The sequence below is a fragment of the Polypterus senegalus genome, chromosome 12 (assembly GCF_016835505.1).
Source record: "Polypterus senegalus isolate Bchr_013 chromosome 12, ASM1683550v1, whole genome shotgun sequence".
NCBI classification, from domain to species: domain Eukaryota; kingdom Metazoa; phylum Chordata; class Cladistia; order Polypteriformes; family Polypteridae; genus Polypterus; species Polypterus senegalus.
The window spans coordinates 63961697-64105875 of NC_053165.1; the positions used below are offsets into that span (position 1 = coordinate 63961697).

Genomic DNA, 144179 nt, shown 5'->3' on the forward strand with positions numbered 1-144179 from the left:
GAACCCACAACCCCACAGTTTACAGTCCAACGCCCCAACCGTTAAGCCACACCAATTAATAATAAATTAAATTATTCCAATTAATGATCACTGGGATTTTTTGCTAGTGGTATTAATAGGAACAATTAAAAAGATGACTGTCGTCGTTCCAAGACGTCTCGCTTACTCCGCAGCGAAACGAGAAGGGCGACAGTTGAGGTCTAAATAAAAACAACGGCAGTTGCCCTCCACTGCCCGGTTCCGTTGCCCTCTCCCGTCCTGGTCTGGCCGATCCGTGCCGTGCCGTGCCGCGCCGCTGTGAGCTCCGCTTGCTCGCTCTCCAGTCGGCGCAGGCGCTGTGGCGTCTCGCAAAGCTGGATATTGAGTGTTTGCATTGTGTCTGAACTGCCGGCGAGCTTTAAAAAAAATATTATACCAAGAGCAGCAATGTCGGGCAGGTCGGTCCGCGCGGAGACCAGGAGCAGAGCGAAAGATGACATCAAGCGGGTGATGGCCGCAATTGAAAAAGTACGAAAATGGTAAGGAAGAATTACATAGGCAGAGGGAAAAAAAGCCACGGGTTCATTATCTAAGAAGAGAAAGCACATCTTGTGGGGGAGGAGAGAGCGAGAGCGAGAAAAGGAAGAAAGAAAGAATCGAATGCCAGGGTCATCTCGTGCTAAATTCGAGAGCCTCGCGCCGCTGGCACAGGTGTGCAGGAGCGCACTCGCACCGCTCGCAACATTTCTTTTGCTAAAAAGGGGATTTTTTTTCCCATTAAGAATTAATGTGGGCTGAACCCAGAAGCCATTTCGTTGCAGTCACATGAAGGCTTTGCTTTTTTTTTCCCTCTCCTCTCTGTCTGGTGTAATGCCGGCTGGAGAGAGAGGGAGAGACGGGGAGAGGGGTGACTCTCGTGGATTTTGCGGAGTTTTAGGAACCCCCCGTGCACGCCGTCGCGGTCCCCTCCGCCTTGTCACTCACACGGAGCCGACGGCGCTCTCGAGTCGGAATTATTATTTTACAGTCGCGGGCTTTTAAATTTAGCGCTTTCAATCGCTCTCTCTCTCACTCTCTCTCTTCACAGCCGGCGACATAGCGTGCGGTCCGAGCCGCCCGGGGGAAACACGCCGGCTTTTGGCTTTCCAGCACTCCGGAGTCCGGCGAATGGTAGAGTGAGCCTCCGAAACCGGAACGGGCCAGCCGTGGGCCCGCGTAGCGCCACCCGGTGCCCCATTCACAACTAATTGTGCACTCGCCACACTTTACTTCGGTCACGAGTGGTCTGACCCCACCCCTCCCCAAAATCAAAACGAGTCCGACTCGGGGACACCCGGCTTCGGCAGATGCTTCCCGTGAAGAGCGGTACTTTACATTGATCGAGGAGTGCGCGCTCGTAAATAGACGGGCACGTTCACGGAGTACTTGTTTCTAAACGTGAAGTCTGTTAGGCGAATGGGCTTTGCTTTATCACCGTCTAGGCACTTTATGGGAAATCGCTAATTACAAATTACATTTTAATATATTCTCTCTCTTTTTTTAATTATTTTTATCGATTTGGTAGCTCACTTTGTTTAACAGTAAGCTGTTGGTTTTAGCTAAGCCTCAGTGACCCAGTCCTGAATTTACAAGAAATGAGTAGATGAGTGCGCCTTGTTAATTGTCAGATCTTTCATACAGTGTTGCCTTTTGGCTTAGTACTACCAGGGCAGGCTCTGGTTCAAGCAATCCCATGTTCTCAGAAGATGGATTGATAATACAATGTGCACCGCAGTTGTGCAAGTTTACATGCATGCCAATGGTGTCTGTACAGTTAACTGCACACGTGGAATTAACAGTATAGTACATTTAACTGAAAACATCTTTATAAATGGAAGTTTGGCAACCAAACCAGTTTTTCTTTATCATTTCTTGGTTCATATTATGGGATAAATCACTTATTGCAAATTACACATTTCAAGAATATTTTTTGTTTTTGTTCTTTTTCTTTATGGTAATTCAGTTTGTATAATGCACTGGTTATCACCTTTGGAAGTTTTAATTATACCATGATACGGATTTTTGGCATTACCACCCAATCCTATGCGGCCACTCTTTATAACACACTCGTGTTTTAGTTGTGGTATTTTATGATCCCTGCGACGCTAATCTGGATAAACCAGTTCGGAAGATGGATGGATGGCACTGTATATAATAAGATAACAAAAAAAAAACTACAATACATTTGGAAATTACCATTTTGTAGGATTCCCTCTCGTTTGGTATTCAGTGTTGATACCAACTGTCTGCTTTTACCTCGTATACAAAATAGCTTTTGGGAGAGAAATTGTAGTGTCAGTTTCCATTGGATGTTGGTCAGAAATGCGATAATTTTAATGTACTCTGTACACATGATAGTACTATTACTACTACTGAATATTTTGTTTTTGTTCTTTTTCTTTATGGTAAATCAGTTTGTATAACCATATTCATCTGGCTTATCTAGCATGAACTTGGAAGACACAGGACAAGAATGGGTGACTAAATGTGCGCTTTGGTAATGCATGATCTCCCATCCAATGCTGGTTCAAGTCTTAGCACTACCAAGGCAGGCTTAGGTTCAAGCAACCTCATATTAGATTAAGCGGGTCAGAAGGTGAATGGATTGATAATCAAGGTGGAACAGCTTCAGTTATGGAACGTGGCAGTTACTGCAAGTTTACACACGTGCCATCTTGATTGTCAAGAATCAGCACAGTTGAATTGCTAGTGTTGAATTAACACCTAAAAGTGTCTTTTGAAAAGAATACCTCCAATACATACAATTTTAAGGGTGACTGTAACACTTTTAAGAGTTCTTTTAACCGGACTGATTTTGCTGTCTATCAGTTTTTTCAAATATGAATTATTTTTTACTGCCACTTGGACTTGCGCTAGTCCAGCTCTGAACTTGAACCGTCCGGCCTTTATAAAATGGACAGGCAAATGAACGTCCAACAGTATAGACCTGTCTTTGCTACCATTGAGTTTTTATAAAGCAGTGCCTTTCTTTTACTGATCAATTTGTGATTAAGAAAGAACAGTTTTTTTTTTTTTTTATTAATTTTATTACAATCCATACAAATCAATCAAGATTTTACAAAAAGAAAAATTGAGGTAAGAACAGATCGAAAGAACAGTTTTAAGCAAATAAATGGATGCGCAATCCCCAACAATTGTAAAACAAGGAATTTCGAATGGATAAGGGTTATTATAATCACGTGTACAGAGTACAGTGAAATTCTTACTTGCATATGGGCTGATGAACATGCAGCATGTCCCTACTCTCCGACACCATACTAAATGAGTCGAACTGCCTTACCTCGAAACTTCTCTCTTGTTTATTCACATCAGTGGTGGCTCAAAGCAAAGATGTGGGCTGGACTGCGTAAATACGTTTGTGTGGCTTCAAAGATAAAATCATTTTGTCAAATTTAGTTCAGTTACAGCTTCAGCGGATACCAGAGCCTATCCTAGCAGCGCTGGGTGAAATCGGGAAGGAGCTCTGGACAGGGCGCCAGTCGGTCATTGTACTCACTCACACACACAGGGTCATTTTAGAGTCCGCAGTCAACTCGTATGTCTTTAGGGATGCAGTAGGAAATCTGTGAGGACACAGGGTGCACATGTAAACTTCACATGGGCAATGACCAGCCATAGTATTTTACAACTCAAATCCATGCACTGGATCTGTGAAGCAGCGGTAGGGGCATATAAACAAGAGCATAATGAAGTTCTTACCTGCATGTCCAACCAAACATCATGTCGTCTTAGAAAATGCCAGACTGACCACTGTGCTGTTGTGCTGCCTGGACTCAAAAATAATAAAGGCCAATTTGGTCAGAATCCGTGGTTTGCCTTAACAGTTTATTTTAAACAGAGGACTGTGTAAGCAAGGGGTAGCAATAAAAGAGAGGGTCCACCACAACCATACAATTCTCATCAAATTCTACAAGTGGCAGGAATCTATCCCAGCAAAACTGGATGCAAGGCAGGAACCAACCCCGAATGGCAGTGCCAGTCGATTGCTGAGCTTACACACACACTCTCCATCATTTTAAAGTTGCCAGTTAATTTAATACGTACTTATCTGGGGAGAAACTCATGTCGTCAATCCCTGATTTGGGTTATATGGATTAGACAGTGGGTTTATGTTTAGAGCATGCTGGTCCACCATAAACTTAACAGAGACCTAGACTGGCCAGGCTGGTGTTTGGTCACACCTTTTACTTTGCCCTTTCTCTCAGCTTCTATCCTTACTGGCCATTATTATGTCAGCTTTATTCTCCAAAGTGTAATGAAGCCCACCTATGTCTTATCAGAATTATGTCGTCATGCACTTGCAAATTACAAAATGTGGACTGATTGGTTTCTTACTGTAAAATAAAAGTGCAGTTTGAAGGACATTTATGTAGCAGGTGGTATGGTTGAGTGTCTTTGGACAAGGCTGTAGCTGAAGTCCCCACATCTAGGTCTCAGGTTAGTGCTGTAGTGGAGAAGGACCTCTCTGGGGTAAGGCACTGTATAGTCCTAATGTGGCCGCAATGGCTGCAAGTTTTCATTCCAACTCAATTGCTTAATTAGTAACCAATCCTTGCCAGTCTCAGACCGTATTTCATTTTATAGCTTGTTAGTCTACAGTGTTAGGTTCTTATATGGTAGATCTTTTCCTTTCCAAGGATATTATCTAAATGATTTAAAGCCTAAAATGAATAATTTTCAGTCTGTTACACTTTTCTCTTAAGTGTTTTATTAAACCCAATAGAGCATGATGAATCCACACAATGGAAACAAATCAGGTTGGTTCATTTGCCATTTGTATCGTATTGCTAATAACCGTGAATGCAGCGGTTTAAGGCTGAAATGAGCAATTAAGGGTGGGGAACCTTAACAGGTGAGACCACTAAAATGAAGCATCAAAACGTCACTTGAGTAATAAGAGCTTCATCAGCATCTCATTAAAAAAGCTGGGTTGGAACAAAAACCTGCAGCCACGGCGGCCCTGGAGGAGCGACGCAGCCCACCCCTAGTCTAGTGGCTATGGGATGCTGGCTCAGTCCCCAACACCAACCTGTCGTTTGATGTCAAGCAAGAATCTGATTGCACCGAGACTTGCTTTGAGGTTGAGAGAGAGATTTTATCTACCCTTGGGAACAGTGGCTCTCTGTGAAAGGCACTACATATAAAAGATTTCCAAGACAGGGCAGTATCCTAAAGGACTACAGTGTGGGTTTGTTTGTAAAGTACAAGCTTGCTGGTCTGATCCCCCCAACTGACTCATGTGTGACGCTGAGTGAGTCACTTCACTGTCAGGGCTCCAGTGTCTTTGTGCACTTTTGATTCCTCATTTGCTTTGGAGAAAAAGGTTAGCATATGAAATAAATGTAAATGCCTCTGTGTTGGTCTAAGCTTATCGTGAGCTGCTGTCTCATTACAAAGGCATCGCTTCAGAAGGTTTTTGTTAGTTTGCATGAACACCCACAATGCAAAACCAGACAGCTAAGTCCCGTTATCACGACTCAAGTACATGTAGCAGTTTGTGGCTTTGGGCCCAGTCATCACTGAAGCCACCCCCGTTGTGACATGACTGGGTCCTGTAACCACCAACAGCTGTTCTGTTCATTGAGTGTGGTCCAAACTGCATGCCTATATTTTAGATTAGGCAGACTTGTACGCCATATTGGCTAGTTAATGTGACCCGCAGCAGACAGGGTTTAAAGATCCAACGTCTGACCAAGTGCATATGCTGTATATATAAAGATAGAAATTCAAGTGGAAATCTGAAATATTTGGAATCCGTTGTGTCACTTGGGTCAGTGTTATATTTTCATAATCATGGTGTATATATAAAGTTGCCATGTTGTGTTTTTTAAGTTCCATTATAAATTTGAAACAAAGTCAGTACCTGCTGTTGTGGCTTAAAATTGTGGAAACTAAAGTCCTGAAACGTAAAATAAGTCAACTTTAAAGCAGTACAAATGTATATTTCAGAAAACATGCCTTTCACATTTTCAAGTTACATTGTTTATAACAACAGGAGTCAATTGGAGGCAATATGTTTTATCACAGGTTCTGTTGTGGGCGAGTTTTCATTTGAATGAAGAAAAATAGCACAAGCCTCACGTGTTTTGAGTTATTTAGTGTGACTTTCTACATCTTTATTGTCAAACTCTCTCTGGGAGATAAAACTTTACCCTAAGTGCTCAAATCCACCATAGCATTCATGTAGTGACCTTAAGGAAACTACGCGCTGAGGATGTAAAAGGGAGGGACCCAGGTGATAAGGTGAAGAGCACAGCCGGAATGGCACAGAAAATCTGCCCCCCAAACCAACCTGAATACGTCTGTTTTGTGGAATCTTGAAATGCGTATCAATACTCAAAAAAATTCTTTGCTTAATAATAGACCTATTCAGTACTTTTTAAGTTTTTTTTTTTCATGATTAAACCAATGCCCCGTAGACTCCGTTTTAAAATGTAAGAACTTGTACAGTGTTTTTAATTTTTTGAGATTTATAGAGAGACATTTCTCTTATGAACACAATTTCCTTTGTAATTATTGTATAATGCATGATTATACAATTAAGCCTGCGATTAAGCCTGCATTGTAAAAACGTTTACGATCTGGGACCCTGTCACTGTCCTTACCTTGTAAATCTTTTTCTTTTTTTTTTTTTTTTGCACACTCAGCTTCTGTTGCAAACGTATGATACAAATGGAATGGAATGGCATTAGGGTGGTAGTTAGAAGGTTACGATCCATTGATAGCTCGTCTGTTCACGAGAATGGTTTTCACTGGGCAAAGCGTATTAATCTCTTTAAGCTTCACTTGTATTAAAACTATTACGATGGACTGGAGCTCTACTCCGTTGACGATTCCAGTTCGGCACAAAGACGATTCTTCATGTCGTCAGTTCTCACACTTCTCAATGGCCCGGGATTTTTCAGGTGATTTTCTATGTAGTAAACTTAATAAGTTATGGTGTAATGAAAATTGCATAATTAGATCTGGACCACCCTATATACTGTGTTGACTCCTCTTCTTACAAATGTAGTAACAGTAGTAGTAATAGTACTATCATGTGTACAGAGTACATTGAAATTATCGCATTTCTGACCAACATCCAATGGAAACTGACACTACAATTTCTCTCCCAAAAGCTATTTTGTATACGAGGTAAAAGCAGACAGTTGGTATCAACACGGAATACCAAACGAGAGGGAATCCTACAAAATGGTAATTTCCAAATGTATTGTAGTTTATCTTTTGTTATCTTATTATACAGTGCCATCCATCCATCTTCCGAACTGGTTTATCCAGATTAGGGTCGCAGGGATCATAAAATACCACAACTAAAACACGAGTGTGTTATAAAGAGTGGCCGCATAGGAGTGAGTGGTAATGCCAAAAATCCATATCATGGTATAATTAAAACTTCCAGAGGTGATAACCAGTGTCATGTAGTTGTATGTACTTTTCTGACTGAAGCTTATTTTAATTAACTGTGCAGCTGACTAATTATGCACACTTGTGTAACTCTTACTCCTCAAAATGCTTCTTAATGCTCTGCTCAATCTCAGACAGACTTGATAACCGGTGTTCTCCTCTGAAACTCCTCTCAAAATTATTAATATGTATATGTTTTTTTCTTACATGGTCACTCACTCTTACTGTCAAACAAATGCGGCACTACAAGACCCTCCCCTTCATGTCCCACCTTCTTGTTTGCATCGACTACACCGGTCTCTGTGTAATACTATGAAAGGGGTCGGCTCAGTTGCTCTACACAAGTTACATTAACTGTGAGACATGAGTACATCGATACAAAATCACTTTTACTGTTTCCTTTTGCATGTGCATTTTGTGTTTAAATTTGTTTGCAAGTTTTCTATTAATTTTTAGCACACCACTAAAAAAAAGGATTTTATGAATTCCGTACAAGCGGAACAATTTCTCCTGGCATACCAGCTGATCCTGTATATCCACTGCTAACATTTTGGAAATGCCCTTGTGACCATACAGTTGAATCGGGCAGATTTGAAATTGGTTGAACACCTAACCTGGTTTTTTATGAGGAAAAAGTCATGACTCCAGTTCTGCATAAATGCATTTTTAGACATGATATTCTTGTTTTATTTGTCAATAAAGTCACATTTGTTAAACTCTAAACAGATAGGATGTGCACTTCACAAAAAAACAAATAACTTCTATTGGGGTTTCTGTGGTAAACCATTTGTTGGTTCCATTTAATTGTTAAGTAGTTACTTTGGCAATAGGAAATGATTATCTGGGCAATAAAACTGGGGGGCTTATCTTGAAGCTGTCTCTCTTCACATTAATTGTTGTTAGAGTTTGAGTTTTGGGGTCCCTGTTTGTCATTTCTGAACCTTTTGTGGATTTAGGAACTGTTTATGCACCCCTCAAAATATTTTATCATTCATGGTAAAGTCAGTATGGTGCCATTTCATTGTTTTTATTGTTGATGCTGCTTTCTTCTGCTCATTTTGCTTTGCTGCAGGTATGTTGTTTATTTCAATGATGTCCGTTGCTAGTCTTATGATCAAACGTCACTAAGGATTTCATCCATGTATTGGATTCAGTAAGAAACAAAAGCAAATGTATTTTGTAGTTTAGACAGGGAAAAAAAAAATTGGATCATTTAGTTTATTTAACAAAATCTGTTGTTCACGCGTGCACCAGTGTTCCCTCCGCCACTGCAGCACTCCACCTGAGAATGGAAAAGGTGCTATATAAATAATTAGCCGTCCCCACGGCTTCGCCCACGTAGAAGTGAAACAGGACAGCGGGGAGGGCCCTGCCTGGCTCCCTATTCCTTATGTGATGCTTTCCCCTCCCCTCGGCCCACAGCCTCTGTGTTGGATTAGCACTAATATGTTGCTCCAGCAAGTAAACTATAATTCTTAGCACGATGAGAGAAGTTGCAAAATCAAATGGAATGTTCAAGCAAATTCTAGAAGAAAACCCGATCTAAATCGTTAAGTAGTTCTCTCGTTTGCTAGCTAAGCGGATGTAAGATACACCCACTGCGTCTCTCTCTCTCTCTCAGATTTGCGCAAATAAATCGGAACCGTACGTGAACTATGATACTTAGCACGATGAGAGAAGTCGCAAAATCAACCAGAATGTTCAAGCAAATTATAGTAAAAAATCTGATCTAAATCCGTTAAGTAGTTCTCTCATGAAAAGCGGACAGACATTACGGACAGACGTTGGATTTATTTTATTTTTTCTTTGTTTAAGTTTGTTTATATGAATATTTCAGTTTGTTTGTTTAGTGAGTTTGCTATATAAATGTTTTTACTGCTGTTTTATGGAATATTTTGTTAAGTCATTTTCAGTCTTTAAATTATTTTCTATTTGTTAATAATGTCACATTAATTTGTGTTGTTATTAGTTGTATTTGTTGAGCCCAAGGGGGACAGGGCCCCTCAAAGCTGCAGCAGTGTAGCTGCCCAAAGGCCTGTTTTAAAGGTTTAGCCTCCCATAAGTAAGATCTGAGACATTAGATCCTTCATATATTGTTTGGCTCCATTATTTTGGATACTTCCTTGTAAATATTGTAAGTTCTCCTTAGATTTTTTTTTGTTTTGGATTTCTTGCTCTTGTTTCTCGCCTTTGATTTCAAACATGGTGTGATACATTTTTGTTTTGGCCTATTGCTTTAGGCAATGGAAAGTGCTGGCTCTGTTTTCCTGTGTGTTTTACAATTACTATGTTTTTGTGTTATATTTTTGAATTTTATGTTTTTCTGTCAGCTGTCTCATGTGCATTTCCTGCTACTTGGAGGCAAGGGATGTGGCACCTGGATTCATGACCTGCTGACAGTTGCAACAGTGGGTTTAAATAGCTGCCCAGTAAGCCATGTCTTTATCCAAGCTGTGGATAAGAAAAAGCTTTCATAAACCCGTTCCAAGTGTTTCTTGTTTTCTGAATTGATCTCTTCTGTTACTGACTTTCATTTTGTACTTCTGACCTCGATTTTTGCCTTGCTCTTTGGCTTTCTGATTTTTCAACACTTACCAATCTCTTGGTTCTGATCCTTTTTTCTTTTGCGTTTCTGTCTCGGTTTGCCCTTTAACGAAATTGCCATTTTCTCTGACACAGCATTTTGTTTGTTTATTTTAACTTTGAAGCAATTTTTGATTGAATACATTTTTAATTAAAAAGATCATTGTTTAGCTTCTTTGGGCTAGGAGTTTTGGGATTTCTAGGCCTAAAGCCTATTTTGAGTTTCAGGGTCTCGGCCTATTTGAACAGCAGCATTGGTCTTTTGATGATCAGTACTGCTGACTTCTCTCCAGTTCTGCTTTCCTTTTTTTCTGGCTATTTAGCTCTTAATTCCATCACTTAAGAGAGAGAGAGAGAGAGATGGGATGGGAACATGCGCTAATAGCACGTTGCCGCACCCATCACACAACGAACCACCTGGATTGGCACCCAAGTGTTGTGGGTGACACCTCAACACCAAACTGGAACAGTGTGATTTTTTTATGGTGGGTGGAGTGCCATCCCTGCCAACAACCCCCAGGTTTTCCTTTAAGTTGGAGGACTTGCTTGCAGGGCTGGACGCAGAGTAACGTCATCACTTAAAGAGCAACTAAATATATCCAATATACTCGTATATCATTGAAATATTCCTGTAAGACAGTGTAAATACCGATGCCTTCTTACTTGGCACCTTCTACTGGTATCAGACTAACTATACAGCACTTTACATGATCGCCCATATATCACTATCTTGAATTGACTTTCTCAAGTTCTCACCGAGAAACCTTGTGTTTGAAAGCACATTACAATTTTAAGGGTAGCTACTTAATATAGGCCATCAAATGGTTAGGAGAGCAGCGTAATTCTATGACTTTAGACTGGGACAAACTGGCAGCCAGTGGACACTAGGGTCTTTGATACACTGTGGTTTGCACTTTTATAATGCTTGGCTGTACATGGTGCACCTTGTTCAATCTAGGTTTAGTTCTTAACTTGATTCACTTTTATCGCATCCTGCAACCCACAAAAGAGCGAGCCGTCTGGTCCCGTGTACTTGGAATTCTTTAAATGAGCAATCCATTTGCAGGATTCAAAATGAAGACCTTGAAGTGGTCATTTGAAGCTCTGTTTGTTTTCTTCACAATGACAAATAGCTGCTCTCTAGACTTGAGACCTCGGCAGCATAATTAAAGCTCAGGTGCCGTGTATGAATCGCTCTGCTCATGGAACAAAAACAGTAAAGTGTCTCCTGTCTGCTGCTGCTGAAAAGATGGAACCTTTGGGTTTGGCTGTGTTTAATTAACAGGCACACTGTGGAAAATGTGACAGAAAAAGTTTGGTGTATGGGGACTATTGCTTTACTCTGGGGTATTAAGAGTGATTTTTTTTTTTTCTTTAGTAGTCATACTAATATATGGTTGCTTTATGTAAGAGAAACTAGTCATTCTATAATTTAGTAAAGGTGTAGTAGTGTACATGTCCAGCTACTGTAAAGTTCAGAATTCTGGGTGCACCTGAATGGCGTGAACTGCTTTGTTTAATATTCTCTAGTTCTCAGATTATTATTAGGGACAGAATTCTATGTGTTTAATACTTTTTTCCCCCACCTTAAATTAATATTCCTTTTTTAAGTCAACTGAATAATATAATTTAGTGAAATACCCAGTATGTACACATACAATTATTACTTAACTATAACATGAATATGACACCCAATGCATTCCTGTTTATCATGGCACTGAAGAGTCGTGATTTGTTGCATTTTGGTCACACATACAAGTAAATATTTCACTGTACTGTACACATGACAATACTATGACTACTGTACACCACTTCTATAGCTTGAGCTCTAGCATCTGCATTGACTCCAGAATCCACAGAAGAAACGGAGCTGTTGACTTTATAGCTCACAGATTAAACAATTACACTTACTGTAAACACATCCACTGATATGTGATTGGTAGTTCTCATATTATTATATGGAAGAATGTCATTACAGTGTATAACTATAGTCAAGATCCTGATGTTTGAGAAATGTTTTGCTGTCATATAATAAAATGGTCAACAAACAAAAGTTTTGTTGTACTAATAATAGTTATATAAGCATGGTATGCTGTACATTGAAATCTTTACTTCTACACTGCTGGTCAGAAGTTTTAGAATACCTCAGTTTTTCTTCACATTTACTCAGTTGAAATGCAATGAATGACCTAAAGTGCTGAAAAGGTAAACAGTAAACCGCCAAGAGGTTTAAATTTAAAGTTTAGGTTAGCAAAAACTAGAAAAAAAAAAGAAAATTTCAGAATATTACAAATGGACCTTCTTCGGGGAACAACTAATAGGTTTCAACCTACAGATGTTCTGCCACAATTAAACTAAATGAAGCCTTGCAAGCTGAAGTGAACAATTTGCACGGGTGTCACAACTTCTGTTGATTACTTTAAAAACCTCTCTCTGTCTTAAAATCAAGGTTGGAACTGTATTTTTATTTAAAAAAGCCATTCTGAAATGAAAATGATCTCCGTTCACACATTGATCATTTAAAAGTCTGTACAGCAGCTGTCCTTTTGCCACTTTGTGTCTTAGCCACTCGTGTCCTGAAGGGGGGGCTGAACGCACGCTAAGGAGTTGCTGTCGGATCATCTGCTCTTTTGTTGCTGCTGGCGAGCTGCGTTTTCTGCTTGTCGAGCTTTGCGTCAATCATTTCAGAACCTGTACAGGAGCTGTCCTTTTGCCAGTTCACGTCTCTGCTGTTACCGTTGTGAAGGGGGGGTTTGAACGTATGCTAAGGAGAAGCGGTCAGATCATCTGCTGGATTCCTGCTGCTGGTCAGCTGCGTGTTCTGCTGGTCACGTGTCGTTTTTTTAAGAGCTGGGAGCACATGATGTCTGTCTGCCAAAAGCATTCCAACAACTGCTAGGTTAGATGCCCGTGAACTTGTTTTAAATGTTGTCTCACTGCAGTCAAATTGGCTTCCGAGAAGATCTTGTCTCCCTAGTCTCCCTCCCAGGATTTTTTTTTATAATAGAGAGATAAACCAGTCAGTGTGTGTTTAGAGTCTGCATTTTGAACAGTCTACATTTTTGGCCATCTTGAAGAGCATTTTCAAAAGTCTCTGTTTTCAGTGGTTAAAAATGGCAGGGCAGTGTGGATGAAAGGCAAAAATAGAGATAATTGTGTGCATCTATAAATAAAAATGTAATAGTGTGAAAGAAGCTTTAGTTACCTGAAACTTGTAAATAATACCAAAAGTCTCCAAATGCCAACAGTACAGACCAAAGCTGTGTTTGTAATGTGGCAGAAATGGTGGCACAGCATTTAATGAGAATTGTATGGTATGGCAATGAGGTACACTGTGCTCTTTATTACTGTTAGAGATGACCGTCTATTTGTCTGTCTATCTTCATTGAAAAGTTGCTTGGACAAAATCCACAAGTCCCAAAGTTATTGCCTGATTCTTTTAAGTGGTTGATTTTCAGCGTGTCTCATGGATCTTGCAAAGGCCCAGTTTGCCAAAAGCTATGTAAGTATGAAACGTCGGAAGTCTCCATACAGTTCGAGTCAATTCTTTAAAACTCATTTTAGAAACCCTGCACAGACTTTACACTAACAAACTTACATTTGGCATATCCTTTAAGAAATCTACTTTGTGCTGGGCATAAGTAATTTTTTTCAACAGTGTCCACAGACAGATTATTTCACTTTTCATTGACTATTTAACGATTCCAGTGGGTCACAAGTTTATATACACTTGGTTCATATTTGGTAGCATTGCCTTTAAATTGTTTAACTTAAGCATTCAATAAGCCTCTTACAATAAGTTGCTAGAATTTTGGCCCATTTCTCAAGACAACTACTGGTGTAACTGGGACAGATTCGTAGGCCTCCTTGCTTGCTGACACTTTTTCAGTTCTACCCACAAATTTTCAGTTGGATTGAGGTCAGGGCTTTGTGATGGCCACTCTAATACCCTGACCTTGTTGTCTATAAACCATTTTGCCACAACTTTGGATGTGTGCTTGCGGGCACTGTCTATTTGGAAGACCCATTTGTGACTGAGCTTCATCTTTCTTGAGATGCTTTTGCAGTATATCGAAATCATTTTCCTTCCTGATGATATCCTCTATTTTCTGCAGTGCACCAGTATCTCTTGCAGCAAAGCAACCCCACAACATGATACTCCAACCCCCATGCTTAATGGTTGGGATGGTACTCTTTGGCTTGCAAGCCTCACCCATTTTCCTCCAAACATAACAATGGTCATTATGGCCAGACAGTTCAATCATGGATTCATCCGAACACCCGACATTTCTCCAGAAGGTGAGGTCTTTGTCCCCATGTCCATCCATCCATTTTCTAACCCCATGTGCTCATTGCAAACTGCAGTCTAGATTTTTTTTTTTTTATGGTGGCTTTGGAGCAGTGGTTTTCTTCCTTGCTCAGCAGCCTTTCAGGTTACGTCAATATTGGACTCATTTTACTGTGAATATCAATACTTGTCTACCTGTGTCCTCCAGCATTTTCACATGGTTCTTTGCTGTTGTTCTGGGATTGATTTGCAATTTTCATACAAAAGTCCGTTCTTCTCTAGGAGACTGCATGCATCTCCTTGCTGAGTGGTATGACGGCTGTGTGGTCCCATGGTGTTTGTACTTGCACATATTATTGTTTGTACAGATGAACATGGATCCTTCTGGTGCTTGGAAATAGTTCCCAAGGATCAACCAGATTTGTAGAAGTCCACAGCTTTTCTCCTGAGGTCTTGGCTGATTTCTTTTGATTTTCCCATTATGTCAAGCAAAGAGGCAGTGAGTTTGATGGTCGGCCTTAACATACATCCACATGTTGACACAGCTATCAGGCTTGACATCATTTTCTGGAATTTTCAAAGCTGTTTAAAGGCAAAGTTAACTGGTGACCCACTGCAATTGTGATATTGTCAATAAAAAAGTGAAATACTGTTTTAAACAAAATGCCAAATTTATAGTTTGTTAGTATAAAATCTGTGAACAACAAGAACATTTATTTCTAGAGCACGTTTTCTTACAAATGATGAGCTCAAAGTGCTTTACATGATGAAGAAAGAGAAAAAAGACAAAATAAATAAGAATTAAAATTAGGGAACACTAATCAACATTAATAAAAGTAAGGTCCGATGGCCAAGGAGGAGAGAAAAAAAAAAAAAAAAAAAAAAACTTCCAGATGGCTAGAGAAAAAAAATAAAAATTTGCAGGGGTTCCGAGGCCACGAGACCACTCAGCCCACTCTAGGCGTTCTACCAAACATCAATGACCTCAATCAGTCCTCATTGTATTCAGGGTTTTCATGGAAGAACTTGATGATGACGGTCATGAGGACTTCTGGCCTTTAATCCATCAATGTAAGGATGTCACGGTGCTTTGATCAGGTGGTGGTGGCGCAGATCACAGAAAACCGGAAAAAGAACAGAAGAGAAAGTAGGGGTTAGTACGGATTCTGTGAAGGGGTTATACAGTGAATTTTAAAGAAGAAGTGTATGTAAACTTCTGACTTCAACTGTACTGTATGTAGGTGAAGCAATACTGCAATTTTAAGGATTGTGATATGTAGTAATATTCGGGATGGAGATTTTTTATCTCAGATGTTCAGCTGGTATTTTATTATACCGACAAAGTTAATGACCAGGTGCATGGTAGTGTTGTGCTGCTGGTTCTGTATACTATGCTATAAGGAGACCATTGTCACATTTGCCGGTTTGAGAAAATTGAATCCCTCAGACCTGTGGAGTGGTGATCAGGAAGAATTATAGTGAATAATAGATTTAGATGAGTGGTGGTTTGCTCCAAATGAAATCTTCTTGGTAAAGTGCTCCTGAATGAGTATTATATTCTGCCTCCTTTGTAAATTGTGCCTGTAATGAGAGAGCACAGATATGCCCTCACTTTTTATCTAAGAAGTTTATTGAGAACGCCTGAATGCTGGCGTATTTGAGAGGAATGTGGTTAGCAAAAGCAGGTATGCCCAGCTGGGAAAGGCCTATGGTGGAATGAGAATAGCAGTAAGGATGCTTTTGGAGTGATTTTTGCCAATTTTACTCTGCACACCTGCTCCATTCCACATTCAAATAGAAGAGTAAGCTTGGAAAAGAATGGAAGGCTTTTGTACTGCTAAATGTTTTGGCTTCTTCTTGGGCATAATGTGCTCTGTTACTTTATCCTGTTATTTCTGAATTCCTTGGGGGGGCAGCTGGTTAGTCCAGTTTAATTTGTGGTAAAACCCAAACATACTAAAAGCTTCCAATTACTTTTTAATGAAAAATAAAAGTGATTCTCTTCATGTATGAACTATAATATGCACATTGAAACCCACTATTTATAAATAGTGCATCACCAATACATTCCTAAACAGCTGTGGTGCTTAATGTTAGTTATTAACCTGTGAAGTGCCAAGGTGGCATGTTCTTCCCCTTAATACCCAGTCCTTACATGGCCTACAGTGAGCTTCTTAAATTGCTTGTACTTCAGCTTTTTAAAAACTACAACACTGGGATGGATGGCGTTCACTGTGGAAAACAAAAAAAAAGTGCTTACTGCATTTTCACATCTCATCTCTTTAATCCAATTTAGGGATGCAGGAGCCTGGGGCAGCACAGGACACAAGACATTAAACAGAACTGGTGAGGTTACCAGACCATCACAGGATTCATTCACAGTTACAGTCAGTCATTGACAGTCAAACTACCCAGTATTTCTTTGAGAAATGTAGGGGGGAAATCATAGGAACCAAAGGAAACCCTCACAGACACAGGAAGTAAGTGTGAAGTCCTTAAGGACATCAACTCAATGTAGGCTTCAAACCAAAAACCACCAGGTCAGTGAAGCAGCAGCGTCAGCCACTGTGCTATCTTGTACATTATGTCTGCATGTAAACACTTGATTGTCCTTTTCAGATCATGGCAGCTTGTTCATGCCTTTTCCTAACATATGGCTTTCTACAACTTTTAGTCTCATTTTGTTTTCAGCACTCATGTGAACATCTTATAGGTAGCAAGTATAGCATATAAATGAGAACTTTTACAGAATGTTATAAAGGGAAGTATGGTCTTTGTTAATTTGGGTCTTTCTGGCGGCTGATAATTCCCTGCTTGATTGAGATATCTTTGACAGATAAGTATTTATTATTATAACTTTGTTTTATTTACGTTTTTTTTCTGAGCTTTCCGTTATGTTTTTCATAATCAGCTCTTTTGGTTTGTGTTTTGCAACACAGAGAATCCAAGTTGCATAATGTTTTTTGGCGACTAAGTAGCGATGCTGAAGTAATTTTGTGTTATTCTCTGTAGTTTCTCATGGGTGTTGGCATTTTAGTAATAAACCTAATGTGCACAGCACGTGACATCTTTGGTGAGAGAAGTTAAAAGATCATCTCTGTTTGAGATTGTTGATAAACTGCCAAACTATCACCGACTCCGTGAACCAAGCCAATGCCAGGGTCCACATCTGAGACATTAGAACTTTAGAACAATCTGGACAAGAACAGGTCATTCATCCCAACAAAGCTCGCCAGTATTGTCCACTTATTTCTTCCAAAAAAAAACATCAAGTCGAGTTTTGAAAGTCTCTAAATTCTTACTGTCTACCACACTACTTGGTCGCTTATTCCAAGTGTCTATTGTTCTTTGAATAAAGAAAAACTTCCTAATGTTTGTGTGAAACGTCACTTCGGAATAGTTCAGTTATTACCGTTTGGTCACATAGGCACAGCACATAGAAAAAAAAAAACTATGTGCTCCGTAGTGACTTTCTCAGTTGGACATCAGCATATCATCATCTCTTGGACCAGTCGAACATGCTACTATCTCTGCTGCTTTCTTTATGCCATCAACCATCTGTTAAATGCAACACAAAATACAGTATATATATATATATATATATATATATATATGTGTGTATATATATATATATATATATATATACACATACAGGTAGTTCCAAGGTTATGGACATCCGACCTACGACATACAAACGGGGCCGCAGCTGCGACACATGCGCCTCAGTAACTGCCGCTTTGTCATCTTGAGCCTGGGGACACTGCAAGCGGTGGCTGGACGGAGGCTGGAGGGGGGAGATTTCGCTACTTTGCACAGTGTAGTGTCCCTCAGGCGGCTCCCGGCGACAAACGATTTCACTGCCTGCCCACCACACACAGCTTAGATTAAATAATGCCACATACTGTATAAAATGTATTCCCTTTTTTCATTTAGTAAAAGTTACCTAACTGGAAGTTGCCAAATGCTCTCATGGATTAACTGTACAGAACTGAAACAATACTTAAATTTAATTATATAGCTAAATCTACGGCTGGACTAAAAAGGAAAACAAAAAGCTGCAGTTCCTAACATCTGAAGCTGAGTGAACAGAGAACATGCTGTGTTTTTCAATTGAGTGCCTTTATATCTCACACAGGGAGAAGAAATGGGTGACTGTAGGCGACACATCCCTCAGAATCTACAAATGGGTCCCGGTGACTGAACCAAAAACAGAAGAAGTACGTGTCCAAGATATTATAATGTTTGCCTTTGTTAATTTACAACAGTATTATGATGGATGAATGTTTAAAGTGGACTACCATTAATGCAAGTGAATAATGTCAAAGCGTTTTCTTTGGGAGTTTGTGAATGATAACATTGTATGTCTTTAATGTTTAATTATTGCCATTTTGTTATTAACTGTGGTAGTGTCTGTGAGTTGCTGCGAAAGCACAATTGACACTAAGGTTCAAAAGTAGGGTTTGTTACACCAGTTTAGTTTGACATTGTTGTGAAAAGATTCCTTGAGTATAGTTTGAAAGTTAAAAGCATGCAAAAATGTAGCGAAAAGATACTTACAATATTTTGGATAGTTTAGAATGTTCTATCACTGCAGTTTTTATAGCTACATAATAGTTACCACCTTTATCTGTGAGTTTCACTTTTGAGATGCATGATGATAAAAATGATGTCCGTGTTAGTTAAGCCATGTGTTAGTGCTGGATTGTAAACTCTTTAGACACGAGTGCTTCACTATGTGTAGCAGGATGTTGATTCTGTTGGCAGTAGACTTCGAAAGTTCCAGTGACGGGTTTTAATTACTAGGCTGCAGAGCTCCCGCCAAATAGGCCGAGCCCATTGGTGCAAATTGCACAGTGAACACTCAACCTCTCAAATGTGCACGATGTATATATGATTATCATCCTCAGTAATGCTCTTTGATGGAGACAGCTTGCCCAAGGTTGGCTCCGACCTTGTGTTTGTTGATGCAGGCATAGACTAACTTCTGATCATGAAAATGCAACATTGTGAAAGGAATACAAGGAAATATTTTGGGATAATGAATGTGTAAAGATAACTTTTTTGTCTCAGAAGAACAAGAATAAGAAAAAAAGCAAAGATGACAAATGTGGTTCTGAGGTCACGACACCGGAGAACAGTTCCTCGCCAGGCATGATGGAAATGCATGGTAAGTATGTCCGAGACGCCTCCTTGTTCCTCCCTGCCTAGTATGCTTTACTGTCTAGCTGGCTTCAGGATTACTAGCTAGTGCTAAAGCTTGGAAAGCTAGATGTTGGTAGACCCGTTGGCTGAAACATGTTTTATCCTGCGGCCATTAGCTGAGTTTTTAATCGTAATTGTAACTGTTTACAAAGAGTAAATTTTTGCATTAGTCAGTCCGTCATTATTACATTTTTTATTGCACCTTTTCCTGTGAACATGGAGTGGCGTGAGGACCACTGATTCTTTCTGCTGCCTCACAGCCCCAGGCACCTGGGTTTAATTCTTAGCCTGGTCTTTTCTTTGTGTGAAGTTTGCACATATTCCATATGTCTTGGTGTGTATTTAAACCCTAGAGCTCCACTTGCCTCACTATTACATGAAGGAGACCTGCATGCTAAATCAATTGATAATTAATTGTAAATTGGCCCTGTATGAATGAATTTGAGTGTATGGTTGACTAGGTTCCTCACTTATGGCAGATATAGCCAGAAGAGGATTGGCCTCCCTGTGACAATATCCTGATAAAAGCAGTTCCGAAAATCTCTGAACTTTAAACTTGACGCTTTAAATTTTCAAAGTCCACCTCATTAGGAAGCCTGTCCACCTCTAGTGAAGAGAGGAGCAGGAGACTGAAACTGAGCAGAAATGATAAGTCAGTCCGTGGTATGCCTTAAAATTCAAACAAAGTCAGTGTTTCTGGGGCAAAAAGAAGTACCACATTTCAAACATGTATTCTACAAAACCGCTACAAGATAAAATACATTCCATTACGACTCAAGAAAGGGTATACAAAACAGATTTTTTTTCACTGTGTTTTAAAAACGATGTCTTCAAGGTGGTAGCCATCATTAGCGATACTCTCTTCGAGACGATTTCTGAACTCTCGCATGACCCATTTGGCCATTTCAAAGGGAATAGTGGTGGTTTAGTTGTGAATAGCGTCATTGAAGGCTTCAAGGTTTTGAGGTCGGTGTATATATACCTTCGACTTGTGAGAGCGCCACAAGAAGAAATCGCACGGAGCGAGATCAGACGACCGTAAAGGCCACCCGACATTGCCGCGCAGGGAGATCAGCTTACCCGGAAACATCTCCCACAAAACTTGCATGGATCTCCGCAACGTGTGAGCTGTTGCTCCGTCATGTTGAAACCAGGCATCCACCACATCCATTACTTCCATTTGGGGCCTCAAAAAGTTTTCTAGCATTTCAATGTAATGTTCTGAAGTGACAGTGACTGTTGTTCCCCACTCTTCAAAAACGTAAGGGCTTACAACACCAAATTTGGCAATGGCACACCAAACTGTAACACGCTCACTGTGCAGGGGTCTCTGATGAAGTTCATGAGGGTTGGTTTCATACCAATAGTGAAATTTATCTATGCAATCATTCAAATGGAAATGTGCCCTGTCGCTGCACATGATGATGGCATCTTGATGAACGGTTTGCAGAATGTTCACGCATAACTCTCTACGGCTCTCCCAGTCTCTCTCAATGAGTTCCTGCACTACCATCATTTTGAATAAATGGAAATTAAGTTCCTCATCAAATTCCTAAGGCAGAAGCAGGTTTGCGCGCTGAACGTCTAGGAGACTGCAAAATTGATGCCCTTACAGCTTGGATGTTATCAGTTGTTTGTGCAGTCCGAGAATGGCCTGGAGATTTTCTGTTCAATGTTGTACCCATCTGTCTGAATGTAGCCACCCACTGAAGAATCGTTTACCGATTTGGGACGTCACCATTGGGAGGAATGCTGAAGTGCGTTCGGAAGGCGTGTTGCGTATTGATGATGGATTCCTGGTTTTGAAGAACGCTTTGACAGAGAAAGCACGGTACACACCGGACCAAGGCATGTTGCCAACTGAAAACTACAAGGGATCGCCTATCAAAGGACCCCCACTCCCCCCAAATCTACTCAGCTGTCTCTACCTCGCACAGTGACCTTGACAAATGTGGTACTTCATTTTGGCTCATCCTGTATAAAAACTTAACTTAACAAAATTCTGAGTGTACCCTTTTGGCCTGATGATTTTGTACCACCTGTGTTTAAGTCAAATTATTCTTATATAGTATACTTTTCTGTGGACAGGCACAGAACACCTCTTGGGCAAGCCGAAATAACATTTTATTCTTTAAAGCACAATATGCTGTTCAACATATCCCTGCAGATACACACAGGGCCTTAAGTCTAGTCCTCTCTGGGGTGTCTAAACTCTTTCTTAATTACAAGTTTGTCTTCCTGATAGAGGATATATTGTTAACATTCAATTAGATAACTAAATCTTGTTCTGGTATACAAAAAATGATTACTAGTGTATTATTCAATCCTCTGATCAAACAAAGTGTTATGTGAGCATTGGTACTTAGGCTTTTGTAACTCTGTTTATTCACAAATATTTCAATCAAGACACTGCTTTACAGTGCAGACACAAACAGCATAAAACTAGGCTGTAAAGAAGAGAGCCCGCTGTAAAGAAGATGCCCTCACAGTCAGAAACCTGATTGGTTACTAGAGAGATTGGTGTTCTCCTTCAGCTCAACTGCCTAAGATGGTAGTACACTGTTAATCTGGTAGGTTCAGTTTGCACTAGTAGCTCTTAGTGAGAGCACACAGCCAAAATAAGTATCGCCAGAGCATATTTTTCACTGGTGATATTTTGGAGTTCACCTGGGGTTCACTCAGGTGGGGAAGGGTGATTGTAATTAGGCTGAAATCCAGAGGACCCGCTACGTAAGGAAGACCGCCCTGGTGTTAAAAGCTGGATTAGTCACCATGGGGGGGTGTCTTCTATGTCTCCACTAACTAAGATACTTGTTCTGTAACCAAGGCCCCATGTGCACAGAGGAGGAGCAGCAGAGATGGGGGCATCACCCAGAGTGAGTTCCTTGCTGAACACATATGTCACATAGAGCCATTTTATGTACACTTTTTATTAATAAACTGCTATATAAATAATAAGTAGTGAAGAGCTTAGAATCATAAGATACCTGGGAACTTGGGTGCAGAACACTGCGGTGGGTTGGCACCCTGCCCAGGATTGGTTCCTGCCTTGTGCCCTGTGTTGGCTGGGATTGGCTCCAGCAGACCCCCGTGACCCTGTATTTGGATTCAGCGGGTTAGACGATGGATGGATGGATGGGTGCAGAACATAAAGATATTTACATTGAAGTACAACCTGCACTATTTATGCCTAGAGACTGTAGACATCAACAAGATAAAAGAGCTGGTGATGTACTTCTAGAATTCCAAGGAGCATCTAAAACCAGTCACTGTTTGGGGGAGGACCCAAAAAGTGGTGTAGAGCAGGGGTGCCCACACTTTTTCGGCTTGCAAGCTACTTTTAAAATGACCAGGTCAAAATGATCTACCTACATTTAAAATGAGATATATATATATATATATATATATATATATATATATATATATATATATATATATATATATATATATACTAGCAAAATACCCATGCTTCGCAGTGGAGAAGTAGTGTGTTAAAGAAGTAATGAAAAATTAAAGGAAACATTTTGAAAATAACGTAACATGATTGTCAATGTAATTGTTTTGTCACTGTTATGAGTGTTGCTGTCATATATATATATATTTATGTTGTATATATGTTGAAGTGACATTCGGCATCTGTCAAGTGTTGTAAGTATACAACCGGTTTCATCGATAACTTCACATCCAGCTTTTGAGAGTTTAAACATTCATAAACATCAAAGTATCCACTACTGAAATCGTCACCTGTGAATCTAAGATGTTTAAGAGGCATTGGCGGTTGTCCAAAGGTGTAAAATATTTGGCCATTTCGGTACACTTGAAAGCAACAACCGAACAATTCAGCGGCAGCCATCAACTCACATGCAGAACCATAGGTGAAGGGCTTAAACATCTCACTCTTATAGTGCTCCTGTGTAGTATAATTATCTCCTGTACCATCATCAGTCCACACCTTGAACCTGTCCCAGTCATTCAATACATAAGACACAATGTTCCTCCAGATATCAAGAGTGAGCCTGTTATGGCTGTGCAATATGTAACAAAGAGAATGGAAAAGGCAGGCACCATCTCCGGGCATGGAAACCACTCAGTAAGTGACAGTTCTTTGATCAATGGTGATCACCTCGATAGACATGTTAATGCGGGTACGGTTGGATTGATAAAGGAAATGGGTACCTGAACAATGTAAAGTAAGTTTAAAATACCTACACAATAACTATAATCGTAATAAATGAACAATAAAACAGCGGAGAAGCCGTGGATTAAATAAAAAGGCTGTAGTTATCAGCAGGGAGACGTGAATCCCGTGGCGAAGCAAGGAAGGGAATAAAGAGACTGGAGCGACGGACGGCCTTATATAGGCAGGCAGCCAACAACGTGGTAGGCGTTGGGATGGGGGAACCAACGGCGCCTCACATGGTGACTGAGCTGCAGGCTATGGACATATATATGTACAAAAGTAGGATTCAGTTAGCGTTGGGAACCCGCGTACCAAATTTCTTGAAGATGGGCCCATAAGTAACAAAGACTGTTGAAAAGTTGAATATGGCGGCCGACAGTGGCATCATACCACCGAAATAAGTGCCAAATTTCAGCCTTCTACCTACACGGGAATTTGGAGAATTAGTGATGTTGGAAAGTTCAATATGGAGGCTGACAGTGGCGTCATACCACCGAAATAAGTATGTACATCGGTTTCGGTAAGCGCAGGGAAGCCGCCTACTAAATTTCGTGAAGATGGGGCCATGAATAAGAAAGTTCAACATGGCGGACGTTGTTGACCGTTATGCATAGAAGTTCAACATGGCGGACGTTGTCGACTGTTATCAACCGTTATGACCGTTACGCGTAGAATTTCGAAATAAAACGTGCTTAACTTTTGTAAGTAAGCTGTAAGGAATAAGCCTGCCAAATTTCAGCCTTCTACCCACACAGGAAGTTGGAGTATTAGTGATGAGTCAGTCAGTCAGTGAGGGCTTTGCTTTTTATTAGTGTTTAACAATGACATTTAAAGACTGTGAGGTGTGCAAGAAATGTGCAATAACAATAAAGGCATTCATTCATTCATTCATTCATTCATTCATGTGCAGTTTAGTCAAATGTACATATGTACGTTACACAAATATTTGGTAATGTAATACTTATCATTTCTGAAATTTTTATAACAGATGAAAACAGCAACCAGAGCTCAATTGCTGATGGCTCTCCTATCAAGCAAGAAAACAGTAATAATGCAAGCCCCGCCCCCGAACTGATGCACTCATCCCAAGGAGAGGGGAGCGATTCTAAGTCCGAGGAAAGCCAATTGCCTTCTAAGGATCAGCTCAGCACAGAGGGTAAGCATAAATGTCCTGAAATAAAATTTAATGTAGACATATTTCCATATGTCAGGAAGATGCACAAAAATGTGTCCTCATATTATGCATCTTATCCACACATGGAGCTATATTAATCGTGTGACTTTGTGATCAGTAGCCTACTTGACCAGATGTTACAGGCAAGCAGGCAGAGATGATGGAGGTTAATGGGTAGGAAATATATGCTAACAGGTGTGACACACACCAATGCTGCAGTTCTTTATGGAGATAGACAGATCTTGGGCCTTACTTTTCTGCAGCTTTTTAATAAGTCATTTAATGGGCTAAAGAATTGGATATTGGGGAAACTTATTATTGCATATCATATTAATTAACGTACTGTTGCAGTACTGAGTTATCTGACATTTCAGTAAAGAAATTTAAGTTAAAACAGTAAAGGATTTCCATCAACAGGTAAAATTAATGCTAGGGGCAGGCAAAGAGATCGCATAACTACAGACATTAAGCGTAACATGCTGTCTGACTTTGACTCGTGTCTTACCACTAGGAAGCTGAAAGTGAAATCTGGACACACCAAAATACAGAAGTCCTACCAAAATACAGAAGTTCAAGTCTGCTGAATTTTTAAATTTCACATAATTGAAATTAGGAATTTTCATACCATTAATGTAAACTTTATAGTAATGCTTGTGGAGTGTTGGATCTAGAAAGACAGTCTTTTTTTTTTTGGTTTGCTTATTTTGTTTCTTTGTTTCATGGAGGTCAACACTTGTTTTTCAGTCAAAACATAAGCCTAAATGGGGTTAGGTGAGCAGCTTTACAAAGGGCCTCTGCCCCTGATAGTACAAATGAGTACACTTTAGTAGGCTGCATTTATTTATATTATATTCCTTCCTTATTTTCCAAAGGCAAGAACATTCACACATCGGAAAGTGCAGTAGACTCCTTGGAGAATGAAGAAGTGCAGAGTTTGGGGGAAAATGATTCCTCAACAGAAGTTGTGAAGAGTACTCAGGTAAAAATAAAAGATGGTGATTCCCTTGTAGCAAATTAGCATTACTGTCTTTTTTCCGTTCCCATATACAACTCCCACCCCAGGTTATTGGTACAATCAACATTTCTGAACAATATTATAATGTCTGAGCCCCTCAAACATTATTTCATTTATCACCTTTCCAGTTATTAGAAAAATGAGTGTTGGTATGTGTGTAATTGTGCCCTGTCTAGGGGTGACCATGCCCTGCTCTCAGTACTGCAAGTGACCCTGTAGTTGGATTAGGTGGGTTTGATAATAGACACATGGATGGATGAACATCTGTTATATATTGTATTATAGGTAGCAGAATAGACTTCTGGTTAAAACTGAGATTTTGTTCTTTGCTTGGCCTTATCTCGTTCACCTGGCCAGCTTTGCAGTTAACACTGGAATTTCAGACAGTGGTTAGAAATCCGCTCCTCAAGGAGTGTGAGTGATTTCAGCCACCTTTTGGTAGCGGTTTCGGCATTCTCCCGATAAATCTAAGATGTAATGATTTCATTCTCATATTTTCTGCAGTGTTTCAAATATTTGAAAGAAGAATGCCCAGTGCACTACTTGCACAGACTTGCCAGTTCACATACCTGTTGTTGTCCGAATCACTCAATCAGTAGCAGTTGTTGGTCTTCCAGCATAGATGTTCAAAACACCCTTGCAATGCCCTAACAGTTTGGTCAGTTGTTTTTGTTATTTTAATAACCGTTTCCAAGTGTAAACTGTATTACAACTGACCTTGTATTATTAAACATCAAGTCCTTACATGTATACTGGAAGCATTATCCAGTTTTTGATGTATGCAGTATCTGCTTGGCCTTTCTTTGCTAGTGAACGGGTTTCATTGAAGCATTATTTAATAGCACTCTGTGTACAAGTTTTATTCTTTGAAAAGTAGAACATGTACTTGTTCTTGGTAATGGATGATGAAGGCAGTTTTAGCTTCGAATAAAATGTGCAGATAAACAAAGCAGCTTGCAATCAAGTGCTTCTTGCATGACAATTGGAACTGTTTTTTATTTTAACAGCCTGGCCACCATCATGCATTAAAGTAACTACTTAATAGTTTCCTCTCACAAAACATATGACTCTGAATTATGTTTTGCCATATAAACCCAAAAAGGATTTTCATGCAAAATGCTGGATTTTTTTTTACTGTGAATATAAACATTTTCCCACATCATATGTGATATAGGAAGGTACTTATTCCACACACTGTATTTATTTCTGTAGGTAAATTTCATATAATGCATGTAGATAAAAAGTGGTTTATAAGATGTTAATGAAAAAGAATTGATAAAAATAAGTATATGATTGAATAAATAAATACTAAAAATTGTAAGAATAAATCAGTACGCACTTGCATAAAACAAATAATACAAGTAACAGCTAAAGTAAAGTCCCTAATTAGACAATAAATCATTAAATTAAACAGCCATGAGCAGTTATTAGGGGCAGTTTAATCTGGGATAAAATTATTCTGCTAAATCTAATACTAAATAGCTGAATCAGGCCTTTGGCTATGGTCCAGCATAGTGATTCTTGTCTGTTTTTTGTTTTGTGACACATTTCTTGTATAAAAAAATGTTTGTGCGCTGTATTTCTGTGTACAGTATATTGATGTAGTACACAAGTGAATAGCCATCATGAAAATATGGGTTCACGTTCAAGATACGTAACTGAAAATGGCCAGCAATATTTTAGAATTGAAATCTGAGAGTTATGTGGTCCCGTTTTTGTTTTTAATAAGTGTTCTAGCTGTATATCATGTATCCACCCATTTATCATCTTGCTAATATGCTTGCAGAATCTAATTTGGGATGATGTACCAATGTTGCCCATTTTACAATGCCTTAATATTGTAGTTATTCGTTTATGACTGCATTCTGTTTCAGAGCCATTAGCCTAATCTTTAACCACATTGTCTGAATAAAAGTATTGTTTGCTGCTCATTGCATACCACTGTCTTCCACTTGAGGACATGTGACATATTGCTTCTGCTTGTCAAACAGCAGCAGACATGCCTTTGGAGTGTGTTGCTCAGGACATAAGCTTATTGGTTGATTATCGCGGAGTGCTCCACCCTGATAAACACTGATGGACGATGTACAGTACTTGTAGTATATTAACCCATTCGAAGTCCTGCTCAATAAATACTAGACTTGGGGGGCCCCCACAAGTGTTGTTTTTCTTACATCCGAGGCTGTTCTGCCAGGCCATTCACTAGATACAGTAAATGAAGTGCACGTTCTTTTTAACCATACGTCTGACCATCAGTTTTCTGAAACCACTTATTCCAATTCAGGGCTTGCAAAATGAGCTAAATGAAAGCAAAAGCAAATTGAGTGTCTGTTCTGTTTAATTTCTGTCTGAAGGAATCAGATGGTGAAGGTCCACCTTTGAAAAAACTGAAAACAGACTCATCCCAGCAAGACTTTGAAGAAAGCTAAAGTGGTGTTCAGGATTTTCCAGTAGCACGTACCAATTGGGTCTCCTTGAGGATACTGTCATTCTGCAATCTTGCTTCTGCTGGCAAAAGTCTACCCTTCATGATAACGAGCTCCAGTCCCGTTCATCACGCAGAAGGCAAGACTTACGAGACACTGAACTTGACCTGTGAAATAGATGATGTTGAATTGTAACTTTTTAAAAGGTTTATTTAATTTTATTTTATATTTTTTTTTTTCTTTTCTGTGAAATGGGTTGATATTCTCAGGAGGGTCTACGCACTGTTTTTAAATGTCAAGATCACAGTTTTTGCTGCTGTATTTTTATTTTTTATTTTTTGTTTGTGTGTATTATGTTGTTTATTTAACAAAATAGTACTTAAAAGGTACAGGTCACATATTTTATGTTTTCATGTGCAGCCCATAGATTTATAGGGCAGTTTCTGCTGCATTACGTGCCTTGTGTTTCAAAAAAAAAAAACAGTGCAAAGTTGTTTTATTTTATTTTTTGTATTCCAGTCCATTGATTTCCTTTTACTTTTATAATCTCCACTGCCCTTTCATTCCTAATGGTATGCTTTGAAAATTAAATATTTGGACCTTTGCAAGTAATATAACTGTGGGGTAATAGAGAATATTTTTTCCACATTATGTTAGATTAGTAACAAGGTAGACAGGCAGTCTACAGGTGTTAAAAGCTCTTTTGTTGATTTATTCAACTTACTGTGTGATTTCTCATAACCCAGAAATCTTTGTTAGAAATGGCGAGTGGTGTGTTGAACTATGTCAAGATGCAAACTTTCACATTAGACTCAATTGCATTAGCATCTAACCCTTCAGCTAGTCCTTGTTAAATATCTTCATTACCTGTGTTATTCTTGTCATTCTCCAAAGACATTCCCATAGGAAAAGTAAATAAAAAAAATAACAGACTGCATCTTACAAATACAGATATGAGCTATGGGATATATTATTGGGTTTTTTAATGAAATGGATGCCAGTAGTAATATATCTGACATCAGTCCCCCCGCACTGGAGGTTTTGCTTATGTTACACAGCTGCTTGTTTGGGGATTTTCATTTTAAAAGTATATATTTTTTTTAAATCTGTATATTTAGATTCTTTGTATAGTTTTAGTAATTGGGGGAGGAGGTGGGAGGGTCAGGTGGAGGACTCATTCCACTTGTAAGTCTCCATGCTGAATATCAACTTACACAATGCATCAGCAGCAGCTTCTGAGAATAAGTTAACTGATGAGATGGACAGGGGTGATGAAGAAGTGTGTGTGTGTGGGGGCAGTTCATGACACTGGGGAGTTTTTATTATTTAGCTGACTTTTTTAAGCTGTAATTTATTTTTGTTTGTCATATATCCTCTTTTTTTATCGATTGATGCAACTTTGAAATACCCGTCTATGTTGTCTTATTTGTCTGTTTTATTTTTTTTTTTTATGTTTTCTTGCTGGGTATGTGGGGGGAATTGATCTTTTCACTTTGTTTAATGTTGGAATTTTTAAAGCATTTTAATTGCATGGTTGTTTGATATTTGCCAATGCAAAAGAGGGCAATACAGAGATTGTTCAGACATATCTTGTGGATACAAAAACTTCAACTGACAAAAAGGTGGGGGGCGGGTGGTGGGCACTATCAGTTCCTCACGGCTATAGCCAACACTACGATTTTGCACACCTAACTGACATTCGATGCATTTCCTTAATTTTTTTGTTAATGAATGGTGTAAAAAAGAAAAAAAAGTCTTTTTTTATTAGATTTTTAGAAGGACTATGAGCCAGGATGTGTGTTTGTGCATATATATATATAAAAATATATACATACACACATATATATACACATATATGTGTCTGTTTGTGTGTGTATGTGTGTATATATATATATATATATATATATATATATATATATAATATGTGTGTGTATATATTTTATATATATATATACACACATATGTATGTATACAGCATCAGGACTCCTTTAATAGACATAATTTAAGGTCCCAGGCTACAAAAAAAAACACACACACTTTATTCTGTAGTCACTTTTAATGTCTAGTATTGACCTTTCTGTACAGTCAATCAGGTGCTTCAATAATACCGACTTGTAAAACTTATGTTACTTTAAACATATTTTCTCGCATCAGATTATGATGCACTTATTTGGTCCATTATTATTTTTATGATTACTTTAACTGTTATGAAATGCTGAACAAAAATTAAGTCCTTTACAACAGACTCCCATCAGAATACTGTGGATCATTTATTTTTCTTTACAAAAAAAAAAAAAAGAGAAAAAAGTAACGCTGTTTGGTTTGTATTTTGTATAGTCGGACATTTCTTTTCCTCAAACCTTTGGGGGGTCTGCAAATACCTCAGCCTCTGTCCAGCAGTGCTGGCGTGCTTACAGCTTACATATCTACAAGATCGTATTGGATATCTAAGTTTAAACAGAGAGAGAGAGAGAAATAGAAAATAATGTTTAACAATTACGAATTGTCATTCCATTTGAGTGATCTTTAAAAGGGATCATTATATTTTAACTGTTGTGTTAATTTGCAAAAAGTTTTCCTGCTTCCATTTGAACCATTTCAAATTGTAAAGTCTCATGGTTTTTAAACATTTTTGTTTCCAGTTTTCTTTTTACTTCTTTTGTTTTTATTCCAGCGCCTTCAATAGTATTGTGTATTGTACAGCAGTATAATTTGGTTTCACTTATTTATTCAAACGTAGCCATTGGTTATACCATGTACAAAGGTTTTGTTTTAATAAAAAGTCACAAAGCAAGTTTGGATTCTTTTTCGTTTTTGATTTGTACACAGGAGTTCACTAAAACTTGTGCCTGTTTTGGAGCACAATTCACTTCCTCACTTGGCCCGTCTCCTTGCGTAGCGAACCTTGCCGTGTGATTTTTTTTTCCCATACCTTGATCTCCAGGTAGCATGGTAACACGATGGGGTTCAGCATTGAGTCCTGCAGCCAGAAATTATTGGTGTCATTTTTTTTTTTTTCATGTCCTTGTGGGTTTTTCTCGGAGTAATCCATTTTTCCTCTTAACATGCATAGACCATCTTAGTGTGTTTTTCCTCTGCATCATCTCCACACCAAGTCTTTCTCTTAACTTGGCATTCATCTTCGTTACACATCCATCTAATCATTTTCATTTCTCTTCTTCCCAGCTTTACTTCATGTTTTCCTTCCATCTGCCGTGTCTCTCTCATTGCCATAGCACTCCTCACACAGCTTTCATAAACATTACCCTTTAATGCCAAAGAGTCTTCTATAGAAGTCGGCATTGGGGTACTGATTTCATTTCCACACGTATCTTTTACTCTCAAAGTCACCTGATTTAGGCATGTGGAGCAAAAAAAGGAGAGGATGATTTGGGTGAAGAAGTGCACAATTTAGGAGGTGGAGGGGAAAGAGGACCAGAATGAGGCAGAAAAAGATGTGGTGGGAGATGATGTTGGATAATATGAAAAGAAGAAGTCTGTTGTGTTTCAGCTAGGGTTCTCCCCCGGCTGGAGTTCAAGTTCATGTTTTAGGTCCCATCCATCCATTATCCAACCCGCTATATCCTAACTACAGGGTCACAGGGGTCTGCTGCAGCCAATCCCAGCCAACACAGGGCACAGGGCAGGAAACAAACCCCGGGCAGGGCGCCAGCCCACCGCAGGGTGCGCACACACACTAAGCACACACTGGGATCGCCAATGCACCAAACCAGCATGTCTTTGGACTGTGGGACGAAACCGGAGCAGACACGGGCAGAATATGCAAACTCCACGCAGGGAGGACCCGGGAAACAAACCCAGGTCTCCTAACTGCGAGGCCGCAGCACTACCACTGCGCCACTGTATGTTTTAGGTCCGTTTTGTTAATTTTTGATAATTTTATTTCTATTATGCTGTTGATTGTTTGCATTATTCTTTGTTTTTAGCTGTGTCTGTGTATGTAAGCTGCTTGGATTATCTTCAGCTTGTTTTGTGGGTGGTACCCCAAATTGTGGAGCCACCTAACAGAACTAAATCCAGTGGGTCTCCCATAGTTCCTTGAGGTTCATTTCGAGTGCAAAGAAGAGTTCTAGTGAGTTCTGTGTTTCTGCTGTGTCTTCTGCATATTGCGGTCTATTGAATTTTTTTTGGACTTTCTGCACTGTTTTTTGATTTCACGTTGGGGTTCTGTTTTTGGATTTTGTTTGCTTGGATTGCCTTGTGTTTTTAGGCAACTCCATTTTATTGTTGTGCTTTTCTGGGACTTCGCCATATTACAGAGTATTTTATGTGAAGAAACCTTTTCATTCTTATGAAGTTTTTGTGTTTGGCCAATTCTCTAGCCAGGGTTTGCCAGTATATCCCCCTCTAGTGGGCATTTTTGGAAGTGCATTACATGGTCTTGGACAAAAATATACCCTGGGCCTTAAGAGAATGGAGACAAAAGATATTGGGGGGAGCAACCAAGCTAGGAATGGAAAATGTGTGCTAAACTGACAATGATGACTCCATCCCCGAAAAGATATGCACGTTAGCTAAATTAGCAATTTTAAATTTGCCACGTCTGAGTATGAAAGGGTATTGATGTGGACTGGCACACTCAGGGTTGGTCTTCTTGTATATGAGGCAGCTGGCATAGGTTTTGGCCCCACACTGCTTTAAATAACATTTACAAAATGGGAGAATGTTATTGTTAAGGACGTGTTTGAGTGCCCAAGGATTACTGTGAACACAAGGAAAATCTAGCCAACCACGATACAAAGGGACAAGACATTTCAAGTCAAAGGCAAAACAAAGTCGAAGCCAAAAGCCCGATCCTACTCTGAGAAGGAGCTTAATACACTAAGAGAATTGTAGAGGTTGAGTATCCACTGAGGGATAACGCACGTTGCACGCATCACCATATTTATAGCATCACTGCTGTGACGTCTCTAGCACAACAGTTTCTGTCATGTGAGGTTTCAAGGCAGTGTCGTGTAAATAATGAAAATAAAATGAACCCTGTAAATTCAACTACAGACTGGCAACTCTAATTTGGGCCATTATGAGTGATTCCTGTTTTAGCACCGATAGATAAGTAGCTCTGTCTTCTGTTTCTCGTGTTTATTCTTCAGCTCTGTCACCTATATGAAGCTTCATTTTTGACCAAACTAAAGAGTCCCAACATCCCAGGGATGGCAACCTGTTTTGCACTCAGCTAGGTTAGACATTCATGACACATAATTGCAGCAGTGCTGTAGTAATGATAATAACGTGTGTGTAATTAATTATGCACATGAGCTGTTCACGGCAGGTGCTTAAGACGGATTCATGGCATGTGCAGCTGAGAAATCCTAACAACTGCTCCAGTATGGCAGCCAAACACAAATCGCACCACTCTGGGCTGGTCTTACGGCAGCTTGGCCATCGATATCATGGACTGTACTAAGCAGTCAGGTCTAGTACTTGTTCATCGGGTTGGTTTAACTGCATATTTTAAACTTCCACGTCCAAGATGGGGTGTCTCAAATCGCTCATTTCATAGTCATTCTGTTGTAAAGGAACAAAATATATTTATCTTTGAAAGGAAATAGAAAATGCACAAAGTCTTTCTTGATTTTTAATCAAGTCTTTGTCTTCTTAATGGAAATATTAGTGTTCCTACACTCTCCTTGGTGCCTTCAGTGTAGAAGGTTCCTTTGTCTGATTCTTACTCCATCTTTCGGGAATAATTTTAGTTGCAGGGCAGAGTTCTTTCTTCTTTCCTGACTCTTGCACTTCCCAGTCTTCTTTTGTTTTATTTATTCTATTTTTTTAAATTCCCTTTTCAAGTGTTGGTCATTTGGCCGAACTGAACTTATTGGGCAGTCCTCTCAGTGTCTCCCTTCACCTTTGATTTCTGCTACTAATATACTGAGGCGTTAAGAGTTCCTCATCCTTTTCCTCACCTGGGCTCCTAGTAATTATGTCACGAGGAGGAGGAGGAGGAGGAGTCAACTGTTCCAGGACCTCCATAAGTATGGGGGTAGTGAAATCAAAATTGCTGGTTTGGCTGCATATTCAAGTAATTACGATTTGAGATGTAAAGACGTGTGTGTGATGCAGAAGTGTAGAATTTCTTTGCCCTTATATGCCTTCGTTTTACCGACCACACCAAACACTAGTTCATCCCAGGTGATCTGCTAAGCCTTTGTTGTCGCCATTTTAGCTGCTGCTGTCTAATTTCATCACATGAAGTACAACCTTGGCCAGATTTAAATCAGTAAATTGACTCGGCCGATGTGACGTTCCACGTTTTTAACTCCAAAACAAACGTCTTAGCCCTCTTGACAAGTCCATAATTGTGAAAGCGTTTCAAGATGGTTTTGTGCCCTCAGAAGACACACTGCTGCTGCATTCCTTGCTTTCATTATCCATAAAGACGAGGGAGACAGTTTCTAGATATATCATTGACTCTTCTTTTTCCAGAGTGCTTGGCTCTTTATTGGACTTTATAGAAAACTGTAGGTGATTCCATTTTTAATGTGACTCAGAGGAATCCATCTTGCAGTGTGGCTTGTATAATCCTGACACTTACAGCCCACCACTGTGCTCACAACGTCCCTAGCACATGTATTTTTTATTAATAATAATTTACTATTGTTTAACTAGCTGTCTAAGATGGATTGAAATCTAAGTAATCGACATAGACCTTGTGTTTTTTATTTGATACGTGGATTGTCCCTTTGGTCTGGTACAATAATACGCACCTGATGCCCTTTCTCTCTTCAGACAAAGCAGCCTGTTGTTGCTGCTTTCTCTTGGCGTCGCTTATCGAATTGACCAATCTTAAAGTGTTTTGCTGGGAAAATGAGATGGTGATCAGTACAACTTTGCCGTTGTTTAGCGACTCTAGCCTAGTCATTTTAGAGCTTTGGTGTCCCAACACGTGTGTTGATTTATTGTTATTTTCACTGAAACATTGCCCACCACACAGAATTATCAGTCTTTAGCATTATAGATAGATAGAATTCTTTATTGTCATTGTGCATACACATAACGAAATTTTTTGTTGGTAGGACTCGGCTTCAAGGCAGAATACTTAATACACAATACAGTAATCCCTCGTTTATTGCGGGAGATAGGTTCCAAGGCCTGCCGCAATAACTAAATTTCCGCAAAGTAGGGACACCATATTTATTTAATTATTTAATGTGTATTTGGACATTTTTAAACCCTCCCTGTACTGTTTACAACCCACCCTTTACTCTATTAATAACAGGGACAACTGTTAAGCAATATGAAATCGGTAGATAAGTTTACAGTTACTGTATAGCGAAGTACACGTACCTATATATGATGTGATGACGGTGATAAATATGCTGTGCAGTAAAAATGATGATGATGAAGGTGATGATGACTTTTACTGCGCAGCTGATGACTGTATTTTACGTCTCTTCAGACGGCGGTGCCATTTCCTGGGGCACCTCTTCCACAGTTTCCGAAGGTGTATCCGTAGTAGTAGTAGGAACTGGCTCTTTTTTGCGAGGCTGCAAAAACATTGTGATCAGCAGCTGCTGCCGCTGCTTCTTTTTCCGGTCGAAGAGCAGCTTGTAGGCGGTCATGACGTCATCAACCTTGTTGCAAAATTGGACCGATCGAACCACATCGTCGTCCCATTCCTGTGACCGCTCTTGCATATCCTTAGCCAGTCTGAAGCCACAGCCGTGAACGTTCTCCCTTCCTTCAACATATCCAGAAGTTTCACCTTCTCAGCGATCGTCATCATTCTTCACGTTGCGTAGGCTCAGCACCAGCCTTGGAAGAAGGAGCACGCTTGGGAGCCATTGCAGGGGTGAAAATTGAAGCGAAGTTCAACACAAAGAAACCACAAAAAAATCACACACAGTACAGTGTAAAGTAAACCGCTCGGCAAGAAAGCTTGAAGCAAAATGGCGCGACAGAGAGACAAGGGGAGGTGCTGTGGGATCTGGGCATCAGTCAAAGCACCAATCACGGGCCTGATTAGAAAGCTGGAAGCTGTGATTTGTTGTCTCCCTCCCATGTACCAATCACAGCCCGTGTTACAACGCACTTAGTCACCGAACTTGTTTTGTTGTTCTTAGACTAGGAAATACTACTACTATATTTAAAAACCCAAAGGCGTGAATCCGCGAAAAGTGAACCGCGAAGTAGCGAGGATTACTGTAAACGCTAAATAATAAAATAAACATAATAAGTATAAAAAACATCAAGTCCAGACTTTTCCTGAGGTAGTACGCCTGCAGAGACCAGTGATCTGTGTGTGTGGGTTTGCAGGGGAGGAATCTTCTAGCATTGTTATACCATGGAAGACCCAAAGAGTGTCTGATTTAAAGAGAACATGCCGTAGAGCTGAGCGTCAATGGAGGAAGAGTAAACTTACTATCCACCACGAAATATTAAAAGTCAAAATTGACATAGTAAATTCGTCACTAGATACTGGGGTCTTCCCAGACTGTCTTAAGACTGCTGTAGTTAAACCCCTACTTAAGAAACATAATCTTGACCCTCAGCTCTTGAAAATTTTAGACCCATCTCTAACTTGCCCTTCTTAAGTAAAGTTCTAGAGAAGGCAGTCATTATGCAGTTAAATGACCACCTAAATAAACATGCTATTCTTGATAAATTTCAGTCAGGTTTTAGAACAAATCACAGCACAGAAACTGCACTCGTTAAAGTAGTAAATGACTTTGGGTAAATGCAGACAGAGGCCATTTATCTGTTCTCATCCTCTTAGATCTGAGTGCTGCATTTGACACCATTGATCACAACATTCTTAGAAATCGCCTTAGTCAATGGGTGGGCCTCTCTGGCAGTGTCTTAAATTGGTTTGAATCCTACCTGACAGGGAGAAAATATTTTGTTAGTTGTGGGAATTACAACTCAAGACACATGATATCCAATATGGTGTTCCACAAGGCTCTATCCTGGGTCCGCTGTTATTCTCAATCTACATGCTTCCGTTAGGTCAGATTATCTCAGGGCACAACGTGAGCTACCACAGCTATGCTGATGACACACAGCTGTACTTATCAATAGCACCTGATGACCCTGATTCTATTGATTCACTAACACAATGTCTGACTAGTATCTCAGAATGGATGAATAGTAATTTTCTCAAGTTAAATAAAGAAAACTGAAATTTTAGAATACTTAATACACAATACAGTAATCCCTCGCTTATTGCGGAGATAGGTTCCAAGGCCTGCCGCAATAACTAAATTTCCGCAAAGTAGGGACACCATATTTATTTAATTATTTAATGTGTATTTGGACATTTTTAAACCCTCCCTGTACTGTTTACAACCCACCCTTTACTCTATTAATAACAGGGACAACTGTTAAGCAATATGAAATCGGTAGATAAGTTTACAGTTACTGTATAGCGAAGTACACGTACCTATATATGATGTGATGACGGTGATGAATATGCTGTGCAGTAAAAATGATGATGATGAAGGTGATGATGACTTTTACTGCGCAGCTGATGACTGTATTTTACGCCTCTTCAGACGGCGCCATTTCCTGGGGCACCTCTTCCACAGTTTCCGAAGGTGTATCCGTAGTAGTTAGTAGGAACTGGCTCTTTTTTGCGAGGCTGCAAAAACATTGTGATCAGCAGCTGCTGCCGCTGCTTCTTTCCCGTCAAGAGCAGCTTGTAGGCGGTCATGACGCCATCAACCTTGTTGCAAAATTGGACCGATCGAACCACATCGTCGTCCCCATTCCTGTGACCGCTCTTGCAGATCCTTAGCTAGTCTACAGCCACAGCCGCTAACGTTCTCCCTTCCTTCAACATATCCAGAAGTTTCACCTTCTCAGCATCGCCATCATTCTTCGCATGCTAGGCTCAGCACCAGCCTTGGAAGAAGGAGCACGTTTGGGAGCCATTGCAGGGGGTGAAAATTGAAGCGAAGTTCAACACAAAGAAACCACAAAAAAATCACACACAGTACAGTGTAAAGTAAACCGCCGCGAAAGCTTGAAGCAAAATGGCCGCGACAGAGAGACAAGGGGAGGTGCTGTGGGATCTGGGCATCAGTCAAAGCACCAATCACGGGCCTGATTAGAAAGCTGGAAGCTGTGATTTGTTGTCTCCCTCCCATGTACCAATCACAGCCCGTGTTACAACGCACTTAGTCACCGAACTTGTTTTTGTTGTTCTTAGACTAGGAAATACTACTACTATATTTAAAAACCCGCAAAGGCGTGAATCCGCGAAAAGTGAACCGCGAAGTAGCGAGGGATTACTGTAAACGCTAAATAATAAAATAAACATAATAAGTATAAAAAACATCAAGTCCAGACTTTTCCTGAGGTAGTACGCCTGCAGAGACCAGTGATCTGTGTGTGTGGGTTTGCAGGGGAGGAATCTTCTAGCATTGTTATACCATGGAAGACCCAAAGAGTGTCTGATTTAAAGAGAACATGCCGTAGAGCTGAGCGTCAATGGAGGAAGAGTAAACTTACTATCCACCACGAAATATTAAAAGTCAAAATAACAGAATACAATAACACTGTCCGCCTTGAGAGACGCTGCTATTTCTCTAATATTATAAATAACAATGCTAGTAATCCTAGAGTCTTATTTTCAACAATTGATCACCTACTAAACCCAGGTAGCTCAAAGGAATGCCTCCTAAGTGCTTCCAGTGAAACCTGTGAGGCTGTCGCTGTATTCTTCAATCAAAAAATTAATGATATTAGAAATAACATAGTATATCCCTCCAACACTAAGGATCCCCCTAAACCCCAACACCCTGTTATAAACAAATTAAACTCTTTCACTAGGATAGATTTACCTGATTTACAAAAATAATATCTCAATTAAAACCTCCACCTGCCCTTGACCCGATACCAACAAGGTTTTTCAAAGAAGTATCAGGCGTAAATTGATAATGTTCTTGACATAGTAAATTCGTCACTAGATACTGGGGTCTTCCCAGACTGTCTTAAGACTGCTGTAGTTAAACCCCTACTTAAGAAACATAATCTTGACCCCTCAGCTCTTGAAAATTTTAGACCCATCTCTAACTTGCCCTTCTTAAGTAAAGTTCTAGAGAAGGCAGTCATTATGCAGTTAAATGACCACCTAAATAAACATGCTATTCTTGATAAATTTCAGTCAGGTTTTAGAACAAATCACAGCACAGAAACTGCACTCGTTAAAGTAGTAAATGACTTGGGGTAAATGCAGACAGAGGCCATTTATCTGTTCTCATCCTCTTAGATCTGAGTGCTGCATTTGACACCATTGATCACAACATTCTTAGAAATCGCCTTAGTCAATGGGTGGGCCTCTCTGGCAGTGTCTTAAATTGGTTTGAATCCTACCTGACAGGGAGAAAATATTTTGTTAGTTGTGGGAATTACAACTCAAGACACATGATATCCAATATGGTGTTCCACAAGGCTCTATCCTGGGTCCGCTGTTATTCTCAATCTACATGCTTCCGTTAGGTCAGATTATCTCAGGGCACAACGTGAGCTACCACAGCTATGCTGATGACACACAGCTGTACTTATCAATAGCACCTGATGACCCTGATTCTCTTGATTCACTAACACAATGTCTGACTAGTATCTCAGAATGGATGAATAGTAATTTTCTCAAGTTAAATAAAGAGAAAACTGAAATTTTAGTGATCAGCAATAATGGATACAATGAGGCTATTAGAAATAAACTGGATACATTAGGATTAAAAGTCAAGACGGAGGTAAAAAGCTTAGGGGTGATTGTTGACTGTAATCTGAATTTTAAATCACATATTAATCAGATCATTAGGACAGCATTTTTCACTTAAGAAACATAAGTAAAGTTAGACCTCTTTATCACTGAAAGATGCTGAGAAATTAGTTCACGCGCTTGTTTTCAGTCGACTAGATTACTGTAACGCACTCCTCTCAGGACTACCCAAAAAGATATAAATCGCTTGCAACTAGTGCAGAATGCAGCTGCTAGAATCCTAACTAGGAAAAGAAAATCTGAACACATTTCTCCAGTTTTGATGTCACTACACTGGTTACCTGTGTCATTCAGAATTGACTTTAAAATTCTGCTTATGGTTTATAAAGCCTTAAATAATCTCGCCCCATCTTATATATCGGAATGTCTGACACCTTATATTCCAAATCGTAACCTCAGATCCTCAAATGAGTGTCTCCTTAGAATTCCAAGAACAAAACTTAAAAGAAGTGGTGAGGCGGCCTTCTGCTGTTATGCACCTAAAATCTGGAATAGCCTGCCAATAGGAATTCGCCAGGCTGATACAGTAGAGCACTTTAAAACACTGCTGAAAACACATTACTTTAACATGGCCTTTTATAACTTCATTTTAATCGTAATTTAACTTAATCCTGATACTCTGTATGTTCAATTCATCATAACAACTATTCATGGTGGCTCTAAAATCGGTACTGACCCCTACTCTCTTTCTGTTTCTTTTTCCGTTTTTGTGGTGGTGGCCTGCGCCACCTCCACCTACTCAAAGGAATACGATGAGTGTGTGTGTTTGATTACGAGGGAAAGTGTGTGTGCATGTCTACAGGGGGGCAGGTAAGGGGTAGATGTAGATGTGTGTGTGTGTGTATCAGCAGGGGCAGATGGACTTCACAGCTCTGTGGAAAAAGCTGTCTTTTAGTCTGCTGGTACGTATTTTTATGTTCCTCTACCACTTTCCCGAAGGGAGTGGTACAAACAGTCCATTTCCCAGGTGCGTGAGATCCGCAGCTATACATTTGGCCCTCTTCTGCACCCTTCCAGCATATACAGAGTCCAGGTCTAGGAGAGGACTTCCCATGATCCCCTGTGCTGTTCTCACCACCCGTGCCAAGTCCTTCCTGTCCTGTGCTGTGCAGCTGCTGTACCACACTGTCATACTGTGACAGAGAATGCTTTCTATAGCGGATCTGTAGAAGTTTGTGAGCAGCAGAGAGGAGAATCCAGCACGTCTCATCTTCCTGAGGAAGAACTTGGGCCTTCTTTACCAGGTGGGGTGTGTTCAAAGACCAGGTCAGATCTGATGTGATATGGATACCCAAGAACTTGATATTGTCCACACACATTACAGCCTCCTCATGTATGAATATTGGAGCATGTTCTGTTCTTCTGGACCTCCTATAGTCCACAATGACCTCTTTGGTCTTGCTGGTGTTCAAGATGAGGTTGTTGGCTGAGCACCATAGTGCTAGGTATTGTATCTCCTGTCTGTAGTGAGTCTCATTTTTGTCTGATACGAGACCCACCACGGGCGTATCATCCACAAACTGTCTTACCATCTAGAATGGTATGCATTTCACTGCCAGATATTCCAAGTCGGGCAGCAGTATGTTCCAATAATGTTTGTACCTGTACACCAGGGTTTATTAATGTACAGCGCCAGCCCTCCAAATTTACATTTAGCAGAAACTGCAATCCTGTCTGCCTGGAACAGAGCGTGCTCCTCTAGCTCCACCACAGTGTCTGAGATGTTATTTTCCAGCCAGGTGTCGGTAATAATTGCCACACAGCAGTCCACCCTACGTTAGCCAATCCTCAGCCGAATCTCGTACATCTTATTGGTGAGAGACCTGGTGTTCATGAGGAAGAGACTGGGAAGAGCCGGTCTGGATGGGTTAGCATGTAGCCTAGCACATATGCTGCTCCTTATGCCCCGCTTTTGTTTACGATGTTTCCTCCGCTGTCTCGGCCACAGAGAAGGGATGGTAAAGGCCTCAGTAGTCCGCCGTACCTCTGGCAGAATAAAGTCCATCCTTGGGGATGTGTGGAGCTCGACCCGCTTCCCTATATTAATTAAATCAGCCCTTCCATACTGGATTAACACTTCAAGTGGTTTAACTAACAGTAAAAACTTAATTACAAATAAAACGAAGCCAAAAGCCGAGAGGTACCAAGCCACTGCGTGTGTCCGCACCACCATGTTGAGCATGCTCTAGCTATTGCTATAAACCTCATTCACGTGGACCAAGTGAGTGCAGGAAAGGCGCTTACCACACTGCGGTTGCCGGTTTATAACATTGGACAACAGATGTAATAGGAATGACCAAGAGACATTGGGAAGGTTTGGGGCAGCCAACATATATTATTTCCCGGCTGCTAAATCTATTTAAAAAAAAACAAAAAAAAAACAGACATGTTCACATGACTGTGTCCAAAACAGAACTGACTATTGTCTTAAGATGGAGGCTTTTAAATGCCCGCAAAGGATATGATGTCATCAGGATTGGAGCCGGAAGTGACGTCGTTGGTTGCCCCAGAACCGGGCGGGATTTCCTGAGAATGGCCTGCAAGGAATTGAGAGAGAGAATCAGTGCACTTCGCCACCCCCTGGTCTAGTGTGGAATTACATCTAATCAGGCCCTTTAGTTGTCCCCTAATCACGGGTGTGTGACACAGAATAAACTGATAAGACCAATTTTCATATTTTGAGATCCTTTTTTAACTTTTGATTTTGTGTCTCTTCTTTTGCGTATTTTTACATTTTTCTTCCAAACCCTAACAAACACACAGACACTTGTCCTTTTATTACAGTGGATGAACCACCTCCTGAAAAAACTCTTGTTATGCAGTCAGGCACAAACAAGCATTTGAATTGTATTGAATTTAGCAATAGTTTTACAAAAATACTTATATTTGGGATGTTGTGAGCATACGACTAAACAACTTGACACGTGCAGGATGCAACACAAGGAACATCAGATTTTGTTCAAGGATGTTTTTCACATTGCTTGCCGTTTGCATCCAGCGTTGTTCACCATAGATCCTTGTTACATCAGAAACTTTTATGTCGGCCTTCATTGCAAATGGGGTAAGAATATTTATTAAAAATATATATATATATATATATATGATGACATGAAGAATCGTCTTTGCGCCAAACTGGAATCGTCCCCGCATAAATCAAAGTCATCCAGACGATCTGGATCAGTATAATTAGATCTGGACCACCCTGTATATATTTGTGAGAAGTATTCTTTTATAGACTGTGAGTGATTTTAGATGTGGCTTTTTTAGTGTATGCCTTAATGGATTTGATCTTCTTTATAATGTTACCTGCAGCTTTTGTTCTACCGGATAACCTTCACAAGGCCAACTGTTAAATACACCAGAGTCTTCTTTCCTTCTGAAGATATTCCATATTGTTAGTGTTTATCTCTCCAGGTTTTGTTCCCTTGTTCTGACTGAATTATTCTTTTCATTCAGCATCTTAATTCCTTGATTTGTTTTTCCATGGACAGCTCTATGATCTTCAAATAGATTAGGACCACTAAAAGAAAAAGCACAAGCCAAACCTAACTCTGCAGGCACAGACTTTATATATGCACCTGAACAATATGAAACAGTAAGAAGAGATTCTGATGGATGGGGGATACTGCAGGTAAGCAGATTTGTGTTTCTACTAAATAAAATGTCAAGTCATTTTCTCACCTGCTTGATCCAGACAGGGGTCATGGGAGTCAGCAGGAACAAACCATAAACAGGGTGCCAGTCGTATCACTGTTAAATATAATGGAATTCTGTATTTGACTATTAACGTGTTTATCATGGCACTGCATGTTGGGCAGACATGCAAGTAAGAATGTCACTGTACGCTGCTCACATGACAGAACCATTTATAGAGTGTTACCTGCTATTGTATGGTGCCATGTCCAGGGTCATTTTCTGTCTTGCATGAGTTGCATGAGTGTGACTGGCTCACTGCAATTCAACCCTGAGCTGAATTAAACAGGTTTGATGATAGATTTAAAGAGTGCATTTCTTTCCCATGTGTAACTGTCTACATAATGTGTGTGTATATATACAGTATATACCTATATATATATATATATATACCTATATATACCTATATATATATATATATATAAAACTGCTCAAAAAATTAAAGGAACACTTTGAAAACACATCAGATCTCAATGGGAAAAAAATCCTCCTGGATATCTATACTGATATAGACTGGGTAATGTGTTAGGAACGAAAGGATGCCACATCGTTTGATGGAAATGAAAATAATCAACCTACAGAGCCCTGAATTCAAAGACGCCCCAAAAATCAGAGTGAAAAAATTATGTGGCAGGCTAGTCCATTTTGCCAAAATTTAATTGCAGCAACTCAAAATTGTATGCAGCACTTTGTATGGCCCCTGTGTTCTTGTATACATGCCTGACAACATCGGTGCATGCTTCTAATGAGATGACAGATGGTGTTGTGGGGATCTCCTCCCAGATCTGGACCAGGGCATCACTGAGCTCCTGGACAGTCTGAGGTGCAACCTGGTGGCATTGGATGGACCAAAACATAATGTCCCAGAGGTGTTCTATTGGATTTAGGTCAGGAAAGTGTGGTGGCCAGTCAATGGTATCAATTCCTTCATCCTCCAGGAACTGCCTGCATACTCTCACCACATGAGGCCAGGAATCGTCGTGCACCAGGAGCCACTGTACCAGCATAGGGTCTGACAGTGGGTCCAAGGATTTCATCCTGATACCTAATGGCAGCCAAGGTGCCTTTGTCAAGCCTGTAGCGGTCTGTGTGACCCTCCATGGATATGCCTCCCCAGACAATCATTAACCCACCACCAAACTGCTCATGCTGAATGATGTTACAGGCAGCATAATGTTCTCCATGGCTTCTCCAGACCCTTTCACTTCTGTCATGTGCTCAGGGTGAACCTGCTCTCATCTGTAAAAAGTACAGGGCACCAGTGGTGCATCTGCCAATTCTGGTATTCTATGGCGAATGCCAATCGAGCTGCATGCTGCTGGGCAGTGAGCTCAGGGCCCATTAGAGGACATGGGGCCCTTGGGTCACCCTCATGAAGTCTTTCTGGTTGTTTGGTCAGAGACATTCACACCAGTGGCCTGCTGGAGGTCATTTTGTAGGGCTCTGGCAGTGCTCATCCTGTTCCTCCTTGCCCAAAGGAGCAGATACTGGTCCTGCTGATGGGTTATGGACCTTCTATGGCCCTCTCCAGCTCTCCTAGAGTAACTGCTTGTCTCCTAGAATCTCCTCCATGCCCTTGAGACTGTGCAGGGAGACACAGCAAACCTTCTGGCAATGACACGTATTGATGTGCCATCCTGGAGAAGTTGGACTACCTGTGCAACCTCTGTAGGGTCCAGGTATCGCCTCATGCTACCAGTAGTGACACTGACTGTAGCCAAATGCAAAACTAGTGAAGAAACAGTCAGAAAAGATGAGGAGGGAAAAATGTCAGTGGCCTCCACCTGTTAAACCATTCCTGTTTTGGGGGTCATCTCATTGTTGCCCCTCTAGTGCATCTGTTGTTAATTTCATTAACACCACAGCAGCTGAAACTGATTAACAACCCCCTCTGCTACTTAACTGACCAGATTAATATCCCATAAGTTTCATTGACTTTATGCTATACTCTGATTAAAAAGTGTTCCTTTAATTCTTTTGAGCAGCACTTTGAGCTACATTTTTTTGTATGAATATGTGCTATATAAATAAATGTTGATTGATTGATTGATTGATTGATTGTGCTTTGTGTTCAAGTTTAGTCTCCTCAGACCAGGAAATCATTTTCCTCAGGCTCCCAGAGTCCTTTAAACCATCATATGAGGTTTTTACTCAAGAGTGGCTTCTATCTAACTATTCTCCTAGACACGTCAGATTGAGGGAATGCTACTGAGATGGTTGTTTTCCCAAAAGGTTGTCCCATCTCAGCAGAAGACTTCTGAAGCTCTCTTATGAGTGACCACTGGGTTTTTGTTCACCTCCATGACCAAATCCTTGTTGCCTGGTTACTTAGTTTGACCATACAGCCAACTCTAGGAGGAATCATAGTGGTTCCAAACTTTATTGAAACTGCTGCACACTTGGGAACACACAAATGGTTTAATATACTTGCCCTGATCTGTGTTTCACCACAATTTGTTTCTTGAGGTCTACAAAGAGTTCTTGGACTTCTAGGCTAGGTTTTTTGTCCTGACATGTAGTGTGAATTGTGGGAATGTGTACTTTTCTAAATGATGTAAAATCAATAAATTTTCCCAAAGGTGGACTGCACTGAATTTCCAACTACATCTCGGGCATAAATAAAGTAAGCAGGCTGCACCACACCACGATCAGGAGTGCAAAACGGAGCAAACGGTTTAAATACTTCAATGAATGAGAGATTTCAGTTTTTGATTTTTAATAAATTTGCAAATCATTCTGAAAACATGCTTTCACTTTGCTATTATGCGGGGTGGGGGGATGGGGGTTGGCAAAATGGCATTTATCCATTTAAAGAAGGCATTCAGAAAGTGAAGGGGTTTGATTTGAATCCACTTTGTGCTGTGTGTGTATATACAGCACGGGTGGGCAAATTCAGTCCTGGAGGGCTGCAGTGGTTGCAGGTTTTTGTACTAACCCAGTTGCTAAATTAAAAACCGGTCCTTGTCAATTATTTAATTTCATGGCTTGCTAGTACTTTAACTCTACCATGTCAAGTCATGCTCATATCCTAGCCTTTTTTTTTCCTTTCTAAGGATATCACCCAAATGATTTGAGGTCTAAAACAGACGAGTTATTCTCAGTGCTTCAGTTTTTTGTCTTCACTTTCCTTCCAAGTATTTAATTAAACCCAATAGTGCATGGTAAATACACACAGGTGTAAATGGAAACAAGCTAAATGGAGAAATGCTGGTCTCTTTGGTCTTTTGCTTGTTCTTGCTAATAAGGGGTAATTAAAAACCAAGAGTACAGCTGTTTAAGACTAAAATAAGCAGTAAGGGTTCAAAATCTTAATGAGTGAGACAACGAAAATGAAGCTGAAGTGTCACTTGAGCAATAAGTGCTTCTTATTAAGCAACTGGGTTGGAACAAAAACCTGCAGCCACTGCGGCCCTCCGGGACTGAATCTGCCCACCCCGATATACAGTGTATATATATGGAGGTGAAGGTCTGTGATACGGTTTGCATATTTGTAGCTAGAGATCCACAAAGGGAGAACATGAGTCATGTATCTTAAAATAGTTTTTCATTCCTAAGCTTTCGACAACCTGCCAAGTGTCACCATCAGAAGAAAATGATTAGACGTACAGGAATTAAAGGCAATATATAACAGGTGGAAGGGGGGGTTGGTTGTAAGGTAAAGGAGATTAATAAGGTGGGCTTGGAAGCTATTGGTCATAAAGCTTTTTTTTATTATCTGGATGTTCTTCTTTTTAAACCTGCATATGCTGGGTTCACGACCAAGTCTCTGGATATTGGCCTGAATCGCAGTCTGATTATTTGGGTGGTTACCTACCAGTTAACGCTTGTGGTGGGTCAGTCAGTCAGCAGACATCCACCACATCCTCTCAGTTGTGAGAAGCAGATCATAGATATGCTATACGGTATCTGCCAAATAATACACAGCGCACATGACATGTGTTTCACCCTAACTGGGGCTCATCAAGTGTATGCACTTTTGCATCCCCTTATGGGAATCAAATCTCAGACATCACAAGCACCAATATGTGCAAAACACATGTCATGTACTCTTTGTATTATCTAGCAGATAATGTATAGCATATATATATATATATATATATATATACACACACACACACACACACACACACACCCCACATATATTCAATGGTTAATCCTTCATGTTGGGAACAGGCAGTTGTCACACAGTGAATGTGGCATTTCTCTGAATTCCCAGGATTGCAGAGCGGTCATTGTGGTCCAGGCAGAATGAATGGGAAAATGGTCATGAAACAAAAGAGGGGTGGTTGATGGCTTTTCTCACACCTTTTCCTTGATTAACTGTCACAAATGCCAAAGCAAACCAACATCATAGAGACTAATTATGTGGACCTTCTGAGGTATGTAATCATTATGGGCTTAACCCTCAACATAATTTCAAGTTTTGCCAATGTCTTTCTGGCGCTGGCTTGGACCTTGGACTTCTTTGGTTATGGGAAACTGCCGGGCTTCCATTATTTTGTCAGTTGTTCAGATTGCAGGTCATAGTGTGTTAGGTTATTGTTGAGAGACCTTCTCCTACAACCAAGCTTTACATAGAGACACATAAAGAGTATATGGCCCGGTAGATGTTGACTAGGTAAGAAGGCATATTATTGTCTAGCAATAGAATTTCAGTGATAGCAGGATGTGTGATTTTGTGTTTTTCAGCCCCCATGTTAGCTTAGTTCTGAAATAAAAACACATACACCATAAATCAGAAATTGTAGAAACTTATATTTCACAAATTTTAGTATACAGGAGCTGATCTTTGCCCACCTACCAAATCAGGGCTGCTGATGCTGAAGACCCTATTTCAGGTTAAGGCTGAAATGGTTTTGATCACCCTTGAATATGTATGGAGAGTAAGTAGATAATTATTGACATTTTTGTGATTATTTTTTGGGTTTGCTGTACAGTTTTCACCATGCACATGAGGAAGTGTGATGTGTCTGTGGTCATTGTGGTAAAGTTTTGACCCAGATCAGTCAGTATCCCTTGTTGTTTCCTGGGAGTAAACATGGCAGCTCCGGTCTCTGTTTTCGGATAGCAGCCAGCAGTGATCCGCTTCTTATGGGCTGAAGGTGTACTGGAGCCGAAGTATGGACAATATAAAGACAATGTTTTATCATGGCAGAGTGTTTATGAAAGGATTGAGAAGTTCGAAAATGGAAGGACAAGCGTTACACATGAAGAAGGAGCAGAACATCAGTCCATGTGCACTACCTATAACAACAGTGAGCATGATGTATCATGCGCCATTGAGAATTTCAGCCCCTGGTACACCTTCAGCCCATAAAAAGCAGATCTCAGCTCGTCGCTCTTCTTATCTTCAAATGGAGAGCAAAGTGGCCATGTTTACTCCTAAGAAACAACAAGAGAAACTGACTGATCAAGGCCGAAATTTTAGTAATGTGACCACAGACACACCATGTTTCCACATGTACGTGGGGAAAGCTATAGAGCCAACCCAAACACAATGATCACAAAGTGTGGACAATTATTGACTGACTGTCGTATACACAGGGCATATCCTGTTTTATTTAATCTTATGGTTTCAGATTCAGCCCTGTTGCCAGTATACCACTCTGCTTGGCAAATGGGGAAATAAACACCAGAAAGTGTGAATGAGCTGATATTTTACAGAATTACTTTTGTCTCACTTTCGGCTTTTCAGCTCAAATGAAAATTGCTTGAGCAGGCAGCTAACAGAACAATTTTAACCTCGCTGTCTGAGTACTTGGGGAGGGCGCTGTGTCTAGACTAAATACTGCAAAGCAACTATGAGCAAAAACAATGATAAGGCATTCATTTGAAGGATGAGTTATAAAAATACCATCTTGTGACAGATTGTGCGCCACATTGTAATACATTTTCTGAATGTAGAAAGTAAAATCAGATTAATATTGTTGATGTTATTTTGTTTTTTTTTTAATATGTGAACACATGAAGTAGCAGTTTTACTAACATTTGTTTTGGCTTAGATTAAAATGGAGAGCCTGTATACTGATGTTTTTGTATATTTTTTATGGAAACAGATTATTCTGTATCATATTTAGCAGTACTATATAAAGGTCATGCGGTGACCGAACTTACTTTTGAGCACAAGTTGAAGACTGACACTGGGCCCAACTGCATTCCGTCTTAGTGTATAGAGACCCTCACACTCACAAATACAGGACAGGCATTTTTGCAGTATAGGAGGAACACCAGTAAGTGGGCTAGACCGGTGCTTTTCAAAGCAAGTTCCCCACCTGACTCCTGCACTCTGTCTCATCCTCCTTACTAGTACACCCCAGTAGTGCAGAATCGTAGACAGAGAATTTATAGTTTATTTGTTCCCAAGGGGGAATAAAGATTTTGCAAAAGCTCCCCAAAAATAAATGAGTATAATAAAAATACCCCCTACACACACACACACAAACACACTTAAACATACAAAAACTGGTTTGGATAACAACTGCGGCCAACAACAGGCGTGGGGGTGTCTGAGAATTTCTGCAAGTGACAAGACCTGGTGTTATATGTGTATTTGGAGGTGAGCAGAGTGCAAAGTAAAGGAGCCAGCATGGTTACGTGTAATGTTCCAGTGTTGCGCACATCCATATCAGAGGGAAAGTTCTTGGATCTCACAAACTGGGGTCTGCCCAGCAGATAGTCCATTATCCAGGACACCACTGGTTCACCCATCTGCATATCTCTGAGTTTACGCCTTAACAGGGATGGCCAGATGGTATTGAATGTGAAAACCAAAAAACATAATCCGCCCAGGGCAGTAGGTCTACATGTATAGTTTGTAAATTTATTTTTAATAAATATAGTTCAGATGTGACTTACCTTTGACCTTACAGTATTTAAAGTACAGTTCTAAAATACTTTTTTTTCCTTTGCCAAGTCCATCCATTTTTTTTTACCTAATTATAAATCTCCACATTTGGAAGAGAAAAAATAATTAAATAAAAGAAAGCATCCTAGTTAGAATCGTGGATTGCAGAGGGTTGATTTAATATGGTTAAATTATTCAACTTATTTAGCGCTGTCCAATTTGAAATTTTACAGCGACAAGTCACAATTCACGCAGCTTTCGATTATCTGGTTCGCCGTTGCTGTATACATTACTAAGGCGCTGCCCTTAAGTGGGCGTCGCTTCTGTACTGCCCAATCGCTGCTCCGTTTGCCAGTGACGTTCCATCGGTCTTGCTCCACCCTCTTCAGAGCTCTGCAGCCTGGCTGGCAGACGTCTTCAGAAAGCTTGGGCTGCTGGGCGAAGTAAAGGGCTGGCAGGGCGATGGAGAGAAGTATTTTTTTTGTTATAGGCCACCCGTCAGTGTTAGGAGTATAATTGTAGTTTCTTACTTTTTTGTGCATTATTTACCACTAACAAAGGAACTGGTTTCGGTTTTTCCGTGACGGGACCCGTAGAACCATGGCCGCTGGCGAAATGCGGGTATGCCACCGGGTCCCTGTTTGTTACAAACAGGACCAAGACGACGACTCGGATGTCGAAGAATCCAACCTGGGGCTCCGGAGATCCGATGGCCACGAGCCTCAAATCATCCACAGCGGCCACTTTATGGTGTCCTCTCCTCATAGCGAGCACCCTCCCAAAAAAGGCTACGACTTCGATACAGTCAACAAGCAGACTTGTCAGACATACTGTTTTGGAAAAGCGAGTTCCTCTCACCTCTCTATAGACGCATCCCTCACCAAGCTCTTCGAGTGCATGACTTTGGCGTACAGGTAAGGGGTCGATAGAAGGGTAAGGAGCACGCGGGGCTCTGTGGACCACTCTTGTCGGACAGAAGTGAAACTTTCTTCGCCACCCCCACCCTTCCTCCCTTGTTGTCACTGACCCTGAAGCACAAGTGGAGTTTCCAGCAGGCACGAGAGTCGACGTCAGACGCCCTTCGAGAAAGCAGACACCCCAGCGCCTTTTGTCTCTCGTTGCAAACACGTCGGAAGGAACGGCTTTATCTGCCGAGCCGTGACCGAGGTCGGCTGAGGCTGCCTGCTCATTCGTATCCCAAGTTCGGAAGCGACGCGCGTGGCGGAGTGGCGCCTGCTTGAAAGCGAAAGCGTTGTCTCTGCACGTCGCTTTTTAGCCCTGCTTGCTTTCCTGTATAGTTGAGTCCTGCTAGTAATTGTTCTCTTGTACTGCCTAACCCTTAGACGAGTTATAATGATTTGCATGAACTAAACTGGCGGTCGAAACCCCCAACATATGCATTGAATTTGACCCTGGACTGGCAAACCACGCAACGCTTCGCCAATCCTTTTGTTCTGCGAGACCTCATCGGCATAAATGACAGCTGCTCCTTTTTATAGCTGCAAGGCATTCGATGCACAAGCATTCGCTCTGTTTATTTATTTCACTCGCCGTGCTTACCTCTTAGTGAGGTCTTCTTTTGGAAACCGGTCGAAGTCGCTGGCTCTCGGTCTCCATCACTTTCCTGCGCCTTAAACGTTAGGAACGGTGCGAGACCCAGTGCACGATGACAGTTTTTCTTTGTCTGTGCAAACAAAGACTTGTTGGCCAAATTATAATTTATGTTTGGCCATTTTGAATATTAAAACCCCTCGTACACTTTCCCCTTTTTGTTCTGATGAACCTCTTTTTTTGCATTTATTTGGCAGGCACGTTTATCCAAAGCGTTGATAAAAAATACACATTTCAGCACGCTTGCCTGATGCTGGGGAGAGAGCTGGCGCTTTCTGATTATAGTTAATCCCCAGCCTGCTTTTGTCACCCCACTTGCACCTTTGTATTGGTTGCAGGTATTCTTTCAAACCAGTTTCTAAATATTGTTCAAGTATTCAAATTAATGAGATGGCCTTTTAAAGGAACACTTGTTGTTTTTACTCCCCTACAGTAAACCATTCCAGTATTTTTGTTAGATTTGTTTTGTTGTTGTTGTTGTGTCCACTTATATGATTAACACAGTTAGGTATCAAAGGGGTCATGTTGCCTGTTTTCTCTTTGCACCTTCATGTTAATGACAGGCAGTGTGTTGTGGTGGTTAAGGCTTTGGACAACAAAAGTAGTGGTTCACATCCCATCCTTAAGACTGTGTGACTTTGAGCAGGTCATTTCATCTGTCTGTGCTTGGAAAAACACAAATGCAGCCAATTTGTATGTCAAATGTTGTTAGTTACCTTGGATAATGGTGTAAGTCAGTAATAAAATTATAAAATGCTTATTAACATGATGTTGCATGGTACCTAGTAAGTTGAAAGAGAGAGGATTCAGTCTTGTAGTAGTTTAGTGTTTGGCTTGCCAGCTGCAGTTTCAGTAGTGGTATTGTCACATGCAACTATGTACACTAAAATTCCTGCTTGAATATCTGACCAACATCCAATTAATGGCATTAAGATGAAATTTCAGAGTGCCATATTTCACAAAGGAACAAAAAAAAAGGAAGATCATTCATGGTGGTCTGTGGCTGCAGGTTTTCTTCTTTTTGTGGACTTCCTGCCATGAGTGAGCTGTTATTGGCCAGTCTCTGTCTTTTGTTTTAGTCCAGAAATTACAGGCTGGTTATACAAATGTTTGCTGAATGAAGCAAGATTTTTATGTGTGTGTTGGGTAAGAATTCATTCTTTTTGCTTTTTCTTTTCTTAAGCTTCTGTTTTAATAGCTGTCACTTGTTTAATAAGCACAGAATTTAGTAACACTGAAGCGGTTACACTTTATTATTCAGTGTTACTTGCACTGGTGTCTGCTCTATTTGGACATAGCTTACAGCACAATTTTCACAGAAAAGGTCAATTCAAGAGAGTTAAGCATGTAAGGGTATGACAAACCCCACATTTCTCAATTTCTTATACATGTAAATCTCATGCCGCTGCTGCTGCACTTTCCCACATGTCAAATAAGAGGGGAGGAAAAGGTCAGCTTATTTAACAATAAGAGCCATTCAAAGGAAGAGTGACACCCCCTGGTTGTGAAATTGATTGGAAGTAACCTCTGCAGCCCCAGGGGGCCCTAGGGCTGAACTTGAGAACCTCTGGCCTGGAGGTTTAGGGAAAGTCTGAGTTGACGCTGAGGTGGAATGAAGATTACTGCGGTAGGCACAGAAGAGTCCCACTCTCAGGGATGACTTGGTCAGTGTGTGCAAGAGGTTTTGCAGTGCGGTTTGAATGCGAGTGCTGATGGAGCTTCACAGGCAGACCTACAAAGTGTCAGCGTTAGCAAGCAAGTGCAATTAAACGAGCATAAACAGTGCAGCCTGCGCCATAAGCACAAAGCTGAAATGAAAGTTGCATCACTTTATTCTCTATGCTTCAATAATTAAACTTGATTTACTATTTCTTTATATTTTAACGTTTATGCTTAATAAATTACTGGCTTCTAATTTAGGAAATGGTGGGAACAAAAACCATTACTGATATCCCTGAACAGAATTTGGCACTTAACTCATCCTTCAGCCCAATTTTTTTTTTTTCTTTTCCCCAGGTTTACTAGTTTTGAGGTTAACTCACATACTTCATCCCAGATGATGTCAGTCGGGTTGCTGTCTCCTGTTTCTTTATTCACCCACTTGATTCTTGTGGCGGGCCTAATCATTTGGCAATTACTGTTTGTGCAGGTCCTAAAATTCAGTTATCACCGAAAAGCGGCTAATAATTAACTTCCTTAAGTGCCTAGTAAAATAAGAATATACAGAGGTCCATTCAGCAAGAACTGATAAGAATTGGTAATGAGTGCCATGTTCTAGATGCTTTACCTACCAGGTCTCTCCACTTAGGCTGAAGGACATTAGAAGGTAAGGTGTCTTTATAACATCACACTCATTAGGCCGAGCCGCTTACTGTTAGATGGAGACTGATGGGCAGAGGCAATCAATCACTGACTCGCACAGGAACCTCTGCATTATACCATCTGCCCTATTACGTCCAGCTGTGTGCTAACAGACTATTCTGGAAAATGAACAATATATGAGCAGTCCTTTCTTTCTTTCACTATAGAAGTATACTACTAAGGTCATCAGTACACTAAAACTGATGTCACATTGTGAAACATTCTGACCTGTCATTGTTTACACGTCTTAAACAACTATTATCATAAACTGATAATTTCTGTATTATCTATATCTGTTATTTATTTATTATGTTACATATTTACTGACTATATGTATCTAGGTTGCATAATACATACATTGCATCAATGTTCATATTGCTTACTACACGCCAATATTGCTGCTACTTCTTTGTCTTGTCTTTGCACAATGTCTTGTCTTGTTTGTGTTTTAATTTTAAATCTTAATTTTATTTTTTTTTATTTGCACTTCATGTTGTTACACTGAGCTTCACGATTTCATCTATCTGTATACTTGTATGTGGTTGAGGTGACAGTAAAGTTTGCTTTCACATTAATTTAGTTTTCATGGGTTTGTCAGACTAGCTGACTGTAGTGGCTAATCTCATCACTGCATCATGTAATTTAAACCACTGAAAATTGCCATCTAATTTGCCAGCTGTGTGTTGACCTTCCAGCACAGTCGTGCTCGCCTCTTTTTGTGTGATGGCCTGACAAGGCCAACACTGTATACAATTTTTTTTTTATTTTTAAATCCTTTAATCGCCATATACAATTTCTTGTATTCTTAATGTAATTTTTTGCATAACCCAACTTACTGCCCAGTTTTTTGGTATCGGCTATTTGTACAGCGCCCTTGGAGCAATTGCAGGTTAAGGGCCTTGCTCAAGGGCCCAATGGTGTAGCATTCCTTCTGTCACTGCCCAGATTCATACCGACAGCATTTAAATTACCAGCTGAGATCCTTTAGCCACAGAGCCGCCACAGTAGATGAAGGGTTAACAGCTGCAACTAGTTAGCTGCAATATTAACCCCTTCTTCTCTTCCCCCATTTTATAGTGCTTCAAACACTAGGCATCAGACTGAAAAGCTTCCCTTCCCTCACAGGTGGCACAGGGTAGTGCTGCTGCTTTGCAGTAAGGAGTCTGTCGAAGATTGTGGGTTCACTTCCAGGTTCCTCCCAGTTTGGATAGTGCTTTGAGTACTGAGAAAAGTGCTACATAAATGTAATGAATTATTATTATTTTTAAGCTAAAGTGCACCATTTCTTATTCCTTGTTGCGGCGCTCTATGCATTGGTTGTCAACTGTCATTAGCAAAGATCCCACCCCAGCCACTAACGACACAATCAGAACTGCATGGTTTTTCCATGGCAAGTCATGGAGTAGTTGGCGTGACATGTCATGTGACGCCGACTCGCTATGGTTATGTCAATGAAGGTTTCAACTGAAAATTGTTGGAAATGTTGCATAAGGTGGTCGGACCTTAAATTTAAAACTAACAAAAAAACAGTGCAAGTGTGTCACAGCATGAAACAAATCATGAGTTAGTACAATAGTTTGCCAAAATTACTAATTAAGGGAGCGAGACAAAAAAAATAAATAAACAGAAGGCAAATCTTGACCAAATATGCCTTTGTTGTCACTGCCTGGTCTTTGTCTATTAAGTAATTCCTGGGCACACACCATTAGTCTAAATGTGGAGCGGTAGTGGGTGGAGTGACCTTTCCACTATATCCAATGGCCCAAATAATTCAGGGATAAATTCATACCTGAATGCATACATGGTAGTCAGTAATTTTACACTTTTGTTAACCCAGAGAAACTAATATCCAGTACTCGCAGGTCAGCCATGTTTGGAAGGTGGTAGGTAAACCCACCACAGCACAAAGTTGTTATAGAGAAGTACATTAGTGAATGCATGTTTGTTTATAATTGACTAGCCACATTACCTGGCAAAGACAGGTCATTAGAATACATTCCTAAATATTTGATATCTCTTCTCTGTGTGTACCTTTGTCACCTTTTCTTGGTATCTTCGTGTATCCAAACCTCTCTCCGGGACGTTCCTGTAAAGCCCGCTTCTCAGACTCTTGTCATTTTGAGCAGCCTTGCTCGTCTCCTGTAGCTGCTTTGCCTTTACTCTTCCACAGGTGTCTCTCACTTGCAGTTTCTCTTTTGATCAAGTCACCAAAGTCCAGCTGACCTGTCAGACTGCTCAGAGCTTTTTTTTTTTCAACCTCTTCGCTGGAGTGGAACCCTGCGCGAATGGTTACCTTGCTCACGGAACCCTGTGCAATTATCCACCAGTATGTCCTATATCATTAGGACTTTTTCGGTGGAACAAAGATTGAAAAACACTGGCTCAGAGCGACCAGACACACACAGACCTTAGCCTTTTTTATACATTACATGATTTTATTGTATTATAAAGTTTGACTCTAAAGTACATGTGAACAATCGGAGCGTTTACTTGTGCTTTAAATGGCGAGTAAGGTCTTATTCCGGTTAGAGAAATCAGGTAATCGGGTGGCCATGTAAACCCTTAACCGGGTTACTGTTAAGGATTTTGTTCTCTGCACATGTCTGTTGCACTCTGTCACACACACTTTCAGCAGCCAAAGGTAGAAGCATTCATGAAAACATTGCCAGAAGCAAATGTTTCTTCCTTCTGGCTAAAATAATAAGTCTCAGTATTTCAGAAATCGCTGAAATTATGTGGATTTGCTGAATGTACAGGGGCTAAGCTCAGCAACACAATCTCCAGAACAGTAGGGTAACGTGTTAAAAATAATTAGCGTTATGTAGTCTGATTACTTAATAAAGTAATGAATAACCTAAGACAACTCTTACCTTATTAAAGTAAAAATATCTGTGTCGTTAATTGTTTCAGCAGCATTGGGTGTAAGGCAAAATGAACACAAGCCAGCATGCCGGTCCTTTGCCTGCCTCAGTTGCACAGTCCAGCAGGAAGGAGTGTGCTGTGTGCAATCTGGCAACAGAAACTTGTAAATAAACCGTCTTGTGTGACTAAACATATTAATAAAACACCAGAAAATGATTATAGGCGGCATGCTGTTTTTCACATTCACACATTTTAGTGTAGTTGACAGATAGTGCGGCAGACAACTGGGTACCTTGCCCCACCGGGACGCCTGGAGAAGGGAAGGACTGGGAGAGGGGTAATATCGTCAATGAGGCACCAGAGGGCAGCCCCCCTGGCCCATGGATTTGGAGCTTGGAAGCTCAACCCTGTTGGGGACATTGGCCTCTGTCAGGGGTGGGCGCCTCGATGATCCCAGAGCCCTGGATGGCAGCACTTCTGCCACACCAGGAAGTGCAAGGGGAGGCAGAGTACAGAGTTTGAGAGGAGTGAAGGAGGCAGCAGCAGAAGAAGAGCAGAGAAGTAAAAGAACTGAGCTGAGTATTGTGGTGATTGGTGCACTGTACTGTGCAGAAAAATAATAAATAGCATGTTTGGCCTGTGTGTCCTGCTGTTTGTCTGTGTCCGGGCTGATATTCCACAATAGACAGATACCTTATTGATCCCGAGGGAAATTCAACGACCAGTAGCCCAGAAATAATTATATCAATTTAAATCCAAACATTTAAGTACACTTACTACACAAATAACAAATACTGTACAATTAATGCAGTCGCAGCACTCTTGATGGTACATACAGTAATGCCAGTGCAGTGAGAATGACACTGGAGTTCTTTGCCAAAGGAGAACTCCAGACTACTTGCCTGTGTTAAGCATGCATTTTTTTTTTGTTTTGGTTTAAAAAAGCCGGTTTCTGCTTTAATGGGGTTATTCACCTCAGTCTGTGTGTGCGTGTAAATGGTTGGTTTACAGTTTGAGGATTAACAGGCAACCTTTTCATCTACAGTTCAGTTCTTTCCACAGTTCTCTTCATTGGTGTCATTTAAATACAATGCCTGACCTTTTCTATTTTGTTGCTCCACTTTATCAGATTGGTGTATTTATTGTGCAATTGGCCTTGCCTTGCGTCATGATGCTTACATTGCCTTGTCACTGTGATTGGTCATTATGATGCCAAACACCGTGGGTGGAAGTAGGCACCAATACTGTCAAGTTGTCGCTGTTAAGCAGTGGTCCACCTTGGTTGTCCTGGAGGACTGGTGATTGTCATTGCAACCAATCCCTTAATCTGAGGATGCCAGTTAATGAGTCTTATTGAACTTGGTTTAATTTGATCTCTTGGGAGGTACAAAAATCTGAGACGTGTGCATGTTTTGTTAAATATGGCACAGTGTTCTGTCAAAGTAATCTGGCCGAGGGGGATTCTGTATCACAGCATTCCTAACTAGTTAGGAGTTTGCATCACCAGTGTTGCCAATGGTGTAGCCTCTTTGTGGTGTGGTTTACTATCCGTCTCTTAGACAAAGGATCAAATTGAGCCCTGATGCTTTTTAGGATCAGTCAGACTTATGACCTTGTCTCATGCTGTAATTCTTAACAAAATTATGACATAGTGTTCCTGCTAACTTGTTTGTTTCCTCTTCTGATGAGAGTTTCTTTTCAAATGTCCGTGCATTACGTGTAATTGCATTTGACCGATGTAGAGGATTAGCCTGTGTACAAAGGCACTGTTTTGAAGTGGGCTAATCCTGTAAACAGGCTCTTCTAATTGGAGGGACATAGTGTGCTTAATTGGGACTGTGCTTGAGTGGTAGTCTTACTCGAAATGTGAATTGTGCTTTTAGATGGCCTATACACTTATTTGTGCATTTTTGTGTGTGGTTTTTTTTTCTGCTTCAAGGGCAGGAAAGATTATGGCCATTTGGGTATTAGGAAATGTTAACATATGGCAAACGTTGCACATAAGCACTTTGTTCCATAGTTACCAGGTATTTGTAGTTCCTTTACTTAATGAGCTTAAAGCTAAAACAATTGTGTTATTCCTGCATTTACAGACAATTTTTAGTAAGGAATAATACTGTCTCCTTTTTTAGGTGATAAAACCTCCTCAGTGTTTTGAGCATACTGAAGTGTTTTTTTTTGTTTAGGGCTTTGAATATATATGAATTAAAAACAGAAATCATTTGCAAATAGTAATAAAGTCTCCAGTGCCAGAGAGCGAGCCAATATTCGTTGATATTATTACGCAAATTAGTCTAATATTCAAAATGATTAATAGTAATGCCAACAAAAGTGGTGAAGTTTGGGATTTTGTTTCTTTAAGTACGTGACATGGAGATGTTGCTTAACAATTCTGCCTACTGTCTTTTCTGTCGGATAAGGTTTTGTGATCATTGGTGCTTAATGTGCGTTTTTTGAGCCTCCTAGAATTCATGCTGGCTTCCACATTGTGCTTTTGTTGTCAAAGTAAAGTTTTTTTTTTTTTAAGTAACAAATATTTGAAAGAACGGAGCCAAACAGCTGCAGAACCTCAATAATAGGGCTTATTCAGCGTAATCATGTTACGTTTGATGACAGTCGTATGTCTTGGGAATTGAATCAGTGTGGGATTTATGTCTGTATAAATTGAACTCTGGTTTGTGAAGTGGTGGGTTTTTGTTTTGTTTTTTTTTTTAAACTGTTTTTCCGCAGTGTGGCACATCTTTGCAGTGACTTGTAGTTTTTCCTGAAAGGTGTTGCCTGCATTAGATTACTGTATGAAATTGCAGCTTGTCAGATTAAATGATTAAATAGCAAAGCAGTCTTTTAAGAGACTAATGAGATGTTCGGTGTATATGTGAAACAAAGGGCATTAAATAGCCATGGGTACGTTTTATATTTTAGATTCGTTAAACATTTTTACTTGTGCTGCAAGAGTTTAGTGTAATGGAGTGCCAATTTGTTTTGTGGATTTGAGATATAAACAGTTTGTTTTTGTACCGTTCATGCTACCTTATATAAATGTTTTTTTTTCTTCAGTTGTAAACATGGCATCAGTGTCTAGAACAGAGTGTCCAATGTGTATGCAGGATTTACCTCATTTGTTTTTGTTTGTAGTAGAAATAAAGTTTTACTTTTTTATCATTTACTAATGCAATAAAATTAGGGTTTTAGAAAAAAAAAAAGTTATTACTCAATGCAGTCAACGGCATTTTGAAATTGTTGATCTTCCTGCACAGCAGCTTAGACAAACATGAGGACACCAGGGCAATGCTGCAAATGAAAAGGCATCCATCAGAACATAACAGCACTACTGGAATTTGCCAACAGCTAAACCAGCTTTGCTCTTGGCGCCCTCAAGTTTAGCCGTTGTGGCCCTTGTCTTGCACTTTTAGGATATTTATTAAATTGTTTTAGCCAAGTCTTTGGGGTCATTTCCTTTTAAGATGCAAGGTCTGCCTTTTTTTAATGTGGCTTTTGTTTGTGCCAAGCTTGTCAGTCACTTACTCAATGAGACAAATTGTGATGACCTCCATATGTGAAGTATATTTAAAAATGCAAATTATCACTCCTTTCATAAACCTGAAAAACAATAGCAGGCACTTGAAAAATATTTCTTATTGAACACTACAACTTACTTATTAACGTGTAAACTTCTTCTCCACAGCAGGGCAAGTTTATTTTCTCTCTTCTGGCTTGCCAGTTTCAAACAAAACACATTTCTCTCTTTTGCAAAATGAACTAGTAAGGGAAAACATCCTTTCTGATAAAAGATTTGTGTATTTTTCCATTCATCTCTGGTTTTTCCAACCCTTTTTATTCTTATGTATGGTTTTAGTGAGCCAGGTGACATCATTGTCATGTCATTTTGGTGACATCAGGTGCAAAGCAGGCCATAACTCCAACCAGGGTGCTAGTACAGTATTTCACAAGGCACTCTCACATACTTGGGTCAGTTTGAAGTTTCCCGTTAGTAAACACATGGCTTCAGGGTGTCGGAGGAGTATTGATGAGAAACTCAACACAAACTCAACACTTACCTGCTCTTTTGCCTGCTTTTTATTTTCTTACTTTTATTATTATTTTTTACTGTGTACAGTGTCCTTGAGTGTTTTGAAAGGCGCTTTAAAATAAAATGTATTATTATTATTAAGGAATGGACTGTGGAGCTGTGAGGCAACAGTGGAAACCACTGTGCTGCCAGTTGGAAAATACAGTGAATGATAATGAAATATTTAGTTGAAAATGTGTTGCTGATATACCTGTCATAAGCCTGGACCGTTGCTTCTGTAGGAAAGAGTAGACAGTTGGTTATTTTTTCACTTGCACACAAGACCTTCTCTGCTGAAAGACCAGACATGCAGCTACTCTTCCACCAAACCATCATTTATGAAGAACACTGTGCTCTTCAGCCTCCCTACCCATTGGCCTACATTTTCTGAATTTGATCTGATAATTGGAGGTTAACTCAAACATGAGGTAATGTGTCTCCAAAACCAAAAGGTCCTCTTAAGCTCATAACTACAAACTGAACTCTTGCTTACACTGTTGGATGCAGCATACTCCTGCATGTATAAGCAGACATAGGCCTGTACCTGGAAATGGACTTGAGTCCAATCAACAGAAGCTACACCTTCCTGGAAAAACAAGGTACAGTATATGCTTTTCTGCAAATGGAGAACTATAGGCACATGGAATGAGTTACCAAGTATGGTGGCAGACCGTAAGACTCTTTGAGACATTTAGAGCTTGAGTTTGTTTTGGAGGAATTTGGTAGTTGGCTCCAGTAGAACCCCGTGACCCTGTGTTAGGATATAGCAGGTTGGAAGAATGGAATTTGGTAGATAGGATTGGCAAGCTGCTGGGCTGAATGGCATGTTCTAATTAAAAGTCTTTTTTAATGTTCTTTATTTTCTGTGGTTTAAAACTGTCTTTGGGGCCAGGAAACCCTTACATTCTGTTATAGGGCTGGAACTTTTGTCTTGTCTATCAGATTTTTGAGCTAGTCAGTTTCTGGTCATTTTATTTCCATAAAGAAATTGGAGTCTAATCTCTGTGCCAGATTTTCCTTAACATCAGAGGACACAACAAAGATCCTACGCCTAAAGTGAGCTGAGATGTACATCAGCCCCCTGTGAACACGAGGAAAAGGCTATGAGAGCACTGCACTACAAGCAAAGCTCATCACTCGAACCCAGCACAAAATCATCCGCAGAGCATTCAAGTTTTGATAGCATTAAACTGTTCCACCTGTGTGAGGATAAATTAAAGTTCTAAACAGAAGCCAGCCAACCTGTTCTCTTATGTGTAATACAGATTTTATTTTTTAATCATTAAGTTTGGCTTTTCGGTGAAGCCATATGGCATACTGTAGATTTAAAAAAAAAAAACCAAAAACAATTTTTCTGATTCTACTGGGCATCTGTTTCCATCAGGGTGTTTTGAAGTATGCTAAATTCATTTCTGCCCTGTAATGTTTATTTCTGGTACCATTTTCAGGAGTTGCCTTTTTGCAGAGCAGTTGCACAGTTTTACTTTGGAAGTTGAGTGGAAGTGTGCCACATGTGACGTAACTGCTGAGACAGTATGAATGTCTGATCACCTAGTTATCTGATATTACAGAGAAAAACAATACTTGACTTGTTGATGTGTGCTTTCTTTGTCTGAATTTTATGGCTAGATAAAATATAGGGCACACTTTTTCTTACAGAGCCGGGCGTGGTTATCAACGTTTGTTTCAACTTCTGATCGTGATCATTTTCAGTTTTGTCTTTCTTCAGACAACATAACAATAGCCCTCCCTTGCCCTTGGCTGTGGATCAGATCGAGGGTAAGCAGCCTGAAAAAAAAAAAACATAATTTCCAAAAGAGAAACGCTGAACAAAAAATCTTATAAAATCCATTAACTCCAAAAACCTCTGAATAAATTGCCTGTTGCTTCCTCATATTTTTACAGTCTTTGCTTAAATCAATAAATTGTAGTGTTACTTAAAGACGAGTGTGGCCCAGTAGTTACCTTGAATATACAGTCGACTTTGGTTAATCGGACCACCGTTAATTGTACCAACTGCTTATTCGGACCGAATCCTAAAGAAACGAAACAGATCATATTACATAAGCCTAATATTGTTCGCTTATTTGGACCAAAATTCCGTTTAATCAGACCAAAGAACTTGACAGAGAATAAGAAAAAGAAGCCACACGTTGCCTGCAGAAAGCAGATGTAAGCATAAAGCGGAAGACCAGGAAAGTGATGATGATGACTCTAATGAGTTAGTGCAAGTGACAACACAGGATGCCAGGAAATGCATTGAAACTTTGCACTGCTATTTCATGCAGGAGGGAAAGGAAGGCAGTCCCATTGATGCGTTAGATGTTTGTGGTGATTTTGTTCAAGAGCAGTGCGTCAACAGAATGCGTCAGATCACACTCGACAAATTCTTCGAACGTTGACTGGAATTTGGTAATGTAACGTTTTTTATTGTGCTTCGCATGCTGAGTGTCATGTAGATCGTTTTGAAGAATTTGTAGATTTCTTTTTCAATAAACAAAGTTGTAAGCAACCGTACGTGTACATGTACGTAGTTCTTGTTTGTATGTTCGCCATACGCATGTGCAGCACAATAAAAGTCATAATGACATTTTAATATGTTACTTATAGCACGTCCCATCTTGGTTGCACATGTATAGGGCATGTTCGTGTAATCAGACCAGCCGGTTATTAGGAACAAAATGATCGCGTCCCGATGTGGTCCGATTAACAGGAATCGACTGTACTGTAATTAGTGGCCAGGAACCCCCATGTGCTGAGAAAAGAAAGATAAGTAAAGTGGGAGAGTTATTGAAGTGTTTTATGAATTATTAGCATAAAGCAGTAACTATTTAAAGATCAGTTAAGCTTTCTTTTTTCCACAATGGTTCTAGATTTTGTTCCTAATACAGCACTCCTTTGGCATGGGATCTGACAGCACAACCTCTCCACCATTAAACAAACCTTTCTGTGATATGGAGTCCTATGTGTGTTTTATATAATTCTGAAAATTCTTTTATACACTGTGATTACACATGCAAGTTCATAAAATGTTTGGTGCTTAACGCTTAAATGGGTTAGTGACTTATTATTATTATTTAGTCGCTGACGTTTGATTTGATAAGGCCACCTGACATTAATATCCTACTTATCTCTAGAGACTTAAACTAGGATGCTACATATAAGGACTCTACGTTTCTACTTTTTATGTACGTATCTTATACAAGCCCATATTAATTTATATTTCTGTTATTTATTCATTATTATTCTTACCTAATTTAACATTCTTTTTTGAATTACATCCTGTGTGTGAAGACGCACTGTAGAAATAAATGTTGTTGTTGTTGCTGTTTGAGTTCCTATAAGGTAGTTTTACAAAATGTTACAGTATGTGATCTCGTGTATAGTTATTGTACTGTACTGGCTATTTGCAAGATGTTGCTATCCCAGTTGTGACAAACTTGCATTTGATCTCTGTTTACATTTTTATGCCTATCATGGAGCATGGAGTGGTTAAGAAAATAATTAAGGTAAAATCAACTTCTGCCAATTTCTGTCTCTGATTGGCAGCATCATCTGGTGCATTTATGAAGTGTGAGCTCAACAGACAAACATGCTTAAATTTTGCATTCTGAAAGCAAACTAAACTATTAAATATCAAGCACAAATACAAAAGCTTTTGAAGTAGAAGTATACCAATAGTGGCTTTTGACAGAAAACTGGTTCTGAATCCATCTGCCACTTTGAAAATGTCACAGGGTGATTCAGAATCTTAAAAGAAGCACTGAAATGTAATTTGTTATGCAGTGCTTAATATATTCAAAACTGTGTAGCAAGTTGGGAATGACCATTTTACATCAATAGTTTTCCATGCCATCTCAGTAGAATTTATGCTCGCTGGGTGTGGTTGCCAAGCACTAGACACAAGAAAATCAAATTAGATAAGTTGGTGCTGGATGCATGTTCATTGACTTTATTGCATCTTTTTTTACAAGCTTATTGATTTGGTTTTTCTGATAACAAGGTTAAGGTGTTTTCTAAATTTGCATTTAGTCATTGTTGGAAACAAGCTTTTCATTATCGAGAAGAAGTCTGAATGGGCCAAAAAGATTGCCTTCCTCGTCATTTTGGGAGAGTTCACGGCCAAGCGTACTCATTTGAATTGTACTGCTTATGGTGATTTCAAACTTTATTTATTGGCAATTTTTTAAAGCAGTCTTTTCGCTATGCTAGTATATTGAGTTTCATATCACCTACAAGAAAATTCTTTTTAAAGCAGTAAGCAGCATATACTGCATACGTATATATGTGTGTGTATATATGTGTATTTTTTTTTTTTTTACCTTCAATTTTGCAATTTTTCTCGTTAACAGTAAAAATCTGAATAGGGATGAACCAACTTTTATCCAACATTTGGCAGTTATTCAAGAGCAAACATTTTTTGCAGATGTAATACGGACAGTTTAAGCAACACCGTGCTGGTTAGATGTGTATATTGAACAAAAAACCTTGCTATTTATAGTCTGCCTCACTCCGCATGTACATTTATTGGCCACTTTATTAGGTGCATCTGTTTAACTGCTTGTTAACACAAATATGTAATTGGCCAATCACATGGTTGAAGTTCAAGGCAAGCATCAGAATGGGGGAGAAAGACTTTGAACATGTCGTTGTTGGTGTCAGACAGGCTGGTCTGAGTGTTTCAGAAACAGCTGATCTGCAGGGATTTTTACACACACCCATCTTTAGGGTTTACAGAGAATTGCCCAAGAAAGGAAAAATATTCAGTGAGTGGCAGTTATCTGGGTGAAAATGGCTTGTTGATGGCAGAGGTTAGAGGAGAATGGCCAAATTGGTTCGAGCTGATAGGCAACAGTAACTCAATTAACGACTGAGGTATCTATAACAGCATCTCTGAACACACAACACGTCAAACCTTGAAGCAGATAGGCTACAGCAGCAGGAGACCACACCAGGTGCCACTCCTGTCTGCTAAGAACAGGCAGCTGAGGCAAAAAGTCACAAGAGCTTGCCAAAATTGAGCCTGTATTTCTGCTGCAACATTTGGATGGTTGGGTTAACAGCATGAAATCATGGATCCATCCTACTTTGTGTCAATAGTTAAGGCTGCTGGTGGTGTAATGGTGTGGGGGATATTTTCTTGGCACACTTTAGGCCCCATGGTGCCAACTGAGCATTATTTAAATACCACAGCATCCCTGAGTATTACGGCTGGCCATGTCCATTCCTTTATGACTGCATCTTCTGATGACTACTTCCAGCACAATAACATGCCATGTCAGAAAGCTCAGATCATCTCAAACTGGTTTCTTGTACATGACAGCGAGTTCACTGCACTCAAATGGCTTCCACAATTACCATATCTCAATCCAATAGAACACTTTGGGATGTGGTGGACCGGGAGATTCACATCATGGATGTTCATTTGACAAATCTGCAGCCACTGTGTGATGCCATCATGTCAAAATGAACCAAACTCCCTGCGGAATGTTTCCCGTACCTTGGGTGAATCTGTGCCACGAAGAATTGAGGCAGTTCTGATGGCAAAAGGGGGTTCAACCCATTACTATCAATGTGTACCTAATAAAGTGGCTGCTAACTGTATGTAATTCATAATTAAGTACCATTTCAGTTTTTATTGTTGATTTCTGTCAGTGTTAGGTAAGTTTGTTAAACAATCTCCTGCTAATAAAAATGACCAAAATGAAAAAAAAAAAAAATCCCTCATAATGTTGAATCCTGATGTGTCATCAACATATTTTTCAATCTGAGGCAAAAACCCATGTCCCATTTTAGAGATTCATAGCTTTATATGCTTAATATTTTTTTTATCACACATAAATCTTAATTTGATTGAGAAGTATTGATTGTTTATCAGTTGTTACTGCCTTTCTTTGTCTGCAGTTTCTTAACGTACTGTTTGTGAAATCATCCTTTATTGTAGTGTTTCTTTTTGGTGTCACAATCCACTTTTTCACACACAACCCCACACCATACAAATCGTAATTGATCGTCAGAGCCGTGGTTGGTGTGGGTCCGGACTTGGAAAATTGAGCATGATCCTCAAATCAGCGACATAATTCACAACCCACTAAAAACAATAACAATAGCAACTTAAGACCGAGGGGTTCAGAAACCCTGCTTTATTGTACCCCAACCTTGATTGTTTGTTTGCTTCAAATTTCAAATATTTTCAAAAAGAAGTATACTGCTTTGATCTTTTTTTAATTAGAAGTTACCTACAGTACATATTAAGAGAAACCAAGTCGTCTTTTCAGAGTGCCGCCAAGTAAAATGTTATGGTGATGATCATATTTGTATTACATGTAATGCGTATCCATAATGCCTCACTTGTCACTGTGACAGCCAAGTCCGAACTTTTTTTTTTTTTTTGCTTTTTAATTTTCTTGCTTTATTGTTGTTCTGGTGTGTGTTCAGAGCAAAGCATTTGTGTGTGTATGTTTACTTATTTACTTATCTACCAGTTATGTATTTATTTTAAATACCTTCTGTAAAAAGTCACATTTCCCTCAAGGACAAAATAAAGTTGCATCTATCTAGCATTTTATGAATGTACTTTGCAACAAGCATGTCTTTGATATACAAGTTCAGCCTTTCTACATTCTAAAGAATGCTATGAGATAATACTAATTACAGTTTGCCAAGATGACTTTAGAGCAAAGTAAGCATTATCAGAGGTTATAAATATCCACATGAATAATTTGTTTAATTCTATATTAAGTAACATGTTGAAATATGATACTGAGACTTGAAATCCTTTAGGAATGCCTTTTGTTTTTAGTACATAAGAATGTTACAGCTGTGCGTTCAACACAGTAATGCTGATTGGGAGCCTGGGTTGGGGGTGTTGTTTGCCAAAAGTTTGTTTGTCATATGGAAACCCCCCTTGATTAGGTCCGCTGTGTTTTTTAGATGCCTGGTCAGTGGCCTTGTCTTGCACATTGTTCATGTGTTGGTTCTCTCTTTTAAAGCAAATCATGTTTGTCAAAAAAAAAAAAAAGACCAAGAGAAAACAGCATATATTGCAGATTAGCACTGTGAAAAATATTAATTTATTGATACATACTGAGGCTGAAATTTTTGTTTTCTTAGTTTACAGCCATATTAAGTTTTGTATTTTAGTGGTTTTCTCCTTCTTTGAAAGCTCACAGTAGACTTTATTTAAAGGGTTTCAAAAAGAGCCACTTTTCAGAAAATTGTTTAGTGTTACCTTCAACCAGATTGATGCACATAACATGTTCTGTTAATCATATATTTAATTCTCAAACTCAGGATCTCTTAAAATATGGGTTGCAACCCAAAATGGATTATAGTTTGCCATCATTGGGTTGCAGGTTACTGTTGTATTTATTGTTGGTGGGTTGCGGATGGTTTGAATAAAGGGTCGCTGCAGGTTAATTAAGCAATTGACGTTCCTCCAGGTTTGAACCACTCACACCCTCACACTTGGATGATAATTCACGATTCTCCAAATGAGAGAATCTTCCCTGCACTTGTGGTCAGCCATTGACAGTTGTCTGGGCAGTCAACAAAGAATGGGTATTGTAGACACTAAAAACACAAGATTGAGTCGCAACAAAAAAAAAAAGGTTTAAGAACACCTGCTCAGACCTGATCTTATCAACAAAGAATATTTGAATAAGATATAAGCATAGTAAAATAATTGTTTTTGATGCTCCAAGAACTCGGTACAATAACATTTTAAAGACAAAGTATGAAAAAATAAAAACATGTTCTCATCCACTTTCTGTTCTTGGTCTCGAGTATTTTCCCTACTTAAATTGCAGTGTCAAGGAGAATTTTGAATATCATTTCAGGGGTTTGAAAAACTCTGCTTTAGGCTACAGAAAATTGGAGAGCCTTGTGAAGAAGTAGTACATACCTTCTAGTAGAATATAGTTACCTTTATAGATTTTTTTTTTTTAATAAAATAATTTTGATCTTTAATTTTGCATGTATTCCTCACACCCAAAACCTACCTCCACTCCCCAGTAACTATCTAAAACTGTATCTAATCGACACCTATTCTATTGAAGGTGGGAATTTCAATATTATGACAACTCTATTGCGGGTTGAACATAAACTTATTTTGCTAAGCTATTACACACAACGTCATTAATTTTGTCCCAATATAAAAATCTGTGTGAGTCCCCAGTAATGTTTTACACTTAGATAGAACTTTATTTGTCCCCAGGGAGAAATTTGGCTTTTTACAGAAGCTCTGTAAATAAATAAGTGCTAAATAAGTTCAGAAAAAAAGAAAAACTGTGAGAAATATAGTTATAGCAAGATTGTACAGCTAGTGTGGGGAGTGCAGTGGTGTTCTTTGTGGGGTTATGGCTGCCTGATTCTTTTTGTCCCTTTTATCATCACCAGGTTATAAACCGGATTATGTTAACTACTAATACTATTGAAAAGCAGAGCCAACATAATTTCAACCTTGAGTTGTACAAAACAAACCATTGGCAAGGCATGGTCAGATACATGAACAATGTATTGGGCATGCAGCCCTTGGATGTAATTTCTTCCAGTGGATTTTTATACAGTTTATTCTTTTCTGCAGTTTGGTGATACACAAAGAAATGCTGAGTTGAAAACTGTTGTTTCATAAACAGAAGATTTTTTGCGTTTGTACCAAAGACAAGCTGTACTTCAGACTGTTAATTTTACATTTTACAGAGAAAAATTTCTATATTGTTTTTTTCTTATGTTATTGTTGCTCATGGTCATGGGCCTGACTGTTGGGAGGAGTCACACAGGAATTTGCAAAATATATTTAAAGTCAACATTTCATAACACTGCAGGGGAAGAGGAAAGCCTTCAGTGAAGATAAGTGTGGATTACTACCCTCTCCCCAGACCAGTTTTGTTTATTATCCTTAAAATACAGACCTAAAGTAGCAGTATTTCAGTATTTTTAAAAATAATATAGTTGGTGATTGCCATTTGTTGTTGGTGTAATAGGTACTGGGTAAAGATGTAAGTGAATGAACAGGGAGTTTCAGAATTTGTAATGGTTTGTTGAACTGAATTTAAATTTTGATATTGGAAGGCTTAAATTTGAGGATTCTTTTTATGTGCTTAGCACCAACAGCCTGTCATTCTCTTAACCAGCTGGCTATAAAATGAAACTTGTGGTAGGTTTTGCTTTGGCAAAATGACTTTGTGAAGTTTTAATGTGGGACAAACCTGTTACAGTCTTAAGACTGGATGTTTTTTGTGGTAAATAAATTTTTGGGGTTTATAAAATAGTATCTAAATTACTTGTAAATGTTATTGAAAATAAACTTATTACAATGGCAAAGAATTGTGCAGTTTTAACAGAATTTATTTCCATTTTTAAATGTAATCAGGTCTAGTGCTATAAACCTGAATGTTAAATGTGGAGACCTGATTGAAGTAGTCTGTATATATTTACTGGTGGGGAATGTGTTATTGGTTAGGGCCTACTGGCTCCTCGTGAGGAACTTTTAAGGTTAGTGCCACATTTTAGCAGAATGATGATTTGAGTCATATTAGCTAATGAGAAACAATTTTGCAGAGTTATTTATTTTTACAGAGATATCATGAACACAAATACTGAAGTGCAAGGGTCTAATGTGAAAGGTGTATGGTTCATGTTTATAGTATAATTTAGAGTGACCTGGTATCTGTTTTTAAAATACTATTGATATACCCCACATGTCAGTTGTCACTTCATCTGCTATGAATATGGAGCATTTTTTGTGCAGTAGTAAACAGTCTCCTTTCTATTGTGAGTTATTCAGTCTGTCAGAAGCTGGAAGAAATTCTAACTGCATTCTAAAAATAGGATAACCCTGACGAGTAAGGTGCCGGTTGAGTTTCAACTTCTCTGATGAGGTTTATCTTAGTTTACTTTGGCAGATCTATAATACGACACAGGTACTTGCTTACTACTTTAGATTAATTTGATGGAAAGCCAATTATCCTGTTTGCATAGGGTCCATTATAGGGGAAGAAAAATTTAGGGAAGTTTTAGCATATATGCTGTCATTGTCCGTATAATCAGTTGTTCAAAATAAGAATATATTTATATAGGCAAATAATACATTTATTTTATTTTAGACTTGATTTTGACAATTCCTGTAAAGAATGAATGTATGTTCAGTAATTAACTGAAGAGTGAACAGTGAATTATTATTATTATTATCATTGTTCATTGGCAGACTTCAGGTAATTGAAGGAATGCTGAATGGGGCCATGTACCGAGAAATTCTTCAAATGAGTCCACTGCCATCCACCAGGATGATGAGGATGAGACGTGGGTGGAAATTCAATCCAAAACAACTACATAGCATAGGAAACTCTCAATTGGTTTCAGATAGCGTAAATCAAATTGTTAGAACAGCCCACTCAATCACCTGACTTAAATCCAATTGAACATTTGTGGAAGGAACAAAAGATCCATGTTGACAAGAGGGCCCCATAATCTTCAAGATTTAAAGATGATCACTTTAGAACGACTGGTCAAAGTCATACCTGAGCACTAGAGCTGATAGGTTTCTACATACAGGAAGTTTCTTGAAGCTGCCACTGCAAACAAAGGTTTCTCCACAAAGTATTAAATTGGCGTGTTCAATGCCTATTCCCTGAGTCATTCCACTTTATTACCTTTATTTATGGCCTTTAATGTTGTGAATTCATTATACTTGTGGTTTGCTTGAGTTTTAATACCAGTGTCTAGTGAGAATTTCATGTGAATAGCCTTTTTGGAACTATATTTACTGCAGTGAATGATACATTCACTACTTACTTTCTCCACTGTATAACTGCCTTCTGTCTTAGTGAATCATGTATTGATTAAATAAGTTGTACAATCTATATGATCTGATTAGAACCCTCAGAAAATCTGCTTAACAGAATTGAGTATGTGTTTTAAGGGCACCAAGTGAAGTTTCATCTAAGCATCGCCTCACCACCTTTTTGTTGGAGAACAGTAAAGGGTAGTAGAGAGCCTGTTTAGAATATCTTGTAGCTGTGACTAAGCAGAAAGCCAAAATGAACCTTTTCAAAAAGCTATAGCTCTTTGGGAATAAAAGAGCATTTGTTCCTCTCTTGAGGTGTTTTCAGAGTTATGTTTGAATTATGTCAATAATTGATAAGTTGATTTAAGTGTGAAATCTGATTGGATCAACATGGCCCAAGTCATATACTCTTTCTAATTTTATGCAAAAGCACCAGCCATTATGTTCTGTGTTACAAGCTTGACAAACATTAGTGTAAAAGCTAATTCTGTTTCTTCATGGATCCAGTATTTTGGATCGAGTTGAACGCCTGGTCATTGTCCACATGGAGTTTGCTTGTGAGTTTCCTCAAGTTATGGTCATGGTCCCATTTGGGACCAACCAATTGACCGAATGTTGGTCACAAAGTGTACAGATTATTGCATTTGAGGCTCTTTGGGTCTGGTGTTGGTTGCCAGTATGAATGCAATAACTGCTAGTAAGGAGCAACACAAACCAATCTTCTCGTCTCCATGGTGTTATGCCGGGTCTGTGTAAAGCGATGTTTCTCAGCCAGGTTCCTGGGTTCAAATCCCTCAACAGTTTGTCTGTTTTTACATGATCTCCCCATAACTGGTGTGGGGTTTTCTTCTGGGTACTCTGATTTAACTACCACATCTCATAAAATACAGTATAAATGTTAGGAATTAACTTGCCCCGGCCTTCAGTCCCATTTACGTTCTCTGTCCAGATGCTCAAGATGATGTGCTGTGTGTTTGTATCACAAATCATGTTATTTCTTCGTATTGAATTTTGTATTATTGTAGATTTACTGTCTCTTATTATAATTTAAAGCTTTGTTTGTTTATCCTTTATTTAGGTTTATTTAGTGTTTTATGCTGCTAATATTTTGGAACTAATATTTTTGATCTTTTTTTTTTGCACATTTTTAAATTTTTTTGTGACGTCTGAGCATATGAAAGGTGCTAAATAAATAAAATGTATTATTATTGTTATTGCTATTATATTATATAGCGCCTTGATGTGTGGAGTACAAGTCACAGGAGGTTATTCTCAAACTTTATAACACACTGGCGAGGCCTCATCTGGAGCCCTGTGTACAGTTTTGGTCTCCAGGCTACAGAAAGGACATAGCAGCACTGGAAAAAGTCCAGAGAAGAGTGACTAGGCTGATTCCAATTCTACAGGGGTTGAATTATGAGGAAAGATTAAAAGAGCTGAGCCTTTACAGTTTAAGTTAAAGCAGAATAAGAGATGGCCTGATTGAAGTGTTTAAACTTATGAAGGCAGTTAGTCCAGTGGATCAGGGTGTTGTTTTAAAATGAGTTCATCAACAACACGGGGACAGTTGGAAACTTGTTAAGTAAGGGTAAATTTCGCATAAATATTAGGAGGTTTTTCTTTCCATAGACACTTGGATAAGTAATCAAGTAGTGTGGTAGACAGTAGGACTTTATGGTAATTTAAAACAATGTTATTTTTGAAGAATTAAGTGGATAGGAATGGTCAGCTTTTTTGGGCTGAATGGCCTGTTCTTTTCTAGATTGTTTAATGTTCCAATATATAGAGATTTAGATATAGAGAGAGAGAGTATAATGTTTGTTCACTTTAAAATATATTTTCTAATTGGTAGACTTTTAATTGAATTTATTTTTATTTTGAAATTGACGTTTTCTTCTTTAGACACAAAAACTTATGAGACTGGTCTTGTGTTTCATGGTGGTTATTGGTTCAGCATTGCTCATAGTAGGAGGTTGAAGGCACAAGAGGCTTGTAATCAGTAAATAAACGGTGGCCTGTTCAGTCACTTGTCTTGTCAGGATACAGAATACAAAAGCCCCAGAAAAACTTTTATTTGTTAGGAGATAGCAGCTGACTAGGTTATCAGTCTTGAATATGTTTAAGCTTTGGTTGCCACTTGACACCTGATAAAGTACTTGTTCTATGTCTGAAGTGGTACTTAGAATTTATAGATTATTTTAATAATATCTGCTCCCATTTAATTTGTTCCTAATACCCTGGCAAGGTATGCATTAAGATCAAACAAAAGAATGATTAGGAAATGGGCATGTTGAGAGAGTCTGGTTGTTGAGTACCTTGAGTTTATCAGAGCTGCCAGAGATATAAACATCTACACCAATAAAACAGCAAAGCAAGAGCTGCACAACACAGAACCATCTTTGTTTTTAGTTAGCCAATAAAAGGTGTCATTTTGCTTGGCTTTTTTATAACATGTAATTTTATACAGTATACCCCAATTGTACTCTTCATTTTGTAAAGGCCAACCTTTGGGAGAACCCTAACCTAAGGGTTTCTTTTCATTTGTAATTTCTGCCAAAACACACAAACGAGCCAAATGACTTTTTTTTTTTCTTTCTTTTTTTTGACTGCATAAAATTCTGACATGGAGACGATACCAGTGGTGTTGGGGGGTCATGTTATCCATGCTGTTTTTTTTTTTGCTGAGGGATTGTGAGGGGATTATTTTATTGCCATCTTTGTTTTTGGAAAAGCTAACAGTTTAGGAGAATTTATAAATCATACCCTATTTGTTAAAAAAAATATATATTTTTGAAAATTACAAGGACTAAAGAATAACTTTGATCAAATTCTTTCTTTCTCACCCATAAAAATAAACAGCAACAAAGTAGCAGATAAAAAACCACTGTAATAAAATCCCATCCCAACGAGTGCATAGATCCACATTTGACCATCCCTAAATCCCATCATGAACTTCACATCAACAAACGAAATGAATAAAAACAAAACCAATCTTCTCTACCCAGACGTTGGAACTTCAACTACAGATAGGGAAGACCACAGAAGAGACCAACAGCATTGGAAATGTGCCATAAAACAAAAAGGTTATAAATTGAGTCGAGTACATGCAGGATTTTACTGCATCAGCCGCCACAACCCACAGTTTGATAAGATAGATTTAGAAGATGCATTATTAATTCTAACCGTGGGCATTTCTAAATGGATTAAATTTAAGAATATAACAACCATTTGTTTAGCAGTCCAGTTCTAGGGATTTCCATAGATACGACGATTTCTGCTATTAATGCTCTCTTGTGAATGCTGCGCCATGAAGTCTGACCCTAGGTATGAGGATTCTATCCTCTGACATGGTGGAATGCAACCAGTTTCTTGTGTGTCATATTCTACAAAACATAAAATGTACTCTTTGGTGGCTTCTGCCCAAGCTTGTAATTGGTCACTTTGAAGACCATCATGCGCTCCTCATTTGGGTAAATATCAGTTTCTATAAGAGCAAATAATCGTTGTTTTTTTTTTTTTTTTTTTTTCTGGACATTTTAGTATAATGCATTGCTTAACACACCTAATTACTGGATCAGTTAGTATTGGCAGTTGAAAATTAGTGCCAAGAATTGCCTCTAGCTCTCCAGTAATACAGCCTTGTAATAAGGAGAAACACTTACTAGCAGAGCTGAAGCTTTTTCTGCTGAGACATTGACTAGGCCTGGTATTGATTCCTCAGTGGTCTAACTCTGCCCTATTGATTGCATTAAGTGTAGTCGGTGACCATGGAGGGTGTTTACGTTTTGAATGTTCTTCTCTGGTTATTATTAGATCTGAACCTATACTGCACTTAACTATTTCCTCTCAGCTTATTATTTAAATTTGAACCCTCTTACAGTGAGTTGTCAACTTTTGATTAACATGAACCTGCCCTTAAAATGTTCTGATAAGCAATCGGGCATTCAAATTAGATTCCAGTTGTCTTCCATAGCTTCCCATGACCACTTTCCAGTTTCTTCCAGTGTTCTGAGATACCCAATTCTTAAATCTGGGTAACTGTAGAGCTTTATTAATTCCCATATAAATACAATGTCTGGACAGGATAAACTTGCCTGGATAGCAAAGCACAATGGTTTCATAGTCTTTTTTTTTTTTTTTGTGTAAATCTTAAGGCTGTGTTACATAATGTGACTTACAGCGATATTCAGTTGTATATTTACCTAATCTTGGTGAGTTGGAGTCTGTCAGTGAACTGTTCCCATGATGTTGTAGCTCACTCCAACTACTCATTGATGTGCTCCGATAAAACCACACAGGCTTGATTTTTGTCTTTAGTTACAGGGGCCAGGCTTTGTGTGCATGGGAGTTGAAAACCAATGAATGCTCATACAAAAGTACAATTCATAGAATGTTGCTGCAAGAAATAAGGATTGTGGGTGTTTGGCACCTCACAAACTGAAAAGAAGTTTGTGTGTCTGGTGTCAAATGTTTTGCATACCACAGCAGAATTGGGAAGGGCAGCAAGTGCAGCTGAACTCTCTATAGCTGTTAATTCTTTGTGCAACAGTGGCTCCATCAGGCAGCATATTATGGGCTGTTACACAAAAGCAGCATATTATGGTCAGCATAGAGAGAAGGTTAGGAGCATGTGCTGATATAGCGCATTGGTGCACCCACCACACAATAAACCAACTCAGGATCCAGATTAGGACCTTAGTGCCGCCATGCAATGGGTGATACCTCAGCACCACTCTAGTTCAGATGGCGTTGAACAGTGGGAGGTTTTCTGTGGTGGCTGAAGTGCCAATTTTGTCACCAACCCCCAGGTTTTACTTGCAGGTTGGAGAGCCTACATGCAGGGATGGATACAGATTAATGTCATACCCAGGACGGAGCTTGCAGGTTAAGGGCCTTGTTCAAGGGCCAAACAGAGCAGAGTCCCTTTTGGCATTTATGGGATTCGAACTGGCAACATTCCGATTGCCAGTGCAGATCCCTAGCCTCAGAGCCAACACTCCGCCATAAGGGTCAGCATACAGTTGCTTAATTTGTCGTGCCTACCAATTTTCAGTTGTTGAAACTGATATGGTCTGGCACAGAAGATCAGCAAGTCTGACTTACACCACAACAGAAGTAGTTGCTAAATGTTACTACTTCTTAAGAACTAAGATCTGATATGAAACCCAGCATATTTTTATTTAGTATTTTTACGTTTTCCTAATAATTAGTAATGAGGCTTTGATATAGGACATTGTCTTCTGCATTAGTTGATTAGCCTATATATAGCTTAACTTATTGTAAGCGTCTTTCTAGGCAGCTGTCTGTGGGAACTGATTCGGTAGACCAGAGTCCAAGTGACTTACCTGCTTAATCCAATTCAGGGTCACTGGGGGCCATAGTTCATTCCAGCTGCCTTAGGGTCAAAATGGGAAGCATCCCTGAACATAGCAGAGATGCGTTACTAAGACTACTAATACATACACTAAGACCGTGGTCTCCAAGTTCAGACATGAATTCCGTTTGGTTGAATTTTTATTAATCTTATTGTTGGAATATGTATTGTTATCTTCAGTGGGATCTTTACATGACAGATCGCCACACATTTTAATTTTTCGATACTCTAATAACCCTTTCATTTTTAACTATTATTTTGTATTAAACTAATACTATTAACATTATTTAAAAAAAAAAAACCCACCATACATCAGACACCCGTAATCTTTAAGCAATGTGTACTAAAGTCACTTGAGCTTTATTAGTTTCGCCAGCAAGCACATCAATAGAGATGTGGATGGAGGCAAAGGCCCAGTTCAGAGTAAGCTATTTGTAGCTATATTTTTGAATAGTAATTAAAAAAACAACCATAGTTTCTCTATTATAAAAAAAAAAAAAAATATTGGAAGGAGACAAGATGTGATTTTCTCAGAGACACTTTTAATGTCCCATGACGTTAGGGTTAGGCAGTGCGACCAAAGGACAGTTGCTGTACAGGCTTTTAAATGTTCGAAGCGCAGCGTAACATGCAGATCACGCAGCAGATCCGACCGCATCTCCTTAGCGTTCGTCGAGCAGCAGATGAGAATTGGAGGTGTGCTCGCCTAGTACGTCATTAAAAAGTACTTTGATTTGAACAATTAACACTGACATTTTAATATTTATGAAAGTTCTCGCTAAGTAATTGCTCCCTTGGTCTCCGTTAGCATTTATATAAAAATGTTACAGCAGTAAATATAATTTTCTGCTGTCCCAATACTTAGGTTACATTTTGGTTTCCATGTACAAACCCATAGTTTCTGGCCCTGTCATTTCGCCATAATGAGATAAAGTTTTATGTCATGAGTCAGGTTGTCAGCTTTCTTTGCTGAAAGTGGAAGGGTCCTGCGTGTAACTGTAAAGCATCTCTTATACCCAATTTATGTCCATATGAAAATAACCAGTAAAAAGAATGAATTATTAAGAAATCCTCTGCTGGCTCTTACAAACTATTCTATGCAAAAATGCAAGCACCTGACTTTGGTGATTTCCGAAGATATCTATTGATGGTTCATAAGCAGAGCGTTGTCTTGTACAACCTAAACACCCAATTCTGGAATTAGAGAGAGAGAGAGAGAGGTGTGTCACCCAAGACTAGGACTTGTAACATGTAAAATATCCTACCTTTTGTCATAGCACCCTTTGATGTGTAAAGGAACATTTTCTTTGATCCATTACTTCATTTCTTTTTAACAGATGATCACTTATTTTGGTGTATTATATTCACCGATCAGTAAAGGGTTTAATTTAACTTCTGCTTTTGCTTTGTTGTTCACTTTAGTGGGAAGTTAGTGTCTCCAAAATGGAAAAACTTCAAAGGGTTAAAGCTACTGTGGAGAGACAAAATTCGACTCAACAACGCCATCTGGAGGGCATGGTACATTCAATGTGGGTAACAGTGCCTTTTCTGTTAGTATATTCTCCTTTAGGCTAAAAATGTGGTTTGTAAAGATAATAAGATTTAAGTGAATAACTTTGAGCATTAGTTATTATTTCCTTCATGAATGTTGTGCAAATTTTTATTAGAAGTAAAGCTTTTATGTAGACATTGTACATATGAAATGTTTAATATTAAGAATGGGTTATTGTGTTTAAGTAGAACTGTGTTTTGACCATTAAAAGCAACAGTTGAATATTGTTGAAAGGGTTCAGTTACGTTAACTTAATGTATTAAATGTGCCTTGATCTAGATCCGAACCAGTCATTTGTGACACTAAACAATTGCAGTATCAAGACAATCGAAAGGGAGCTTTTTTGCCTTCTATTCTCACACTTCTCTGCTTCCTGTGTGACAAAATCAAGTCATGTGCCTTATTTTGATTACATAACTTGATAATAGCCTACTATTTCCAAACAAGGTCAGTTGGTTGGAGGGGAACGGTGCCTTGCTATTGTGGCTAGATGTCAAAATCATACCTTTTTCTTTCATAATTGGAAAGCAAAAAATGGTGAACAGATATCTCTTTAGGAAAAAAATACCTATGGCACAAGTATAGGAATTTGTTTGAATATTGCAGAAAATGAAACTTGAAAAATGCACTTGTATTTTTTTTAGTTGTATTGCATGGCCAGAATTACCCTGAATATAAAACATATTATGTGTTTGCCTGGGGATGTGTGTAGAAAGTTAATGTTGAACTTTCCCAATATTTGAGCGTTTTTTTTTTTGGGTTTTTTTCCGCTTTTGGAAAAGATTAAACATAAGCATACTGTCGATTTTATGTGGCTGGTTTAAAGGGTATTGTTTTCTTCCCAGATGTAGAGAAAAGAGAAAACCCAGTCTGTCATTTTGTTACTCCTTTGGATGGGTCGATAGATGTGGAGGAGCATCGCAGACCAGAGGTGGCTCATAACTTGCATACTGTATTCCTGAAATTGATTAAAATGTCTGTTTCTTAAAATACACAATTTTTTTTTTCAAATCTTACAGCTGATTGCAAGCCTTGAAATAATTCTTTTATAAAAGATACTCAAAATATTCAGTTGGCATACTGGTCTTAAAAAAACAGTAATGTTAAGTTGTGCTAATGCTCACTGTAACCTCTAATACGTGCATTCAGACTTAGTCAGCTGTCTTTGATGTTCTTGGTGGGGTGACTAGAAATTTAGCCAGCAGCAGGAAAGGGATCAATTTTAATTTAAGCCTTTACTGTTGTGTGGACCAGAAAGGCTTCAGACTTTTTTTCCCCCAAGAAATAATTGAATCAAACTGGCTTTAGTAAAGAAAATAATTCAATTTGTTTATAACACAAAGACGATAGTAAATGAATATGTTCACATGGGAAGGGGAGTCAAGCTAAAGTTAGAAAATGGAACAAACCTTAACAAAACTAATGACGTCATTTCTCAGTGCAGTCCCCACACTTCTCAATGCACTTGTGCCGCCTGCCTGGCAGTGCCCGGATTCCAGCAAAATACAAGTTTTTGTCTTGTCCTCACAGCCACTCATATGCACTACTTTCTTCAGATTGGCATCTGTCTTGAATCGACGACCACCCAGATGTACTTTTTAGTGGTCCGAAAAGGTGGAAATCACACAGTGTCAAATCTGGCGAATAAGGAGGCTGTGGCAATACCTCAGATTTCAGTTTCTCCATACAAGCCTTGGTGTTCTTAATAATGTGTGGGCAGGCGGACATTGTCTTGTAGCCAAAGTCCCCGCCGCTTGGATCGAATATCAGGCTTCACATTGGTCTCCAGCAAATCACCGTAAATTGCAATAGAGACTGTATTGCCCCTCGGCATGTTCTGTTTGACAATAACTCGGGTGCGTGAGTGGTTGCGAGTACAAGACAAAACCTTTTATTCTGCTGGCAGGTGGTGCAAGTGTATTGATAAGGGTGGAAACTACATTGAGAAATGACATTACCAGGTTTGTTAAGGTTAGTTTCAATTTTCTAATAAATGCCATTTTCTAACTTTAGCTTGACTCCCCCTCTTATACTGTAGTTAAGACAATAAACAATTAAAAAAACAAATCTAAGATCACTTCATTTCTTACTTTTTCTTCTATAAAGATGGAAAAATCGTACTGTATGAGAGATATTACACAGTTTAACTGTTCTTCAAAGAAGTATAATGTAAAATGTTATTCTTTGTGCTCTGACTTTTAAATGTTTTCAAGATTTCTGTCCTATTGGCCATTTAAATAGGTAACACTTGGCCATGTTTCTTAGTGCCTGTGTACTTTGAATGTGAGGTTATATTATGTTGTATATAGTCCAAAAGTGAGAAGAGGCTTACTTTGTGTGTTTTCCCTTCCTGTTAAATCTGGTTGTAGAATAATAAAGAAGGTAAGGATTTTCCCAACACAAAGTTTATAACTTTTAGCTTGAGCAGCACTAAAAAACAGAAAACACATGTTAGTAATTTTGCCATTGGTTGTCTTGATTTCTGCTGGTCCAGCCTTATACTCAGTAATTTGTGCTTATGTTTGTCTATCAAGCTCTGCAAAGACCACTTTTGGTCAGGCAGTAAAATAGATCACAAGTAGGCGCCTGAGTTTCTGAAATGTGCCAGCAAGTGTTCCATTTGATTGTAATTATTGCATTATTGTTAATACAGTAGTTAATGCTGTCATTTTACAGATCCAGTGTCCAGGGTTTGAATTCCTTGATGTTTTCCTCTGTATTCCTCTTCTGTTCCCTCATCTCCAAAGATGAGCAGGTTACATTAATTGGTGATTGCAAATTTACCCCATGTCAGTTTATGTCAGTGTGTGTGAGTGGACCCTCTAATGGACTTGTGACTTGCCTTGAATTCGATTAAGCTAGTTTGAGGATGACATGATTATATGCAGTAATGAGAATGGTATGTACTTTCTTATGAGATGGGGAGGCCTGGATGATTTATACTGTCGGGGAAAAGCCCACCCAAGCAGTTCCACTGAGAAGTAATTTTTGATGACAAATATATGGTCAAAGATTTCAGTTTACGTCTGATAAGTTACATTACAAATGTAATATACCATGTTGGAAAAAAGGGGCAAATTAATTTTGTCCTACAGTACTTTACTACTCTAGCTTCTAATGAGCTGCAAGTAATCCTTCTCCACAATATATTAATTGTTTAATTCTTATATTGTGCTTCAAACATGTTTTCATACACTTTTTGTTTAAGCAGATATTTTAAGTTCTGATCTCTGATCTTTATCATATTATTACCCTTCATTTGTTGTTGGTTTTTTTTAATAAATGCTTGTTTGTCTTAGGGTGCTTCATAGATAAGTACTTAATTTCCAACAACATTTTATGCACACATAGAAGACATACTTGTCAATAAAATGTTTAACCATTACAATGTCATCTTTTGCTCACTCATTGCTGTACATTACAGGTCTCTTTTGACCCAATTCTGACATGCCCTCGTTCTGATGCTGTGGATATCAAATATTTCACCCTAAGCCTATTTTATACTGATCTTATCCTGTACTATTGGTAATCCTAAGTGTTACAACTAGTGAAATATAGGACGATTTTATTGGTTATGAACAAACAAATCATCCTCTAAATCAAGAGAAAAAAAAACACTTAAGTCAGTTTTGACTCTAAAGGACATGGCAGTATACAAAATGTGAATATGTTGTACAAAAATGTGACATTTGGAACATTTTTTGCTTTTTGTAAAGTCAAGTCACTTTACTAAAACTGTTCATGTTTCTGAGCTAAAAAGATATTTAGGGTGCTATTATGGGATGTGAAAAAAGAAACCAGATTAAATTCACACTAAACAGATAATCCATTAAAGCCAAAGGTCGGTCAAAACTGACCAGAGAGATATAACGAGGTAAAATTTGTATTTAAATTATGAGCATGGTGGTTCGTTTTACTGTTTGAATTTTGGTACATCCTCCAGTTAACAAAGTTTCATCCTGAAAAAATGAAATTTAGGATGCTTTTACTGATTTGAAATACAAAGCTGGGTCAAGTTTGACCTGAGCACATTGTAAGAGTTATGTCACCAAACCATTATTACAGAAATAAATTGACAACATTGTTATGTTTGTTAGTTGAAGGACATAACATTATTCTAGAAGGTTTGCTGTGTCATGACTAATTAGACACATTCTAACTGTATTACAATAATTTTGTATATTTTAGTGCACATCTTCCTTCCCTTTATTTGAATCTTAGTAATTAATCATATAGAAAAATATACATTATATGGATGAACAAAATTAATGTGGTTGCATCCCCGACATCAGCTTTTTATTTTTATATTCAGATGACTGACAGTGTCTGCTGCTAAATTTTTTGATAATGTGTCATTGCTCAGATGTCTCTCTCCGATATACTTGTTCTGTGTGTATTACATTTGTTAATTTAGCAGTTACATTGCTGTATAAAATTATTTTTCTATTTGGTTTTGACTTTTCATAATTGAACAGTTTACTAAAAATTTGTATTGAATGCACAGATAAATACATTTTGTTGTTGAATAACTAAGTATCCCTTAATAAATAATGCATTGTAAAGTTTTATTTTAGTAAACCTAAACAAAAGTGCAAAGGTTGTAGTTAACCTTCTGCATTAAGTCTGTAAGTTCATTAAAGTGATTTGAAGTTTCAGTTTATGCACTTGGATGAATGCAATGGTATTTAATATCTTTTTTTTTTTTTTTTTTTTTTTTCCCCTCAGGCAATAGCAACCGAGGGAAAGTATTGGAAACGTAGAATTGAAATAGTTATTCGAGAATATCATAAGTGGCGGACTTATTTCAAAAAAAGGGTAAGATGCTTAGTTTGATTTTTTTATGTTTACTGTTTTGCATCATTTTTTAACATGATTTTTCACTTTTGTTTGTGTACAGGATATACTTTCATAAATCTGCTGCTAGAAATTCTAATTTACAGCAAAGGTGTATTATATTAAGTGAATGTTGTTTTACATTTTGTATGACACTAGTCATGTTGCTTGTTTAAAACATTTAAAAATAGTTATTTTGAACATTTTGGATGGAGCAATTCCTTTTTTCATGGCTTGGCATGACTGTTTGTTTCAGTTGTTAACACTTCTCAGTCATGCCTTCAGTGTTCTGGGATCAGATCCTTCTTCTGTTCATTGTTTTTCTCATGTTTTAAGTAGGTTTTCTCCCTTGTTAAAATAGATTTTCTCTACTGGTTAGGTTCCCCATCTAAACGTGATCATTTTCTTGAATGGACACCCAGTCTAGGGTTTCTTTCATGTGCCTTACATTGCCCCAATAGGTTCTGGTACCCTACTAGGGTTCATTTGGATTGAGAGTGTTTCACAATATTATGTCATGGGTTTTGCTTTATATAAAATGAATTGTAAATTAACGTCACATTACATGCCTTTTAGTTGGTAGGGATGTCAGACTTGATGACTGCAGTTGCTGATCATGTTGCCTGGCCATGTTACATTACACCACTAGAAATTACATTTCAGTATAGATGACATTGTGAGGACTTGCCAGTACAGTCTGTCAAAACTGTCTTGAACTGCTCCCCCTTATCTTACAACCAATAACCTGTTGCCTGGTGGAGACGATTTCTGTGCAGAGGGTTTACAGGTACGACAAGTTTAGCCATAAACTCTTTTCCGTTTTTTCTCCCCCTATCCTGTCATGGTACATATAGCAGAAAACATCAGACACACACGCCTCTCTTTTGTTTTTGAGGTCCAAAGCACCAGCATTCTTTATTTCTTGTTGCTGAGTTATATGCCTTATACTTCCAGATGGCTACTCATTGGTGGTCAACTGTTTTGCACACAAGAGCTCACCCATGTTTGTTGGGGTAAGTTGCAGACTATTCGGACTGAGTTACTGTGTGTGTCAGACTAGATGACTTGCAGTGACAGCAGTGTGCCGCTAAACACCTCCGACATGCTAAAATTATGTAAATGAAGTCTACCATCCAAAAGGAGAGTCATCTAATCTAATGTGACATGGCCTTTAGTCAGCAAAAGAAAAAAAGTTTTCCACACATTGCATCTCCAAAAAAAAAAAAAAGAAATAGTATCAGTAGTGTAAGGTTTTTAATCTTTTTTTGTATGATGCCTTTGCCTTTTGTGTATATTTTAAGGTAAAACTTGGCCCATTTTGTAACTGCACCTATTCTGAATATCTTCTTAATCAACAGTTACAGAAACACAAAGATGAAGACCTGTCCAGCCTTGTCAAGGTCAGTCTTTATTGAAAGCTTGGAAATTAAGTTCATTTAAAGAATGTTTCTTTTGCTTGCTGATGCTATTCATTGCCCTTCTAGTAAGTGTTTACTTTTACAAACTAATTTGTGTGAAATTTCATAACTAACATTAAATTGTTATGGTTCCAAGTGTGCCTCAAGATTCATAAAACTGATGAGGTACTTTCGTGGAATAAAATGAAGAAATAAAACATTTTTGCACTGAAACATGCATTCATATGACATTTTTCTCTCTAGATTGTAATGTTTCATTATTACATGCCTTATAACCCTACATGTGATCAACTTGCTTATAAATTAAAAAAAATATTTGCACTGTTCACCTTAATCTGCAGTGTTCATACTGTAGCTGAAGCATCAACTATTTTGATATACAGTTACGTTTAAAACTACAGTACTGTATGTGCACTGTTTAGAGTACATTTCATGGGCATACAACACCACCAAAGTGGTTCTTTCATGTTCTGTTTAGACTTTAATTTGATGTACTGTATTTTCCACCCCCATTACTTCCCCTGTTTGGAAGAAATTTAAACATTCTTACTGGCAGATATTTTTGGTTCTTTACAGGCTAAATAAGTTGTATATTTTTAAGCCAATAATGTTTTAAATATTTTTTTTGAGTAAAGTTTAGTGATTTGTTTTAGGACAGCTATTTCTGGTTGAATGTGGTATATGGTGGTGCCATCTTGTTTATCTTAAAAAATATAAGCTCACTGCTCGTCTTTATTTTCTTTCTTCCTCACATATAAATGCCATTATTTTAATTTGTAACAATCCAAGAGAGAAAATGAAAGTACTAATTATGTATTAACCATTAACTTAACCATTAGTTTTACTGAAATAGTAAAAAAACTGCTGTAACTCATGCTTGATTTGTTATTGTATTTAACAGTGAATAGTCAAATGTTAAAATGGTTCATCCATTTAAATATTTGATTGCTGCTTACCCTGTAGTAGTTGCGTTGTATAAAATGAAAAAGATAGTTTAACAGTAATATATTGTATTTAATGGTAGTATTCTAGTAAATATTTGATGATTCAGTTCAACATAGTGAAATAATGAAGAAAGATTTTAAATGTCATTCTGTTAATAAAACTACATAGAACTGATTTAGAGTAGCAGTATTCTATGTCAATGAAGTATCTTTACCTGTAAATTTAATATCTCTGACCACATTTAATAAATTTCTAGGGAGGTAAATCAAATAAAATACTTGTTTTTACTGCAAATGGGCCGCTTTGTGAATACTTTGTGAAATAAGCATTTTTTGGTACACCAATCTCGATCTGTCTAATAGAAGATAAACTAGGGCAAGTGAATGTTTGGTTTAATTCAATTTATAAATATATCCTCACTTAAGATAGGCAGATGTACTAGTTGAAACAAGCATTTCAGGTATTGTTTTTTATTAATGCGTGTTTTAAGTTGTTACATATGGCAAGTTATTTCAAATTATTTTGGGGAAAACAAATTGTTACATATGTTTGAGTATTAAGAGGGCAAATTACAGAGTTGACTTAACCTTTATATCTAGCCTGATAGTACATAAGTGCTTAACAAAAAGTATGGGTAAACAGCAATATCTTGCTTGAGCTGTGGCCATTGCATGCCAAAAACTGACCGGCTGTATGCATTTTTAACACAAAGGGCACTGGAGAGCAACTTTCCATGTTTGACTGCTATCCAGACCCCTTCTGTGTGCCCTTTTGTCAGGACGATGAGGTGGCAGCTTGGCGGGCAGGCAGGAAGGGATGGGAGACTCCAGTGCCCATGGACCAGGACTCAATGTTCGACATAGACATGTTGGTGTCAGAGATCTCCGACACACTCTTCACAACGCGGACTTCCCATCCATCAGTTGCCTGGCCTAATCCTAGAGAAATTGGTAATAAAATTGGATTGCAATATATTTTATGTATTTCTAGCTTTATTGAACCTAAAATATTTTAGGAACAGATCATAAGGATGATGGAGATTATTTTTATTTTTTTAATTATACAACTGTGTTTACACTAATTTCTCACTGAAATGTTTTTGCAGTTGGCACTGTATTTTGCAAATTTTGTTGAAGCAAGGCTGCGGTTATAAACTGATCTGGTATTGCATATTTATATCCTCATACTAAAATGAATGAAAGTATGAAGTAATGGCAAAAGGAAAAACTGGAGTTAGGTGTTTAGAGTCCTATGAACGTTGACGATAAGGGGGGCAGAAAGGATATCCTAGAAGTTGAAGTGGTGATCAGTATTTTTAAAAAGCAAGCCGAGAGAGTTTAGTTTTTGTAAACATAAATGCTTGAATAGAGGATGCAGAAAAATTAACATTATGGTTACTTCTAGAATTTGGGGATGTGTTGGCCTTGACATTGCCCTCGCTGATTACTGTCCTGTTTGTGTTCCCTCAAAACTGTTTATTGTGTTTCACAGCCAACACAATAGTTTTTAAAAAGTCATCCAATTAATAGAGACAACCAGTAAAACTGTTACAACAATTAGTGAAAGAAACAAAGATTACACATATGAGAAAGGAGTTTGCCATCATTTATAATAGCAATAATGGTGTTATCTTCTAATTATATTACAGGTGAAAAAACTTGAACTTAATAGATTAGCTTAAATTGGAGTTTTACATTTAGTGTGTTGAAAGATGATGTGGAGTATGTACTTCTGAGTTATGCTTTGAAAAATTTAGGATCAGGGACTTTTTTCTTTTTGTTACACAGCTGAGCTCTTGGATATTCTTGGGAGCTCAGTTCTGGTGCTTTATTAGTGATTTCCAGTAACTTGGATTATGAAATGGGTATGCAGACCTTATTCCTCATTTTCGAGAGGAACTATATGACCATATCATTTGGTCATTCAGCTGAAGCTGGTGAGGGCCAGCAAGGGGCGTTTACCCTGTGGTCTGTGTATGGATCCCAATGCCCCAAGTGCAGTGACAGGTACACTGTGCTATGAATATGAAACCGTCCTTCGAATGTGATGTAAAACTGATGTCCTAACTCTCTGTGGTCATTGAAGATCTTTGGGTATCTTTGATAAAGAAATTTATCCTGAATTCTTGGCTAAATTTCTCATTCTGGCCCCCTAATCATCCCCTGTTTTTCATTGGTGATCTCTCTCACCCCTTCACCACCTAACAGCTAATATGTGGTGAACATACTGATGCAATAATGGCTGTCGTCACATCATCCCGGTGAGTCCTACACATTACTGGTGGTTGAAATGGTTATCCTCTGACTTAGTGCTTTATAAATGCAATTATAATTATTATGTTTTGGTACGTATTAAGACTTGCAGAGAAAAGGTGTTATATTTTTGCCTATTTATTTTTAGAAATCACTCGCCCATTACAGTTACTTGAGCACTATAGTGTAAAACATAGAGGTGAGGTGCGGTGCATATGCTTGCAGGTCCCTGAATTTAATGAAAGTGTTAGTTGTCTTCATTTAATCTTCTCACAAATGAAATAGATTTTGATTAATCTCAAACATGGTCTGCTAGCAAGTAATACATGGGGTGACTGCAATATTTGCATTGTAACTCTTGCTCCTAAAATACAAAGAACGCTTTCCTTACTCAAGAATGGTCCTGTTGTGTATAATCTAATTGTGTGGTGCCATTTTTTGATAAGCAGTCCACTTAAGTGACTGTTTATGTATGTTACAAATCATGTCTGTCTGAACAGCCATGTCTGTTGACTTTACCTGCCTAAAGAGATGTTCTGGAACTCGGTCATTCATCGATATTTTCTTAGCACACACAAGACATTTTGCAATTTTAAAATACCAAATCATTCAGCAAATAAGTTTAGTTGCAGCCAAAATTGGGAGAGCTGAGGGCTGAGAGGACCACATTTGAGGAGCTTTTGAAAGATTCAGTGCTTGTAATAACCATTAGATTTAATTGAACATTATGTTGATCTTTCATGATTACTCCTCTAATTATTTTAAATGTTTATTTCTGATTTTTATTACATAAATGACATGTAAATGCTTTTTGTTCTTGCATTGAGCAGTCCTTTTGATACCATAAATCACTTGTGTTGAAATATTTGTTTATTAGCTCCTCAAATACTAATGACTTGTATCTGTCAAATTTGTGTGATACCGAGCACAAATTCAGGCAGAGCAATTTGAGTATATTGAGTATATATCGTCATGCATATCATTTTTTATTCGAGCAGTCAAAGTTCACCTTTATGCTTATTTTTCAAACTGTTTTGTATTACATAAAGAAGAAATGATTTCATATTTTAACTATTGCACATATGTTGATCATAATATCTTCCTTTTCATTTTGAAAAGCGTATGCTGGAAATGCAGATATGATTCAACCGGGATTAATTCCTCTTCAGCCGAACTGTGATTTCATGGATACCTTAGAATTTCAAGGTACAGTGTATAAGTGTGCCATTTAATTGTTTGCATTTATTTGTTGTTTCAAATATCTTGTGTAAAATGATTTTTGTTGTTTAATCATAGAAATCCATAAGGTATGACTGGAGATCAAATTAGCCTTTTTGCCAGTTCTAGTTAACTCTGATCTGTTGGTCTTTTCCCATAATTTGGCAAATTGTCAAAAGGAATATACAAGATGAAAAGCTGTGTGTTCCAGTTCCAAGGCCTGTTCACCTGTTTTACATCAAGCACTGCCTATGCAGATAACCTGTGTTATTTAGTTACTATGCACTTGGCCTGCCTGGATGATCACTGCAAGATCAGCATGTAAGTGAACTCATGACAACATGGAAAGTTTCTTGCCACCCTTTTGTAGTTCATTATCTTTTATCAGGGGTGCCCAATTTTGATTGCGATCGACCGGTAGATCGGAAACGTAGTGCAAGTAGATCGTGTTGCATTCAAAACAAATTTTTTTAGATGGTTAGTCTATCATATATCCATCCTATGACATTTGCTGCTTGATTGGCAGGGTGGCCAGTCTGAGTTCTCTTTTCTTCTAACACACGGGTCATCTTGCATGCACGATCAAACGTGCAAGCTACTGCATAACTCCGGCTATCTAAGTGATCTAGTTAGCCTTCCAATTTATATCGACTAAAGAAGGGGTATGAAAAAAAAATTTAGGGGGCTGGACATGTGGAATTGGAAGAAGAAATTTTTTTCTCACAGTCACTATCGAAGTGCGTTTTGTCTGATCTGTCAATCTATCATTGCTATTCCAAAGAAGGAAGATGTGGAAAGGCACATTCGAACTGTTCATAAAAACTACGAAACTGACTTCCTTCTGTAAAGCAATCTGAGAAAGAGAAAGGTGAGGGAACTAAAATCGCAGTTAATCGGACAGCCGTCATTTTTCACTCGGTTGAATTCAAAAGCAAAGGCAGACACCGAAGCTTCATTCTGGGCGAGTCACTTGATCATTAAGGATAAGAAGTCCTTCCGAGATGATAAAAGAAGCCTTCCTTGAGGCAGATGGCTAGGGGGAATTTCTGCTGCGATTTTGAGACCCCTGGCCAGAGATAAAGGAATTTCTCCTTGTCATTAAGCATGCAGAATACAATTAATGACGATCAGTGGCTTCTAGACTTGGCATTTGTTTTCCGATCTGATCAAAATGTTGAATGAGCTTAATTTACAGCTGCAAGGAAATGACAAAACCAGGGTCAATATGATTAGCTAATGTTAATGCTTTCAAATGAAAAATGCAACATCTGTCCTCAAAGCTGCAGTGCCATGATTTGGGGAACATCCAAAACCTCACGTCAGAGCTGGAGATGCAATGAAAGGCGTGTGCGCAGCTTGATAGCATACGATACACAGAGCAGATTGAAAATTGTCTGTCAGACTTAGACAGACGGTTTCAGGACTTTGCTTTACTTGAGCCAATTGCTACATTTATGTGCTATCCATTTAGGGAAGATGTTGAGGGTGATTTACTCGCATCAAAAATTGCAACACTGTTTCACCTAAAACTCTACAGTGGAGGATGAGATTTTGACACTACAGGATGACATTCAGCTGAAGTCTAGGGCTCATGGACAGTTTTGGAACTTACTCACAGAGGAAAAGTACCCAAATATGTGTAAATGTGCTACCTCCTTGACTGCATTATTTGGCTCTACTTATTTATGCGAGTCAGCCTTTTCCCACATGAAGATTATTAAGTCCAAATACCATACTGACCATAAATATATTGAATTGTTATTGTGCCATAAGGGTTATTCAGTTATGCAAGGTATGCCAACATATATTATATATAAAGTATACTCCCCATTTTTAATGTAGGTAGATCATTTTGACCTGGTCATTTTAAAAGTAGCTTGCAAGCTGAAGTGTCGGCACCCCTGCCTTTTACTTATATATTAAAGATAAAGACCGGATCCTCACACATGAAGGCTGGGGGCTGTGAGATTTGTGGGAACAAGTAGACCTGGTGAATTGCCAGATTACACCTTGAACTATAAATATAACAGCAGATCTTGTCATTTGCAGAAACTGTCTGATAATTCTGCATTAATGGGAGTGTATTGACAAGAGAGTTGAGGCAGAGTATAGAAGTCGGGTGGAGCGCTTGGTTTCTTTGTGCAGAAAAAAATGACTGTAGCTTGCGATCAGCAAAACTAAGGAGCTGGTTAATGACTTTCACCTCGGCAAAAAGCCTCTGCACTTGGTCATTGCTCAGGGAGTAGATATAGTGGTAGTGCAATGCTACAGGTACTTGGGAGTCCACATTAGTGACAGCTTGCTTTATTTTTTTTTTCCCCCCTTAAAACAATGTGCTTCAGTGCGAGTTAGTGACTTCCTTGACATGTTCTATAATTCTGTGGTGGTCCGGACTGTTTTCTACACTGTTATGTGTTGGGCAGTAACTTTACTTAAAGAAAATCCCACTGAGTTAATATGTTACTTTAAAAAGGCAGACTCAGTTAATGGACACCTTCTGGACCCAATGGAGGTAGTAGCGAAAGAGACAGGAGGAAGAAACTTCTGCCAATATGAACAATTCTGCACATCCTGTCTGTGACACTCATAGCATTGAGGACTTTCAGCCAAAGAAGTAATCAATAAAAGGGTGTCCTGAAACACTAGTGAGGCTTCTTTATACCAACAGTAATACATTTTAAAATTGCGTCATTGTGATTGATCTTTTTTTGTTTTGTCCTTGGAGAAGTCAGATTTTTTCTTTTATTAATAATTCTGGTGTGTATATGGGGAGAGTTGTTATTGGTGTTCATTATAGTAATTATTTAATTGATTATATTTATTGAGCTTGCTTCTGTACAAAGCTACGTTTCCCCCTTTGGACAAGTGAAGTGCTAGCTATCTGTCCATTTGTCTAGCTAGCTGTTAAGCTCTCCCTCTAACTAGCAAAAGTTAAAAACAGTGTTAATTTTTAAGGTTTACAATATTCATTTATACAGATAACATTTTATAAATTCTGCTTTGTTTTTGTTTGAATACATTTATTATAGAAAATGTTTATGGATTTCTATATCCAAATCTGAATTTTTATCTATTTATTTATTTATTTATTAACTTTGAGAGGTGGCATGTATGCAGCTCATAACTTTGGTCAATAAATGTTTTGTCCAGTAGCCAACAACTAGTACACTTAAGCCAGCACATCCTGGTCTGCTGGAAGCTTTCTTTGGTTGTTAGCCAAGCAATATTTTAAACAAATAATAAATGGTTTTACTTTTTTTTTTTTTTCCTCCTCCTTATTTTCAGATTTTTTCCCTTTCAGTCGCCTAGCCCCATTTCAGTCTGGCTCATCTTCTGTCTCTTCAGTTCCTTTAGCAAACAATGCTTCACCAACTCAGGTAATCCTATCATTTGTTTAAAAAAAGGAGGAAGTGGAGGCAGACAGTAACACAGACAACTAACCAGTACACTGTAAAAATCAAGTAATAAATAAATAAAACTAGCAGCTAGAGGGCAGCATTGATGTGAAAAGCTTTAAACAAAAATGAATGTCGTTATAGACCTGCTAACCAGTTTGTTTTGTTCATTGTTTACTGGCTATGCTGTGCTATGTATCTGCATGAAATTTCTTTGACAGCCCGCTATGCCGTAACCTGTATCACATTTAAGAAGATGAATTAAGCTAAAAAAATCATATATTTTAGGCTTTCGTGTACCCTACATTGCAAAATTTCTGCTGCAGTTTTTTTCACTAGACTTATCACAATATATGTATTGTGTCTGATTTAATTTTACTGCTGAGGTATTTTTAAAATAATAATTTTAATAATCCTGGCTGGTTTTTGTATATTGTTCTCTGTTTTCTCCATATATTAGATGCCTAATCAGATACAGATTTACAAACATTCCACACAGTATGATTTTATTATTCATATAACATCTTTTGTGTAACAATTTCTTAAGTTGTTGATGTAGTTAATCCTGAGAGGTCTATTATTCACTACCTAACAATTAGCAAGTGTATTTATTATTGTGTATTGACAAAATATGTAAACATTCCATGTCCAGTATATTTGATCCTTAATAGTTTTCTAAATATTTATGAACTCTTGATTTTTTTTATTTTACAGACATCTATCATGAATGTAAATATTTCCGAAGAATTAATCTCTTCTCCTGTGTCTGATAAAGTGTCTGCTTCCATCACAAACAATGGCATTGATTCCACTTCTGGCGCAATCTCAGCCTTTGGACAGTCTGCACCTTTTCAGTCGCCACCTTCTCTATCTGCTCAAGAAACATTTCTTACTGCGTTTCATGATTTGGTGGCTCCTGCTGTTTCTACAACCCCTGACCCTGCCTGCCACTCATCTCAGCCTCTGACTCAAACTGTTGTGCCTCAGACATCTGCTAAAGGAAGTGCTCAGGTTGCATTTCACGGACCTGAAACATCCAAGCCAATGTTTGGTAGCTCTTTGCCAGCATCTGTTATTACGCACACTGCATCTGCAACGCTTACCCAGAATGTACCTGCAACAACATTTAGTCCAAGTACAAATCTCATTTTAACTACAAAACTTCCAGGAGTCCCTTGTAATACTACAGTACAGCCCAGATTGCTTCAACCTTCATACTTGACAAGTCATCCTTTTGTTCTTCCAAAACCAGCATCTTCATTCTCAGGGAAAAAGCCAAGAAGTCAACACAACGTTACACTAGCTCCTAAACCTACATTTCTAGCACAAGGTAAACTACATAAGAGTTTGGGGGATAGATCCTGAGTTAGTTTGTCATGTGGTGGGTGCGGCAATGTGCTGTAGCAGTGCATGCTCCTAACCCCAACACCCATCTCTCTCTCTAGCTTTATTGAGAATTTGTTTTCAGTTGTCAGCAGTATTTTTTGTATATACCAAACTTAAGTACACTTTTCTCTGTAACTAAGTGTGTATATATATATATATATATATATATATATATATATATATATATATATATATAATGTGCATATGTACACATATGTTTTGAATAACTGTTTACCATTCAGAAGCCTTTTCTCTTAATAAGCTATTAAGACATACAAAATAGAATATACTACCCCTTACTCGTCTAAAGCAGTGGTCCTCAGCCTATGGTATGCATATCACTTAAAGATTTGTGGGTTGGTCTGTGAAGTGTCAAGCACTGGCTTTAAGCCAGGATGGGGCATTGCCCCAGTTGCAGTTGCACCTTAACTTCCTTTGAATGAGGGAGTTGAAATAGCCAGATTAATTGTCTTTTAAAACAGCACCATCCATAGCCCTGATAAATAAACAGAGGCTTTGTGTTCTTCCTCTGACTGTAATTGTCCCCTAAATTTAGCAGCAGGAACTGCAGTCATATACTTCCAATAGAAGGAGATCAGTCTTTGGCGTACCTGTGGCAAAATTTTGGCCCACTGTTCTTTTTTTGTTTATTTTTTTCTGCTGCATAACCCAATTACAGTTGAGGTTTAGGTTACAATTAAATATAAAATACCATTATTTGAAATTAATTATTTATGTGTTTTTCACCAGCAGCTTCTATTTGTGGACAACCCAATGCTGTTGCTGTTGCTCCAGCTCCTCTGAAAGTAAAACCTGTACCTTCACCAGGTGTGGTCATTGCACCCACAGCCCTTGGAACGGTGAGAAGTACCCGTTATCTATTTTTTTTTTTGTTGTTGTACTCTTGTCCATTCACTTCAGTTATAACTTTGACTTTGCATTATTTGTACTGTATAAATAAGTTTTGGAATGCTTTTCTTTTATAGCACTTAAATCATTTAAAGAGTGTAGATCAGTCATTTTTCCTGATATTTTCCTACTTTTGATTTCCTTTGAAAGATTCTGACTAATACAGAGTGCAGACTGTGAAACACGTGGTATATTCTGCTTCTTGAATTAAACCCGGCTCTTACACCCATTGTCAAGTTAGCAGTGGAGTTAGAATAGGTCTGCTCCAGCGTGCATCTGCAAAGGAACAAAAGGTTCAAGGCTATCTTAATACAGAAATGGAAAGAAGATTAAAGACACAGCGCTTCAACTGATAGCCATTATCAGAAGTTAAACTTTTTTGTGTATTTGTTGGGAACCACAAGTTCTGTTCACTTTGAGATTGTTCTGTGTATATGTACCAAATGCAGCTCTGTTGCTCTCTGAATTTTTGTATATTTTTACCCACTGATTATTTTCTTTATTTGATTTTTTTTTATATTGTTTACATAACTAGTATGGTGGGAGCTTATGTTTTCCTGTTTTATTAGTATAGTTTTGGGATAATTTGGTCATATCAGATAAGCAAAAGAATGTACTTGATTGTGATGTTTGGCATAAACAATTTTGAGTTTTAGCATGACCAATTGTAGTAATAGGTTTGTAAACATCAAAATGGCCTCCACATAAAGTTCTTGTGAAACGGAATCTTTTATTTGGCCAACCATTTAGCACAAATTGAGCCAATTATACACCATTTCTATAAACTTCAAATACAGTAGTAAAAATTTCTGAAACAGCTAACAATTTGCAAGTTGTAGTGTTGGTTGAGGGATTTTGTATATCATTCGTTTACATTACAACATTCTCATCTTTGTTGCCATTTGTGTTTATATGAGAAAACTACCTACTGTCTAACTACAGATTGGACAATCTGATGCAGAATTTCCAAACCTAATACAACTGTACTATATTAACATCTATATATATATATATATATATATATATATATATATATAAAATTCACTAAGGCAAGACACCCATGGAAAGCACGCCGGAAGGGCGTGGATTCACTAAGCCGCGACAAGTGAGACACCTATGGCGCATGCAGGAAGGAGCCACGCCCACCAACTCCAAGACCATTGGATACGACGACAACTCGCAGGTCCACGCCCACCAACTCGGACGCGACGACACAGAAAAAATGGCGTCATTTATATTCGTCTGTCGTAGAGACCACATGCAGTGCAGGTCAGGTTAATGTCATGCGCCTCCGAGCTACGTTGACTGTTCATAGAGGCATGTTTCCCACGGAGGTAAATTGCCATATGCAGCGTGTGAAACGGTTTGCGAGGGGTATCCCATGGGATCCTTAAAACAATCCTTTACAACTGAGGTTAAAGCACAATGAAGTAAGCAGTCTTTAAAAACCAACTTTTCGGTTACGACGCACGACCGCTTGCACCATAGCAAACTGTTTTACACGCTACATACAGCTATTTGCATCCGCGACAAACATGCGTCGTCTTAGATGCTCCTGCAGAAACACGGAAGACGTTTTCCTGCCCACCAACACTCCTTTTTCACCGGTCTGTGTCTACCCTCGCTCTCTAGGCATTCACACTGCCTGCCCATTTGCCCGGACACAAAAACTCACCGACCACCCAGTTAGTCCCTTTCGTCTGTGGTAAGAGTACACATGCACGTCTGAGCCATCCGGCGTTTGTTATGCCGCGGGTTCACTATTGTGTTGTATTTTGCTCTCTCCAGAGTTCCATCTTTTCATTTACTTACTGTTGTATTCTCACACTAACCCGTTTTAGACATCCGCGTCTTTCCAGAAGTGTTTAGCATTCAACAAATAATTATGCATGAGATTGACCGTGTGTCTACCCAGCACAGAGAAGCGTGGGTAAGCCGTTGAACCCTATTCGGGCTTCAAGCCGTGGAATTCCCACTAAGTGTGACTCATACGCTCCCACTCATTAAGTCCCTAACCTTTGTGCACACCCCCGTCCTACCGTGGTCAGGCATCTTGGCGGATTATATATATAAAAGCAGCCAAAACCGAGGGGAATCCCATGGGGTCCTTAAAACATTCCTTTACAACTGAGATTAAAATACAATGAAGTAAGCGGTCTTTAAAAATCGAGTTTTCGGTTACGACGCATGACCGCGTCCACCATAGGAAGCTGTTTCACACGCTACATACAGCAATCCGCATCCGTGACAAACATGCGTCTACTTAGATGCTCCTGCACTTTGTTCACACCCACCTCCCACCTCGCTACCACCGTGGTCGGGTGTCTTGGTGGATTATATATAGAAAGGCGGCCAAAGCCGCACAGAGCAATGAAAAGTCTACAGTTCCATCTGTTCATTCACTTTCTGTTGTATCCTCAAACCCTCCATTTTTAGACAACTGTGTCTTTCCAGAAGTGTTCAACCATCAATAAATAATTATGCGGCGTTTGTTATGCCGCGGGTTCACTATTGTGTTGTATTTTGCTCTCTCCAGAGTTCCATCTTTTCATTCGCTTATTGTTGTATTCTCACACCAACCCGTTTTAGACAACCGTGTCTTTCCAGAAGTCTTTAGCATTCAATAAATAATTATGCATGACATTGAGCGTGTGTCTAAACGGCGTGGTTAAGCCGTTGAACCCCATTCGGGCTGCAAACCATGGAATTCCCACTAAGTGCGACTCATACGCTCCTACTGGTTGCGTCCCAACCATTTGTACACACCCCCCCTCCCACCTCGCTACTACCGTGGTCGGGTGTCTTGGTGGAGGTACATCTGGACTGTGTAAAGACGACGACTCAAGTGACGAGTTAGAGGTAGGCACATGAGCGGGCAGTGCATGCTGAACGAGAAATCAGCAGACTAGCATGACGGAGGGAGCTGAATGGATGTTCTTCTCCTCTCCTCCCGTTCCATACTTCGCGCCGTGCACCCCCATCCCTCCGTCTGGCAGGAGAAGGCGAGAGGACGGTCCGCCAGTTTTCAGTCACAGACGATTGTGTGTTGGTTCGTTACGTGCATTGTTACAATGTTGCTTTTCTTACTGATTTATTACATTACCGATTTTTCAAATTTTAATTTTCTCCCTATGCTTAAAAATCATTAAAAGACCGGCCTGATTATGCGGCATATGGTACGCCGCGGGTTGGCTAGTATTGTAAAATAAACTATTTCAATTCGCCTGTATACTTATTATACAATGTGGAATTGGTACATTATCATTCAAAAGGGGTTTCATTTTAATGGATCAAAACCAATATACAATCTGAAATTGAAATAGTCATTGTGTATGGAAACAACAATTTCTTAGCAGGACTTTTCTCCTCCCCTCCACTTACTTCACTGCTCTGTCTACACGATACGCATCAGTGCTGTCTTTTTCATGTCTAAGATGCCCCATCTTGGTGTATTGTGTTTGTTACAGTATTATTATGGACAAATTAAAAACACACAGGTCAGCTAATTTTATATTTTCTATAGCATCACCAAATTTCAGTCAAATCTGTCAAAAGCATTAAATTTTTTTTTTTAAATAATGTTTCTGTTTTAGGGAAGTTTGATCAATATCGATATTTCGAAATGTCCTGTCATAGTGGATACCTACTGGCCTAGATGTACCATCCTGCCAGATTTTGGCTATTAAATTAAACAAGAAAAGATGTTTTTGTTGGTAGATTTACCATTATGTATATAAGACCTTAACAAGGGTTTCTTTGTGCCTTAATAACTTAAAGTATCAGTAAAGTTGTTATTCATCTCTGTGTAGTATGTCTTGTTAAGAGCTGGTGAGCTGCTGGTAAATTTCTTTCTGTGAATATGGAAGCTTCATTAGGTGTTATTAATCATTAGTGATTCACAGGCCTTGTACTGAAATATGCAATATTGAGAGAAGTACAGTATTACTACATACTCAAGTCGCCAAAGTTGATATTTTAGTATTCCACATTGCACAGAGAACAACAGGCTCTTTCTTGATGCTTTGTAAAGGGATATTTAGGCCAAAGAAGCTTTTGTTAATGTCTTTTTACATAACAGTATGTTTAAAAGATGTTTTATGTAGCAATATACTCTAATATGGTTCATTAAAGAGATTTTATGCTTAGTTCTTCTAATTACTTAATAATTCTTAAGTACTCCATATTTTCCACCTTTATGGTGTCGGTCTCAAACAATGCTACCTTGAAAAGCTAAGTATCAAAACATGAATTTTTCCCACTGTTAAAATTTTGCCATACTGTTACTAAAATGGAGGAGGTGATGAGTTGACTCTGATTTTCTTATTTTAAAATGCTTTAAATCCCTTTACATATATATATAGTAGTCTTTGTAACAACACATACAAGCACTAATACACATGACTAATATTTTGTATGCTTTTGTTCTTCTATTACAGGTTTCACTTCTGACAGAGTTTCACATTTTGCATCAAGCACAAAGTCCATCATCTATCATTCACAAAAAAGAAGAGACCTCCTCATTACAGAGTTGTACTCATCAGGGTTCCACTCCAAGTGAGTTTTTACATTTTTATTGGGTAACTGTTGCCTTTACTGTTACTGCCATTTATTTTTGATTGTCCTAAATGTGACATGTGGCTAAGGGACACTGGCATAAATGTAAAACTGTTCCCTTAAAATGTGTGTTTATATATTGACACTGTGGCATAATTGGTAGTATCTCACCTCATAGTTTATTTAAAAACTGTTTGTGTGGCTGTGTTAGGATAATCCTACACATTAGCTAGTATTATCTAAGGATCCTTGCCTCAAGCTTGTTGGTACTAGATTGGTTTTTTCTTTCCATATATTGTCTGTTCCACAAGACCACGCAATAAAATGCTTACTGGAAATTAATGAAAATATGCAGCAGTGTGCTATCGGAAACTTAATGGTTTTGGGAAGGTTTCTTTATTTTCTAATTGACCATTTAAAGTTTTAGATGATGCCTGAGTAACTAAATATGAGTTACTGTTAGGTATTGTGGTAGTTTAATTACAGCTGCTGTGACTACATTCTATAAGAAGTGTATACAGTGCCTTGCAAAAACACAGATAGATAATTTACAAGTTACAAATGATGCTGGATTTTAAATGATACTTAAGCATACTTTCCAGTGTACATTTTTATTGAATTAAACTCAGATGATCATGGACAGCCGCTTTAAACCAAGCTCTGCTAAAAACTCATCCTATTGTCTTTGAGTTGTTTCTACACCTTGTTTAGAATCCACCTGTGGTCAGTTCAGTTTATTGTACATGATTAGGAAAGGCACTCACCTTTCTATACAAGGTCCTTAAGTTGTCAATGTTTGTAAGAGCATAAATCAAGCTGTAAGGAATTTCCTGCAGAGTTTGAAGACCGGGTTTTGTCGTGGAATAAATCTGGAGAAGAGCCAAGAGTACAGTTGGCTTCACAGTTCTTAAATGGATGAAGCTTGGAACTGCCAGAACTCTTTATAGAGGTTGCCACCCAGCCAAATAGGAATTGTGGGAGATGGACCATCATAAAGAGGGGGTGTGGGGGACTAATAACCTGAATGCCATTCTGGGTGAACTCCAGAGAACCTTTGTGCAGACAGGAGAAACATATAGAAGGATGATCATCAGTACAAAAATTCGCTGATCTGGACTTTATGGTAGAGTGACCAAACAGAAGATTCTCCTCAGTCAAAGACACATGGAAGCCTGCTTGGAGTTTGCAAAAGGACACTTAAGACTCTTGAGACTGTGAGAAACAAGATTTTCTGGTCTATAATAATAATACTTCTTTGCATTTATATAGCGCTTTTCTCACTACTCAAAGCGCTCAGCAATTGCAGGTTAAGGGCCTTGCTCAAGGGCCCAACAGAACAGAGTCCCTTTTGGCATTTACGGGATTCAAATCGGCAACCTTCCAATTGCCAGTGCAGATCCTTAGCCTCAGAGCCACCACTCCACCTGGTCTGATGAATCCAAGATTACTGTCATGTCTGAGAATACTAGGCAGTGTGTAATACCATTCAGTCAGTGAAGTTGGTGACCGCATCATTCTGTGGGTTTGTTTTTCTAGCCCAGCAGCAGGTACTGGGTTGAGGGAAAGTTCACCAGAGCAAAGTCCAGTGATACCCTTAATGAACACATGCTCTGGGCCAAACGTTTATCTTCCAACGAGACAGTTTCCTAAAGAACAAAGCAGACACAGCACAGGAGTGGCTTAGGGGACAACTTTGTGAATGTTCTTGAGTGCCTCGGCCAGATCCTGGACTTTTGAACCCAGTCAAACGTATCTGGAGAGACCTGACTATAGCTGTCCACCTACAGTATTGATCTAACACACCTTGAGAGGATCTACAAAGAAGAATGGCAGAAGATCTCCAAATCTGGGTGTGTCAAGCTTGTCATGTCATATCCAAGAAGACTCCAGGCTATAATTGTTGCCAGATGGGCTTTAACTAAGTACTGAGTAACGGGTCTGAATGCCTGTGTCAATGCAGTGTTTTTTTTTTTTTTTTTCCTTCTTTTAAGTAATTGGCAAACATTTCTAAAATTCTGTTTTTGATTTGTCATTAAGTGTTGCTAGAAGAAGGAAAAAGTGACCTTGAGTGATTTTAGCATGAGGCTGCAACATAACAAAATGGGGAAATAAGTGAAGGAGTCTGAAAACTTTCTGAAGGCACTGTATATAAACCTGTGCATGTACATTGTAATATTGCAGTGATATTTTTAAGATCTATAAAAAAGTTTCTATTCATTGCAATTAAAAACAAAAAAAATAATTACATGTGCTAAGTTTTATCTTACTAAGTCCTTTGAATATATGATTATCATATACAGTACTGATTTAGATCTGGCCAAAATGGACATGGGAGATGGGAAAGGTGGGAAGCTAAATGTGGAGTAGTGTTCTCTTTCTTAATATTCTGACGGTTGTTCAAGTACACATCTAAGAGCTCTCAGTTATTGCTTCTTAAAAAAAATCCATACATTTCAGTTTTAAACAGATTTCAGGAAAAAAATGAACAAGTTAGTGTAATGTTTTTAAATTTGGTATATTATACAGTATTTTCTAAAATATAGCAATATTCCCATCTTGAAGTGGCCAGTATTGAATCGGTTGTTCAGTTTTCTAGACGTCCTGACACAGTGCAGAAGCTGATCAAAAAAATTTAAACATTTTGTACACATTTTCTATTATAAACAGGCAGAGAAAGTCACAATTCAGGCCACGGATCTTCATGTACATCAGAGCAAAGCCCAAATCCACAGTCCCCACAGGACAGCTTCACCAACAAAAGTAAACCAGATTCACAGATGGTTGGCACAAAGGTTTGAAAATTTTTCCTAATATTAGAATATTTGTTAATCACTTAGAACAGTGTTGAATCTTCAGGCTTGTTCCACAGAGAGCTGAAATATGCAAATTAAGTTACAAATTCTAATGAAAAAGTGATGCATCTCAATGACTAATTATTTATCAATTTAAAAACACATTGAATTCTAGCAAGTATACTGACTTGATGATATTTTAATTACATAGTTTATATCTTTACTCTGTAGATCAATAATTGAGCCTTATTATTTTGTGATTGAGTTTGTCCTATGATGGCTTGTCTCACTATTTAAGGTTAATTTCTGCTGTGAAATATGACCCAGACACAGACAGGCAGACACTTTGTAATCACCCCACACACGTTTATTACAGAGCTCCATAATTACAAAAGTGCTATCACAGACCCCAATACCCCACAGTCCAGTCCAGGCCAACACAACAATGCCTTCTCTCACTCTTCAGACCACCTCCTTCTTTCCTCCAGAGACCTCGTCCTTCTTCCACCTGACTCAAGTCCAACTCTGAAGGGAGGCGGCCCCTTTAAATAAGCACCCGGATGTGCTCCAGGTGTGTTCCCAGCAATCTCCCACCAACACACCCCAGTGTGGCAGAAGTGCTGGCTGTCTCCCCGGAAGCACTCCAGGTGTCCCTGTTCCTCTCCCCCCCCCAGCACTTACTGGTGTGGCGGAAGTACTGAGGTCTAGGGTCCTCCAGGTATTGGGGTCCCCCTGGCGGTAACCACGGGCCCCTACAGGGTCGAGCTTCCCAGCTCTTTACCCACGGCCCCCAGGGCGGTCGCCCCCTCGAGGTCTGGAGGAGGTGTGCCTCCTCCGGTCTTCTCTGGCGTCCCGGCTGGGTATCACCCCCATCTGGGTACCACACTGCATATAGCTGAAAATTTGAATAAGTGGGTTTATCAAACAAATCAAAGTCTGTGGATGCACTTTCATTTAATTAACCAATAAAAATTTGTTTGACATAGTCTGTCAGAACAGCAGTGGTAGCATGGGAGATGGAAGATTGTCCTTTTGAATTGCTCTGTGATTGTTAGACAACAAACCTTTAATTATCTAAGGTAAAGATGTAAACTGAATAGGTTATAATGTAGGTGCTTTTTTTAATGAGAATAATGTTTGCAAAATTGACATGTAAATATACAACTTAATTTATTATGACACCAAAATATCTTTCAACAGATTTTGTTTATTTTCATCATTTTTCATTCTGACATTTGTATTTTTAATTTTTCTTTATCAGAGTAAAAGAATAACTCACATTGCTGCAGAACAGAAAAGACGTTTCAACATCAAAAGTGGCTTTAACACTTTAAATAGTTTAATTTCTCCTTTAAAAAGTCAACCCAGTTCAAAACCAGTAAGTTGTGAATAATTTATTTTACCTCTCGCATGCAGTGTGTTTAGTTAATGCATTAATTTCTTATGGAAAGAAAAATGTGTAGTAGATTGGTCTGTATTTGTATCTGATATGATGATATGATGTCTGATAGGCAGGCAGTTTAGCGTAGTGGTTAATGCTTTGGATTTGAAACCCTGAGGTTGTGGATTCAAATTCCACTACTGACACTGAGCAAGTCACTTGACCTGCCTGTGCTACCATTGGAAAAGACAAAAGAAATGTAATCAATTGTGTCATAAATGTTATAAATCACCTTGGATAAAGACATCAGCCAAATAAGTAAATGTAAATGATTATGTGGTTAGTGCTAAATATTGCCTGTCTTTTTACATCACTATCTTAAAGTGCTTGCATTTAAAACTGTACATTAGCATTTTTTTAATTATATTGCTTTCATTTTTATTCTTCTACATACTTTTAGTAGAAAGCAAAACTACTTGAAATTTTTTTGAAATGGTATTAATGTATTTTATTAAAATTAGACGTACAAAGTCAATTGAAATCTTAACAAGTGAAGCCATGTCTGTGGGAGTCCATGCTAAACACGGCTAGTTGAGTAATTTCTGAAGTAATCTTTGTAAAGTGGTTAAACCCACTAAGCATTGTTTGAAATTTGTGTAATTATGAAGTTGCATTTTAACGGGTATAAAACCTCAAGCTAAAACTTAAAAGTTTTCATTGTACAGGTGTTGGTGGTGGTGATGAAGGTGGTGACTGTGGGCTTATACTGTTGGTTAGGTTCTCAAAGTGTACATTTAGAATTTAATATAAAAATTGTGCATAGTTGTGTGGTTACACACCTCTGCCAGAGTTTAAGAAAGTTGTGGTCTTCACCTACCACTTTTAATAGGAAGTCAGCTTTAATTTATATCTGTAATAATGTGTGCTGGACTGTTGGTTCATATAAGTGAACACTTAAAGACATATAAATTGCTTAAATTTGGTGGTTTCCATTTTTCAAATTAACCATAACACATTTACCAATCTTAATGAATCTTAAAATGTTTGTGGCAGTTTTCTTCACTGTACTGTAAATTGTTCCTTGCTTTTCTTTTGTCATTGAGGACTAAATTCTGTTTGTTTTTCTCTTTTCATAATTACTCTTTAATTCTGAGAGCAATTTTATATTTAGCAATCTTACTGAATACTATTAATTGAGTCATCAAAAATACGAACCCATGCCTAATATACAATTTTAAAATCAACTAAATCCACTAGCCAGAGTTTCACATGCACCATTTAGTGATTTGTTACTACTTTTACCCTCCATTTATCAGACACTTTTATCCAAGATAATTTAATACTACACTAGTTTGTTTTGGTTTTTTTTCCCTCTCTCTCTCTCTTATATTTAGATCACAGACAGGTCCGTTGTCTTGCGCAATCTCACAATGGAAGTTAGAGGCAGAAGGTGAACACAGAATTCTTTGCAGTGCTTTGGCCGCGGTCAGGCACTGCTTGCTCAGATGATGTTGAGGTTTTCACCTAATGTGTCTTTTTTTGATAGAATTTAGGATACTTTTGTTTCACTCATAATGCTGGAGGACATTTTGTAAATAGGCCTCATTTGCATGAGGAAGCTGTTACCCCACAACATGGTTTTGGCTTACATTTTAAAGAAAACTGTATTCCTTTTTATTGTAGTGTTTCAAAAAACCCAAAACACAACACTTTCCAGTTTAAGCCTACGATGCAATGCGTCCCTGTGTGCCTATAAAGGTTAAGCTAGTATTTTATGTGAAAAACAAAGTACTTTTCTCTCTCTAATATTCCCTTTGATTGCCGTATTGTGCACCACAGATGATGAGTGTCTTGACTGCAGTTTTCAAGTGAACTACCATTTGCCAAAGTGTATCCTGTTGTACAGCATTAGTTACATGATTTGATTTTTGTGCAACTTTTCCAGTGGGTCAGACCTCTTGATATAGTTGAAATGTGCCACAAATAACATAAATAAGCTTTATTCTACAGGATAATGTGAATCACATTCCAAGTGGATCATTTATAGCATGTATTGTCATTTTGCATGCTCTTAACCAAATTTGTTTGATACAATAAGGTAGAAAGTATTTTGAAATGATTGATCATGATAAGTGCACATAGTCACCTCCTGATGTAGAACTAAGCTTAAATTAAAAAGCATTTCAAGATTAAGGTCAACTTTATCATCTTTGAAAGTAACCTCCCTCGGTCATGTGTATTATAATTAAATAACAGGGAAAATTGCAGAAAGAGGGAGAAATATCCAGTAAAGTTAAAAGAGGAATGATAACTTGAAAAATAAAATACCTTATGGTATCCATTAAACATTGTTGTTAGTGAAGATAGAAATATCTTTTAACGTGGATGTTCTTCAATGCACTGTAGAATTCAGTCACAGTCCACTACCAGTGCTTCATATACTGTATTCATGTCTGATTCACGTTCCTGGGGACATGTCATCTGCCAGAGTGGTTGCCCATAGTATAGGATAACATGGATGAATTTATCTTCTCCCCTGACAACACAAGGGTATATATGTTGTTGAAGATGATGAAGGAGCCGAAAAACGTGAATTTTGCTTTACAGTAGTTAAACAGACTTGTCTTCTAGTCCAGTGAAATCCTGGTAGGCAATCTGCAGAGATCTAAGGTGAACCAGGACTAACCTGTCTATGGTCAACATAGTGTGCAATGTCAGATAAACCAGTCAGTTGCTGTTTTTTTGATGACCAGGTTCAAAATGTGTTGGAGAACTGTACAAAGCCCTGCTAACACATTTGAAACCCTTGTGCTGTTACTATTAGGCCATGCAGCTCTGCTCAGATGGAGTTTCCTGAGCATTGAGGGCCAATTTTGAACGAAGAGGAGAAGATGGAAAAGGGGTACAGGGGAGGAGTGAGTTATTGTAGCATTGTGGTACTCCTCATGTGTCAGAGTAGTTTGATGCTTGTAAAAAGGGAATGGCTGTGATCACATATAATATCCAGGGATGTGGACAGGTGCACAAACATCTCTCTGTCAAACTTGTTGACAGACTTGATTATTTTTGTTGGCTATGTCTTTCACTGTAGGTGATATCCTTCAGACCCTCCCAAAGCTCCTGTACGTTTTCCATTTCACCTTGTCCTCTAACTGCTTCCTGTAGACATGTTTAGCATGATTTTCTCTTTCTGCTCTGTTTTATTTGTCCCTGTCATTTGATTTCTAAGAGGTTTTTGTAGGTGTTCTCCATATGGTTATTCCAGAGATGACAATTATTTTTGTTTTAATTGCCCATTGCAGATTAGCTTTGTCTAGAATATATATGCTTCTGAAATCATATATCAGAGTTAAACACAAAAATAGTGCATTGCATTATAGATTAATAGATGTGATTAGCCCCGGACACTGAATTAGTTTGATTCACATATGAAAACATGGCTTGGTTTCTAAGGGCAAGGACCTACTCTGATTTGGCATGTTGAAATCTAACAACATTTAACAGTTATTTCAATGTCTGCAGTTACTGAAAAGATTCCTTGCTTTGTGCACAACTTGTAATGTCTGTGCGAAAATAAATGGTATCAAAGCTCTTAGAAGTTATTGAGATAATTTGCTTAAAAAAACATTTCCACGGTGTATGTTAGGTTCATAGCCAGTAATTGTTATTCCTCCCTGACTTTTCTTTGTGTATTTCCTAAAAAAAAATTGAAGTATGTTTTAAAATGTTTCCTTGAAGCTTAATTTGTATCTGACCTTTTTCTGCATAGTTGTCCTGCTTTCAGCTTGAATACCTCTACTATGTTTTTTTTATTTATTTTAACTTAGAGTTCAGTGAGTTTGTCTCTATCCAGAGATGGCAGCCACTGACTCATAGGTGGTTTTTATGATATTAGTGATGATACCTCATTTAATACATTCAGAACAGTCTAATTACTTCAGAGGACCATATTCTTGAGTTTAATTTTTTTTTCTTTTTATTTGTCAAAATGCAACTGATAAATCAGAATGATTCAGACCTGGTAGTGATTTGGTATCCTCATTGTGATAATGGCAGTGATTTAGAACAGCCTGCAGTGCTCTGTAAAGCCAGGCCAGTAGATAGTTGCTGAAGTGTAGAAGTTAAATTCTCCCAACAATTAACATGGCTGAGGTTTGGTGCTTCAGCTGATGCCTGTGTCCCTAATTCAGAAATAACAGCAGTAGGTTCTTAGATTCAATATTCTTCTCATGGTTTTCCTAGTTTCAGTGTAGTTTTTTAAAGGGGCTGCTTTCTCTGGTTGTTTTCCCAATTTTGGGGGAGCAGGTTAAAAATATCTCAAGTTTTATTTTTTTTTTATTATTATTAGATTACTATTGCTGCTAATCTTCAGAAGACTGTAGAATATATTAGCAAGCTCCAAGAAGAGAGGTTGCAAATGCTTGAGGAAGCTAAACGTCTTAGGGATGAAATTGAGGAGCTAAGTGCCTCTATCAAGTAAGTGCTTATTTTTCTCTTTCTGCCTCATACCCAATAGTGTTACCCTGGCCTTTCATCATTCTCTCCATGCATGTACTTCCTGGTAGCTAAAACTGAAGACAAGAACCAGCTGCAGTTTGTGCTTCCATGGTTTAAATGACATGGGACCAAAGAGGGTGTGTTGTTTACCTTTGCTGGGTCTCACAATCCTCATCATTGAGGACTGCTGGTTTTAACTTGAGCTACACAAATAAATAATGTAAAAGTTAAAACACCTTATTCAAAATTAGTGACTAATAAACATTTCTCTATAAAATCCCCACACTGATCTTTTACTTTTCACCACCATTTCAGAAGTTTGAAAATCCCCTTAAGGTTAACTCCTTTTCTGTCATATTTTAGCAGAAACATACTGTTGCCTGGTCAGTTTTATTTCTCTGGCTGCATGGCTGTTTGTTGTATAAAGACAGTCTCTCTGTGCATTTTTTCGTTAGTTGCTGTCAGACACCCCTATGAAAATGATTATTAATATGGATCTTCCAGGTTTTTTTAGGTTTTGCATAAATCAGCTGCAGTATTTTCTTCCTTTCCCAAAAATGTAGTCATCACGTGTTTAAATTTTAATATAATCAATAGCTTTTTAATTTCTTTTGCTGAACTCATTTTCCATAGGCGGCATTATGTGCAAAACAGGAACCAACCCACTACAAGGCAATTTTCTGATTAACAATACCAGCTATCTTTTATATGCTGGAAACAAATGAGCTCATATTCTTTATATCTCTTGTAATTTAACAAGAAAAGTTTGATTGTAAAATTTTCACTGAAACCACATATGGCGGATTGCTTTATAACTTCTAAATGTCACATTTCTTACAATTGCGCAATTGGTTGTGCACACCTATTAAACTTTTTTTTCCCCCCATTAGTTGTGCATTTCACTTAGAGTATTTTTTTTGTTTGTTTTATTTAGCACTTGTCAGTTGCAATTGCCTGCTACCGGAGTTCCTATAAAGCATGAACAGTTTGACCACATGCAGGAAATGTTTGAAGAATATGTGAAAAAACGAACCCTTCAGAACTGGAAATTTTGGATAGTATCCTTCACGTGATGAGACAGAATTTATTTTTTATTTTTTAATCTGCCTCAGGATATATATTTTTTATTGTTGTTTTTTTTACTTTTTAGTTAAATATCAGTCAGTTTCACTCATCCTCTCAGTTTAAGAGCTTGCTTTATTCAGTAAAGGGTTACAGGCAGCATCAGGCACGTGTGAGCACCAGGGGGTTATCAGTCAGTACACACTGGGATGATTTAGCATCACCAGTTAACCTAACATGCAGGGCTGCTGAGTGTGGAATGATAGCCAATCACATGGAGATGGGGGAATTGCTGCCAGTTGTATACAAATCATAAGTGTCAAGTCAAGTTGGGGAGCATGCACTGATACAGTGTGTTGCCGCACCCACTACACGACAAAACAACTTGGGATCCCAGTTTGCAACCCCCCAGGCAGACACACGGTCCAGTCCCACCCTCCGGAAATGCCCCTCTATCTGCCATAGCAAGGTGTTACGTGGGCGACCCCTTGGATATTTGAGGATATTTAAAAGTATTTTTTAAATAAGGTTGGTAAGGCTTTGTTATAATCTTCACAGTACAGCTTTGTCTTGTGCTCTTACAGCAGACATTTAATAAATGTATATTCTACAATTTGATATTTATTCTACCATGATTTGAGCTTAACTCTCATGCTTACAGTTTAGCATCATAATCAAGCCACTGTTTGAATCTTTTAATGGAATAGTTTCTACCAACAACATGGATGATCTGTGCCGATCGACAAGGACCTGGCTGGATCAGCACTGTACCTTACCTGTTCTCCGACCACGTAAGTGTAAATATACATTGTGTAAGCGTGTTTTATTAATAATGTTGTATTCCTGGAGAAGTATAATGCTTTATGAAAAAGTAGAATACATGTGTTAAAGGGTGAAAAAAATGTAGTCTTGGACTTAAATGCAAAATAAATATTTTTAAATATAAATTGTTTTGTTAAAGGACATTGTTTTTATATATTAAAATGTATTTTTTCTGTAACTTGGATGTTAAGAACTTAGTTTCTACCCAATATATAGATAAAATGTGTTCATCTCAGGATTTTGAAGGTTATCATATTTTAACAAAAGTTATTTTTTTTTGTTTAGTTGTCTTAGGTGCTCTTCGTCATCTCAGCAAAACTACGTCCATCCTGTCAGATCCCTCTGTTTTGCCTGAGCAAGCAACACAAGCCGTTAGCAGAAGAAGTGGAAATTCATAATATAAACTGAGAGTTTTTTTTATGTACACATAGGGAGATTGAAAATCTTGCCTTTACTATTATTAGGAGTTTCCTCTCTTATTGGCTATTTGCACTACTTATTTCAGGTAATTGCATGAGCTGAGCTGGATGTCTGGCTTTACCTTACTAAAGGAAACATATCAGTTTTTTTTTTTTCTTCTTCTTCCTTCCTCTGTTTTGACTGACAGGACAGTGCAGCTCGATCTCAGGGCGAAACAATCTTACTATGGTGCAATATCTGTAGTGAATTACCATATCTGGAAGCACAACAGATATGCTGGACTATTTCTTTTTTTTTTTTTTTTATAAAAGCCAGGATAACATGAAGATAATAACACATTTGATATTGTTTTGCAGTTTGAAAAAGTAGAGCATATTACTACCGGTGTAAGTTGTACATTTCTCTGAGATCTGAGCATATATACAGATAAAAGTCAAATTGAAAACCAAAGAAAATGTTATCGCATTAAATATGTCTTCAGATATCATATTTGAGTCATTTTGTGCCTGATGCATTTCTTTAATACCTTAATAGTTCTCACGCTACATCTTTGTGTCATCACACTAACGAAAAACTTTTTTTCCTGATTATTTTTCTTTGATGGGAAAATGATTGAAATGTTTTTCATCACTTGTTCATCTGGTGTTTTCCAGTTGCTCTGCAGTTTACTTTTAGACCAAGCAATAGATTTTTAATAATTAAAAATAAAGATCAAAATCATTAAAAAAAAAACCAAAGCACAATTTACCTTATTTTAAAGCACATGCATTCTAAGGAGGGCATTTTGGCAAAATAATGTGCCCACCTTGCATTTAGAAGGGCTACAGTAGGCTTACTGAGTAAATACAGTAGTTGATGGTGTATTTGTTTGTTGGAGAAAATTGTTTTTGTGTAAACCTTTAGTGTATTTGCATAAATGCATTTTTGAATAGCTAAGTTTATAACGGCTCTGCTTGGTACATATTTTTGAAAAACAATTTTGTAATATGAAGTAACAATTTGTTACATTTAGAAGATATTGCAGCTCTACTTTTCTATTTTTAAGTCTCCAGAGGTTCATTGTATTAATAGAAACAAACAGATCTTGAATTCAGAATTCTGATGTATTTTAGTTATCTTCAATGCTGTTTAAAATCATGTGATATAATTAAAATAAAAAAAAGTTAATCATTTGTTTAAATGTGCATCAGATAGCAGTTAACTGTAATTTCAGGTTTCTTTTATATGCATGTTCGTGTTTTCGTTGTCAAGTTCTGTTAATCATGCATCAGAATCAGTCATACTTGTCCTGTTAGTGCAAGGCTAAGGACAGGCAGGAGAATTTTTATACGCGCAATAAGTTTGTAAGCGAAAACAACGCACATAGACCTTAAAGAAGACACTGAAGGATATGCAATGCATGAAGCTTTCACAGATCTTTGTAGATGGGCAGGGTATAATTTTGTCTTTGCATATTATTTTCTTGACTGTTTTCCAGAAAGGGAATAGATTAGTTATGTGCAAGTTATTCATATTCTGCAAATATTGCTGCCTTAAAATGTATTGGTCTGTACACTATACTGTGAAATATGTCAGAATTATTATTTAATGCTTTTTATTTTTGATATTACAGGAGTTAGCATAGATAACATCTAAAACAAATACCTGATTTGAGTGCTCAGGGAAATGTAGCCTTGTGCATTTTTCTTAAATTCTGTTTTAAATGAATGAACTTTTCTTGCTGCATGTCATTTCTTTTTCTTCTTAGAAATTTACTCTTGATTAGTATTTTAGCTGCACAAAAGAAGTTGTAGATTCTAGTGTTCATATTCAATCATATAACATGTTGGTGGTTTTTCCTCTTTGTCCTTTTGGATACAATTTTCTTAATGTTTAAGTTAATTTTAAGATGGACAGTTTAATTATGCTGTTACCAATAGAGCCTGTAAATAGATGTGGCTTTATTTGTCTCCTGTTTAGATTAGATGTTAAATTTACAAAAACCCTGGGGTTACCTTTTTTATGTTGCCTAGAATGTTATAATTGAATATTGCTTTTAATTCAAAAAGGCTGATTATACCTGAGGTATGATTTATCCTTCTCAATGTATTTGATAGTAATACAGCTGAATACAAAATGGTTTGAGAAACAGATTGTAAAATATTTTAAATGTTTTTCAAATAGTGGTCATTTATTTATCCTCAATTTTGAGCCTTTAGGTCTTTAGCAAACAACAAATGTGTCATTGTGAAATTAGTCTTTCTTTTCATCAACATGTTTTTGTTCCAAATTATGTTTTTGGATTCATCCAGTGTTAAAATTAGTTTAAAAAAAAAAAAGTACAGTAGTATAAATTGACAATAACATTTTTTTTGTTCCGGGTGGGAGGGTCTTTATTATCTTATTAACTGTTTTTATAGAAATTGCCTTTTGATAAGCTAATAAAATAAAGATGCCAGTGTAAGACTGAAAGAAAGATTTGCCAATAAATTGGCTGTTTGAATTTATTTTACACTTGGAAACCACCTGCTGTATTATTTGTTTCTTTTGGAATGGATGCAAAAAGTATGCATTCTTTGAAAAAGAATACTAATGTGTAACTCCTTTTTAATGTAGATTGTTCAGTATTATCCCTTAGCCAAGCAACTTGTGTTCCTGTGTTGTTTAGTGTACTCAGAATGCAAGTTATTTGGTGTACAATATCTTCATTAGAAGAATGTAAGTGTAAAATGTTACAAAATGTACATTTCTTCTTTTGTCAGTCTTGGGTTTTTGAATTTTTGAGATGGTGGAGGTTGAGTTATGAACCTATTTGACTAAAATATGTTTTTCATGTAAAAACTGTATGAAATTATGATCATTCTCTTGGATTTTAAAATGTAAATATTTTTTCCTAATAAGTAAACCACATTTTGTTTTTACCAATATTTGGTCCAGTTTTGTTGTTTTACTGACATGCTGTCAAATATTTCAAATTCAGTACTTTTGTAAAAAGTGAATCGAAATTTTAAATATTGACTGCACTGTTCTATGTTTCGGTACTAACAAGTTTGTAAAATTTGACATGGGCACTTAAGCTGTGTTTTATCTTGGTAGTGTAATATATAAATTGCTCTACTTTCCCCTATTGTATTATTAATATGTAGCCTTAGAATGCCTATTCTCACAGATTTACCACTGTTGATAAGGTATTATTCTATATAACTTATCCCCACCTTCCCTTCTCTATCTATAACCTCAGGCAATTGGATGTAGTAAAAAGACAAGCAGGAGTTAAGTTACACATAAAATAATGTATTACTGATAATATTCATAAATAATAACAAAATGCAAAGTACATTTGAATATTGGCAGCCATACAACCTGATAAAATGATGATGTGTAGTTCAGGTGGCACACAGACTTGTAGTTACTTAATGTCTCTAGTTAAGGCATCATTGGTGCTCAGCTTTTAGCCACATGTCTGTTCAAAATGACTGAAACTGTGCTCCTCATTGTGTTGTCTTCAGTTCATGGTGTGATGGTCTTCATCAGTTGTTAACAAGAGAAAGATACTTCTACATCATCACAGGTTAGCAAGAGAAAGGTACTTCTTTATCATATGTTAGTTAGAGAGTGAGAAAATGTGGTTGAGCAAGCAAATTTATAGGTTTTCTGTCCAACTCCCTACATACAGCCAATAGGATATCATGGTACTTAAAGGCCTCTGAGACAAGCCAATTCCAAACAGCCATACCTCAGACCAATGGGTGAAATAGAGCATCTTATCTCCTGCAAATCTCCCCCAAGCCCATATATTAAGCTAACCTGGCTTTGTGTGGGGGATGGGAGAAAAGACTTTAGCAAAGAAATACTCCTCAAACTGGTTTAAGACACATCATAAAATTACAAAGAAAAGTCGTCAAGGGTGGAGGGGGCAAACACGGATGCCTCTCAACAAAGTAACACTAAATTACATTGCCTCGCCTAAATTACAAATAAAGACATACAAAACATGTATCAAGTTATATGCAAAATCTTACATCACAACAGCTGTAAGAAGTGTGTAACTTGCAGTTTGTTTCAAGAGTAATGTTCCCTTCAGGTATATCTGGTCATCTGGGCATGAGGTGTTGAACCAAAAAAGTGGTTGAAAGAGTGTGACTCATGTTCTAGTTAAAATCCTCTCATAAAAGGGAAATAAAAATCAATTACTTGTTCTCTTTTCTGTACCAGCAAAGCAATGCAATGACCCTGATTTACTTGTATTTGAAATGTTACACTTTAGTAGTATTGTATTTCTGTGCTACTATTTCAAGGACCTGCTGCCCTCTATTTTTAATAGCACTTCCAGCTTGATAAAAGTAAGGTTGTGGTTTGTGATCCACTGTAGAATATGAACTTCAGCATATGAAGTAGCTGCTGGTAACATGCTCTTTAGAGCTCTATATTACACAATGCACTACACTAGTTTGTAAAACCAATCAAAAGCAGTCAGCCAGCTTATTCCTGTTCTTTAAATTAGATTCAACAACCTAGTACCCACAGGGGAAAAAAATCACAAAGGCATGTGGAGAACACAAACTCCATAGAAAACACATGAGAGGATTTAAACTTGAGAGAGTGCCACCAGTGTATCCCATCATTTTTATTTCTTTTTTTGTCTCTTCCCTTCTATTTGTTACCAGTGTGAATTTTGTTTTACATTAGTTTATGCATCTTATCGGTATGTTTTCCACACCACCAATATTTGCAGTCGTAAGCATTCTTTTGCTTTTTCTCTGCTGTTCACTTACTCATTTTCAATACTTGCGTTAAGTGGATTGATAGGAAAAGCAAGAATGTCACTCATACTTGTGTTCTTTTACTGCTTATTCAGCTTTTTAGTTTATTTTCACATACCATGTGAGTCCTAACAACTTGCTGAATCTGGCTTGCTACACATTCACTGTGACGACTTAAAACTTGTTTTTAAGCAGTACTTTCAGTGTTTGGACTTCTTAGTAAGTGGAAGGATTGAAAGTCATTGAAACATTTGGAGTAGCTTTTTATAGTGCATATTTGTTTTACTTTATGACCAGACTTGTGTAATCAGATATTGCCATGATGTCATACTTCTTTAGTTTACCTTCTGCCTATAGTCCGTATTAAAACCTGTCAGTGCCGTTGTAATGCTGGCAATGAGATTTTAGTTGTATCTTTTAAACAGCCCACTTTAATAGTGAACTCCTTCCCATGGTCCATGTTTCTGCAGTTGAACTCCTGGATGTTTGTGTGCTATGCTGAATGACACAGGTAATCATTGTTGGGGACTGAAACACTGCCTTTACACACCATTAACTTATACACAATTCCTTAAACTTTTCAGTCCATGGCTTTGCATAATTATGAGATAATGTGAAAATTCACATTTTAGATTTTCATTTTTTTTTTTTAAACAATACAAGTGCTGTTTTAGTTACAGCAATTCTCAATTTAAGGTATACTTGCTGAATTGTTTTATTGGACATAATTGTATATTCTTTGCTCATCTCCTGTAATCTTGTACCCAGGTCCTTAGAAGCTGCAATTAGTTGCACATTTATTCTCTATTTAAAAAGTCTTTTAGATTAATATTTTACAGACACCAATGTAGAAGAAGGTTCTCAACATGTAATGTAATTAACAGAAAAGGCTTGGTTTGTCAAAGCAAGTGCTTTTTGGCCCCTCATGCTTTCCCCCTTACCATTTTTACCTGAGATATGCATACTGGGCTTACTACAATACTGTGTGTTCTCCAAGTAATTTGACAAATGTTATAATATCCACAGCTCTCAAATGAGGAAAAGCTGGCTCTTTGACTTAAGGGATCGTTACTACTAAGTTTTACTTTGGAAGTAGTTCTAGGAAATGTTAAGTGATAATGGTTACTGCAAAGTTTTTGTCACTTTGAATTGCACAACCTGTATAAGAGGTGCATTTGGAAAACGCTGTAAGAGTTAAAACTCCAGGATATATCTACTCACGTGCCTTTAGCATTAAACACAGTGCTCTGTGTGAGATCATTTTTAACGGGTTTTTTTTTGTTACATTTTTGCTGTTTCATTAGTGTTTAACTAAAAGTAACCACTTTTAAAGAGGAAAGCATTTCTGTTGATTATGTATCGTTTATAGAAAAAATGTATTCAGCACAAAAGATTATATAGAATTAATTCTTAAGAAAATGTCAAGTATCCACTAGTAGCAATACATCAATTAATGAGCTAAGTATAGCCAAGTACTAATTTTAATGCAAGTCTTAAAACCAAATGGCAGGACCAGGTTTTATATACCACTTGTTTTGTTGTCCTAAGGAAAAAATTCAGTTTTGTTTCACTGTTGATGCTTTGTGTAATACACCATGTCTCTACCAGACAGTTCTGGGTTACATTTGAAGAACATCGCTAGTGTGTGCTGGTCTGGAGGAAATTAGAAAAAGCACAACAAAATATATTGGAGTTCATCTGTATAGTGGAAGGTGTTTTTTCCAAACATGGAAATGAAAAATTAAGACAATGTTTTCTCTCTTTTGTTTTAAAGATCCTTAAGAATTATCTCATGAAGCAGTATATTGTCTTCTACAGAATGTACATATAAACCTCAAGAGTATGTCTTTGGATCACAAGGCCACAGTTACAGGTGCCTGTGTTAATTCTTCATAAATATCCTGTATAATGATAATGTGTTCAATGGAAATTAATTTTTGAAGATTGTATAGGTGACTGTTATTCTGTACAATGAGTTGTTTGGTCTCATGATTTCAGCTGCTGTTCCTTGAATCTTCTGATCTTGGGTAGTCTATAACAGGGTCATGGAGAGCCAAACATCCCAACATCATTGTTTCCAAAGAAGGAATGGACCCTGAATGAGACCTCACTCTTTTGCAGCACACCATTGGTAATACCAGCACCCTAACAAGTTAAAGCTGTAAATTTTGTAAGAGGGAACTAAAGTGCCAGAAGAAAACCAAAACTGGCTTGGTGGGCGTGCATAATTTCCATAAGCACGTTGACTGGACTATCTGCCTGAGCATGATAGATAACCAGTTCACCACTGTACTGCCTGCATACTTCCAATATAATGTTGACCCATCTGTCAGACATGGTGGTGGGCAGCAGCCTTTCTACTCATGGAGATGAACAACTAATTATTAAAGCTATCTATGTAGAGCATGTGAATATAAATTGTTTTTAAAAGGCACAGCAGACAGAACTCGTGTTCTCATCCCTTTGCTTTGTAAGTGTTGTCCTTTGCTGTTACACATGCTGTCTGCAAAAAATTTGGGGACAAATTCATCTGAGAATTGTTTGGTCTTTAATAATGAGTTTTATTTGTTTTTAAATTCCTGTAACACACCAATACATCTTCTGAAAAATATGATTAAAACTTGCTAAAACAAATATACTGTATTTGTGCAATATATATATTTATATTATAATAAATAGATCCTTTCAGGTTGTCTTCTAAAAATAAATAAATAAATAGTTTTATTACACAAAAAATAGCATACACAGTTAAAAGTTGTTACTCCCCAGTGTTTACAGAGCCGATTGTATTTCTTAGCAAAGCCCTTCTTCGCCTTAGCGACAGATGCTGCATTGTATGTTCAAATTTGGCTATCCAGCCACTGTAACAGTAAAGTAATTGGCAGCCAAACCTCTGATGGGTGTATCTATTCATATCTTTTGTGCTGACATTGTTTGTGAGTAAATCTCTGTCCTTCACCATGTGCTCTAAGGCGCTCTCTAAACAATCTCCATTAGCTATCACATTATCTAGAAGATGCTTCACTTTGTCAGAGTCAATTGTCGTGTTAACCACAAAGTCTCTCAGTCTTTTCAGGTGCTGCTTGAATATCAGTTGAACACGATACATCTCTGTCACGTTTAGTAAATCACTACTGTTGGGTGGCTTGGGGATATCATCATCAGCACGACAGTCATTTTTCTGGGATAAATTAAATAGTTGATCCTGGAATGGCAAAAACAAAACAAAAAGTCAATTAGGAGTTTATAACTACAAGTTGCAAAGTTACTGGTAAATGTAATTGGTCTGAATTTGTAAGTCAGATGCTAAAGAAATTAACTTACAGACCCCAAATTTGCATATTCATATCGTCATCTGTGGCATTGGTGTGAATCTTGGTGAATATCTGCATCTGGCCAGCACTCTGCTGCATCATCTTAATGGCTTGTATGAAAGTCAGGTTTTCCTAACAGATAATTTCCGTCTACTTCAAATGGACCTCATGCTTCAGTTCTTAAATCAGTCAGGGTCTTGATTGGTGGACGGTTTTACTTTGTGGAGTATTTGCAGAGTGTGTGTGTTTTTTTTTTTTTTTTTAACTAAGTACTGTTGCAGCTTAAAGTAAATTAAAGCTTTTATATGGAATACTCATGCTGATTTATAAATTTGCATTTACACAGTGAAGAAATTATGAAATTGAATTCCATTCTGAAGATTAAAAAAAAATCATACAGGCACACTAAGTGCATGGGAAAGGCACTATATAAATAAAGTGTGTTATTGTTTTTTTTTTTTTTTAACATTTACTGTTTGCATTGTAGGCAGTCAGTATGGCTTGTGACTCAAGATTAAACTAATGGGTTTCTGTTCGGTTCACATCACAGACTCACTATGTCTTTGAGGGACTTTGGTTGGAAGGGTTAAGTGCTATTTTTCTATTTTGCATTTCTTGTCAGAATGTGTTATTGTATAATGTATGTTTTACTTGTTAAGATTGTTTTGTTGTTCTGCAGTTAATAAAAAAAGATTGAAGTACAGAGTTGCCTTTTCAATTCACTCCACACTACTGGCTTCACTGTATGAGAGAGGTTGATCGTGCAGATGTTGTTCCAGTTATTGATTTAAATTTATCTGAACACTTAGTTAATGGAGGATGTTCATACATTTATTTGAGCCAATGTATCTGTGTATGCATGTGTGCAATAAATGTATATGTGTGTGTAGGTATGTAATATATAATATAATATTCTGTATATGTGTGTGTATATAGCTAAGAATGTATAGATATACTGTATATTAATAAAATGTATTACTAGTATAAGTATATTCAATTGTGTATTTAACGGAATAAAACAAAGTTGAAATATTTTAAAATCTATTGTTCTCTAATTTCTGCATGTTCATGCCTAATTTTTCAGAATAAGAAACCTGCATGTTTTTAGGAGAGTCGTATAAACATATGCCTTCTACATTTTAAAATTGCTTTTGCCTGCATGCTTAAATAGGTAGTATTCAGTGGAGGTGTTCCATCTGCACTTTATCCACTGTTGACCTTTTTATGTAGAATAAATGATTGTGGTAGGAAATTGTTCTTGCCATTATAAGGCTGCTTTTACTTTTTTTAGTTTGGAAGTTGTCTGCTCAATGCGAGTACTGTAAATAGCTCTTAATTTCTCATGTGATATGTGATGTGGGCTAAATAGACAATCGAGTAGAGAACCTCACAATGGCTGCTTGTTGAAACTGAGGCCTTGTAATTACTCAGGTCTATGAAATTTACTCATGTTTACGTGAAACATAATCTGCTGATCATAATACAATAACTGTACTGTTAGCACTGTCGTGTTTTCATAAATTGGTGACTGTGTTTCATCAAACAGATATTCACAACAGTCAAACGGTATACTATTCCAAATATGGGCACCTACATCCTACCACTCTGTACTGTTAGATGTAATTGCTATGAAAAAAAGCATCTTGGCTTAACGCTGTTAAGTAATTCTATATGATGATCAGTTTGCATTTTTTCTGTGTGTCACCATTACTATATAGTATATTTATTGTTCTGATACTTTGTGTTAAGCAATACTATAATATAACTTATAAAAACTAAACAGTAGCAGAAACACCTCCAGAAGCGAAGTCTGTTTTTGCTGATTTAATAATCATTTCCCTTTTTTTCTGTTTTTGTACTCACTATGCCAATAGAAATCATCTGCTTAACTTTGATTAACATTACAACAAAATATAACATTTTGGGAGTTTTAATCCATGGTAATCTGTCATGACAATGAGTGAACCTCTCAAATGCAGGTCACTTTTCTTAGCAACCTCTACTGAATTGTCGCTGTTTCAGGAGACACAGAAACATTTTAAAGGGCCATCTCTGAACAAAAAAAGTAGTTAATTAAATGAAATAATGAGACGGACATGACTGGTGTGTCAAAACTGTAGGTGTCTGAAATTGGTAAAATCCTAAAAAAAAAAAGCTAAAAGAATGTATAATTTGTTTTTTTTTTTTTTGTTTTTTTTTTTAAAAAGAATTCTTATCTATAAACTAGTTGAAAAGAAAGCTATTGGCCATAATGATGCTCCAGCGGGGTAAGTGTGGTAGCTCTGCACTTAGGGAGTAGCTCAGGTAGATGTATGAACAAGGTAATAATAATAATATTATGCACACAAATATTTAAAGTATAATTTATTTAAAACAAAATATGCTAGCAGTACATGTGTGTGTTGTGCCCATTGCATATAAAACACAAGATAGAATACTTACATAGCTTATTAAAAGATCTTTTGTTTGTCTTTTCATAAATTTTAGCAGAGTTGGGATGTTCTTTAATTCACAGGCTGTCAAGACGACCCCAGCACTGATGAACATGAGGAGCATCTGAAGACCTAGAAGAGAAAAGTTGGTATGTAATTAAAGGTTATATTTTGTTGCACTACTTTTTTAAGGTTTCAAATGTCAACCTTTTATCAAAGGCAAAAATGTTGATCGATTCACTCGTCTTCCCTCATTAAGAATTCTTTGTCTTGCATGGCAAATCTCTACAATGACTTTGTGTGCTGCAAAGACTTCACTTTCGTCCAAAAAAAAAAAAAAAAAAGAAATTGCCTTACCACTACAGAGTTTCATCTTGCAAAGTTTTATCTTCTACAAGTCTTAAAATGTGTCCTTGGCAGTCAGAAGTATCTGTGAAAGAGTAGCCTCTGATGCCCATATTTAAAGGCTGCTTCTCAGTCATAATGGAAACGGGCATCTTTTCCTCATCCTCTCACACGCACGTCTTCTAATTATTTCCTGTTACTTCCGTTCATGTATGCCTCTAAATAACTATAGTTGGGTTTTTTCTTTCCTTTCTAGGAAATTAAACTTGAAAGTATCATCAAAGGGGCTTCTAAATGTTTTCAGTTTAGTCTGTCCACTGCCTACTCCCTGTCTATGAAGGCAATGTTACACTTTTCACTATTTTGGTATTCGGATAATTGATGTGAAGGGTGGTATGGGTGCTGCTTTACAGATCTGGAGTCCTGGGTACAACGCCCACACCGGTGCATTTGCCCTGTGTCTGCCCAGCTTTTCTACCCACATTGCAGAAAGGTATCCTGGTCAGGTTCATTGTTCATGTGTAGATGTGTTTGTGATAGGCAGATACCCCATCACACCTAGATATCAATCATTCAACATTTATTTATATAGCACATATTCATACAAAAAAATGTAGCTCAAAGTGCTTTACAAAATGAATAGAAAAATAGAAGACACAATAAAAAATAAACATAAGTCAACATTAATTAACATAGAATAAGTAAGGTCCGATGGCCAGGGTGGACAGAAAAAACAAAAAACTCCAAGAGCTGGAGAAAAAAAATGAAATCTGTAGGGGTTCAAGACCACGAGACCACCTGGTCCCCTCTGGGACTATGCCAAAATAGGCTCCAGGTCCCCACAACCCTGAACTGAATTGGGCAGCTATGACAATTTTATATTTTGATGGCAGAGAGGGAGAAAAAGTTCTCATTGGGATAGCTGCTATGGTCGTTTTTGTCTCCTTGTTTGTCAAAATTATACAAATTGCCAATAAAGCACACGAATTCCCATATGCATTCTTGTGACAGTGTAACTTTATTTTAATTCGTTCTTTCTTAGAAGTTAAGCTCAGCTGTACTGCTATACCCACCGCAGCCCCACAGATACAAGGCTGGAGATTTAGGTCTCCAAAATGCCATTTGCAGCATATTGTTTGTGACATGGTGTAAAATGTCACCAGATCGTGACCTATCCTTCTAGTTTACTTATTTTAATATGGAGAGCATTTTACAAGAGATAAGCACAAAATGCTGAGCATGAATACAACTAACAAGAAAAAGGTGAAATGGTAATAAAAAATAAGGCATCAAAGTATTCATAGCATTTTTGAAATGTTCTAATCATACAGAAACTAGTGTTGACCTCTCTTCAAGCAGACACTAAAAGTGACTCATAGTTTGTTTTTTTTTGTGTTATCTGCTCAAAATTACATTTTGCAAATAACCTAAATTCAATATGAGTGTATGTAGACATCTACCCTGAATATGGCCCAAATAAGCAAAAGTAATATAAAAACAAATCCGCCAGAACAGCAGAATCCAATATGCTACTATGAACGGCAAAGCCAAGGTTACTACACTAGTTTGTTTATTTTTCATTGACAGCAGTCGGTCAACTTGGTGGCTCATGATGTTAAATGAGAGAAACAAAAGATCCTGTTTTGAACATGAGTATCTGTTTATTGAAACATGAACACAAGAGTGGAAGCAGGATAATGGTGGGTTATGATAAGCAGTGGTTTGTCGATTTCAATATGTCAATACCAGTCTGCAAGACTCAGAAATATTAGGCGCTTAAGGTGCGTCATGTTAGTCAGAATGTACAAGTATCTCACGCTGTCCAAGCTCATTGTTGTGTTTGCATATTTGGTTGTCCATTGGCTCTTGAAGGCATTATGTGACACTATCTTGTTGGACTTCATCAGGATGATTCAACGACCTGTCCTAAAGCTTATTTGTGTATGTTTGGGATTTCCGCTGCATGCTTGTGTCATTGATGTGAATCATTGACTCCACAAATTAATGATTGTAATCACTGTATATATCAGAAGGGGGGAAAGGGGGCAGGTGCTAATCTTGCTACTTGTGGTTATGAAATGTGTATGATATTCCAGCATAGTTTTTTTATTTTAAAAATTGACGTAAAGTTAGTTGGAGCAAATTACTTGCCAGACAATTCCAATGCGTTTGTTTAGACAAAAGTCATGATTGTTTTGACGTTATCATGTTCAGTGGCACGTACAAATGTGGTTAAAATCTAATCTAAAATTTTCCAGTTCTTGACATTTTTTGCTTTTCACGCTTCTCGAAGATTAGAACTGTGTCACATACATGTAAAAAAATAAAAATAACGGAGTCACATTTAACTGTGCGGTGAATGTGGACTTTGATATCCTTGAGGAAAACCAAATTAACTATAAGCAAGAAGGAACCGCTAGGGTCTAATATTACCAAAAAAAAAAAAATTAGTTCTTAAAGCAAAAATACTATGTGTATTGTTTTCATGGTTCCATTTGATTTGCTTACATTTGTATTTGCATATTTAATCATAATTGGATAACAAGAAAAAGAGAAATGGAAAAATCCACATCTAAAATGTGAATTTCCCCTTGGGATTAATAAAGTATCTATCTATCTATCTATCTATCTATCTATCTATCTATCTATCTATCTATCTATCTATCTATCTATCTATCTATCTATCTATCTATCTATTAATCTATCTAATCTATCTAATCTATCTATCTCTGCCATAAATCTAGTAGCAGCACACATCATTTTATGCTTTTGGAGCTCTTTCAGAATAGTTTGACACCTGGATGTGGCAAAGAGTGCCTGCTGTATTGCTAATGCAACACTATAGAATGAAACAAGTGCAGAGTTGGGGCACCTTTGTGGTGAAACTCGTTAAGTGCTGGGTTGGGATTCAAGACAGAAACTCGCAAGTTTAACAGTCAAAGCCGGATTATGTCAGTGCTCTGGCTTGTCACTTATTGCAAGGTAGGAGCTCAGACTCATGTCTTCTCTGGTCCAGCAAAGATCACCCTTTTCCAGTAGTTGGAAGGTTTATCAACATGGAACCTGGAAAAGGCAGGACTTGGGTAGTAGTGAGGGAAATGACCTCACTTGGCTGCTAAACATTCTTTGGATCTGCGGAGGAAATGGGGAGAAGGGTCTGGCAAACTTGACCTCTCCTGAAGGTGTCCCCTAAGCACTTGTGTCTGACACAAGTTTCTAGTAGTTCCAGTCAGCTGGCAGTTTAAAAAATATAAGTTTACAAAATGCACTTGTGTATATAAATTAGGAATGCCATTTCAACAATGCAATGTAAATAAGGCCACATGAGTGACCTTTCCTTTTTCTGGAAAAGTACATGATTGTTCTATTTGAAAGCCACTGTTGTCAGCTGGAACTCAGAAATCAAATTTGATGGTATAATAACTGTTATATATCTGCACACTAATTAAACATAAGAGATGATAAAGCCCAATAAACTTTGTCCGTTACATTCAAGTACAAATATCAAAATGCCAGGTTTTCCATTGTTTATCGTGTAAGAAGTTATTGGTCTACCAAAAATTTAAGGTATGCACAAAGGTAGAAAAGCTAGCCCGTCCCAATCATTCTGCTTAAACCACGTCTAACTACTTGTTCTTCATTTTCATCTTTTCTCGTTTCTTTGTGGGGTGGATGTGTTTCATCATCCTCCACCAAACAGTTCGATCTCGCAGCTTCTCTTCAATCTTTTTTTTTTTTCATTTATTTTATTGATTTTATTAAAATCAAATAACATTCCATACAAATAAGTCAAGTTTTACAAAAATAGGTTTGAAACAAATCAACACCCACCACTGAGAAAGAGAGTTAGGCATGCCGAGTAAAACTTTAAGCTAGTAAAAATAAGCAAATAGATAAATTAATAAATGAATAAAGATAAATACTGGAAAAAAATTTAAAAAGAGGGGAGGGAATCTGCTTCCTCAATTTAAACGCTTATTATAAAATGTTATTGATTAGATCCTGCCAGGTTTTGAAACACCAGTTTTCCACTAACTTAGAATAGGAGAGTTAGGATTCTTCCAGTTTAAGCAAGATAAATCTATGTGCCAATAGTGTAGTAAAGGCATTTACAGTTTTTGTCCTTCTCCACTTTAAGCCCATCTGGGAGTACACCAAACACAGCTGTTAGTGGATTAGGGGGGATTGGGAAACCAAGGCTGGCTGATCGGCATTTAAAGATTTTGGTCCAAAATGATGTTAATTTGGTACAGGCCTAAAACATGTGGCCCAGTGATGCTGCAACTTGATTGCAACGTTTGCAGGTTGGATCTTGCACTGGAAACATTTTGGGCAATTTTAAGCAAGACAGATGTGCTCAATATATAATTTTGAGTTGAATAATTGTATGGTTTGCACATTTGGAACTCGTGTGAATTCTGTGCATTGCTTTTATTTTATCTGTTCACCTCCACTTTGTCCTCCCTCACTTTCTCTTCCCCTTTACTTCCATTCCCATCACTCTTTAGCCCACATATTCAGGGTCTCCCCACATATTCAGGGTCTCTCCCCATCACGTGTCCACAGCACTTCAGTCTGCTCTCCTGGGCTATCTTAGTTATTTCTCCCACTTTGGTTGTACCTCTGATTGTTTCATTTTTTATTCTGTCCTTATTTGTAACTCCACACATCCCTCTCGACATTCTTATTTCTGCCACATCTAACAACTTCTCCTCTGCTCCTTTTACTGCTCACGTCTCAGCTCCATACATCATTGGTGGTCTTAATTTAAATGAACTGTCTTCTAAATGTGTGTTATACCCATGAGATAACATCAAGATCCTTGGATAGGTGACTGAGAAATATTTGCCAATGTGACATAGAGACCAGTGTTTGAATGCCAATTAAATCTCCACACTCTTTGATGGTATAGCAATGAGGTGTCGTATGACCAATTGTTAAAGCAACGCCTTAGTTTATAAGGACTAGGACAGAACAACCGCCATTCATTTCTTGACACTTCTCGTATGTCGAATCTGTATTGACCATTTTGTTAAAAGTTGACGTAAATTTTCCAAGCATGTGTTCATGTAGAAGAGCCTTTTTAATATAAATGGTATACCAAAACAGTCATCTCTGGTGATATTCCAGTGTCTAGTGGAAGTAATGGTTAAAAAACGCATTTGATAATGCGTTTGTAAGATGATCTCCAGATAACATACTTTTTAAAGAAGTAAATTTAGCCACAATACGTGATTAATATTATTGGAACATACAGTAAAAGAAATGTGAGGTTTGGCTTTTTAATTTACCAAAAAGACCCTTATCTTGCACCTCTGGGGTGAATTCCAGACTGCTAAATATCTGTTCAAATAAACACTTCTGTTCTTTGCTGATTTCCACCAAGACTATATAATGAAGAGGTAATTTCAACAATTCTTGTTTTTGCTCACATTTTTTTTTTTTGTCATTTTCTCTTTTTGAATCACTTTTTGCCATTGAACAAAGTTTTAAAAGTTGTGAGCAAGTTCGCAATAGATGTAAATAAGCTATTAAAGATTGGGGTGGAATAAGGTACAACAATCCAGTGAGAATGAAGGTTGGCGTTTAATTCTTGACAGTTTAAGTAAACATACACCAGACAGACACTTTTCTTGTTTTGCTTTTTCACAATTAAAAGTAACTTGAGTAGCCTGATAGAGCTCAAAAGGTGCGTTCTTTGAACAAAGGTCAAGAGGATGGAGCGCCGTACTGCGGGGTGCACTGATCACCAAATAATACCTCCTTCCGGCAGCATCAAGAATAATGTGCGAAGAAACGAAATTCAGGGAGTCAGCTGTTTAACTATTCAGTAAATTTATAAAAGAAATTAAAAGTTTGGTTAATTTTTTGATATTTAACATTAAATTTGCAGTACAGTAAATAATGTGTAATTTGACCATCTACAGAAATGCAGTGGTAATTTCTGATGCTCAAAAATGGCTTCCTTTTAGAGCTTGTTGCTCTCACTACAAAATATTTTGCATGTACCAGGCCACCGTTTAGAGGAAACTTTAGTGTCTAACTCTTCAGATCCTAAGCTTGACCATCAAAAGTGCAGTGTCACCTGGCCATCCTGTATCCTGAGGCCTCCTCTTCCTCTTGTTGTAGCTGAGCGAGCACCACACACAAGACTGCAAGTCAAACTGTTCAGGTGAAAGGTCTTCTGAGGATATCCTGATAAAATCCTCCAATGTTTAGAACTTTAGTGGACTGTGTAGTTTTGGCTTATATTGTTTTGTGAAGAAACAACCTATCCGTAGCGCAAGCAAGACTTCAACAAAGAAGTAAGGCTCACTTTTTTTTTTATATCCCCCCAGCCCCAAGATAAGCCCCATAAATCTACTATAAGGCATGCCTGCAAGCTTTCCTTTGGTGAAATTTCACCGCTTTCCACACAGTCTGGACGCCCATTCTTCAACAATATGGTTTTGTACCATTTTGTTGGCTTTTGTCAAACTCATCTTCTGAATAGGTGATGATGTCATTGAGCCATTACAGAATACAGGGAAACATCAAATGACCTCATCACTTGTCACGGTTCCAAATCTTGCTGTCTGTCTTCTAGCTCTGTGACTGTTACTTGAATTCTCCCCCACCCCTGTCGTCTGTTAGTTACGGTCATCTCTGATGCTTGCCTGACTCTGAAAACCCATGAGGTGGATGTTCTGAAATGTCATGTAGCTTTAGTTATACCTCTATATAAATAAAATGGGATGCTTGAGGATGTCCTAAACATAATTGTGGGACTGACATCCAGAGTGCAGTACATAAAGGAGGTTACACTGTGTTGTGATGGACTGCTCCCCTGTCCAGGGATTGTTCTTGCTTTGATTGTTCAGGCTTCAGCATCCCTACGACTCTGTTTTGTGTAAAGTGAATTATATACTGTGTACAGATATTGTAGGCTGCACATGTAGACCCTCATGAGCTCAGTCCCTTGTGAATCTCTGAATTTGTTCAAACAGCTTTGAGAATATTTATACAGTAGGTTTGGAAAAGAATCACCTTCTTTGAAAATAATCACATTTTGTTGTTTTATAGCCTAAAATGAACACACATTCACAAAAGTGTTTTTCAGCTTTATTTACTAAATGCAACCTATAACATCAAGGTAAAAGCTTTGTAAGCAATAGTTTGGAAAAATAAAAAAACTGATAAAAGATCTCCTGCTGTTTTGCTTTAATTACAGTCTTGAGTCTGTTGGGCTGCTTCTATACCAACTTTGCACATCTGGACTGCAATATTTGCCTAGTCGTCTTTACTGCACTGTTCAAGTTCAGCCAAACTGGATGGTGACCATTGGTGGACATTGCATCATTCTGCAGCTTTTTCAATAGCGTTTTAAGTCTAAGCTCTGATGACGCCATGCCAGGGCCTTAACCTTTTCTCTTTCAGCCACTCTGTAGTCAGTTTTGCTGTATGCTTCGGGTCTTTGTCATATTGAAAGGTGAACCTTCTTCAATGTTCTGGCAGAAGGCAGCAGATTTCCTTTGAGAATTTGAAGACATTTTGCCCCATCCATTTTTCCTTCTGTCTTGGCAAGTGCCCCAGCCCCCTGCTGCAGAAAGACAACCCCACAACTCCATACTTTCCTGTAGGTGTGGTGTGTTCTTTGGATGATGAGCTGTATTGGCTTTCCACCAGGTGTACCATTTGGTGTTGAGGCCAGATAGTTCGATTTTGGTCATGCCTGACCATAACACCTTTTTAAATTTGGCCTCAGAATCTTCAAGCTACATTTTGGTAAAGTTCAAAATAAGATTTAATGTGGCCTTTCTTAAGGAATGGCATTTTTCTTGCAACCCACCCATACAAGTCGCATGTCTGGAACATTTGTGATATTGTGGTCACATGCAAACAATGACCACTCTTTGCCATAAAGTCCTGTATCTCCTTCAAAGTTGCCATTGGTAGCCTCCCAGGCCAGTTTCCTCCTCGCTGTTATATCCAGTTTGGGGAGATGGCTTGATCTGGGTATGTACCTAGTAGTACCAAACACTTTTCACCTCTTATTTATAAACTTTACTCTGCTCCTAGGGATTGGTGAAGCTTTTAAAGTCTTTTTGTATTCATCTCCTGTCCGTCCACAGCTTTAACCCTGAGAACATTTGACAGTGACTTGCCACCCATCGTCAACTGTTTACTTTCAGTTGCTCCACCAAGCACCAGAATGCTCTGGGAATAGCTAAACTAATCACAGGGATTACAGTGTGGGAGCCATAGACCTTGGTGTGCAATGCAGAAGGTGATTACTTGAACCTGATTGTTTGGGGATGAGGGTGAGGGGGGTGATCCTTTATCAATCTCCGTGATTCTTGTTTCTTTATTTTTATTTTTCTGAACTGTTGCTATTATATATCTTTGACTTGGATGATACAAGTTGCATCGAGTAAATAAAACTGAAAAATATTTTTTGTGTGTGTTTTCATTTTAGGCTGTAAATCAAAAAATGCGAATTATTTTCAAGGGGGATTCTTTTCTATAGCCACTGGATGTCTTTGTGTGCGTGTTCCCCACTGTTTGATTTTCTTCTTGAAAAGCCAATGCACTTTAAATAATACTGTTGCATATAGTGTGATTGCATTGCTGTCAATTAACTAATTTTACTGCAATTTCCCTATGAAGTGTACAGGAGTTGCATGCCCTGACCTCTAGGTTTTGGATTTTATGAGTCATTTTTCTATAGTAACCTTCAAGGGTTTTGATGAAGTTGGCCTGCTATATTTATTCATGGGCACATTGGTGACATGGAAAAATTAAACAATCATAAGGTCTCACCTTTTAAACTACAATGCTTCTCACATTTTGGGAAATCCACAGTTTTACTTGTCTTTCAAGTGCCAACTAAGCAAAGCATTTATTTTTAGTTTTTCTCTGTTTGCAGTCATGGGCACAGCACACACTAAACAGGGTCTCGTTTTGCTGGTGTGTAGTGTGATGTAGTTGGTTATATTACCTGCTGTGATGATGTGAGGGTCTGCTGTCACTCCTCACAGTCATAAATTGTATTTGTCTGTAAGGTTTTTGAGTTTATTCTGAATATATTAAAAATGTTCAGTCCTTTTTTTGTTTATGCCGAGTATGAGATGTATATCTGGTTTCACAGACAGCTTTTTTTTTTGCTCTGCAAATCTTTAAGGAAGTTTATATTAGTAGGCTTTTGAGATTCATGTCCCTTTCACCTGTGTGTACAGCAGCTCTGTCTAGACAGTCAGCTGACCTTAGCATAATACACTTGACATTACCGGCAATGAGAACATCGATTCCCTTGACAATCTCAAGGTAGTATTCACCGTCGGTCAGCTACATCATGCAGGTGCGTTGTAAAGCTGCATCACCATCTAAAGTTCTTAATTTGCATTTTTTATTTTCATTTACTTATTTTTTAACCTTTCATTGTGGATACGGACAACAACCTTTCTTGTTGGATTTAACCTACAAACATTTGTGTTGAATTATTGTCAGAGACAGTGGGTTTTTTTTTTTCTTTTGCTAGTTTTTAAACTTTCTGGAATTTCTTACAGACATAATTGTCAGTTAGTTGTTTCAATCAGGCATCATCTAACCCACTATATCCTAACATAGGGGTCTGCTGGAGCCAATCCCAGCCAACACAGGGCACAAGGCAGGAACAAATCCCGGACAGGGTGCCAGCCCACTGCAGTAGTTGTGTCAATATACTTTTAAATAAAATGGATATTTCTTGTTGTGTACAGTGAAGTAATATGTTAAACTAAGAAAATTTACAACTCCAAGGAGGTTCTCCTCGAGCTTTATAACACACTGGTGAGGCCTCATCTGGAGTTGTATAGTTTTAGTTTAGTTTTTATTTCACTAAGGCATGTGTGTATCAGCTTCCCCAGAAACATCTCCCGCAAAATTTGCATGGATCTCCGCTCCATGTGAGCTGTTGCTCCATCCTGTTGAAACCAGGCATCCACCACATCCATTTCTTCGAGACGATGAGACGTTCTGAAGTGACGATGATTGTTGCTTCCCCCTGCTTAAAAAAGTAAGGGCACAAGAAGGGTGCTGCAAGGATCTGTGATCCCTACTCTTTGTGGCTTCTGTTTGATGCATTGTGTCCTAGCACCAGAAGTATTCCCAGGTCCCAGATAAAAGAAGCTGCTCAACTGCATCCAGGCTAGTCCGAGTCGAGTGGGTTATTGTGGGGACAAAGCTTGCCTAGAAGAGTGGAAGGAGAAGAAAATGAGGATTGTTGTCATTTGCAAAGCCTTTTGTAAGGTATTCTGTGACAGTAAAACATTTTATTGATCTCAGTGTATTTAATTAGATTTTTTTCTTTGTTGAGTATCCTGGCCAGTGTCCCCAGCCTGTCCCTTTTGAGTGTTTTTTTTTTTTTTTGGGTATGCCTCTGTACCATTGCATGCAAATCACAGCCCTGCATGAGATGTCATGGTGGACATGTTATTTAAGGACAAGACATGCTTCAGGGGAGTGTCTGGACTTTGTGAAAGTCTTTAGGACAAACTTTTATTCCTAGAGCATCTTGGCTGTTGGCCCCTTTTAGTGCTTTGCTCATTGAACTAAAAAGCTAACATTTGTTTCACTTGTGTCATGAACTCCGCTTTCGGTTGGCCTAGTTTCTGTTATTAACCTGTAAAATAAATCTCTGCCAGTTGTCATTTGGTTAATGTCTACTGTGGAGTCTTTCATTTGTATGGAAAGATGACAGAAATGGTCTGCCAGGCCTGTATGTTATTCTGTGCTACCCATACTGGAATTTTTCTCTGGGGGGTTTCTGCAAGGTTTAAGGAAAGCTGTATGGAAACAGGAGTAAGGGGTGCATCAGGTAAGATGATTTGTGCCTTCTGTTAAATAAGGTCTGTATTTTATTACAGTTTCTTTTATGTGTTTCACGTTGGTTGAACATGCAAGTAAGAATTTTGCTGTGCTCTGTGCACGTTATCGTACTTTTGCTGCCTCTTAGTAGTACCTTAGTGGTTCACCTGAAAGCTCTTGACTTGTTCCAGAAGATTGTGTGAGTTGTGACTGATTGTAAAACCCTTAATGGGGGAAAGTTGACCAGAATCAAGGCAATCAAGAATAGATTCCAGATTTCAGAACCCCCCGCAATAGATGAAAATCCGCGAAGTAGAAACCATATGTTTGTATGGTTAGTTTTACATATTTTAAGCCCTTATAAACTCTCCCACACTGTTAACATTATTAGAGCCTTCTAGACATGAAATATCACCCTTTAGTCAAAAGTTTAAACTGTGCTCCATGACAAGACAGAGATGACAGTTCTTTCTCACAATTAAAAGAATGCAAACATATCTTCCTCTTCAAAGAATGGGGGTCAGGAGCAAAGAATGTCAGAGAGAGAGATAGAGATAAGCAAACAATCAAAAAATCAATACGTGCTTTTGGGCTTTTAAGTATGCCGCAGCACCGTGATTAAGCAGCATTTTTTAGAGGAGCGTCCGTATCCTTTAGGCAAACAGCCTCTGTGCAAACAGCTCCTCTGATCACACCCCCTCTGTCAGGCGCAGGGAATGTCAGAGAGAGTGAAAAGTAAACAATCAAGCACGGCGCGGGAAGCATATCGTATATCATTGAGAAGTTTTATTTAATACGTAATACATGCTCTGATTGGGTAGCTTCTAAGCCATCCGCCAATAGCATCCCTTGTATGAAATCAACTGGGCAAACAAACTGATGAAGCATGTACCATAAATTAAAAGACCCATTGTCCGCAGAAATCCGTGAACCAATGAAAAATCTGTGATATATATTTAGATATGCTTACATTTAAAATTCGCGATAGAGTGAAGCCGCGAAAGTCGAAGCGCGATTTAGCGAGGGATCACTGTAATTAAAAAGGAAGGCTCGGTTATGGAACACACTCTGAACCCCCAGGAGGCTATAGCAATGGAGAGAATGGAAACAAAACATGCCATGCCATGATGACCAATGCAGCACATCATCTCTGTGACGCACCAACACTGAGGACTTTCAGCCAACAAATTATCAGCAGAAGTGTGTCAGCTGGGCATCTTTTATACCAATACATGCGCATAGTGCTTCACTGGTACTGGCACTGACAAGTCAGAAGTTTTATTTCTTTTGAATTTTCTTTCTTTATAGTCATACCGGTGGGTGTTCAGACCAAAGTGTGTGTGTGTATGTTTGTTTATTTATTTAATTACTTATCTATCTGTAAAAAGTGAAATTTCCCTCTGAGGATACATAAAGTTCTATCCATCTATGAATGTACCTATTTATCTAGCGGGAGGTTCAAACTCTACAATGTCTCCTTAGGTGATGTCACAAACAGCAGATCACTTTGAGACATCCATCCATTGTCCAACCCGCTATATCCTAACTACAGGGTCATGGGGGGTCTGCTGTAGCCAATCCCTGCCAATACAGGGAGTATGGCAGGAAACAAACCCCAGGCAGGGCGCCAACCCACCACAAGGCGCACACACACCCACAAACAAACTAAAAATGGCAAATGAAGAAGGAGATTCTTGTAAGCAGAAGCTCCAGTCTTTACAATCCCAAGATTTGTATAGATTCCTCAGCCATCTTGGGTCCAACAAATAACCCAAATGGCTATTGACACTCTTAACTATTATTTGTAAAGCTGAAATGTTTCACTGTGCTGAAGGTTTTTTTTTTTAAAGTGCTAGATTTTGTTAAGACTCTCATGCTCCTGCTGCAGATAAAATCAGCTTTTGGGTCTCTCTTTCTGTGTGTAGCAGCAGATGTTGCTGTTTGAGGTTTCGGCTTCCTATCACTGATGGAAATCATTGTTAGTTTCATGGGAGTTCTGCGGCTCAACACTTGACTTGGTCAGCATTTTTTGCCTTTTCCCCAGCACACAATTTTATTATGTATGTGTGTGTGTATAATATAGTACTAGCTGAGCTACACATCTTAGACTCGTTCCTATCTAAGTAATTGACATCTGCAGTGCACTATCTGTTGGAATGTATTTTGTAATGCGTGTAGTAATAAAATGCCTGCTTTGCATTTGTTATTCAAACAGATGGCACATCGCAAACATTTGCAGTTATAAAATGCATTACTCCAAATGCCGCATATATGTCTCTGTTATATGCCACTTGGTATGGGATGGGTAAAAGCAGTGTTAATGTTTGTGATGTGCAATCTGTTGAACTGCCAAATGCATTGCATACAGTGCATCCAGAAAGTCATCACAGCGCATCACTTTTTCCACATTTTTTATGTTACAGCTTTATTCCAAAAGGGATTAAATTCTTTTTTTTCCTCAGAATTCTACACACAACACCCCATAATGACAACGTGAAAAAAGGTTACTTGAGGTTTTTGCAAATTTATTAAAAATAAAAAAACTGAGAAAGCACATGTACATAAGTATTCACAGCCTTTGCCATAAAGCTCCAAATTGAGCTCAGGTGCATCCTGTTTCCCCTGATCATCCTTCAGATGTTTAATTGGAGACCACCTGTGGTAAATTCAGTAGATTGGACATGATTTGGAAAGGCACACACCTGTGTATAGAAGGTCCCACAGTTGACAGTTCATGTCAGAGCACAAACCAAGCATGAAGTCAAAGGAATTGTCTGTAGACCTCCGAGACAGGATTGACTCGAGGCACAAATCTGGGGAAGGTTACAGAAAAATTTCTGCTGTTTTGAAGGTCCCGATGAGCACAGTGGCCTCCATCATCTGTAAGTGGAAGAAGTTCGATTTCACAAAGTTTGCTGCTTCAGTGCCTTTAAATCTTTTTGACATGTTTCTGTGGTATACTGAAGTATAATTGCAAGCATTTCATAAGTTTCAAAGGCTTTTATTGACTTTTACATTAAGTTTTTGCAAAGAGTATTTGCAGTGTTTTCCCTTCTTTTTCAAGGTTTTTGCAATTTGCCCTGGCAGGTTGTCAATCAACAGCTGGGCCAAATCCTGACTAATGGCAGCCCATTCTTGCATAATTGATGCTTGGATTTGTCAGAATTTGTGCATTTTTGTTTGTCCACCTGCCTCTTGAGGATTGACCACAAGTTTTCAATGGGATTAAGATCTGGGGAGTTTTCTGACCATGGACCCAACATTTTTGTGATTTGTTCCTCCGAGCCGTTTAGTTACCACTTTTCCCTTATGGCCCAACATTGTTGGTCACCAAACTGTTCTTGGATGGTTGGGAGAAGTTGCTAACAGAGGATGTTATGGTCCCATTGTTTATTCATGGCTGTGTTCTTAGGCCAAATTGTGAGTGAGTCCACTGCCTTGGATGAGATGCAACCCCACGTGACATGAATGATCTCAGGATGCTTTACTGTAGGCATGACACAGGACCGATAGTAGCGCTCACCTTTTCTTTTTTTCAGATGTCTCAAACAATCGGAAAGGGGATTCATCAGAGAAAATGACTTGACCCCAGCAGTCCTCGGCAGTCTGTACCTTTTGCATAATATCAGTCTGTCCCTGGTGTTTTTCTTGGCTTCTCTGCTGCCCTTCTTGATGCCCACCAGGCCATCCTTGAAAAGTCTTTGCCTCATTCACACCTGCCTGCTGCCATTCCTGAGCAAGCGCTGCACTGGTGATGAGCCGATCCCACAGCTGAATCAACTTTAGGAAACGGTCCTGGCACTTGCTGAAGCCTTCTTCACCTCTCTATTCTAAATCAAACAGCATGACAGAGTGATCTCCAGCCTTGTCCTCGTCAACACTCTCACCCATGTTAACGAGGGGATCACTGAAATGACGTCAGCAGGTCTTTTTGTGGCAGGGCTGACATGCAGTGGTCTTTTGGGATGAAGTTAATTTTCTTGGCAAAGAAGAACTTTGCAATTAATTGCAATTCATCTGATCACTCTTCAGAACCTTCTGGAGTAGATGCAAATTGCCATCATAAAAACTAAGGCAGCAGACTTTGTGAAAATTTATATTGGTGCCGTTCTTAAAACATTTGGCCACAACTGTACAGGATGAGTGTGCCAGATCACATGTCCCATCGGGGATGTTCATCCTCCACTAATCTTAACCGCGGTGTAAACAGGCGGAGCTCTAGAGGTCTGCAGCTAGACTGTATTGGCGTCCACTCTGTCTACGTGGAGCTCCAGAGTGGAGGCTGCAGAGATAAATACCTGTTAATGTTTGTAAGATCTGCCATTTGTGGGAACAAATGCAATGCATTTTACTACTGCAAATGTTTGAGATGCACATCGGTTAGAGTGACCAAGACATAGCAACCACACTGACACACAAGCATTTATCCTTTTATTAAGGTGAATTTTATATATTTTGTGTGTGTGTGTAATATATATATTTTTGTATATATTTTTATATATATATTTTGTTTATTTTTTTTTATATGTATATATTTTTGTTTTTATATATATATTTATATTTTTATATATATATATATATATATATATATGTGTAAGATATTGTGTTCTTACAGTGTTTGACATCCTATAATTGATAATCAGTGTTTAGTTTCATGGAAGTTTTAAGACTGTCTGTCTCTCCCCAGCTTCATCCTATTTCAGAATGGATTTTGCAAAGTGATAGCTGGAAATATACACGTGTTTCTTATCAGTATATAAAAATAAAGTGTCTGTAGCCACCACAATTACTGCTTCCTGTCCACCCAAAAGTCCGTCATTCTTCTAGTGTTCCTGCCTTTGATGTGATGGCTCAGTGGTGAGCTCTGGCATTGGTGACCTTTCACTCAGTAAAGCAGGTTTGGAGATGGTTGTACCAGATGATAAGTGGCGGAGGTGAAACAGGAGGCTGGCCTTTTTAGTGTCTTAATTCATTATAGTGGCCAACATTCTTGCATAATATAATCAATTTTCGAATGGGGTTGTTTTTAAATTGGAAACTGTAGTGTAAAATGGCCGTGCTTGTTGATGTGACATGTTCTAATATTAATCCTACAGGCTTATTTACAGCCAGCTCACAGTGATCATAGGTCGTCTCTTTTTTTCTGTACGTACGACATAGTATCATCAAGTGGCTCCCATTTATTCTAGGCAAAAGCTCAACGGTCTTCCCCGTGTTTAGTTTCTCATCTTTGTTTTTCTTTCCAGTATGGCTCAAGCACATCTTGAGGTTATGAGTTTGTTGTATAAAGCATGTTGTAGACTAGAAGACGGCAGGAATGGTAACACTGTAGCTGTTCTCAGCCCGTTTTAGAAAAACATGCCATTCTTGGCATTCAATTTCCGGTGGCAGGTACTCATCACCTTTCATGACAGCATTGAACCACATAAACCCTGGAAGGGGTGCTGAGTCATCACAGGACCACTGGCTAATTTTGCTTTGGAAAAATTAAAAACAAAAAAAGACAAGTGTCCACATCTTTTATTTTGGACTTTGAAAATGTTTATGATGCCCACCACTCCTGTGCTGTAGTCAAGGTGTTAGTTTAGGAAAGGAGCAAATCACACTCAGCTCAGGGATATGTAACCTCAGAATTTTGCACATTTTATTGTTTAAAAGGCTCAAATCGCCTTGTTTTAGATGCAGGGGTTATTTCACCTGTGTTTTAATTCACAGTAAAATCAATTTTTGATGTTGTCAGATGAGTACTGCAGTAGTACGTCTTTTTTTAGCAAGAGCAGGCGAGATGCTATTTCAGTCAGCGTTTACGTCACTTGCCCTTTAGAAATTGACTGAATCTGTGCTGTTGTAGAAAATTGGGGACATCTTGGAAATATGTCAGAGACTTGATGAGAGAAAAGGAAGCATTGTGGTTGGTGAGCTGACTGAAGCAAAAGCTTCTATCAAGTTATGACATGACGGTCTTGTTCAAATATAGTCCTCTACAGCATGAGAGCATGTTCTCTCCCTGTTTTGGAAATGCAACTTGCTGCTGTTGTAAAATGTCTAAAAGCATTCGAAAAAGGGTTGAGCATCCTGAACCAAGATCGGTCGCAGTTTTTGTGGCTTTTACTTGGGTTTGAGTAAGTCAAGAGAATATAAACAAGTACAGTCTAAAAATGGATGAGGCTGGGTGGAGTGTTCCTGTGGAATATAACACAGTGCTTGGCTTTTCTGATCTTCTTTGATATTCCAAAATCATATGCATGTAGAATGACCTAATGGCAATGAAAGATGTCATTGTATGGACCTGTCCAAATTCCAAACCTGCCTTATCCACTGCTGTCAATCAAACCCACACAGTAGGGGCCCAGGCATGAGAATCCCCCTTGGGTTAGTTGCCAGTGCATCACTCCAGCATTTAACCCAGAGCCTGCCATTCCGTTAGGTGGCATGAGGGGTGCCTATCGCACCGTCTGGGGCTCCAAATGGACTCTGACCGGCACTCATTTAAATTAGCCTAAATTGCCTAATCTTTGGGAAGCGGGCAGAAATCTGAATAACCAAAGGGAAGGTGACTGGACTGAGAATCCAGTCTGACCAGTGGAGTCTTTGTCATCCAAATGATAGTGAAATGTTGTTAAGCAGAAAAGGGTTGTGGCCAACAGGGGTGCTGCTCCCTGTTAATGTGTTCTTTTAGAAATGGTGGAAGTATTAAGACAGGAGAAATATGGTACCAAAGAGAGGATATTTTCACCATGGCCACAATCCAGCAAAAAATAAAATGCGTACTTGTATCTACAATCATGGTTATTGATTGTCCCAATCCTGGGAAGCACATTAGCCATGCAACAAAGTGGAGACTTGTCCATTGTTGGAAATTCTGGCACTGGGTTTTGCTTGAACCTCTTTTTTTGTTTCCAAACTCTGTTGCAAAGCTTTGTATTTTCTTCTTCCATGAAGGAGATAGAAGTGCCTTGTAAACAGTAATAAATGTTTCATCATTATTATTTCACAGGGTCATATGGGGAAAGAGATGACTCCTTTAAGCCTTGTTTTGAGATGTAGCTTGGTGGCACATGGCTAATTATGCAAGCAAATTAGCCATGCGGCACTGCACAGGCACTACATGAGGTTCAGTGCTGTCCAGTGTCAGACACCAGATAAAAGTCCAATAATTGTTTTATTTATACAATAATGTCCACAAAGCACCCTCTACTCCACAATACTCATAAACAATAATCAATACTACAATAAGCAATCCTCCACACCCAGACGTGTTGTTCCCTTCCTCCCAAGTCAGCTCGCCCGTCTAGGATCTCCCACAGTCTTTTATAGTCCTCAACCCGGTAGTGTTTTTCTCTCTCTCTGTCCATGTGACTGGCAACACCTCCTGTGTCAGATAAAAACTCCTTTTCTTCAACCCGGAAGTACATCATTTCTTCTGTCCACGTGACTGGGATGTACTTCCGGACTGTTGGGAAAATAATCCTTGTTCCTCCCTGCAGCGTCCTCTAGCGGCCCCTATGGTATCTAGCAGGGCTGTGGATAAAAACTCCATTGTCCAGGATTCCCTGCTGGCATTCGGGGCACCTCCATGCTGGAGGGAGGGCTCCATCTGGCAGCCTGGGGGTATTGGCCGGGATGAATGGCTGGCCATATACCACTATGTGTGTGTGTGTGTGTATGTATGTATGTATGTATGTATGTATGTATGTATGTATGTATATGTGTATATGTGTGTGTATATATATATATATATATATATATATACACACACACACACACATTCCCCCTGCGCCCCATGCTTGCTTCGCTCACCAACACCCCGGCCTGTGCACCAAACAACAAATCTTTTAATTCTTATGGATACGTCTCTTCACTGGTAAGAAACACTACTTTTCCCTGATGGCAACACAAATTAGACGATCTTAAAGTCTCCGACTTAAAGTTTAAATCAGAACAATATATTCGATTTCTGTTCGCCGTTATGTTTTTTCACTGAGTAATAATTTCCGTTTCTGGTAATTCAATCTTTACTATAATTTTTTTGAGACTTTTGAATTTTAGTACTTCCATTATCTCTGACCTGCTCTGTATGTATATGGTGCCAATGTTTTTGAACCTCTTTACAACATTCTACTTTGTCATCTACTCTTTGTCTTTTATTTCCAGCCCCGAGTGTGGTTAAATCTCTTGGCACAAAGTCCCGTCTCTTGGGACTTCAATGTATCTCTCTGAAAAAGTCTCGTCTTGTCCCAGGATTTTTTTATATAATACTAGAGGGCTTCGCCCCCTGCTCGCTTTGCTCACCGACCCCCAGGTTTGGTCCAGTGGAAATACAATTTATTTATTCACTTTTCATTGGAATTATTACATATGCATTATGTTCACTTTTTATTTTAAAACTTCCGTAAAAACGTCTTTAAACACTTTTGTTCTTTTGAGTTCCAACATACTGAATCTTTTAAATGGGGTCCATGAGACATGTGCTTAATGACTTTGTACCATAAGTCAGGACAGGTTTCTCTGTTTGGAATCTCAGCACAGGCAAACCAATTTACATCATCAGCAGTTAATAATGTAGTTTGCAAAGTAACTAATAAATGCTTGTGAGGCATACCCCATGTTTGAAATTCGATGGTGTAAATCTATGCTCTGATTTACCAGAACACCATTTCGATTATTATTATTATTACTGCCCTTAGTTTGCGATGCTACTCTTTCTTGTTTGTTTTTAGATAACTGTGATTTTGTTTGAAAATGTTGTATGTAGAGTGGGGCTATATATATATATATATATATATATATATATACACACACACACACACAGACACAGGGTTTTGCAAAATTACGTTTACAGTTGTTCGTATGGAAAAAGACATGCATGTTATGATTATTACAATAGCAATATTAAGTTTATTAACTCAAAAGAATGTCACATAATGGCACAGTGCACTTAGGTACAGTCTAGTAAATGTTCAAATTGCTGGCCTTGGATGCTGACAACTGTAAACCTACTTTTGCCCCACCCTGTATATATATGGGCATGTGTGATGTGATGTATATACAGGATGAGTCCAAATTGTGTTAACATTTGAATGTCAGAAACAATTCATTCACAAAACATACTTGACATGTGCAAGGTGATTTACAGGAATGTCTCAACCTGTTTGCCATCATGTTCAACACACAAAAACCAACGAGCAACAGTACCATTTAAAGGCTGAACACACACAGATGATACCACAATCCATATTCTGCCCTTCATGTTATTGATACCACGAACTTTCCAGCTATACACTCGCTGCTTCACCATATCCCATAACCAGAAATCACAGGGTATCAAATCGGGGTAATGTGGAGGCCATGGCAATGATCTACCACGGCCTATCCATTGACCTGGAAATGTGTGGTCAAGATAAAAATAATTCATTAGTGTTAACATAATTTTGACTCGCCCTGTATATACATCACATCACACATGCCCATATAGCTCTGCAATGATCTTTGAGTACTCAAATGTGAGTTTTGTGCATAGCCTTTACAGCTCTGTGATGTACGCTTTCCTCACAAAGCATCATGGGGGCATTGGAACCAAAAAATGTCCACAGGGTGACTTTCCAGCAAAGTAAAGGTCACTGGTAAATACAGCATATTTACTGCAAACAACACTTTGGTGTTGTTCCATCCATGTTGTCCTCAGAGAATGGCCTATCCCCCACACTTCCTACTGTCCTGTTTGTATGCATTTAATACTGTTGGACACTCAAATTGACCACCGAACTCCACAGTTTTGTTTTTAGCACCATCATCTACAACTGTATTGTTGATTGTATAACAGACAGACCTCACCTTTTCAGATTGGCAGCATCACGTCCTCCATGCTGTCCCTCAACACGGGCATCTCACATGTTTGAGTGCTGAGCTTGCGTCTGTGCTATTTGTTCACTATTGGTTGTTTGGATGGACACAAGGTCAACATCACCATCAGATGCTCAATTACCAACAGTGATGAGACGGCTGACAAAAAAGAAGTCTACCTGCTGATTCAACAGTGTTAGGGACAACAACTAATGAGCCTGCTCAGAAACGTAGAAGTATATGGAGCCCCACACTGCCATCGAAAACCGATGGGGACGCTGGCAAAAGTGTAGCACCTACTTAGGACAGAATTCACAGAGTAGTATAATAAGTTAATGGGTGAAAGCAAATACAAATGTTACAAATTAGTAATCATGTCACAAGTACACATAAAGACACAGATGTGCTTTAAAGACTGATGGTAGCCCAACTGTATCTGTCCATTCACATCATTGAGCGACATCCAGTTGACAACTGAGAAAAGGAAAATGGAAACTCAGTCAGTGGCGGAAATTAAACTCTAGGGGTACGCTTTGACCTGTAACAGACAAATTTAGATCCAGGATCCATTGTGTCTGAAGACATCAGGTGGGTGGCCATCGTTTTCAGTTCTTAGCAGTGGGGTTTTGTTTTTTCATTTAATTAAAGTCAGTTGCAGGTTAATTTAGGGGTACATGAGTGGGTCTTAATTATGGCTGTAGTGATCATTGCCTGCTAATGAGGGGTCATTAATCACCAGAGCACTAGAAAAATATTTAAGAGTGAGCATCGCATTTTAGTCGCTTTGAAACTTTCTACAGCCAAGTAAAACACTCGCACTCGGTGGTAGTACCAGAGATGTTCACCGGAGGGCAGTGAGCGCCACTATTTAATATTTGCTCTGAGGTTTGTTTTTCTTGAAGTACAGTAGTCTTGTTGTGTCTTACTTGCATGTCTGACTACTTTTTAAGCTGTTTGAACTTGTTGCTCTTCTAACTATAAAGCTTTCCAATACTGTTGTCTGTATATTAGATTGACGGTCCCAAGGCACCCCAAATATACCACTTAAGTGTATTTGCTATGTGCTATGAATATGACTACAGAACCTGGGGCAGGTATGGCAGGGGCTGCATGACATATATAAATATAAATGTATGTATTTATATTAGTCACTGTGCTCTGTGCAAATACATTTTATAAATCTGTCTCTTTCTACTCACATGCACAGGGGCTCATCATTTAGAACTGCTAGGCAAGCATTTTAAGACGAGACAAGTTAGGGACAACTGCAAAATGGGCAGTGACACAAAGGGGCATTGTATACTGTTTTGTGTGTGTCAAAGTCAGCATGAAACTGTATCCTCTTTGTCTTGTTTGGAATGGCATGATTCACGTAAGTGGGGGCCTGCACATGAAGAAAGAGTATAAAGCCTTGGAACATTGCCCGGCACACCTTTGAAGCCAAGGACGGGTGGGAGATAACGTCATCCGATCCTGAAAATCCTTCCAATGCAGTGATGAAAATGGCAGACACTACACTTTGGGCCCCCACTGCTGAACTGGGTTCTTGCAATGGCTTGTTTCGTCTGTTATGCAGCGTAAGCCGT

General features: G+C 38.3%; 2 protein-coding genes across 5 annotated transcripts; both read left to right on the top strand.

Annotated features, from left to right (window-relative positions):
- Window positions 1-251: 251 nt before the first annotated feature.
- bcl7a (BAF chromatin remodeling complex subunit BCL7A) lies at window positions 252-29587 on the top strand. Of its 2 annotated transcripts, none has more exons than XM_039772709.1 (6): window positions 252-518; window positions 18450-18531; window positions 19385-19481; window positions 24685-24852; window positions 25743-25849; window positions 28240-29587. In XM_039772709.1, the coding sequence occupies exons 1-6, from the start codon at window positions 427-429 to the stop codon at window positions 28312-28314; spliced, it is 621 nt and encodes a 206-aa protein (XP_039628643.1). In that variant the 5' UTR covers window positions 252-426; the 3' UTR covers window positions 28315-29587. The 2 variants fall into 2 exon arrangements, with proteins under 2 accessions (XP_039628643.1, XP_039628644.1); XM_039772710.1 differs by having other exon boundaries at window positions 19388-19481.
- Window positions 29588-50964: 21377 nt separating this feature from the next.
- Window positions 50965-113997, top strand: LOC120540829 (MLX interacting protein). Of its 3 annotated transcripts, none has more exons than XM_039771908.1 (17): window positions 50965-51508; window positions 79080-79186; window positions 80055-80140; window positions 83935-84024; window positions 85401-85442; window positions 87118-87355; window positions 89777-89863; window positions 93161-93252; window positions 93985-94600; window positions 95407-95516; window positions 100002-100119; window positions 102787-102911; window positions 104173-104289; window positions 108641-108768; window positions 109724-109847; window positions 110513-110642; window positions 110959-113997. In XM_039771908.1, exons 1-17 carry the CDS (start codon window positions 51195-51197, stop codon window positions 111069-111071), a joined length of 2637 nt encoding a protein of 878 aa, XP_039627842.1. In that variant the 5' UTR covers window positions 50965-51194; the 3' UTR covers window positions 111072-113997. The 3 variants fall into 3 exon arrangements, with proteins under 3 accessions (XP_039627842.1, XP_039627843.1, XP_039627846.1); XM_039771909.1 differs by having other exon boundaries at window positions 95410-95516; XM_039771912.1 differs by having other exon boundaries at window positions 87184-87355.
- Window positions 113998-144179: the final 30182 nt, after the last annotated feature.

Bases quoted from the DNA above. Each gene is read 5' to 3' on its own strand.
- LOC120540829 (XM_039771908.1), top strand. From the start codon at position 51,195: ATGGCCGCTGGCGAAATGCGGGTATGCCACCGGGTCCCTGTTTGTTAC. The intron at 85,443-87,117 runs GTCAGTCTTTAT...TTTAACACAAAG, and splicing joins ACCTGTCCAGCCTTGTCAAG to GGCACTGGAGAGCAACTTTC. The intron at 95,517-100,001 runs GTGAGAAGTACC...CTTCTATTACAG, and splicing joins CACCCACAGCCCTTGGAACG to GTTTCACTTCTGACAGAGTT.
- bcl7a (XM_039772709.1), top strand. From the start codon at position 427: ATGTCGGGCAGGTCGGTCCGCGCGGAGACCAGGAGCAGAGCGAAAGAT. The intron at 19,482-24,684 runs GTAAGTATGTCC...TTTTTATAACAG, and splicing joins AGGCATGATGGAAATGCATG to ATGAAAACAGCAACCAGAGC. The intron at 24,853-25,742 runs GTAAGCATAAAT...TATTTTCCAAAG, and splicing joins GGATCAGCTCAGCACAGAGG to GCAAGAACATTCACACATCG.